The 144,179-nt window shown below is 41.9% G+C and overlaps 1 protein-coding gene and 1 pseudogene across 1 annotated transcript; both read right to left on the bottom strand.

Annotated features, from left to right (window-relative positions):
• Positions 1-26,852: 26,852 nt before the first annotated feature.
• LOC132864797 (E3 ubiquitin/ISG15 ligase TRIM25-like) lies at positions 26,853-47,899 on the bottom strand (annotated as a pseudogene).
• A 26,797-nt stretch (positions 47,900-74,696) lies between these two features.
• On the bottom strand, positions 74,697-142,905 carry LOC132901261 (uncharacterized). The gene is made up of 16 exons (XM_060943580.1): positions 142,306-142,905; positions 131,098-131,193; positions 126,961-127,194; positions 126,613-126,772; positions 120,918-120,977; positions 118,122-118,648; positions 115,303-115,440; positions 113,267-113,395; positions 111,314-111,466; positions 103,482-104,627; positions 94,714-95,400; positions 87,012-87,107; positions 84,682-84,915; positions 83,541-83,700; positions 82,084-82,143; positions 74,697-75,268 (listed from the first exon to the last, which is right to left on the bottom strand). Exons 1-16 carry the CDS (start codon positions 142,903-142,905, stop codon positions 74,733-74,735), a joined length of 5,016 nt encoding a protein of 1,671 aa, XP_060799563.1. The 3' UTR covers positions 74,697-74,732.
• Positions 142,906-144,179: the final 1,274 nt, after the last annotated feature.

Genomic DNA, 144,179 nt, shown 5'->3' with positions numbered 1-144,179 from the left:
GTCCCTATACCGTTTGGTATGTGAAGTTTGTCCTGCCATGTCCTGATAGTCAGGCTGCTAAATCAGGAACAGTGGAGTCAGTCAGTGTTATAAAAGTATCACCATTTTCATATTTCATATCACTCAGCCCTAGTTTTAGATGTTTGTGTTTGTAATTTGGTTTTGGACAAAATACATGGAAATATTTATTACTTATTCATTTTCAGCATCTGCTTTATCCTGGTCAGGGTCACAACTAGGAGTAATTTAGCTTAGCCAGTCAACCTCACAGTATTGCTTTGGGAACTGAAATAAAATTGGAAAATAGAATATTATTTGTGACTCTGCTGTATGTCATTTCATGAGACTCTTGGGCTACATTCACATTACAAGCCTCATTGTTCAATTCCATTTTTCTGCTCAGATTGGATTTGCCTATCTTGACGGTTCACATTCAATTACAAGTGACCTGTATCTAATTGTAATGTAAATGTATCAGTCCTCCAGAACAGCACGCATTCACACATTAATACGTTTTTCCTTGAGTCATATGCATCACCAACATGTTTGTGTGAGAACTCATGGTATTAAAACTGACTGAATGGATGCACCAGTGGCTCGTGTATGCATTACATTTTGCTCTGGAGGGTGACAAACAGTTCATCAGCTGTACGTGATCAGGTTGAGAAGACGGAAAAAAAGCCAGGCAGCTAATTTCTGCTGTTTTTTGCAGCTATTGTAGCTCTCCTCCACTGCTGTTTTGCCGGTGCTGGCTGATGAAGACAGCATTTAGCGCATGCATATAGGCAAAAAGTTACAAATTCCGCTTTGACCGTTCTCATTCATTTCCCATGGCCATGGTACCAGATATGTATCCGATTTAGGACCACGTATGAAAGTGACTCAAATCAGATTTGAAAAGATTGGATTTCTGTGTCCACACAGACCAGTCACATTAAGGCAGAAAATCAGATTTGAGTCACTTCAGCCTAGTAATGTGAATGTAGCCTTAGTCTAGTGCAGTGGTTCTTAACCTTTTCTGCTTTAAGGTCCACCTATTCATACTTGTAACGAGTCGGGGCCCATTAAAAAAGATCCCCAATTATTTTGGCTCATCTGTTCCATTAGAATCTAATAACTTATTGTAAAGTGTATGAATGGGATGTGACATCACTTCCTGTTACAGATGGGAGCCCAGGAATTAAATAAATGCAATAAAAACACTGTTTTCAATTGTAGATATTGTATTTAAAACTGTATGGATGTGCAAGAAGCCAAACCGTGCATGCAGTGCATTTTCCGTCAAAAAGAATTAATGATCCAAAAGTGGAGTCTGGTCTACAACCCCGATTCCAAAAAAGTTGGGACAAAGTACAAATTGTAAATAAAAACGGAATGCAATAATTTACAAATCTCAGAAACTGATATTGTATTCACAATAGAACATAGACAACATATCAAATGTCGAAAGTGAGACATTTTGAAATTTCATGCCAAATATTGGCTCATTTGAAATTTCATGACAGCAACACATCTCCAAAAAAGTTGGGACAGGGGCAATAGGAGACTGGAAAAGTTAAAGGTACAAAAAAGGAACAGCTGGAGGACCAAATTGCAACTCATTAGGTCAATTGGCAATAGGTCATTAACATGACTGGGTATAAAAAGAGCATCTTGGAGTGGCAGCGGCTCTCAGAAGTAAAGATGGGAAGAGGATCACCAATCCCCCTAATTCTGCACCGACAAATAGTGGAGCAGTATCAGAAAGGAGTTCGACAGTGTAAAATTGCAAAGAGTTTGAACATATAATCATCATCATCTACAGTGCATAATATCATCAAAAGATTCAGAGAATCTGGAAGAATCTCTGTGCGTAAGGGTCAAGGCCGGAAAACCATACTGGGTGCCCGTGATCTTCGGGCCCTTAGACAGCACTGCATCACATACAGGCATGCTTCTGTGTTGGAAATCACAAAATGGGCTCAGGAATATTTCCAGAGAACATTATCTGTGAACACAATTCACCATGCCATCCGCCGTTGCCAGCTAAAACTCTATAGTTCAAAGAAGAAGCCGTATCTAAACACGATCCAGAAGCGCAGACGTCTTCTCTGGGCCAAGGCTCATTTAAAATGGACTGTGGCAAAGTGGAAAACTGTTCTGTGGTCAGACGAATCAAAATTTGAAGTTCTTTATGGAAATCAGGGACGCCGTGTCATTTGGACTAAAGAGGAGAAGGACGACCCAAGTTGTTATCAGCACTCAGTTCAGAAGCCTGCATCTCTGATGGTATGGGGTTGCATTAGTGCGTGTGGCATGGGCAGCTTACACACCTGGAAAGACACCATCAATGCTGAAAGGTATATCCAGGTTCTAGAGCAACATATGCTCCCATCCAGACGACGTCTCTTTCAGGGAAGACCTTGCATTTTCCAACTTGACAATGCCAAACCACATACTGCATCAATTACAGCATCATGGCGGCGTAGAAGAAGGGTCCGGGTACTGAACTGGCCAGCCTGCAGTCCAGATCTTTCACCCATAGAAAACATTTGGCGCATCATAAAACGGAAGATACGACAAAAAAAAAGACCTAAGACAGTTGAGCAACTAGAATCCGACATTAGACAAGAATGGGTTAATATTCCTATCCCTAAACTTGAGCAACTTGTCTCCTCAGTCCCCAGACGTTTACAGACTGTTGTAAAGAGAAAAGGGGATGTCTCACAGTGGTAAACATGGCCTTGTCCCAACTTTTTTGAGATGTGTTGTTGTCATGAAATTTAAAATCACCTAATTTTTCTCTTTAAATGATACATTTTGGGCGGCATGGTGGTGTAGGAGTTAGCGCTGTCGCCTCACAGCAAGAAGGTCCGGGTTCGAGCCCCGTGGCCGGCGAGGGCCTTTCTGTGCGGAGTTTGCATGTTCTCCCCGTGTCCGCATGGGTTTCCTCCGGGTGCTCCGGTTTCCCCCACAGTCCAAAGACATGCAGGTTAGGTTAACTGGTGTGAATGTGAGTGTGAATGGTTGTCTGTGTCTATGTGTCAGCCCTGTGATGACCTGGCGACTTGTCCAGGGTGTACCCCGCCTTTCGCCCGTAGTCAGCTGGGATAGGCTCCAGCTTGCCTGCGACCCTGTAGAACAGGATAAAGCGGCTACAGATAATGAGATGAGATTTTCTCAGTTTAAACATTTGATATGTCATCTATGTTCTATTCTGAATAAAAAATGGAATTTTGAAACTTCCACATCATTGCATTCCGTTTTTATTTACAATTTGTACTTTGTCCCAACTTTTTTGGAATCGGGGTTGTAAAAATTAGCTTCAACTCAGGGGGGTGGGGAATTTGTGGTCCACTAGATAGCGCTTCACCACCTGCTAATGGGCTGCAGCCCAGTGGTTGAGAAACACTGCTGTAAATGATTGCGTGTTTTGTAAATTATAGTATATTGAATGAACAAATTCGATGTTGTTGACTCCAACACCAAGACAAATTCCTTGTACAAGTAATAAAAGTGTAATTATGATTTCTTAGGCTTATTTCTTAGTGTTTTCTTATGATGCCAAGTGTAGGCCTGTAGTAAACAATTATGCTTTATCTTACTGTAACAGTAATGTTCACTTCTGTAACCTTTGCTCATGTAGAGGTTTTGTTTTCTTCCAGTCCTCTAAGTGTGCTGATCTCATTCTGAAGACTCCCACAAGTTTTGTTTAAGCTGTGACTCGACCGAAGGTCTAGAAATAATGACTGTTGCTAATGCCAAGTCTGGTACAGGTCAGCCCCTGAGGAAGGGATGTGCTGTTTCATGGCTTATTGTATATGGCAGCTATGTTCCCTCTAAGCTGCGTGCCTGCACAATCGCGCAGTGCTCCCACGCTCTCCGCGCAGAGCAACCTTATGCCAGCGCAGAAAATTCCGAATGGGTTAGCTTGTTAGCTTTACCTGCTTTCCTGGCACTCCTAATTTTTTTTTAGAGTCAATATTAAAAAACTGATGGCCAGACACAATTATAGACAATAATACGCAATAAAAATATTTTTCATTATTTTCTGTGTTATTACTATTAGTAAAATAAAATGTTTATGTGACGTTTTAGCTTACGTATGGCACGTCCACCGGAACTGTTACGTGCCATCATGTTATGATTCTGTTGCTAGTGCTTGCCGTTTGAGTTCGGAGTGTGAAGCTGAGGTAAATGCAGCAATGGCGAAACGACCGAGTATGTCCACGCATCAAGCGAGAATAAAAAAGAAATGTGAAGCTTTTAAACTGGAATGGCTGTCGGAGTATGTGCTCACGGACGGACAGGATGTAAAACTTGGGGACATTTTTTCGTTTTCGAGTGAGAAAGGGCTGCTCTGCAAGACGTGCTGCGAAGCCAAAGTTTAGTAAAAAGGTAGTAAAATAGGAAGGTATTATTGCTATTGGAGTGATATTTGCCTCAACACACAAAAGTAATGGGTTTGCTGTATGGTACTGTACAGCACGGCAGGTGTTCTGATAAACTGTCCTACACGTCAGTGCGTCCTACAAAGCCCCACTGTGCATGCGCAGAGCACAAAACGTCATTTCTTGGCATTTGAACAGATTTTTGTCCTACATCAGCTGTGCTATAAACGGTGCAGATTAACGGCATGCATTCAATCTTTACTACTTAATCTAACATAATGCTAATTATGTTAGATTAAGTTTTAGTTGGTTTACATTATACTGCAACTTGTGGCTATTGCAATATAAAATATTCAGAGTGATGTGTGGCATATTTGTAAGTAAAACAACAAATCAGTAGACAAGACACTGTATATGTAAACAAGTTAACATATACAGTGTCTTGTCTACTGATTTGTTGTTTTACTTACAAATATGCCACACATCACTCTGAATATTTTATATTGCAATAGCCACAAGTTGCAGTATAATGTAAACCAACTAAAAACGCAGATTATGGTGGGTGGCTAGGCTAACTGTGTAGCCTAAGAAATAATAAGGCAGCTAGCAGTGTAGTTTTGGTGGTGTGGGGGGCCCCCAAATCAAATTCTGCTTAGGGCCCCTTAAAGGCTTGGGCCGGCCCTGCTGTACAGATACGGTATGGTAAGATTATTATACAGTTGGCCCGCGTGTATGTCTGAAGTTGCTCACAATGGTACAAGGCAGGTGCTCAGGGACTTGACACATATGCTCAGGCACATGAAAAATTAGAGGGAACATTGTATGGCAGTCCAGCATTTCTGTGTTCTTACAGATGTGTAGAGTGACAGTGTGCTGCACTTTAATATTTTAAGGCATACTGAATGATTAATAGCTTTTGTTAAATTTATTTTCCCCCATTGTATCTGCATTAATGAACTGTACATGATTTGAACAATTTTTAACCGCGTAGACTGTTCTACTTGAAAGTTTAAATTAAAGGTCTGAAGGTGCAAGGGACTAGTTTATATTCTAAGGAGAGCTGAATCTCATCTCATTATCTGTAGCCGCTTTATCCTGTTCTACAGGGTCACAGGCAAGCTGGAGCCTATCCCAGCTGAGGCCATCCTTAAAAAAAATCCGTTTCCTGTCCACCGGGTGAGCAAAAAAATTCAGTCGGGAGGGAGGGATTTTTTCTCTTTAATATATGGATGGATAAGAAATCGCAATGCTGTGTTTGCTTTTTCTTTCAGTACTTTTTTATTACAAAAGCAGACATTTAATAAAATGACAGTTTAATCAACTGAAACTTGTACCAAGACTTTAAGCTAGCATTTTAAATGCTGACTGCAACATTTGCAAAACTTTTACAAAAGGTACTTAAAATGTCAGACACACGGACTTTTTGTAGTTCTAAATCGACCGTTAGGCCTAGTTCGGATGAAATTACACTATTAAAATGATCACTGAATGATTTGTTTTTCTTAATCTTTATTTTGTTCACTAGAATACCATTTTGCGATTTCACACTTAAGCAAATGTTTGAAAACTCCAGATCTCCTTCCTTCATGGTGGCTGCCATTTTTTGTGCCGCACAGCGCATGCGCAGAGCTGATTCAATTCTATATTCTGCGCGGAATGCAGAGCTTTCCACAAGCGCCGGCTGCCAGCCATACAGCCGACTACACAATTAAGTCCAGCCGGCTACTTTAATGACTTATTTTTGTAGCCCACAGGCTCCAAATATTAATTTTCGATTTTAATAAAATTAAATTTTTATCTAACGGACTGACAATAATGTCAAACTGAACCGCACTCAAGTTGTGATTTGTGCTGTTTGTACCGATAATAACCACAAATTCCCCGCCGACTTCGTTGATCAGGGGAGAATAACTCATCCGCGGCCCCGACATGCGGTGTGTGCGCGCGCACTCGGCGGAGGCAGTAGTGTGTCGGAGGGAACAGAAGCAGAGATAACGCTTTTTTTTGTCTCCGGTAAACCAGTCTTCTCTCGTTCAATTACGTGCTGGCATCAAAAGGCACCGTTGGTTGTAAATTAAACCAAACTGAGTGGTTGGAGTGTATTTTCATACACAAATGGAGAAATGTTCGCCGAGTGTGTAATTGTGTAGCCCCACTGCAGACCGTTGTCGTTGTTAATTCATAGCATGCTCAGCTGCGTGAATATGTCATGCACCGAAAATAAGAGATTTACAAGCCAGGAACGCCTCATGATGCAATACGCAAGAAAGGAAAGAAGATTTACTGCCATTTTACTTTGTATTTGAGTAAAGTGAATAAATAAATAAATCGTCTGTGGAAAATACATTTAATCCTGGGAACTGCATGCACAGGAGTTTATTTTGTGTTTACTCCCGATCAGTTCTGGAGAAATTCCGGCTTTATAATGGGTGTCTATGGCGTTACACTTCAGTGGAGCTCATTAGAGAGCTTGAAAAGTAGCTCAAACTTTCTCATTTAAACTGTGTTTTCAACCACAAATTTCACTCTACACACAATTTTCTCAAAAGTGGGAGTCACACTTGTCTTGATTCACACAATGTGTCTACCTAACCGATGGGATTTACAGTTTTTGAATGAGAAGCCTGAAAGTAAGGAGAGGACAGGTGCGCTGCCCCATAGACTCCCATTATAAACCTGGCAGCGCTGTAACTGCAAAATCACTTGTTTTCAACTCGCTCTATTGTCCACATTTTTTTTTTACACTAGAGACAAAAAAAATTACATCAATGTGTTCATGGGAGCCTTGTAGCGCTCAATGTGAAAGAATTTTGTGAATAGCTCCTTTCATTTCCGTGTAAATCCGCGTTGTTCAAGGAGAGGGAACTCTGAGAAAAAGCGCTCTTTGCTTGTCATATTGTCTCTTCCCTGCACCTGAGCACCGTTAACAAGGCGACAAGCTCCACTCAGGGAGCAGAGAGGGGCGGGGCTGCTCTCTCTCTCTCTCTCTCTCTCTCTCTCACACACACACACACACACACACACACAGGCTCAGAGCATCGGAGCCTCATAGCCTGCGATACGCGCCCTGCAGCACTCTCACCATTTCACACAGCCTGGGAATCGTCTCTAGTTTTGTGTTTACTCCCCCCCGGGCTGGCTACTTATTTGTCATGGCTGGCTAGTATGAGCCTTAGTGGAAAGCCCTGGGAATGCGTAAATGTCAAGTTTAATTTTAGATTTATGAACCCGAAAAAAAATGTCGAAAAACCAGCGGTAAAAAAAAAAAATTCAACCGCACAAACGGCACTCACCCGGCCGGTGGACTGGAAACAGAACATTTTTTTTATAATGGCCCTACTAGTAGTGCAAATATAATAACCCCTCCTACTGCAACTCAAAGCAAAATAAGTCAGTTTATACCAAAGCAGATGACCCCAGCCAAACAGCACCGTATTGATGAGGAGTTGGCTAAAATAATTGCCACTGATTTCCAGCCCTTTTCCATTGTGGAGGACAAAGGTTTTAAAAGTTTTGTCAAAGCCTTAAATCCCACGTACGCTCTACCCAGTAGAAAAACACTGTCCCTAACGATGATCCCAAAACTATATGACATAGAACGTGCATTATGGCAAGACAGGGTGAAAAAAGCTCCATCAGTTTGCCTGACAACTGATTGCTGGACCTCTAGAACCACCTGCTCTTTCATGTCCGTCACTTGCCACTTTATTGAAAATTACAAGATGACATCTTGCCTGCTGGACTGCTTCGAGTTCACTGAGACACACTGTAGAAAACTTGGTAGAGGAGCTATTAAGAGTGGTAAATGAGTGGCAAGTACAGGACAAAGTGGTGTGCTGTGTGAGTGGTAATGCTGCAAACATGACCAAAGCCATAAAAAATCTGAAGTGGACCCACCACCCATGTCTGGCGCATACATTAAACCTGATAAGAGATTCCCTGAAGGTGGTGAAAACAACCGTGGACAAGGTAAAGGCTATTGTGGAGTTTTTCCACAGAAGCACAGTAGCTGCAGAGAGGCTGAAGTCCACACAGCGCCAGATGGAGTTGCCCGAACTGAGGCCCAAACAAGAATGTGCTACCAGGTGGAACTCAACATTTTATACAACCCCGATTCCAAAAAAGTTGGGACAAAGTACAAATTGTACATAAAAATGGAATGCAATAATTTACAAATCTCAAAAACTGATATTGTATTCACAATAGAACATAGACAACATATCAAATGTTGAAGGTGAGACATTTTGAAATTTCATGCCAAATATTGGCTCATTTGAAATTTCATGACAGCAACACATCTCAAAAAAGTTGGGACAGGGTCAATAAGAGGCTGGAAAAGTTAAAGGTACAAAAAAGGAACAGCTGGAGGACCAAATTGCAACTCATTAGGTCAATTGGCAATAGGTCATTAACATGACTGGGTATAAAAAGAGCATCTTGGAGTGGCAGCAGCTCTCAGAAGTAAAGATGGGAAGAGGATCACCAATCTCCCTAATTCTGCGCCGACAAATAGTGGAACAATATCAGAAAGGAGTTTGACAGTGTAAAATTTGAATCAAAATTTTAAGTTCTTTATGGAAATCAGGGACGTCGTGTCATTCGGAATAAAGAGGAGAAGGACGACCCTTGTTGTTATCAGCGCTCAGTTCAGAAGCCTGCATCTCTGATGGTATGGGCTTGCATTAGTGCGTGTGGCATGGGCAGCTTACACATCTGGAAAGACACCATCAATGCTGAAAGGTATAGACCCTTTTCAGTCACGTGACCTTCGTAACCGCGACCACCATTTTGGACATGTAGTGGACTTCGGCTCGAATCGGTTTGAATGCGAGGAAGGCGACAAACATAAAAGAAAAAGGAGCGAGATGCAGAAAACTATTTACTAGTTTACTGTAATTATGATCTGGCAGCTACTTACGCCGGATCCAGTGTAAATAGCTGCCACGAGCCGCGCGCTTCCCGGCCAGAGCCGCGCGCTTCCCGGCCGGAGCCGCGAGCTAGCGCGCGCGCGCTCCGGAACCTCAGACGTTGGCTCCGGCAGCTACTTACACCGGATCCAGTGTAAATAGCTGCCGCGATCTAGCTGCCGGAGCCAGCTGCTGGAGCCGCGCGCTTCCCGGCCGGGGCCGCGAACTAGCGCGCGCTCCGGAACCTCGGACGTTGGCTCCGGCAGCTATTTACACTGGATCCGGTGTAAATAGCTGCCAGATCATAATTACAGTAAACTAGAATGGAATGTTAACAGCAATGTAATGCCTTTTCTGGCTAATTTTATTCGTCTTACCTCCAACAAAGTGGTCACTACACAAGCGTTGGTATGCCGCTATCCATCTTCTCCGTCGGTCAGCACCTACCGGGATCTGATAAAATGATAACCCTTGCCTTGTTTGTTGATGGTTACTACATCCAGGTGCACAACAATATAGTGGCATGATGGAAGTCTTGCTGAAAATAAACACTTTCTTTGCTGCCGTTCCTCAATGCTGGCTGTGGTAAACTACTGGTAGTACATGTCCAAAATGGCGGCCGCGTTTGTCGTGATGTCACGTGAAAAGGGTCCATATCCAGGTTCTAGAGCAACATATGCTCCCATCCAGACGACGTCTCTTTCAGGGAAGACCTTGCATTTTCCAACATGACAATGCCAAACCACATACTGCATCAATTACAGCATCACGGCTGCGTAGAAGAAGGGTCCGGGTACTGAACTGGCCAGCCTGGAGTCCAGATCTTTCACCCATAGAAAACATTTGGTGCATCATAAAATGGAAGATACGACAAAAAAGACCTAAGACAGTTGAGCAACTAGAATCCTACATTAGACAAGAATGGGTTAACATTCCTATCCCTAAACTTGGGCAACTTGTCTCCTCAGTCCCCAGACATTTACAGACTGTTGTAAAGAGAAAAGGGAATGTCTCACAGTGGGAAACATGGCCTTGTCCCAACTTTTTTGAGATGTGTTGTTGTCATGAAATTTAGAATCACCTAATTTTTCTCTTTAAATGATACATTTTCTCAGTTTAAACATTTGATATGTCATCTATGTTCTATTCTGAATAAAATATGGAATTTTGAAACTTCCACATCATTGCATTCCATTTTTATTTACAATTTGTACTTTGTCCCAACTTTTTTGGAATCGGGGTTGTATGTTGAAACGCATTCTTGAAACAAAAGATACCATCATCTGCAGATGCCAGGTTCCCCCGCCCAAAAAAAAAAAAAATCTGTCCCTTTGAGTTACATGTCGGTCCTGGGATCGAGATGCTGACCTATTCTACTCCTCGGACCTGCCTGATCCATCCTGGTGCCCTGTGTCTGGTTGGAGTCTCATCGCATCACTCCTGTGGAGGGCAGCCCCATGTGGACAGTTGGGGGTCGCGCCTGGAGGACGCTCTGGACTCTTAGTGGTGCTTTTGTGGCTGGGGACTGCGGTTGTTGTGAACGGTTTTGTGCTCGGATTTCCGTCGGTGGGGGGTTTATAGCATCAACGAAGCTGACTTTATGTTAGGACTGTTAATGTTATAGTCATGTTGTCTGTTGTTGCCCAAATGAGGAACGGTTCCTTTTTGAGTCTGGTTCCTCTCGAGGTTTCTTCCTCATGTAGTCTGAGGGAGTTTTTCCTTGCCACTGTCGCCACAGGCGTGCTCATTAGGGATAGATTAGGGATAAAATTAGCTCATATTTGAAGTCGTTCAAATTCTGTAAAGCTGCTTTGCGACAATGTGTATTGTTAAAAGCGCTATACAAATAACCTTGACTTGACTTGAGCTCCACCCTGGCCCTCATCAACGCACCTGTCGATACGTTCAGTCAAGAGGAATGGGAGCTGGTGATAGAGGTCTGCACCGTCCTGCAACCATTTGAGGAGGTGACTGTGGAGATAAGTGCAGACAGGTACCTTGGACAATTGTTTTTTCTCTACTACTATTCAGTCACTATTATACATTGCAGAAACAACACATATGATTGACAAAACTAAATTGGAAAAAGCAATATGCTGCATAATTTTTAAAAAGGCTAATTTTTAAAAGTTGCTGTTTTCTCTCCTTCAGCTATGTCACAGCCTCCAAAATGCTCCTGCTTTGCAAAGGTCTTCAGCCCGTGACAGCCCAACACCAACTGACAGTAACCGTGCGGAAAGTAAAGGAATTGGTTGCAGCTCTTTGTTCAGCCATGGAGCGAAAATTTCTGCGTATGGAGTTCAACACTGTCCTCTCAGAAACCACATTACTGGATCCTAGGTTTAAAAAGCTTGCATTCAATGACAACAGAGCTGTTGACGAGGCACTTCAGAGAATAACTGCCGCAGCAGCAAAATGCACCCCCAGCAGCCAGCCAGCTCCACCATTAGAGGGCCAAGTGGAGGAGGAGCCACAAACTTCTGCTGCGTGGAGGCTCTTTGATGTAAGAGCTACAGGAGATGCTGCAAGGAGAAATACTACAGCTGATGTTATAACGGAGATGCGATGTTATCTTGAGGAGCCCCTCATCCAACAAGCAGAAGACCCACTGAGCTGGTGGCAGGCCAAGGCCTTAGTCTTCCCACACCTGGTGAAGGAGGGGAGACTGTGCATTGTGGCAACATCTGTTCCTTCAGAGAGAGTCTTCTCAAAAACAGGGCAGATACTAACTGAGAGGAGAAACCGCATCAGCCCATCCAAGCTGAGGCATTTGAGTTTTTTGAATGCCAACCTGCACTGAGGACATACTGTTGGGTTACTGAGTTTGGTTCTGTGGATCTGTTTGCAGTGTTTTGTTCATTTGTTTGTGTGTTAAATTTAAATTAAAATTTTGATTAAAATATTAAACAAAAGTAAGAATGCCTGCTTTTGTAACAGAACAAATACACAAAATTAGGCAATTATAAGGCCTCTCATAAAAACACTAAATGCAAAAGGGTTTATCAACACACAAAGTAGGGGTCGACCGATATGTTTTTTTCAGGGCCGATACCGATACTGATTATTATGGAATTGGGATGCCGATAACCGATATGTGCAACCGATAAATGTAAACATTATAATTCACATGAAATTAAACATAGCACACACTGACACAGACCTTCATATCCATGAAATGCATGTTTAATTGTAAAATTGAACATGAAATTTTGTGCAGGGAGATGCCAGCAGCATTTGTACAATAAAGTAACTAAAAAGAAATACTGGAGGGAATTTTGCGGCACCCTTGGGTCAGATACTAAAATTGAGGATGTGTGGGGCATGATTAGGAAGATGGGAGGAATAAGGAGGGATTTTTCTTTGCCAGTACTTAAAGATAATGATTCTGAAGCAGTAACGAATACTGAAAAAGCAGAGATGCTTGCAGCAGCCTTTGTGAAAGTTCATAGCTCCCACAATCTGTCTACTGATGAACTAGTATGGAGGAAACAGGTGATACAGGATAATGCAGAACTACTGGGCAGGAAGGAAGTCAGTGATAACGCACCTGATAAAGATTTTACATTATTTGAGCTGAAGAGAGCTCTCATTGGTGCAAAAAATACTTCTCCAGGCAAAGATGGAGTATGTTATAAACTAATTGAACAGCTATCTGATATGTCTAAGAGTGTAATACTAAAACTATATAATAAGGTGTGGGAACAGGGACGGCTACCTTCCTGTTGGAAGCATTCTATAATTGTCCCTATAGACCCTTTTCAGTCACGTGACCTTCGTAAACGCGACCACCATTTTGGACATGTAGCAGACTTCGGCTCGAATTGGTTTGAATGCGAGGAAGGCGACAAACGGAGAACATACAAGAAAAAGGAGCGAGATGCAGAAAATACCTTCGCTATCCAGCAACGTAGGGCATTTACAGGGCGAGCAGAGGGAGAAATAACAACAGTAACGACACATTAGCAACGGCGTACAGAAATAACGGTTTATGGCACAGACCCTTTCGGTTCTCGCTCATCTAGCTGCTACAATGACTGCTTAGACTGCAACAATAATACCTAACGCACATTTAAGTATCCGTCGTAAAGACGTGAAACTCGTCGAGTGACGAGTGTGTTCATTGATAAGCTAACACAATCTAAAAGTAGACATACCATCACACTGCCCTGGCGCTGTGTACAGTTTACCTTCTATGGTTTGTGCACTCACTATTTGCCATTACTTTCTCCAACCGTTGTTAGAGATTACAGGGAACGGCCTGGATTTAAGAGACAAATACATGTTCCTCTTGTTTTGAACACTTAGCCCATGTTTACATTAGACCGTATCAGCGGATCATCAGATTAACGTTTTTAAAAGCGATTAGTGTGCACACAGCAACACCAATACACGATTCGTCTGCACACAGCAACACCAATACACGGATACGCTCGGCTCCGCAGGCATCCTGCGCTCCAAATCACTCCGCCCTGAACAGCAAGTGCCCTCTGGAGGGTGCGCACTCCGGCCCTGCGCAGCTCACACAGCGCGCGAGTGAAGTGCACGAGCCACGATTCGGGACTGAGCCGCTGTGTGTGTGATCCCAGCGCAGATCACTTACCACTCGCAAGTGGAAGGATGGCAAGCCTAAAGACAATCGTTTTTTTTTTTTTTGTTACATAGTCAAGAGAGGTGTCGGATCACTGGATCCAGTGTAAATAGCTGCCGGAGCCAACACCCGAGGTTCCGGAGCGCGCTCCGGCTTGCTCCCCCTCAAATTAAGCGCTGTTTGTAGGACACTGCCTCTGATCTGTCCTACAGTCTACCAACAGCAAAGGAACACAACGCTAACTAAGGTCGTTAGCTAATAGCTACTACAGAAGAACAAAGAGGTTACAATGGGTTATTTTAGCCTATTTGGTTACACACTCGCCGCCACAGAATGTTAACAGCAATGTAATGCCTTTTCTGGCTAATTTTATTCGTCTTACCTCCAACAAAGTGGTCACTGCACAAGCACTGGTATGCCGAGGGCTGCCAATCTGTTAATGGCCGCTATCCAGCTTCTCCTTCGGGATCCGATAAAATGATAACCCTTGCCTTGTTTGTTGATGGTTACTACATCCAGGTGCACAACAATATAGTGGCATGATGGAAATCTTGCTGAAAATAAACACTTTCTTTGCTGCCGTTCCTCAATGCTGGCTGTGGTAAACTACTGGTAGTACATGTCCAAAATGGCGGCCGCGTTTGTCGTGACATCACGTGAAAAGGGTCCATACCAAAGCCAGGCAAGGACAAAACGGAGGTCAGGAGCTATAGGCCAATAGCTCTAACGTCAAACTTGTGCAAATTAATGGAAAGAATGTTGACTAAGAGATTGGTGTATGAGATTGAAAGGAGAGGTCTATTCTCTCCACATCAGAGCGGTTTTAGGACTGGGCACACCACCATGGATCCAATTGTCATTTTAGAGAACGAAATTAGGAAGGCCCAGGTGAACAAGGAAATGGTTTTGGCAACCTTTTTCGACATAGGAAAAGCCTACGATATGTTATGGAAAGAGGGCCTTTTAATTAAACTGAACAAAATGGGAATTGGTGGGAAAATGTATAACTGGATGAAGGACTTTCTGAATAATAGGACTATAGAAGTGAGAGTTGCAGCAAGTTTTTCTGGTACATATAATATTGAAAATGGAACTCCACAAGGGGGTGTGTGCAGCCCTATTTTGTTCAATATTATGATTAATGATGTGTTTAATGATGTAGACCTTAGAATTGATAGGGCCCTCTATGCTGACAATGGGGCCCTATGGATGAGGGGTAAAAGTATCTGTAGCCTAAAGAGTAGGATGCAAGCTACTATAAGTCAAGTGGAGAAATGGTCTCATGAGTGGGGTTTTCATTTGTCTGTAGAAAAGACGCAGGTCATTTGTTTCTCCAAAAAAAGGGTCAATCCTAAGATGGATCTTAGATTGTATGGGCAGCTACTTAAGCAGGTAGAAAGTATAAGGTACTTTGGTGTATGGTTTGATGTGAAACTTTCTTTTAAAGTACATTTACAGAAAACAGTAGACAAATGTAAGAAGAGTATTAACATATTGAAATGTTTAGCAGGAAGTGACTGGGGGATGCAACAAGTACATCCCTAAAAAGAATATACAGTGCACTGATCAGACCGGCCCTTGATTATGGGTGTATAGTGTATAATTCAGCAACTAAGACTTCTCTTCTAGAACTGGACAGAGTGCAAGCTAAAGCCTTACGCATATGCTGTGGTGCCTTCAGGACCTCATCCATCCCAGCGCTTCAGGTGGAATCAGGGGAGATGCCACTGGATCTCAGAAGGCTTCAGTTATCAAGTATGTACTGGTTAACCCTTCAGGGACACAACAACAGTCACCCTACCAAAAGAGTACTTATAGATTGTTGGGAATATGGACATTCTGTACGTAGCTTTGGGTGGGAGGGAAACCAGCAGGCAAATCAGGTGGGGTTAGGTGGTATCCTTGTATGTAAAACTTCTGCCAGACCTATCATTCCCCCTTGGTTTTTTTGTTTTCCCCAAGTCAACATGGAAGCAAAGGAGATTGTTAAACCTGGAGGTGTTTATCAGACTGTACAACATTATATCGATATAATGTTTGATGACTCAGTCCAAATTTATACCGATGCTTCAAAGGACCAAGATGGCAAAACAGGTGCGGCAGTACACGTCCCTCAATTTAATGTTCAAATTACAAAAAGGACATCAGATTTTCTTTCAGTTTTTTCAACTGAAATGATAGCGATAATATTGGCCCTGCAATGGGTAGAGGAGACAAAACCCAGTAAAGCGGTAGTATGTTCAGACTCAATGTCTTCCTTAACTAGTATTCTTAGCAGAAGGTCTTCAAGCCGTCAGGATCTTTTGGAAGAAATACATCAGATAATATACAAGATAACACAGCAAAAACATTTGTGCAGTTTTTTTGGGTTCCTGCCCATAGAGGAATTCAGGGTAATGAGGCAGCAGATAAGTTGGCAAAAGAAGCAACTGGGGCTGAGCACATAGAACTTGAAGTTCCTTTAAGTAGATCAGAAATGAAAATTATACTTAAGGAAAACATTAACAAATTGTGGCAGGATCGATGGGACCAAGAGGAAAGGGGAAGACATCTGTACAGCTTACAGAAGAAGGTTGGCATTAGATGGAGTGGGGAACTGAAACGTAGAGAGGAAGTGTGGATTACAAGGCTGAGGATTGGACATACAGGTCTGAATAGTGGGTTACACATTGTGGGAAAGCACCAGACAGGAGCCTGTATGCATTGTGGAGAAAGGGAGGGAGTGGGACATGTTTTAGTTCACTGTTCAGCGTACTCTAATGAGAGGGAGAAGATGCAAAGGGCAATTAAGACACCCATATCACTGAGTACCTTGCTTAGTGCACCCAACAGACAGACAGCAGCTATAGTCAGGTACCTGATGGAAACAGGATTAGCCAATAGAATCTGAAGTTTTCACTGCTCTCCATTTTTTTTTATATCAGTTTGATATAAAAAAAATTACAAAAAGGACATCAGATTTTCTTTCTTTTTTTCAACTGAAATGATAGCGATACGGGTTCGGGGCGGCAATCCCCGAACCCGGTGGTGGACACCGGAAGTAAGGGATGCCGTCAAGCTGAAGAAGGAGTCCTATCGGGCCATGTTGACCTCCGGGACTCCTGAGGCAGCCGACGGGTATCGGCAGGCCAGGCGTGCTGCAGCTCGGGCAGTTGCGGAGGCAAAAACTCGGAACTGGGAGGAGTTCGGGGAGGCCATGGAGAAGGACTATCGGTCGGCCTCGAAGAAATTCTGGCAAACCGTCCGGCGCCTCAGGAGGGGGAAGCAGTACTCTGCCAACACTGTTTACAGTGCGGGTGGGGAGCTGTTGACCTCGACTGGGGACATTGTCGGGCGGTGGAAGGAATACTTTGAGGATCTCCTCAATCCCACCGTCATGTCTTCCACTGAGGAGACTGAGGCTGATGACTCAGAGGTGGACTCGTCCATTACCCAAGCCGAAGTCACTGAGGTGGTTTGCAAGCTCCTCGGTGGCAAGGCACCGGGGGTGGATGAGATCCGCCCTGAGTATCTCAAGTCTCTGGATGTTGTGGGTTCTGTCTTGGTTGACACGCCTCTGCAACATCACGTGGCAGTCGGGGACAGTGCCTCTGGAGTGGCAGACTGGGGTGGTGGTCCCTCTTTTTAAGAAAGGGGACCGGAGAGTGTGCTCCAATTATAGGGGAATCACACTTCTCAGCCTCCCAGGGAAGGTTTACTCCAGGGTACTGGAGAGGAGAATTCGACCAATAGTCGAACCTCGGATCCAGGAGGAACAATGCGGTTTTCGTCCTGGTCGCGGAACACTGGACCAGCTCTATACCCTTCATAGGGTGCTCGAGGGTTCATGGGAGTTTGCCCAACCAGTCCACATGTGCTTTGTGGATCTGGAGAAGGCATTCGACCGTGTCCCCCGTGGTATTCTGTGGGGGGTGCTTCGGGAGTATGGGGTTCGGGGCTCTTTGCTAAGGGCTGTCCAGTCCCTGTACGAACGGAGCAGGAGTCTGGTTCGCATTGCCGGCAGTAAGTCAGACCTGTTCCCAGTGCATGTTGGACTCCGGCAGGGCTGCCCTTTGTCACTGGTTCTGTTCATAATTTTTATGGACAGAATTTCTAGGCGCAGCCAGGGGCCGGAAGGAATCCTGTTTGGGAACCACAGGATTTCATCTCTGCTTTTTGCGGATGATGTTGTCCTGTTGGCTTCTTCAAACCAGGACCTTCAGCATGCACTGGGGTGGTTTGCAGTCGAGTGTGAAGCGGCTGGGATGAGAATCAGCACCTCCAAGTCCGAGGCCATGGTTCTCGACCGGAAAAGGGTGGCTTGCCCTCTCCAGGTTGGTGGAGAAGTCCTGCCTCAAGTGGAGGAGTTTAAGTATCTCGGGATCTTGTTCACGAGTGAGGGAAGGATGGAGCGTGAGATCGACAGGCAGATCGGTGCAGCCTCCGCAGTGATGCGGTCGCTTTACCGGTCCGTCGTGGTGAAGAAGGAGCTGAGCCAAAAGGCGAAGCTCTCAATTTACCGGTCGATCTACGTTCCAACTCTCACCTATGGTCATGAGCTTTGGGTAATGACAGAAAGAACAAGATCGCGGATACAAGCGGCTGAAATGAGTTTCCTTCGCAGGGTGGCTGGGCACTCCCTTAGAGATAGGGTGAGAAGCACAGTCACTTGGGAGGAGCTCGGAGTAGAGCCGCTGCTCCTCCACATCGAGAGGAACCAGCTGAGGTGGCTCGGGCATCTTTTTCGGATGCCTCCTGGACGCCTCCCTGGGGAGGTGTTCCAGGCATGTCCCCCCGGGAGGAGGCCCCGGGGAAGACCCAGGACACGCTGGAGGGACTATGTCTCTCGGCTGGCCTGGGAACGCCTCGGTGTTCTTCCCGAGGAGCTGGCCGAGGTGTCTGGGGAAAGGGAAGTTTGGGCTTCCATGCTTAGACTGCTGCCTCCGCGACCCGGTCCCGGATAAGCGGAAGAAGACGAGACGAGACGAGACGAGATCAGTTTGATAAAGCAGTATTATAACTCCCTCAAGGATCACACCTCAGCCCTGTAGATGGCGGTAGTGCACGTCGTATGCAAGCTGCCAATAAAAAACACGGAAGAAGAAGGCGTGGCCTGGCTATGTTAGCAAATTGCTATTCAGTGTGAAGAGATTTGAAAGTGTGTGTGTGTGTGTGTTTTTCCTGCTGGGCATATAAACTTGAACAATCTTGCCAGTGGTAGTTTAAAAGAAAAGAAAATCAATTTTTAAAATACAATTATGAAGATAGTTTATATCATAATCTAACGATTCATGTGAATAATTGAAAATTAGGAGCTCACACAGCAAAGATCTCGATCTCCGAAAGTCAGTTTCTATGCAGAATGGATGAATTCATGGATACCACCATTGAAAATATTTTAACCAATCAGAAAATTCCCCCCGATCGTTTCCGGCAATTCTGACGTCATTTGGGTGCAAGACATGGAAGCTCCGCATAGCGAGTAAGACTTGAAGCTTACAAACGAGACAACACGGTCAGTAGTCCGCAAAAGAGAAATTCAAAGGGTAAGAAAACACTTTATGGCTTCCCTAAGTTTTTATTAAGCGTGATGTTATTTTGAGTTCCTTTGGGCATAAACGTAATAATTGCTGATGCAGCTAAGCAGCTCGATGTTTGTTGGGTGTCTTGCTTTGATTCAGTGTTCTCAGAAAAGCCTCAGTAATGACTGACTAAGACAACTCTATAAATATTGTTCACTTGTGTGTAACTAATTGATACGGTAATGCTTGTTTATCATGATCCTCATCGTTATTCGTGTCATTGTCCGAAATACTCGAGGAAATCAGTGAAGAAATGTCGCTGGCACTGTGGTCCATTTTATCGAATACAGCCGTGGATTGTAAGTGACGTCAAACACGTGATAACTGTTTCACCTATTTCTTAAATTTTATGGAGTAAATTCCAAACCCAGTTTTGTGTGTGTAACTAATTTCTAATCATTTTGTTGCTATTTCTGTAATCTAGTTGTACTCTGTGATAATTACAGTTAGCATATTTTTGTTTATGACTTTCATCATTGTTTATAGAATTTTGTCAGTTTATTATTGTCTGGTATATTTCATTGTTTCCTGCTGTCATCAAGAGGACCACATTGGAAATAAGTGTATTTTATACTTTGCGTTGTCCTCGGTGCTATTTAGACTGTATCCTTTACATGTATGAATTTTACCAGATAAATCCATCCCATACCAGCAGCTCGGGGGTTTCTGGCAATATTTCTGCCTTTTCTCGTACAAGTGCATCCTGCTGTAATGTTCAGATGAATCCTGTATAGTAAAGCAGTGCTTGTTTACCCTCTTTCTGCGTTGCTGCGGGAGTTGGACTGTCTACCACGGTAATTACGGTCGGCTAGCCTGGGGACGTCTTGATGAAGTTTTTCATGAATGAGTCGAGCGCATGCTGAGCGTACTAAGGAGTAGTATTACGCAGTTTCAGCCTCGTTTTACAGGTAAAGAGTTCAGGTTTGTCCAAAAGTCAGGGTTGCAGCTCATTAATACACTATTTCAGATGTATAGTGAAAAAATCGACATTCTCACCTTAGCAGACCTTTCGCTTTGCTCCTTCAGTACTGAAGAGCTACACTCAGCCTTGCGCCCAAATGACGTCACGCATCGCCCTTCCAACAGGCAACATGGCGGCCTCCTGGTGGCATTAGAGTAGCGATACAAAAACGCTCACAGCTTTCTTATAAATGGTCAAACATGCCTGAAACTTTTCTTACAGGCTCTCAATATTACAAGCTACCAACCCATGCATGAATTTACTTTACATTTTCTATTCCTTTCAGTGAGCAATGAACACATATCTCTCTCTCTCTCTCTCTCTCTCAGGAACAGGATTCTGAAGTGATTAACTGATCTGTCCATCCATCCATTCTCTGTAGCCGCTTATCCTGTGCAGGGTCGTGGGTAAGCTGAATCCTATCCCAGCTGACTATGGGTGAGAGGCGGGGTTCACCCTGGACAAGTCACCAGATCATCACAGGGCGACACACAGAGACACACAACCGTTCACACTCACATTCACACCTCCAGTCAATTTAGAGCCACCAGTTAACCTAACCTGCATGTCTTTGGACTGTGGGATTGATCTGACCAAACACTGCTATTCCTTTACACTTTTCCCCCATGTGTACTTTTCTTTTGTCATTTATTTTATTTGTTGTGTCACATATAACTGGACAATTAAAAACATCTTTTATATTGAATTTGTTGTAATGTTTGCACATAGCTTACTTACATTGTTTAAATTTCTGATCCCATTCTGAAACCATAATAATCTAATAAACTACAAAATGGTCAGCAGTAAAAATAAAAAGATCAGAAAAATGCCCAAGGATAAAATGAAACAGCAGAAGGGGAAAAGTGTGTGTGTGTGTGTGTGTGTGTGTGTGTGTGTGTGTGTGTGTGTGTGTGTGTGTGTGAGAGAGAGAGAACTATATTCTAAAAATAAAATCTATAAATACCTGAACAGTGGAAATGTTTTGATCAAAGTTAAAAAATAAAAATTTCTCATCTCATTTCCTGACTTCATGTTAACACCAATTTAACACATTGTACTAAAATTAAAGTCAGAAATGGCCCTGATGCTGCTCCTGAAGACCTTTCCAACCCACTTAACACTTTGACTCTACAGTGTCCAGTTATAGAAGACTTGTAAGAAGAATTAATGTTCTAGTCATCCAAACAAAGTTCATAATGAAATCACTTCATCCTTTTCCACCTTGTTGTTTAATTCACCTCTTCAGGTTTCGACTAGGCGTGGGCCGATCTTAAGTCTCATCATCGTATCATGATTTACACCTAATTATGGCATTCCTTTAGAACAGGACTGGATCCCAGGCGTCCTTCTCCTGATCATCAGCCCTTTTCCAGCTGTTCCATCTGAAACTGTAGTTTTATTTTGCTTTTTGTTTTGTACTGTATATTTGTGTCTGAACAGAGAATCCTGACGATACTGGATCGGTGGTGTTTGTGGTTTTTCCCCGTACGCTAGCGCACGTGTGGAGCTGCACATTAGTGAAGGCCTCACAGGAAACCAGTGTGTGGTGTGTGAGGCCTGAAGTGTGTGCAGTTCCCAGTGTGTAGTGATGGAGAGAGACGCGAGCGCTCCCTCTGGGATTTAAACTGATCTCTGTTTAATAAAGTTTTGTTTTGACACAGTGTTTGGATCTTGAGTTTATGAAGCATCTTTTATAAACCTGAGTTTGATTAATAGTCGTCAGAGATGGGGGGACTCGAGTCCATGACTTGACTCGAGTCCGACTCGAGTCGCCAGATTTGTGACTTGTGACTTACTTGATCAATATTAAGAAAAGACTTGACTTGACTTTGACTTGCTTTTCCTGACCTGCGACTTGACTTGACTTTTGTCATGTGACTTGACAAGTCACATTACAAAAACCTGTCTGGTTAAAACATGCCTTGTTAAAAAAAACAAAACAAATAAATTATTAGATCGATATTGCTTAATTGTGCGCGGGTGTTCCTGGCCTGCTGCATATCAGCAAACCTGGCAACCCCACTTCCTCCCAACGCAACGTGCAGGCATGAGCGATCAGATGGAGAGATGGCGAGCTCTTCGACCAACACCATCCCGAAAATTATACACTATGGATTCAAAGACTATTGGACAACACAAAATAAAAGAGGAGCGACATGCAACATCTGCGATGCTAAAGTTTCTGATACTGCAAGCACTACATCAAATTTCATCAGACATTTCAGGACAGCTCATAGAGAAAGGTGAGTAACGATGTGACTTTTGCTGCTTGGCTGCTAACATCTGAGACTTCTACAACAGAGACTACTAGGCTATAGTGGCTTGATACGTTAATATTTTAATATTAGCTAAAAAAACAAAACGTACCGTAGAATGCGAAATAGCTGCAAGCAGTGCTAACGTTATGACTAACGGTTAGTGCTAGCAGCGTCTGAAAACAATGTTCTGGTGTTACAGCTAACTTAGTTAGCACTAACGTTAGCGCTGTTTGCAACTATTTAGTCTACTACTTTGTGTTTTTTAGCTAATATTAAAATTTGGCAGTTTGGTGATTAAGCTCATTAATGTAAACACGTATGGTCAAAGAAAGAGCTAGTTGAGGCACGAGATTAAATTTAACATAACGTAAGGACAAGAGGGGAAGAAAAACAACTGCAAACAAAATTTGAACGATGCATTTGCACAGAGACGGTTGGACTTTGATTTGCATCCCTGAGCTTAAACACCAAAACTGGCTAGTCATGAATGTAGTCCTTTGCACAGGGAGCACTGGCGTGCACACGCGCGCTTGCATTTCTCCAGTTGGAAACCTGCGAGCTCTTTCAGGGTGAAAAAAAAAAAAACAGCCCAGCACGCAGTTGCGCACTTCTTGTTCAGACAAATGATTTCGTTTTATCAGCAAACCCAGAGGATTTCACACACTGCTCAAATGTAACGAGTAACGACTGTATGGTACTTCAGTAACTAATGATGTTAAGTAAATTGGAACTGCAATGTGTTACGTTCCTATGTTCCATCCTGACAAAATGTTTAGATATGAAGAGTACCTTCGCTCAAAAGCAGCTCCAACGACAGACTCAAGTCAGCCACCAATCTCCCAGTTCATCACAAGTAACAAGCAACACTACACTTCTAGCCATCCCCAGCAGAACGCCATCACACGTTCAATACTTTCAGACCTGGTTATTGATTGCAACTTACCATTGTCCATCATAGAACACCCAAGTTTCCGGCGCTTCATGTCTATTGTTGACACAAGGTACAACCCTGTAAGCCGAAGAACTCTTACTTCAAAACTGGATGATGTAGTGCTGGAAAAGCAGACAAAACTAAAGAACAGTCTTGCAAATGCTGAAAATCTGTCAGTCACAGTTGACATATGGTCAGATCGGAAAATGCGGGGCTTCCTAGGAGTTACTGCTCACTGGTTGGTTATTGGAGAAGGTGGACTAGTCCTGAAATCTGCTTTGCTGGCTTGTAATAGGTTCAGCGGTTCCCATACAGGGGAAAGAATATGTGAGGAATTTGAGCAAATTTGTGACGAGTACCAAATCAAAAGGAAGCTATTGCACATCATATGCGATAATGCTGCAAATATGAGAAAAGCATTCAGCACTTGTTTTCCACAACATGGAGATGAAGAGGATGACGAAGATGAAGGAGTTGAGGACAACAACTTGTGGACTGACTTGCCAGTCGAAGACCAAGAGAGGGTGGATGGTTTTCTCCAAGATAAATCTCAGACAAGACAGCAGTGTTTTGCCCACACGTTGCAGTTAGTTGTCGGGGATGGCTTAAAAGACACAAAAATAGCTAATGCAGCTCTTGCAAAGGCCTGCAAGCTGAGCAATTTACTCCACAGCAGCACTTCCTTCAAGGACATTTTTGAGAGAGAGAGTTTGGGCAATCTGGCATCCCTTCCTCTGTTGTCACGCGTTGGAACTCAACACTTACGCAGTTGAAAGCGGTACTGAAATGTGACGCCACAAAGCTCACCGCCATTCTACAAGAGTCTGGCCACAAAGAGATAGCATTCACATCAAGAGAATGGAGTCAAATCCAAGAGTTGGTGCATGTGCTTGAGCCTTTTGTCGAAGCCACTGACCTCACTCAAGGTGAAAAAGTGGTAACCATAAGTGCAGTGGTCCCCTGTGTCCTCTCCCTCAACCACCATCTGGAAAACTTAAAAGGCACTATGTGCTACTTGGGGGCCTTCATCAAAACCTTACAGACATCTCTTCAAAGGAGGTTCAAGGGGATTTTCGTAAATGTGAAGATGGCAGAAAACTCATCATCTGATTGCCAGCCATTGCCCTTCTCTGACCCACTGTATCTGAAGGCAGCCATGCTGGATCCTTCGTCTGGCAGCATGTGGGTCATACATGATGTTTTGGTCCCTGACAACACTAAGGAGGAGGTGTCAAAGATGATCAAAGGTATGTTACAGCTTTATTGTAAATACATATCAAGTTAATCCATATATAAAAAATATTGTGGTATATACATTATCATATTACTTGGTGATTGAGTGATATTGTTTTTGCTTTTGCTCAAGACTTGATTCTGGAAGAAGCAGTGAAAGTCACTCCAACGAACCCACGCATAGAAGAGGCCCAGGCGACAGAGCCGCAGTCAAGCCTCTTTGCATCCTACCAGAACAAGAGACAAAAGAAGGACTCTGCGTCAACACCTCATATGCAGCTCACACACTTCCTGGACATTTGTAGTGGACAGGACTGTCTCCACTTCTGGGCACTGAACAGGCACACCCTTCCTTCTCTCTTCAAGGTTGTGGTAAGACTGTTGCATATCCCTGCATCCAGTGCCCCGGTTGAACGTGTGTTTAGCCATGGTGGTGTGATCATGAGACCCCATCGGTCGCAACTCAGTGCAAGGGTTTTAACTAGTTTGGTTTTTTGCAAGTGTAATGGCCACTGGTAATGGCTCACAACTCAAGATATTCTGATGCTTTGTTACTGTAGGCTCACATTGTTTTTCACATTGCTCTCTCTCTCTCTCTCTCTCTCTCTCTATCTCACACACACACACTCTCTCACACACACACACCCACACACACACACACACTTGTTGAATTAAGCACATTGTTCTTCAACTGTTCCTATGTTTCTTTTTATATACAGTATGTGATAATTGCCACAGATACCCGACCACAAAATGAGCAATCCAGTATTTCAGTGTGTGCACATTTAGCTACAGTGCTTCACTCATTCACACACACACACACACACACACACACACACACACACACACAGGGAAAAACAACTGTTGTCTTCTGACTCAGGATAACAGATTTTCATATTATTATTAATGTATTATCATACATTGTTTAATTTCACATACAGTAATGAGATTATTTCATGTGGTGTAAGTAATAAAAATCTGTTTTAGATTCATTCATTTTCAGCTGATTCATTAACTCGTTAGTGTGCATAAAAAAGATGGTTTTGGTTTGGTGAATACAGACATTTGAAAAACTAATGACTTGACTCGTGACTCGACTTGACTTGCTTGACTTAAGCTCTGCTTGGACTTGACTTACTTGATCCTCCTATAGAGATGACTTGGACTTACTTGAGACTTGAGGGCTAAGACTTGTGACTTACTTGAGACTTGCATGTATGGGACTTACTCCCATCTCTGATAGTCGTCATTTGGCCTTTAAATGGAAATAGAAAAGTAGAAACACAAAGGGAGTTTTTATGCCCTGGTAATTAAAATTAACACTATTTTATTGTTTTAATTGATTACATCATCTCTTAGTTTTAAAGTACAATAAACTAGTACAAATGAGTTTAGAACATGGGGGGAGAGACACATCACTGACATTAAATCAGGCATCTGAGAGGAAAAACAGCCCCAAATCAGAAAAAGGTGATATTGTATGGGGAAATCGAAATTAAAACTGAAAACAATGATTTGTAAATCTTTATATGGATAGATTCCAAAACCTGCAAAATAACTCTGTATTTATTCCATATTTTAAATATTATTTTTTGAAGGCATCTGAACAGTGAGTGTAATTGTTATTTAACAGAAAATGGTTCAAGACACAAAATTGTTAAAAGTGTTCTTATACACAGTAGGGTGTGTTTGCACCAGCAGCAGGACAGAAAGATGCAGTAGTTTGAGGAAGTTTTATTTCTGAAAAACAGATTTTGCCAAAGAAAAAACAGAATGAGACATTCTAAACTTTCATATCAGTGTAATAAATCTCATAATAGTGCAGACATTTGAAATAGTCTGAATTTTTTTCTAGAAACATCTTATATTCTGCATTAAGACATTTATGTAACTTATTTTCTTATTAATCTATAAAACAGATGCACTCTGAAAATAATAATTCATTAGTGCCACAGTTTCTGCACACAAAAGTGTCTTTGTATTTCAGGGAGAAATTCAATCTGACACCTCAGTTATAATTTTACTCAACATTTCAACTTTTCCCAACATTTCATTTTTTCATCGGATCACAAAACCTCACAGATGAGTCAGAACCCCAGATCCAGACCCCAGCGTATAGAGGCTGAGTGAATGTGGTGTGGACTCTGTGGAGGAGCCTCATCGGGTCAGAGACGCTGTAGAAGGACAGAGTTCCTGCACTGTGATCCACATACACTCCTATTCTGGAGGATGATGGACCTCGGAGATCAGTCTCAATGTTGTTGTGTCGGAAATAGACAGAGGAAGAAAAACACCACAGACTCCAGGACTGACTGTTGCGTCCAAACCCACACTCATTACCCCGTCCTTTCCTGCTGATCTCTGTATATGAGACTGATATTTTCACATCACCCCTCCACTCCACCTCCCAGTAACAGCGTCCACACACACTCCTTACACAACACCTGAGACCAGGAGTCAAATCTCTCTGGATGATCAGAGTATCTCTGTTCTGTCTCACTGAGTGTCACCGCTCTGTTCTTCTCAGACAGAATTAGGTCAGGATTTACTGTGTTTGGATCCAGAGTCAGATAACAGAAATCTAAAACAATAAAATATCCACAGGTTAGATGTTAAATCACAGGATTTATAAGAAGTGTGTGTAAGACACCTGTCTGTCGTGAGGCTCCGAAGCGCGAATGGAGTAGAAGGGGGCGTGGCAGACAAAACCATGTGACCGACGACGAAAGAGGCCTCAGCTCGATATAAAATCTGGAGGGCTCCGAACCCATTCCCCTCTGTTTTAACAGTATTTATTGGTCACATTTTAGACAAAAAAAGATTCAATTAGCAAAATTGTGACCAATAAATACTGTTAAAACATGTGAGAATGAAGCTTTTTCTTTTTAAGTCCACACACTGTTCAGCAAATGGGGTAACTTTTAATGTGGTAAACAAATGTAACTTTAATCAGAATTATGAATGATGTATGCATTGGAAAATAAAATAATTCACGCCTATGCAAGATGAGTTTTGTTAACTGCTTGTGGAGTGTGGGTTCAGTCCAGTCGTCATCTCACTGAAGCATTTGGCCAGATGGTGCATCCGGCATCCATACTGTCAGACGCTGTATTTCTTATTACATTTGTTTACCACGTTAAAAGTTACCCCATTTGCTAAACACTGTGTCGTCTTAAAAAGAAAAAGCATCAAAATAGAATCGTTTGTGTCTAAAATGACAGTGAATTATGTGATGAATAAATACTATTAAGACATGACTGTGAGAATGAAGTGAAAATGGCAAATAACATGAGAAAATAATCCTGTTTCAACAGCTGTCCTAAATAGAAAAGAAGTATTGTACAGCCGTTTGTGTTATTATTATTATCTCTCATGGCAGCACGGTGGTGTAGTGGTTAGCACTGTCGCCTAACAGCAAGAAGGTCCTGGGTTCGAGCCCCGTGGCCGGCGAGGGTCTTTCTGTGCAGAGTTTGCATGTTCTCCCCGTGTCCGTGTGGGTTTCCTCCGGGTGCTCCAGTTTCCCCCACAGTGTGTATGTGTCAGCCCTGTGATGACCTGGCGACTTGTCCAGGGTGTACCCCGCCTTTCGCCCGTAGTCAGCTGGGATAGGCTCCAGCTTGCCTGCGACCCTGTAGAACAGGATAAAGTGGCTACAGATAATGAGATGAGACGACGGTTTAACACACAAACCAAATCCACGCGATGTGAGTGGTAAGATGGCGTCCAGATGGCTTCACTCGTCTTAACACAGGGGAATGGGTTCGGAGCCCTCCAGATTTTATATAGAGCTCAGTGGTTGTCTCATCTCATCTCATTATCTCTAGCCGCTTTATCCTTCTACAGGGTCACAGGCAAGCTGGAGCCTATCCCAGCTGACTACGGGCGAAAGGCGGGGTACACCCTGGCCAAGTCGCCAGGTCATCACAGGGCTGACACATAGACACAGACAACCATTCACACTCACATTCACACCTACGGTCAATTTAGAGTCACCAGTTAACCTAACCTGCATGTCTTTGGACTGTGGGGGAAACCGGAGCACCCGGAGGAAACCCACGCGGACACGGGGAGAACATGCAAACTCCACACAGAAAGGCCCTCGCCGGCCCCGGGGCTCGAACCCAGGACCTTCTTGCTGTGAGGCGACAGCGCTAACCACTACACCACCATGCCGCCCCGCTCAGTGGTTGTGATTCACGAAAAGATTCATGACTGGGACTCTCATTCAACAGAGTTCACTAGCGACACCTACTGTTCAGAGAAATGTACAGCATGTTTTAATTCCTACATCTCAACAGTGTTCTGACACTTTACATTACTATTCACACAGTTTTCCATTTTAAAATAACTTATAAACATTAGATTTTTATATACCTTTGTTATTCAGTACTCTTATTTTCTCTCTCTCTCTCACACACACACAGTCTCTGTATGAATTTATGCTCAGTATAATTGTATCTGCACAGGAAAAGGTTTAGATAAACATGAAGAGGATAACGTGTGCGTGTTGGACTCAGAGTCCTTCTGTAGCCGTAGTAACATTTCAGAGAACCTTTATTGATTTTTATTGAGGAACAGGATTTCTCCTCACTGTGTTTGGATCGAGGCGGTTCCTTTAATGACCTTCTGAATAAGTGTTGTACTTTTGTTTATCATGTCTTGAATTCTGAGATTGATCGTGTCAGCCATAATTCTCAGCAGTAACGATGTCAGCGCATGAGTTTTATAAAATCCCAGCTTAAAATGTAGATACCATGTCTATAAAATCAACCTTCAAGCTTAGATTTGTGACTTCTGAAGACCATTCAAGTTTAAAAGATGGTGCTGATGTGTTAATAAACTGTGGCGAGGAATGTAGATCAGTTTTCCAAGTCCAGTGCATTTGTTGTTAAATATGAAGCCCTTTTTTATTACATAAAAATAAGATTAAGCTCCAACTTGACGCATCGAGGATAATGTACATTTAATCCACGCATGTCACGACAGTCGAGGCGAAAGAAAGAAAAAAATTCAAATGTTTATGCATTAATAACCAAGTTAATGAACAAAATCTTGCTTTTGGTGGTCCGTCTTCACCCACTGCACCTCATCCCCTTTAGATTCTGCAGTTGCTGCCCCCCATCGTGAAAAACAGGCCCTGGGGTCGCTTCACATTCCTGATGGAACCACTCCAAACAGCTTTCACATTCAGCCATTTTTTTCTTTTCCTCCCTTTTCCCTCAGCATTCTGTACACAAAATACTTCAATCTTTAGTGTTGTATCATGGCGTCTTTTTCTGTTTTGACCTTAACTTTGTCAGTATAATTGTGCATGAATCAAGCTGACGTTATTACTGCTTATAAATATTAGATCAATTATGATTATTAGAATTATCACACACATCACATCACATTATCTCTAGCCGCTTTATCCTTCTACAGGGTCGCAGGCAAGCTGGAGCCTATCCCAGCTGACTACGGGCGAAAGGCGGGGTACACCCTGGACAAGTCGCCAGGTCATCACAGGGCTGACACATAGACACAGACAACCATTCACACTCACATTCACACCTACAGTCAATTTAGAGTCACCAGTTAACCTAACCTGCATGTCTTTGGACTGTGGGGGAAACCGGAGCACCCGGAGGAAACCCACGCGGACACGGGGAGAACATGCAAACTCCACACAGAAAGGCCCTCGCCGGCCCCGGGGCTCGAACCCAGGACCTTCTCACTGTGAGGCGACAGCGCTAACCACTACACCACCGTGCCGCCCTAGAATTATCAACAAACCTAAATTATTTCAATCCTGACGTGAATACTCATTATATTAATTCTAGGTACTATTCCCCACATGAATTTCATTCTTCTCAAGAACTTCGTAATTATCCCATGCCCAAACGAAGGTTGGAGAAGGATATAGAAACAGGTTCTGTCCATCCATCCGTCCGTCTGGTCACGTTTTCGTTTCCGGGCCATATCTTTAAAACTACTGAAGATATCTTCATGAAATTTGTATACGCATCAAGCAACACGTGAACTGGTGCCTTTTGATATTTTCGATTTTTGGAAAAAAGTATTTTTCAAATTTTTACATAGTAATAGATTTTGACTTTGAGCAATGTTCGTTTCCGGAGCATATATCCCAAACTATTCATGATACGGATCTGAAACTTGGTATACATGTTAACAAGGTGATGTAGATGTGCCTTTTCATACCAAGACATTTGAGAAATTTTAATTTTTCATGTTTCCATGGAAACAATTTCAGACTTGGTCTCTCGGGTAGGTTTGGTTTTCAGAGCAGAACTTGAAAACTATGAGTGGTTTGGGATTGAGAGTTGGTATATGTGTTGATGAAGTAATGTATATGTGCCTTTTGATACTAAGAAATGTGAAATTTTAATTTTTAGCTCACCTGGACCAAAGGTCCGGTGGGTTTATGGTAGGGTTGGTTTCTTCCAGCAGAACTTCAAAAACATGACAATATCTTGAAACTTGGTATATAGTTGGTTTGTAGGGCGGGGAATATAGAGGACTATCTTCTTGTTTATCTGACAAGTTGCTCTCTTTCCTTCACTATATTATCAGGAACCTCTCAGCTAAAATTTGATGAATTTCAAGACATAATCAGTATTTTAGATCATCTATTGAAGATCTGTTGCCTTTCAGAAACCTGGCATTCAACTCATAGTTTTGTCAATTTTTATTTGCCTGACTTTAATTACATTTCCCAACACTCCAAATTGGACTCTTCATAAATTCCTGAAGTTATAATCTAAGAGATGACCTTAATACTTCTGATCAAGACGGATCAGTTTCTGTTGAGCTCCATAATGAAGGCAGTAAGAACATAGTTTGTGGTGTGAGATACAGACACCGAAACAGTTCTTTTCAGCCATTTCTGGATAAGCTTTCAATAATAATTGATAAAATCCATGAGGAGTCAAAGCTTTGTATTTTTGTGGGCAACCTAAACTTAAATCTGATGAATTCAGACACTCGGATACCTACAGGTGAATTTATCAATACTTTATCTTCCTATTCTTTTCAACCATGTTTATTGACAATATATATTTTAATTCACTTAAATATCCTGTGCAGGGTCACAGGCAAGCTGGAGCCTATCCCAGCTGACCCTGCACAGGATAAGCGGTTAAGGATAACGGATGATCGGATGACTTAAATATGCTACATGTAATGGGAATATTTTATAATGACCTCACTAACCATTTTCCCAACTTTGTGACTATTGACTCAATTCACCCTCCCCATTGAATAAGCAAGTTTCGAGAAGAGAGTTCCTACGGCAGGTGGCACAGTGGTGTAGTGGTTAGCACCATCACCTCACAGCAAGAAGGTTCTGGGTTCAAGCCCAGTGGCCAATGGGGGCCTTTCTGTGTGGAGTTTGCATGTTCTCCCTGTGTCTGTGTGAGTTTCCTTCACCGTCCAAAGGCCTGCAGGTTAGGCTAATTGTTGGTTCTAAATTGACTGTAGGTGAGAATGTGAGTGTGAATGGTTGTTTGTCTCTATGTGTCAGCCCTGCGATGACCTGGTGATTTGTCCAGGGTGTACCCTGCCTCTCGCCCATAGTCAGCTGGGATAGGCTCCAGCTTGCCTGTGACCCTGCACAGGATAAGCGGTTATGGATAATGGATGGATTTCATATGGTTCAATGAAGATGCATTCATTTATGGTTTTCAACAAATTGACTGCTCTAGCCAGTCCGATGGGGAGCCTGATATTCATGACATTCTCCAGCTTTCTTGAAAACTCTGATGAACTTATTACCGCTCATGTTCCTCTGAAAAACCATGTCAAGGAAGGAAATCAAACTCAAATCTGAACCTTGGATTTCCCTTCAGTCTTAGAACAATGAATTATATAATCAAATTGTATAGAAAAATCGATCAAGGTGAGAAATCAGTGCCTGTATGCTCAGTACAAAGTGTAGAGAAATAAGCTAAACCATTTGACTCCTATAGGTAAAAGGATCTAGCAAATGAGTTCAATGTTTATTTTGCAGACATTGGTAAAAGTATCAGCCAAGCAATACCAAAGGTCAACAAAATATTTTCAGATTTTCTTGCTTCTCTGACAAGCGACAGCTTTCTTCTTAGTACTACATGGACACAAGAAATTCAAGGCTTTTTTCTCCGGCTCAAGTCTGGAAAGGCTTGTGGCCCATTTAGTATTTCTGTAGCCCTGTTCAAGATATTAAACTCAATCTCAAAGCCTGTGGAGATCCTACATCACTTCTGCTTTACTTCTACTCTACTTGGTACTGTTCCTGATTCTTTTCAACTTGCTCGTGTCAGACCCGTGTTTAAAGCAGGAGCTCAACTGTTAACTTCTAATCATAAAAATTGACAAAAGAGAAATTGGTCTATCAAAAATATTAGAAAAACTCATGTAAAATAGGCTGAATACATATCGAGAGAAGTTTGATTTAATATATTCTGGTCAGTTTGGTTTCCGTGACAACACATCTACAGAACATGCACTTTTACTAAATCACTGATAAAATCCAAAGAGCAATTGAAGATGGCAAATTTTCCTGTGGTATCATTCTTTGTCTGAGTAAAGCCGTTGATGCCATAGATCATGATATTTTGTAAGAAAAATTATATTCTTATGGCATCCATGGGATTGTCCATGATTGGTTTGCCTCATATCTATCAAATAGACATCAGTTTGTTTCAATCGTTAATATTTCATCCAGCTCTTTACCAATTTCATGTGGAGTACCACAGGGTTCACATCATGGCCCCCTTCTATTTCTCTTATACATAAATGATTTTATGAGCTGCTCCAATATATTTGATTTTCATCTTTTTGCAGGTGACTCAAATTTATTCCTGGCAGATTCATCTTTAGATTCTCTAGAAGCCAGGGTAAATTCTGAATTGGTCAATATTTGGGAGCTTGGTTGCAAATTTGAATTTCCCTCCGGGGATTAATAAAGTAATTCTGATATCATCGCGTGGCTTTGTGCAAATAAATTCTCTCTGAATGTCGACAAAACAAATTTTGTTCTTTTTTAATCCACCCCAAAAGAAACTGAGCAGAACCATTTCCTGAAAATTAATTATAAGCCGATTAAACAGAAGAACCACATCAGGTATCTTGGAGTAGTTTTCGACTCTCACCTCATCAGGAGGAAACACATCCACCAGTAGAGCAAGAAAATCTCCAGAGGCTTTGGAATTATTGCTGAGCTTCATCACTATGTTTCTCAAAGTATTCTAACTCATCTGTACTACTCTCTTATTTATTCTTTTTTAATATATGGTGTTACAGTTTGGGGTAATACTTATGAGGCTACCCTTCGACCGATAACCGGACTCCGACTCCTATTTTTAAAAAGCTGGAGATGATGAAATTCTCTGAGTTTATAGATTACTTAAACAGTATTTTTATGTTTAAATTTCATTCTAGTTTATTTGGTGCCTGCCTTTGATAACTTTTTGACACTTTTAGCATCAAGGCACAAGCATAAAACTTGACTGGCTTCGAGATCTTCATTTTGTGTTTCTTCAGCCAGAACTAACGATGGCAAGTTTAATATTCGCTTCAAAGCTGCTGCTCTCTGGAACAGTATTGATGAATCTTTCCAGAGTCTTAGCTTCAGCAATTTCAAGCGTTGTATCAAAAGTACGATTATCGCTTCAGATCAGCATTCCTTTCTCTTTTCCTCACACTGGCATTTCATTTTTTCCCTCTTTTTATTGTTTTATTGTATTTGTTGAAATATTGTATTTTATCATTGTGCCTCTGTGCGACTAGCTTTCTTCTTTATAACAGTAATCCATTATTTTTTTCTGCCGAGTGAGATTATATTACTAGTTATTTCTAGGCAGAATTTTATCCTTCGTATGTATTAGATTTGTGTGTGTGATATAAATAAACTATTATTGATACACATTCTGTGTGTTGTAGGTCGAAAGAAAGACCATCATGTGGGCGGTCCTCCTTGGAGTTGAAGAGTGTGTGTGTGTGTGTGTGTGTGTGTGTGTGTGTGTGTGTGTGTGTGTGTGTTACACCTACACTGCAGGAAATCTTCTCTGCTCTTTGGTTTTGAGGGTAAAATCATGTGAACTGCTGCAGCTGTAGAGACACAGAGACAAAATGGAGACTGAAAAATGACACGAAAACAGTTTAAAGCATGAAAATGAAAAATTAGATTCCTCACTGCTCTCAGTCAGACACGATTTAGAGATCGGCCAAAATGTCATCACACTGTGCAGCATTTGAATGTAAGAATCATGAGAAGCAAAAAACTTTTCCCAGCTGAAGCTCTGACAATGTGTGTGTTTTTACTTTCTGATGGATTTTATGGAGGAATTATGGCCTCGGTTCTGATCTAATGTTCATCATATTTGTTATGTGTAAAGTTCAATAAGATTAGTTTGTGGATTTGTGATTAAGGTCCTGTTTATCTGGGAAATTTATTTGTAATTTGCACATGTAATTTCTGAGTCGGGCGGCACGGTGGTGTAGTGGTTAGCGCTGTGGCCTCACAGCGAGAAGGTCCGGGTTCGAGCCCCATGGCCGGTGAGGGCCTTTCTGTGTGGAGTTTGCATGTTCTCCCCGTGTCCGCGTGGGTTTCCTCCGGGTGCTCCGGTTTCCCCCACAGTCCAAAGACATGCAGGTTAGGTTAACTGGTGACTCTAAATTGACCGTAGGTGTGAATGTGAGTGTGAATGGTTGTCTGTGTCTATGTGTCAGCCCTGTGATGACCTGGCGACTTGTCCAAGGTGTACCCCGCCTTTCACCCGTAGTCAGCTGGGATAGGCTCCAGCTTGCCTGCGACCCTGTAGAACAGGATAAAGCGGCTAGACAGAATGAGATGAGATGAATTTCTGAGGCTAAGGGCCTCTGCATGCTCTTGCGACAAGGCTTTTGCAGATAGCTTTTCGCAGACAGTTGTAATTTATCGTTGAGCGGGGAGCAATAGGCGTGCGCGATGTTATTCACCACCACAATGCAAGGGGGCGCGAAGTCGCGAAATCGCTAGGAGTAGTTGGTGGGTGTGGTTAGTGGAGTGTTTATCCTCCGGTTACTGATAATGACTAGAACTGGAGTCGTATAGATGTACGTACTTCCTCACTTCCTCGATCAACCGCTCTTCGTGCTGCTCCAACTTCGCTCGTGTTTTAAAAATGGCGGTCGTGAAAACAAACCAAACCGGGAAAGTAGGGAAGCGGAAGTGCATGTACAGCTGATGTAGAGTGGACCAATCAGAGCCCTCTTGTCTGCGAGGCTGTCTGTGGTGGTCACAATTTTTGGGAGGTGCGCGCAGAGCATCTGCGAAGGGGGGGGGGACTTCACGGACACCATCTGCGACGCCGTCTGCGAGGACTGGGTTGTCAGCATAAATTGGCCTTAATACTAATGCTTTGTGATTTGATGCAGTTTTGTTCCTGCTTACGTTTTATTTCCGTTACATTAATTTTATGGCTCTCTTTACTGTGATACAGAACAAATGTTTGTTTGTTTACCTTGTAGATGGATTACGTTGAATTCCTCCTCACAGATTTCCTCGACTCGTTCTTTCAGATCTGAGAGAGATTTCCTCACTCCATCAAATGAGAGATGTTGACTGACAGTGAAGCTGGGTGAGTTGTCACATCCAGGAGAAACACAGAGAGACGGGAAACTCTACAGAGAGGAAACACAGAATAGAGAAGGAGAAAAGTGTAGGAGAGGAACGAATGAATCTCAGACTGAATCAGACCAAAGACACACTTGGGATCTCAGACAGGAACATTTATTGTTGCTGTAATGAGCTTTTAGGAGGAAACTTTGTGAGGAACAGCGCCCTCTGTAGATCAGACAGTGAGTGTTACCTGGAGGAAGTGGATGTGATCGTGTGTGTGTGAAAGCTGCTCCAGCTCAGTGAATCTCCTCTGAAGATCAGCAATCTCCTGCTCCAGTTGCTTCAGGAGTCGTTCAGCTTGATTCAGTTCAGCTTTCTCCTGAGCTCTGATCAGCTCCGTCATCTCCGAGCGCTTTTTCTCCATGGATCTGATCATCTCAGTAAAGATCCTCTCACTGTCATCTACTGCTGCCTGTGAATGCTTCTGTTAGTACACACACACACACACACACACACACACACACACACACAATGGAGGTCTAATGGGATACTCTGTAAAAATAAACTCTCTCAAGAGATATTTGAGTTGTTTTTGTTAAACCCCGGGTTTTCATTCCTTGTTTTTTTTAGTTTACTATTTTAAGGAGATATGCAGAACCTTTATTTTTAAATACATTTCTGAGTGGATAGTATCTCCATCCTTGACTCTTGTATGCTGCATAAATAGGAATCAAAAAATATTTTGTGAGAGTTAAACTCGACCACAAATTTGGCATTGGAGCTGCCCCGCTGAGCCAGCCAGCCCTGAGCGCGTGATGTCACTGCGGGAACCGGTTTTAAGGCCGAGGCCTTTGACAGCTATAGACCAAAGTCATATAAATAAAAATTTATGGTGAAAATAAGAAATACCGTTACCAACTTGCTCAACTAAGACTGATTTGACTTCATTGATTGTGGGTTGACTCTCATTAAAACAGGATAGGTGTTATAACTTATGCAACATACATGTACATGCATCGATTCATTCTCATCTCATTATCTCTAGCGGCTTTATCCTGTTCTACAGGGTCGCGGGCAAGATGGAGCCTATCCCAGCTGACTATGGGCGAAAGGCGGGGTACACCCTGGACAAGTCGCCAGGTCATCACAGGGCTGACACATAGACACAGACAACCATTCACACTCACATTCACACCTACGGTCAATTTAGAGTCACCAGTTAACCTAACCTGCATGTCTTTGGACTGTGGGGGCAACCGGAGCACCCAGAGGAAACCCACGCGGACACGGGGAGAACATGCAAACTCCACACAGAAAGGCCCTCACCGGCCATGGGGCTCGAACCCAGGACCTTCTTGCTGTGAGGCGACAGCGCAAACCACTACACCACCGTGCCGCCCACATGCATCTATTTTCACTGATAAAACGTAAAAGGCTCATTAAATAATCAGATGAACTGAGACAATCACATTCTGAAGCAAATTAAATAAGTCTTAAACCGGTAAATTAAATACACAATACAAGTTACATGTATTAATCTAAATGCAGGTAAACGTGTTGTTTTTGTTGTTTTGTATCCAAATGAGAGTCGGAGCTTACCCGTCTGTGTTCTCGCTTCTTGAAGGCCGATCTTGTGGCCGATTGTTTTGAAACAATCTGACGTTCAGTTGTTCATTCAGTTCTCCGTTCATTCGCTTCTTCCACGTAAGGGCGAGATGGCAACAATATCCAGTTTAGAAATCAGACAGCTGCTCCACTCATTCTCCATTTTCTCCATACTGAGTACTCCAGCATTAATTCTCAGCTCAGGCAATTACTAAAACCTGGGACGGGACATCGCCGGTTTTAGCAACAACCACAGGGAGGTCGCTGCCTGAGCGATAATATGTCACGTCCCGTTCCATCCTGGGTTTTTACCAACAATCCTCGGCTCAAACTGTGGGAGAGCTGGTACCACTGAACTTACTTTCCTTTTTTAAAAAAAAATATTTTTTTATTTTTCCTTTTCTCATAGTTTTATTTAATTGTTGATACTGCACCCTCTTTCAAAACTGGCTTATAGCCAACGCTCCTCAACAGATCAGAGGTTTCGTACGAGTCTTCAGTAAAATGTACAGAGCAGAGGAGAGACCACTTCGTCGGCGCCCAATGTGCCTGTGAACCTTCTGTCATGTTGCTGCACCGGCCAGCAACACATCTACATGGCATGGCAATAAATTAGCTCAAAACGGAAGCTGGAAGTTGCAGTTAGCTCTGTGTTTTAGTATAGCGGAAATGGCGATGAGACCGATAGCCTTCCTGCTGTGACATTACAGACGTCAAGGTCATTCACTCAGGCCGCTACCTATATGAATCATTTTAAATCATAAATATTACGATATTAGATTTATTGTTAACGCTTAAAACTATTCCTGTGCCATTCTTGGGGTCTCAAGGCATTTATGAACAAAAAATGAGGCCATGGTTCTGCGTATCTCCTTTAAGCAGGTTAATTGAAACACAGCTACTCTTCACTCCTCACCTTAATAGTGTCCACAGTCTGTTTCAGCTCCTGCACCTCCTTCTGCTTCTCCTGGATCCTCTGCTGGGATTTCATCTGCTCCTCCTTTAGCTCATTCTGAGACCAAATAAAATACATTTAAATACATTTAATCATCTTATACACAATTATAGCCAAAAAGAAAAAGAAAAAAACCAAAAGTCAATAAAAACATTTCAATGAAAACTAGAAATATCGCCTCTAGAACTAACTAAAATTAAAAGACACCCAAAATGAAGTAACTTCTATCTTCATATGTTTGCACCACTTATGATATTATAAGTTTAGTTTTCTGTGAAAATGTCAACTGATTGTTATTTCAATGTTATTTGTGTGACAGAAACATCAAGGTAGTTCAGCAGTATTCTCTGGAGTGAAACTGTTCAAAAGGCAGCTGTGACTTTCAATGGGATTCACAGACAGACTGATCTGAGAAAAACGCGATGAGTGCTTCCGGGAATGTGAAAGAGCCACCAGATTCATTGCAACTGGCGTTTGGTGGACTGGGGTGCGATCATGGATTGAAAGGAGTTCTAGATGAGTGTGAAACTAATGATTTGGAGGAGTTTTCAGAAGAGATTGACAGTGAGAGTACTATAAAAGTGAAGGTGAAGATAAGTCAGGTAAATGGAATTTGGTTCAAAGAGCATCGAAGAAAAGAAAGGTGAAAGCTAAACAAGATGAAGCGAAAAGATCGAGGACTGATGTTAAAGTTGTGATCCGATTTCAAACCCCTTGTATACTCAACCCACTGAAAGTCAGTGAAGCCATTTATAGGCAAGTAGGTGAAGTTCGCGCCGTCACAACGTTAAAAGATGGTAACCTGTTAGTTGTTTGTCAAGATAGAGATCAGAGAATGGGATTAATGAAGCTTAAAACTTTACTGGGGAAACACGTTAAAGCCCAAGACTGGGAAGAAAGAGGTAAAGTAATGGCGGTGATATCAGGTGTATCGACTGACTTGTTAGAGGACGATATTAAAAGCCATGTTAAAGCAGTTAAAATCAACAAAGTCAAGCGTTTGCCAGTAATTAGGAATGGAACTAAAGGACCAAGTTTGTCTGTCTTGTTAGTGTTGGATGAGGTTAAGATGCCTGAGCGGATCATGATTGAATATTTAAGTTATATGGCGAGGCCTTACATCCCCCCACCAATTAGATGCTTTAAATGTCAGCAATATGGACAAATTTCTTCTGTGTGCAAGTCAAAACCTAGGTGTGCTAGATGTGGAGGCAAACATGAATATGGTAAATGTGAGGAAGGAACAAAAATCAAGTGCTGTAACTGTGGAGGTGAACACAGTGCGGCCTATAAAGGGTGTGAGATGTATAAAAGAGCAATTCAAGTGCAAAGTGTTAAGGTGAAAGAGAGCGTTACTTATGCCGAAGCTATTAAAAAGGTTGACAAAGAAAACCAAGTAAAATCAAGGGTTAAAGGAAGTATGACTCCTGTAGTTTTACCCCCCGAGTCAAACTCAAACGACTCTGAAATGCTGTAAAGTAACTGAAGAGACTTTAATTGTGGATAAGAAAAATTTCATTGCTTTTATGGTGGAAGTGGTTAATTGCTCAGCCCAAGTAGAACTGATTGAATTAAAATAATTTAAAAGCAGCGGAAAAGTATCTAGAGATTCATGAATTGTCAGTTGATTCCATTCACAATATGGTATTAGTATCTGATAGTCAAGCACCACGTGGCAGTTAATAATGACTTTATCTATTCTACAGTGGAATGCCAGGAGCTTAATTGCTAATGGTCAGGAACTAAAACACTTTATTGAGGAACAAGTTGTTAAACCAAACATTATCTGTATACAGGAAACCTGGTTAAAACCATCACTTGATTTAATAATATATGGATACCTAGCAGTGTGTAAAGACAGGGATACTGCAGGAGGTGGAGTGGCCACATTTATTCAGCAGGGGATTAATTACAGAGCTTTAAATATAGATAAAGCCGTTGAAGCAGTTCTGGTTGAGATTTGGGTCGGTAAAACTAAGATTAAAATTATCAACTTTTATAACCCTGGTAAAAGAATCTTGAGAGAGATGCTAGATGGTATATCTCATCTCATCTCATCATCTCTAGCCGCTTTATCCTGTTCTACAGGGTCGCAGGCAAGCTGGAGCCTATCCCAGCTGACTACAGGTGAAAGGCGGGGTACACTCTGGACAAGTCGCCAGGTCATCACAAGGCTGACACAGACACGGACAACCATTCACACTCACATTCACACCTACGGTCAATTTAGAGTCACCAGTTAACCTAACCTGCATGTCTTTGGACTGTGGGGGAAACCGGAGCACCCGGAGGAAACCCACGCGGACACGGGGAGAACATGCAAACTCCACACAGCAAGGCCCTCGCCGGCCACGGGGCTCGAACCCAGGACCTTCTTGCTGTGAGGCGACACCAAGGCAAGGCAAGTTTATTTATATAGCACATTTCATACACAGTGGCAGTTCAATGTGCTTTACAGAAGTAAAAGCAAAACAGTAAGCAATAGAAAATAAAATTACATAAAATAAATGGGGAAGAAAAATAAGAATTAAACAATAGTAGAAATAAAATAAAATGAAATAAAAGTTCAATTAAAAAAACAGCAGAATAAAAGTTAAGTAAAATTTAAAACATGCAGAGACTGTAAAAGTAAAAAGAGTTTAAAACATGTAGAGATGACAATATTAATAATTTAGCAGAAAGCATCTGAGAACAGCTTGATCTTTAACCTAGATTTGAAGCTGCCAACAGCAGGAGCATTTTTGATGTCCTCTGGGAGTTACATAGCTGTACTGCATAGTAGCTAAAAGCTGCTTCACCACACTTTGTTTTAACAACAGGTTTTACCAGTAAATTTTTCTGCTGCGATCTGGTAGATCTGATTGGGTTAGGCCGCTGCAACATATCAGAGAGGTAATTGGGCCCTGTACCATTTAGAGATTTGTACACCAGCAGCAATACTTTAAAGCCAATTCTGTAGCTTACTGGAAGCCAGTGAAAGGACCTTAGAATTGGAGTAATGTGCTCTGTTCTTTTTGTTCGTGTGAGAACCCTCGCCACTGCATTTTGAACCAGCTGAAGTCGTTTGATGGTCTTTTTTGGCAGGCCTGTGAAAAGGCCATTGCAGTAATCAACCCTACTAGAGATGAAGGCATGTATTAGTTTTTCCAGATCATTTTTTGACATAAGTCCTCTTAGTTTGGAAATGTTTTTTAGGTGATAAAATGCTGTTTTAGTGATTGCTTTCATGTGACTGTCAAAGTTTAGCTCGCTGTCAATGAAAACACCAAGATTTTTAACCATTTCTTTTGTTTTAATCCCCTTTGTGTCAAGAATAGTGGTAATCCTGAGTCTTTCATCTTTTTTTTTCCAAATAGAATTACTTCTGTTTTATCTGTGTTCAGCTGAAGAAAATTGTGACATCCAGTTGTTGATTTGATCGATACACTGGTAGAGAAATTCAAGGGGGGCATAATCATTAGGTGATAGAGCAAAATAAATTTGGGTGTCATCTGCATAGCAGTGATACAAAAGTGAATTGTTCTTGATAATTTGCCCAAGTGGGAGCATATAAAGGTTGAATAGTAATGGTCCAAGAATCGACCCCTGGGGGACACCACAGGTCAAGGACATTGATGTTGAGGAACAATTTCCCATGGTAACAAAGAAGCTTCTATCTTTTAAGTATGATTTTAACCAATTGATAACTTTACCAGTCAACCCAACCCAGTGTTCATGTCGATATAGCAGTATGTTGTGATCAACAGTATCAAAAGCTGCACTGAGGTCCAGTAATACCAGGACCGATGTTTTGCCTGCATCAGTATTAAGACGTATGTCATTTATAACTTTAATCAGCGCTGTTTCAGTGCTATGATTGGCACGAAATCCTGACTGAAAGTTATCAAAACAGCTGTTTGATATCAAGAAGGCAGTTAATTGACAGCGCCAAGCACTACACCACCGTGCCGCCCCGAGTTAAACTCAATCATTACAAATATGAGTCAGCAGAAGAGGTTCTTGGCAAATCTTCTGGGATGAGGAAAAAGAGAATGGTACCTTGGTGGTCAGATGATTGTAAGGAAGCAATTAAAGCTAGAAATAAAGCTTTCAAAATTGTTTAATCAAACCATTCCTATACCAATTTAATGGAATACAAAAAAAAAAAACTCACATTCAAAAGGTTAAAAGAATTATAAGAGAAGCTAAAAGGAAATATTGGCGTGATTTCTGTTCTAAAATAGGGCGGAAGTCAAAGTGGATGATGTTTGGAGCATGATTAAAAAGATGGGAGGCATTAGAAGGGAGTTTTCCTTACCTGTGATTAAAAACAATGTGGAGGCAGCAACTAATCAAGAGAAAGCAGAGATGCTTGTGAAAAGTTAAGGTTCATAGTTCACAGAACTTAACTGATGATGAATCGTCTTGGAGAGTTAAAGTAATAGATGAGAATAGAGGATGACTGGAAAAGCAGGTAATAAGTGAGAGTGTACTTGATAAGGATTTTACATTATTTGAGCTTAGGAGAGCGTTAAATGGGGTTAGGAACACTTCACCAGGGAAAGATGGTATATGTTATAAAATGATTAATGAAGTCAATGATGTGGCTAAATATGTAATTTTAAGTCTTTTTAATAAGATTTGGGAGCAAGGTAGATTGCCTTTGTGTTGGAAACATTCTGTAGTGGTTCCGATTGGAAAACCAGGGAAGGAAAAAACTGAAGTTCAAATTTATAGGCCAATAGCATTAACATCTAATTTATGTAAGATTATGGAAAGAATGATCACTAGAAGGCTAGTGTATGAAACTGAAAAAAAGAGGTCGTCTCCCCACACCAGAGCGGGTTCCGTAGTGGACGTACTACAATGGACCCTATTGTATGTTTAGAAAATGAAATAAGGAAAGCACAAGTCAATAACGAATCAGTTTTAGCAACATTCTTTGATAGAGAGAAAGTGCATGATATGCTATGGAAGGAGGGGTTGTTAATTAAGCTGAATAGGATGGGTATTGGTGGTAAGATGTTTAACTGGATTAGAGACTTCCTAAAGGACAGAACAATAGAAGTAAGAGTTGGGGTTAACTTCTCTAACATCGATTCAATAGAAAATGGAACATCTCAAGGTAGTGTATGCAGTCCAGTACTGTTCAACATTCTGATTAATGATGTTTTTAATAAAATAGATAACATTAGAATCAATAGAGCATTATATGCTGATGATGGAGCTTTGTGGATAAAAGGACGAAATACTGATTTTAGAACTAAAATGCAATTAGTTATCAACAAGGTATAAAAATGGGCATGTGAGTGGGGTTTTCATTTGTCTGTAGAAAAGACTCAATTTATTTGTTTTTCAAAGAAAAGAGTAAGTCCCACACTAGAGCTTAAGTTGTATAACCAGTCCTTAGAGCAAGTTAATATTGTTAGGTACTTGGGAGTTTGGTTTGATGTCAAGTTAACATTTGAGGAACATATTCAGAAAATAATTGAGAAATGCAAAAAGGGCATTAATGTTTTGAAATGTTTATCAGGGTACAACTGGGGAGCCTCAGGGATGTCCCTTAAAAGAATTTATATTGCACTGATAAGATCAATTTCAGATTATGGCTGTATCTTTCAGCATCTAAGACATTGCTTAATGAACTCAATAGAATGCAGGCTGAAAGTCTCGGGACATGTTGTGGTGCATTTAGAACTTCTTCCATACCAGCGTTGCAAGTAGAATCAGGAGAAATGCCCTTAAGCCTCAGACATCTTAAGTTGAGTATGGCTTACTGGATTAATTTAAATGGACATGAGGCATCACACCCTACTAAAAAAGTTCTCAATGAGTGTTGGGAGTATGGTAGATCCCAGATTTGTAGCTTTGGATGGGATGGTAACAAATTAGCCAATCAATTGGGAATAGATGATATCATTTGTAGTAAGACTGTGCCCCTGGTAACAACTCCACCTTGGTTGTTTTGCTCCCCTACGGTGATCATGGAAACCAAAGAGATAGCTAAGTCTGGAGGAGTGGATCAGAATGCAGAGCAATATTTAGGAAGTAGGTACTATAATATAACACAGGTTTATATAAATGCATCTAAAGATTCAGAGGGTAAAACAGGTATTGCAGTTTATATCCCTGATTACAAAATCTCTATTAAAAAGAGAACATCAGATCATCTGTCTATATTTGCAGCTGAAATGACAGCCATTATTATTGTATTACAGTGGATAGAAGAAACTAGGCCCCCTAAAGCAGTTATTTGTTCTGATTCTGTCATCTCTCACATCCGTTCAAAGTGGAGAATCGTCATGCCGACAGGACTTAATGAATGAAATTAATAATATCTTAGTTGCAATCAGTCAACAGGGAATATCAATCCAGTTTGTATGGATTCCAGCCCATAAAGGAGTTGGTGGCAATGAGGAAGCAGACAAGCTGGCAAAAGAGGCAACCAAAGAAGAGAAGGTTCAGTTAAGTATTCCACTCAGTAGATCAGAAGTTAAAGTGCATATTCTGGACCAATTTACTTTTTTTAATATGAAAGTATGTCCCTTTACACACTCATCCAGAAGGGTAATTTTGCACAAGGCCATCTGTCTACAGCAGAAAAAAATAAAAAAAACAAAACAAAACACGTCTGGAAAAATCCCAAGGGAGTCTGGAGACAGAATTGTGACGTCACCTGCGGAAGCGCCGGCAGGCTGTGAGAGCTTGTGCAGTTTCAGTGCACAGCCTGTGTAGACCAAGCGCTCCCATTTCTCTCTCATTGTCCGTTCTTTTGGAAAACAATGAGTACTAATCCCATCAAGATTGGTGTTGCTACACCCTCCTACGATACATCTACGAACCATTTTAATAATTACGTGATAACGTTGAAGAAATTTGCAGAAAACCACCAGGTCGTCTTCTCAGAAACAAACCAGCGCTGATGTAGGATTCAGAGGGAGGCGTCCCGCAGATGACGTCACGAAAATCAATGTTTGCTGGGAAATTCAAATGCCAAGTTTTTTTCAGAGGCGGACCAATTCACCTCAAATGGCTTGATTTCAACTGAATTTTTTTGGTATTGCGCAAGGTAAAAAAAAAAAGCAGAAAGTTACAGATATTTGACCAAAGTTTAATATCAAATAGGAGAATTACATTGATCTCGCTCCTGAATTTACCCATGATATGAACTTTAAGGTACTCATTAAACAAAGTTAACATATGGCAAGCTGAATGGGATAAGGAGAAGAAAGGTAGACACTTGTATAATATACAAAAAGATCTCAAGTAGCAAACCGAGTTACCCAAACAGACAGGAGGAGGTTTGGTTTACAAGACTGAGAATAGGCCATACTGGATTAAATAACAGCTTATACGTTGTGAACAAACACCCATCTGGAAAATGTGAACTTTGTGGAGTGAGAGAGGATGTAGATCATGTTCTTTTAAGGTGCTTAAAATTCTACAGACAAAGAGAAAAACTGAAGAGGGAAGTGAACGCAGTCAAGAAAGCCTTTTCTTTAGACACCTTATTAGGTGAGCCGAGATCAGAAAACATCACCTGTGCTATGATAACATTTATCAAAGAAACAAAATTAGCAAATAGGATTTAGTTTGTTGTTTTTCCTTTTTATTCAATTTTTTCTTTGAAATGACATCCATTTGATTGCATCTCAGTCCAGTCGATGGCAGTAATACACTTTGCTTGTAAACTGCCATAAAACCTAACAGAAGAAGAAGACTGATCTGAGAGCAGTGCGCGTCATCACTGTTCCCTTTTATTTCTCAGTAAGTTTAGAGGGGGGAGACATGCACAGTGCACATCTGGATTCATGGGAGTTATTTATTTGTTCAGGTTTACTTCTTTAAGGTGCTGTGTGTACATTCAAAACCACACCCAATTCCACCGGATTAAAGGAACCATCAGTGAACATTGGGATTGAACTTCATCAATCTAGTGAATGTTGACATTAACGCAGAGTTTTGACCAAAATCTCTGCAGAGATTTGAACTTTCCAGAATTGGGATCATTCATCCCAAAGAAGTTCTCAGAAATGGACCACAAATCCACTCACATTCAGAAAGATAAAGATTTTTTTTTAACCTGTAGATCATTAAATGTTATGAAATATGATATCCAGTTACAGAGCTTTAACACAGTCACGTGAGCACTTTAGCTGTAAAATGCTGGAAGGAGGGTGTTGGCTGTTTAAAGCAGACTGACTGGTCTGAAATCTCACATTTCTTTACATATTACTGTTTGACTGGAAATAAAAATTTACTTCACAGAGAATGACAGTCAGAGAACCAATTAAATCCACTGAACAGAAATTAGATTAGAAATAGAATTTGTATAAAATGACTTGGAAAAGAAGAATGATGTCCAGTTCTCACCAGTTTTTCATTTCTTTCTGCTTTAGCTGCAATGGTATCATGGCCTCTGTGCTGATCCATTGTACATAAATAACAGATGAAGCTTTGGTCAGTACGACAGAAGATCTCGATCAGTTTGTCGTGTTCAGAGCAGATCTTCTCTTGGAGCTCTGCACAGGCTTCAACTAACTTGTGCTTCTTAAAGGCAGGAGACTGATAGTGAGGTTTAAGATGATCTTCACAAAAGGAGGCCAGACACACCAGACAGGACTTGACGGCTTTGTATTTTCTCCCAGTGCAGGAATCACACTCCACATCTCCAGGTCCAGCGTAACAGTGAGCAGGAGAAGCAGCTTGGAGTTCAGTCTTCTTCAGTTTCTCCACCACTTCAGCCAGCATGTTGTTCCTGCACAGAACAGGCCTTGGAGTGAAAGTCACTCTGCACTGGGGGCAGCTGTAGACACCCTTCACATCCTCCTGATTCCAGCAGCCATTAATACACACCTTACAGAAACTGTGTCCACAGTGAATAGTCACAGGATCCTTCAGGAGATCCAGACACACTGGACAGCTGAACTGATCCACTGATAACTGATCTACTGAAATACCAGCCTCTGCCATTTTCCTGTACTGAGAGAGAAAGACTCTGAACTTTCTGCTGAGTTTCGTTTTCTCTGAAATGAACTTCCTGTTTCTGTGTGTGTTCTGTGTGGCAGAGAGAGTGGGCGTGGCTTTAAAGAGAGAGCTCCTTTTTTGTAATGTGTCAGTAGGGGCCTGGCTATGTTAGCAAATTGCTATTCAGTGTGAAGAGATTTGAAACAGTGTGTGTGTGTGTGTGTGTGTGTGTGTATTTCCTACAGGGCGTATAGACTTGAACAATCTTACCAGTGATAGTTTAAATGAACAACGAACACATCTCTCTCTCTCTCTCTCTCTCTCTCGAACAGAATTCTGAAGTGATTAATTGATCTGACCATCCATCCATCCATCCATCCATTCTCTGTAATTGTAATTTAAAAACATTTTATATTGAATTTGTTGTAATGTTTGCACATAGTTTACTTACATTATGTTTAAATTTCTGATCCCATTCTGAAACCATAATAATCTAATAAAGTACAAAATGGTCAAGCAGTAAAAATAAAATGATCAAAAAATGCCCAAGGATAAAATGAAAAGCAGAAGGGGAAAAGTGTGTAAGTACATTCTAAAAATAAATCTATAAATACCTCATCAGTGGAAGTGTTTTTGATCAAAATTAAAAAATAAAAAATGTCTCCTCTCCTCTCATTTCCTGACTTCTTGTTCACATCCATTTAACACATTATACTAAAATTAAAGTCAGAAATGACCCTGATGCTGCTCCTGAAGATCTTTCCAACACGTCGTTGAAAAATGACAAACACCAACACCAGTCTCATCCTTTTGTAAGTTAAAGAAGGTTTATTGCAGAAAGAGACACATGGTGAGAAGGGTTCAGCACACCACTCATACCGTCCCTTTGTTCTCAAATCTATATATACTCTTTACTAGATAAAAAGGAGACATCTATTGCATTACATCTATTGCAATTACATGCCGGAGCGTGATCAGCTCTAAAGCTGATTGGATCTTCTCTAATCACTGGTTTGTATGCACATCTGCTACGCACATAAAGAGCATGATAAGATTACCATGTTGCAGTGCTGAATGTTCTGAGTCGTTAGTCCTTGAAGAGGAAACGCTCAGTGAAAAGGAAAATTACAAGACAGTGTGACACTAAAATTTACTCTACAATTCCCCCTTTTATCATGTAAATAACATTAAATCTATAATACTGTGATACAGGGTTCACCTACTGGTTACTGTCCAGTCTGTGGCAGTAGTCAGTTAATCAACTATGTGGTATTGGGTGTTTTCTATATTAGTCTCTACACCTAAGGCACTTAGTCCTGTTCCCTAAATCAGCTAGGTATCATACGCTAGAGTATGTGTAGTCAGAATGTACTCTTTCAGCTATCACCATGTGATTGGTATGATCAGTTAATATGTCATGAACCCAGTTAACAGTTTGATCTCTTTATCTTATTTTTCCAGCTGAGAAGTCTGCCCCCTGGAGTACCTGTGGTGTCAGTCACTGCTCCTGTAATATGTGCATTAATCGCCATCACTGGACAAACTAGCAAATACTACTTATACCATGTATGAGGTTCACAATTAGGTACAGAATGAAGAATGCTTTGGAATGCACAGTCTCATGTGGCTGTGTGTGTCGATGTGTCGTTGTTCGTCGGTCCCCCTAAGGGGCTCTTGATAGCAGTGTGTCCACTTATGGTGTGACGAGGCCCCCTGCGGGCTTTTTGAATGCTATCTTAATCCCCTTCCTGTACCAGGGCCTCCTTGTGCTGCTTGTCTGTTGGTTCAGGTACTCTTCTGCAGTGGCTGGCGTGTACCCACGTGGCTCTGTTGTCCACTTTTACAGCTGACTGTGTGGTGAGCAGCACTTGGGATGGTCCCGTCCACCTGGGCTTGTTCCACTTCGTCCCTATGAAGTCCTTTATCACCACTCCATCACCAGGTTTCAGGTCATGCAGTGGTCCCAGCACCGGGACTGGTAAGGCTGATCTCACCCATTTGTGAATATTATTCAGAGCAGAAGAGAGGGTTCCACAGTAATTCAACATCACATAAGGAAAGATCAGGGCATCCTGGTGTAATAGGACCCATCCCTGTGTTTGGGGGTCTTCCAAACAGTATCTCAAAGGGGCTCAAACCATGCTTTGGTCTTTCTCTCATTCTCATCTGCACTAATACTATGGGTAGGACCTTTGTCCACCCTAGTCCTGTTTCAGCATAGCATTTGCTCAGTTTATTTTTCATTCTACTGTTCCTCCATTAACAGGGTGGGATGCACAATGCTGTCTTAAGTCTATTCCCAGATAATTACCAACGCCTGGCTTATAAATGGCGTGCCATTATCACTGGAAATCTTCCTTGGAATGCCCAATCGGGGAATTATATCCCATAGGCCTTGGCCACTGCGTCTGAGTCCTTTTTTGCTGTAGGGAAAACTTCTATCCACTTGGAGAATATATCAATCACCAAGCAATACCTTTTCCCCTCACTAGGTAAGAGTAGGCCTGTCATGATATTCGATATACCGACTTATCGTACGGTAAATGAAAATGAACTCAGTAATTTTTTTTACTGCGATTTTGTCATTTACGTGCTGTACATCTACACAGGGAAGTCGCCAGAGTATTAGCTTGACCCACTGACTGAATAAAATACTGCGCTTTTTTCTGTCATCTCACGCGGCTCTCTGTCAGAGGCGGAGCCTCCCAGCATGCAACAGTTATCCAGCCAGGGGATCCACTGAATGGGGAAAAGACAACACGTTGCTCCTTTGTACAGACCACAGATGTAGAATTGGGTATGGGCATGTCCCTACCAATATTTCTGATTGAATTAAAAAAAAATAAAAAATCCCGCTCTGTGCGCGGTACACAAATGGTTCCTGTAGGTTTCCACTGGGAGAAACACCACACAACTTCGCTCATGAATATCCACTCTGGGGGCGTGGTCACGAAAACAGCATGCAGGTGTAGCTACCGTGTCAATTAGCAAGTGCGGTTGCAGTGCAGTGACCGGCTGCTAGCTAGCAAACTGTCCTTGAGGATTGTAATGTTAGATTAGCTTGTAAAATGAATCACAACAGTTTGTATTCAGTGTGTAAAAACGACAACATACGAATATGACTAAGTTTGTGTGGCATGTAAATAACAATCCGACAACAACCAGTGTTCATTAAGGTCACAAAGACATTATTACATAATGTCAAATTGTGCTAATGTTGGCTAATATTGCACCGAGTCTTGCTTGTGAAGCACCTGCAAACTTTAGCAGCCCGCTAACCCTGAATTTGAAGTGCTTCAGTTAAGACTTGCAGAGCCCTGACAGAGTTCATGTAAACAAACTTATATAAAAACCACCCGATGGTGATGTGGACATTAAAAGGTGTCTGGGCCACAAACAATCAAATAAAACATTTTCATGTAATAAACATTACAGCCTCCGCCTTCTTGATCAGAAATTTTTGGTTACTCCGCCTCTCTTTTGAAAATGTTACATACCGAGTCGACACATCCGCTGAACTGATTGGTTTTCGAGGCGGTTCATTTGAAAGCAGTGGCTAAAAACTTCTCTCTGTAGAACCCTGTCACTCACTCACTCCCCCCTCCTCCTCTCCTCTCCAGAAGACAACAAAAAGGCAATAATAACAACCACCAATCAGAATTCAGATACATTCTGTTGCCAAGTAAAACTCCTCTGGCGGGAAACTTCAGAAAGGCAGTGAGGCGAGGAAACGACTCTCCAAACATTTTAATGAATTGGATGGCTTTATTGGTGAATTATGCCTCCAAAAAAAGAACTTTACAGCTGAGGAAGGCGAGGACTTTTTAATGTCACTCGACTTTCTGGCAGAGGAAGTTTCTGTTATTAAACAACAGAAAGCCATCATGGACCTGGTGACGGAAGTGAAGTCGCTCAGGCTGCAGAACGCCGAGAAGGACTGGCGGCGTTTCGCCCACCTGGAAAGCAGAGTTGCTGAACTGGAACAGGACACCAGGATGAAGGACGTCATCGTCACTGGGATTCAGATTAAACCCAGGTCATATGCAAAACCAGTGACAAGGGAGGGAGAATCTGATGAACTGGGGCCTCATGTACAAAGACCTGCGTGGATTTCCCACTAAATATGTGCGCACGTCAAAATCGGGAAATTTGCGTACGACCAAAAAAATCCGGATGTATCAATCAGTGCGTACGAAGGTTTCCACGTACTCTCCTGTTGTATATCCCAATCAACGTGGAATTCGGGGCACATGCACGAGCCCCGTTCCCCGCCCCGTCTCCTCCCTCAATTATTCCACACTGAATATGTTAATTAGTATAAATAGACCTGCAGTAAAGCCCGCGTTAGGTAAAAGACATGGCAACTTTTACTAACGCATTAATGTTAATTAAATGTTAGAAATCTTGCGTTAATCAAATTAGCATTTAACATTTATTATTAACATTTAACATTAACATTTATTCGCGTTAATCCCTGCTTTTAGCACAGTGTAATAGAATTCACATACATCACTTAATTGTTCTGTCACCTCCAATTAAAGTGATGTTCAAAGTGTATGCTATGAGACATGCAACGGTCACTGATTGTATGCCACTGAATGTGAATGTAGCCTATACCAAGATAACGGTATGATTCGCATCGTCCGCAGTGCCTGCGCCACAATGAGTGTCTGTTTGAGTTACATGGGTTTTGAAAACAAAAAAACACCTTTAGTGCTCTAATGTGTACATTTTTTCAGGGACACCCTGTATTTGAGGAAATGTCTTCCTCTCTTAGTAGGCCCAATATTCCTAGCCACATGTAACCAGAAATAAAACGTGCACATATTTTCCACAATAGGATTTTAATGACAAATGTATTCTAGCAGGGTGCCAGGGAACAGCAGGAGGCCCCCAGTCCATCCCACCCGAGCAGGAAGAGGACCCCCAGCCGAGCGGATCCAGCGTCACTGTCACCTGCCCCCCTTCTCCACCGCCTGCCCCTGTCGCCGGGTCCACAGGCCGGGTGCTGACGGGCGCGGTCCTTGAGTCCCAGGGGGAAATTTTAAAGGGGATAGAGGCGATTAACGACAACCTCGAGGGAATCCGCGAGGAACTGAATAACACATTAAAAGAATATCTTAAAAAATGAATGGTGTCCCGTCTGCCCTTACCTTTTCACATTGTGCCTATTAAGCGCTGCCGGGTTTGTATGCCATGTCGCTGTGGCACCTCGTTGTGAGGCCCAGGGTCTGGGTCCTCTGGCAGGTCTCGCTCCATTATTGGCACGCCGTGCCGCTGCACCACATTGTGTAACACGCCACACGCCAGCGCAATACAGCACGCCTTGTCGGGCTGATAGAGCAGCACCCCCCCACTCCGGTCAAGGCAGCGCCACCGGCTTTTCAGGTGGCCAATGGTGCGCTCCACCACTGACCGCGTCCGTGCGTGGAGGTTGTTGTAGCGCTGCTCCTGATCAGTCCGTGGGTTGGCTAGGGGGGTCAGTAACCATTTTCGGAGTGGCTGTCTCCTATGAGCAATTGGGATAGGTCCAGCATAAGCTATCCAACATGTGTATATTTCAAGTGAATTCACTTCAAGTGTTTTAGATTGCTTACCAAGTAACCACCCATCACGCACTCTGCCGGCATCCAGCCTGTTTCCCACTGAGCTGTTCGCCAGGACGAATGCATCGTGGGTCGCCCCAGGCCACCTTGCCACGATATTTGTTAGGCGCATTTGGGCATCACATATAATCTGTACGTTTATAGAGTAGAAATGTTTCCTATTCACGTACGCATATTCACCCTCAGATGGCGCCTTTATAGCAATATGCGTGCAGTCGATCACTCCGATTACATTTGGAAAACCGGCTATCGCTGCAAATTGTGCTTTTATCTGTGCTTGGTCTGCCACATCATAGGGAAACCGTATGTACCTGGCCGACAGTCGGATGATCCCATTTAACACAGACGGAATAGCGCGGCTGAGAGCTGTCTGGCTCATTCCCGACCGGTCGGCCAGTTACCTCTGGAATGAGCCTGTTGCTAGGAACCCAAGCGTGGTCAGGACTTGGATAGGAACGGGTAAGGCGTGACTCCTCGCCGTCTCCCTCTCCAACCCCGGGCCCAACTCAGCACAGAGCTCCAAAAGAATGACTCTTGGAAGTCTGAATCGGCTAATAAGCCAGTCATCATCGTGAGCCAGGAAATCGGTGTAATCACGGAACACCCGTTCCCTCCTAATCCGACCATTTGCAGCGTCTTCCAATAAGGCCAACCACACCATTGTCATCCTATCGGTTATCGCCACATGTTGCGCATGCTTTTATATCCTCATTTAATTTGATGCATGCTAGTGATTGGTCCTCACACACCGCGGTTGTGTCTGATTTGTACGCACTTGGAAATCGTTTCATATATTGATCTTGGTAATTATGTGATAAGGCTACCCCACGCAACATCAACTAATAATAATATTTCAGTCTGACAACTCGTGGCAAATGCGCGAGGAAGATCTATTAAGCTAGCTGCAATGCATGGTCCTGCATGTGCATTCTTTAATTTAATTAATTAACCAATAGTCAATGGGAATAATATCGAAATGATATTGCAGGGGTTTCTCATTTCCCGTAATTACAATATGGAAGGGATGGTTGATGGATCTGTTGGCATTTACCCAACAGTCTCGCATTATGTGTCTTGACAATGTCGTATGACTGACATACATTTCAATTCACGCATCCTGATGTTCCGATGCATTTTTGGATGCCTCTTATCGCCATGTCATGACTCTTGACCGAGTAGGCCTAAATGTAGTTGCGTTGCTCTGCCTCTAAGTGTCACCAAGTACCAAGATGCACCAGAAATGTGCGTACGCCAGCCATGAGGTTTGCGTAGAGTACCGCACTTTTCCACACCAAGTCAATCTTTGTACATACGAATGTTTGCGCAGAAAGTGATGTACGTAGCTTTTTTGTGCATATGCAAGCTTTGTACATGAGGCCCCTGGGCAGCAACTCCATGGAGCAACAAGTGTCGGCATTCCTACACTCAACGGGAATCGATATTGATTGCAGCTAGTGATGTGTCATGCGCAAAAGCTTTGTAGTGAATCAGAAGAGCCGACTCCCATCGAGTGAGAGCCGGCTCCCCACTTTTTTTTTTTTCCCCTTTCGATGCTCAGCTCTCACTCTCAGTGGCTCAGCTCTGCTCATGGCAGAACTTTATGATTGGCAACATGGCGGCCTTGTGGCCAATCACATATGAGGATATAGGATCATACCATTATGTGAAAACAGAGAGGGGGACAGACGCGACAGTCAGGTGGAGCGTCTGTCCGTCCCCGTCAGTGAGTGAGACAGTAGACAGCGGTGAGGAGGACAGTGCAAGTGCGGCGCAAAAACACGTAAATATGACTGACACCCATAAACGAAGCAGCATCTGGCTGCAGTTTAAAGATATTGGGAACAGCAGAGCAGAGTGCCTTCACTGTAAAATGAAAATAACAGTAAGAGCAGGTTCCACCACAAACCTGCACAGACGCATCAGAACTGTCCATCCCACAGTGCAGTTGGAGGAGAGAGGGCAAGCTGGCTCAACGTCTACTGACCCTGGTGTGTCTGGTCCCAAACCAACAACTGCTGCAGCAGCTACTAGTAGTGCAAGTATAATAACCCCTCCTACTGCAACTCAAAGCAAAATAAGTCAGTTTATACCAAAGCAGATCTGTGCTCACTCTAGGACCCAAATTGTTTTAGCGAAAAGTGCTAAAGACTCAAATTTTTCTTTAGCAATTTGCAATTTTGCTTAGCAAGAAATGCTAAAAGAACAATTTTCTTTTTAGCAAAGTAATTTTTTAGCAAGATGTGTTATACTTCTAAATATTTCTTGCACTGACATATTGAAAAATGAATTGTTATTGTAGTTGGTTGGTGTTTCAATAGTGCTTGCAAGCTTGTTTCCTGCCTTTGTCTTTCCATGTTCTTGATTTATGTTCATAGCATGCTTATTTATTCTTGAATCCTCTTAATTTGATCATTTCATCAACTGTATATATGTAATGAAATTGTGTGTTTAATTTAACCCGCTTAATCTGGTTTACGGAGTCCATATTTTTCATTATAATTATATCTAACATCTGGTGTGATGTGCTTTGCATTGTTTGCTATCTATGCACCTTTTAGCCCTTAGTCACCCTCTGTAGTATGCTGTCTGGCTGTGTAACAACTGCATGGTGAGTGGCTTCCAACTCTATCAGGGATTTATCACACCTATGGGTCATGTATAAATTTGAACTGGCCAAGTTGGCCTGGCCAACATCAGTGTCTGATTTGACCAATATCAGTGGCTGTCCTTGCTAAATTAATTTTATTTTTTTCAAAATTCTATTTTAACATCTCAACCACTGGTATTGCCTCGCGTGTGTGTGTTTTCATTATTGAGACGTGTGTGTGTGTGTATAATTGGGATCCGTGTGCGTGTTTAGGGGGAGGGGGGTGTCTTTATGGGTAGGATGAAGGGAGCTCAGGGAGTTAAAATCAATGGTTGTTTCTTATAAATTAATCTCATAACCCAAATATAATGATATTCCCCATTAATTTCTCAAATGAAACACTTGCAGTCAAAACTTTGAACCATGTGCGTCAAAACGCTCTGAAAACAAGGTACACTTGGTCGATATATCCTGGTTCATCTGCGCGTTCTTCCAAAGTTCTGTCAGGGTTGATATTATGTAGAAAATACGTCTTTAGAATGGTTATATCGTGTTTTTATCCCTAACTGAGAAAGCTAACAGAACATTCCAATGTTATCTCACTTTTTAGATAAGTTTGTCATACGTAAAGTCGGGTAATTTATTTTAAACAAATCTCGATATAATCTTGTTCACTAATGAGCGAGAATTGCCGACATTATCAGCGCAACTCGGAAATTGATCATTTTATATGTAAGGTCCGCTGCTACATAGACATATAAACAGACGCCGCATTGAGCTGGTGGCCCGTTGCTGGGATACGTCAGAGTGTCCGCCATATTGGATGTGGCAAATCTTCCCCGTAAACCAATGCAAGTAAAATGTACTGAACTTCATAAAGCCCCTTTCTACAATAATATTTAACTCGATGCCTTTTATTCACCCATTAAGACACACACGTATATATTTGGGAAACAAACAGGCATAAAAACAACACATATAACTTTTAACGTGATGGTTATAAATAGTGTGCGGAATACCCGTCAATATTCTGAATGACCACCAAACTGAGTTCGGCCAGGTTCTAACGTCATACCAAAACAAAATACATCACTGATTCCTTCACATTCAGAAAGGTTAAAAACATTCATCATACATTCAAAAACGTTCATCATAGTGTGGCACTGTATTATCTAATTCTCACTGCTTATAACTCTACACCTCCCCGGTGGAGATGAGCTGGGAGACTGAAGACTGAAGGAACAGTACTGAAAAGTATTTTTCCAGTCTCACCTGTGAAAGGTAATCCCATGTGATCTCGTTTGGACGGTAAACCTATTGGTACAGTTAAACGCAGCACATGAATGAGGCATCTTTACTCTCGGCTACTATCTAGACGCTATACCAGAGACGGGTGAAGAATCTCCACTTTACCACATCCAATATGGCGGTGAGGATGACGTATGAGACGCCACCTTCTGCATAGAATATGTTTATATGTCTATGCTGCTATTGGAAGACGTAATTTACGGTCAACCAATAAGAAGCTTAGAAACTTGGGAGCGTTGGTTATAAATCAAAACATTGAAGATGGACACGAAAGGTACTGTTCATCTTGAGAAATTGCAATTGTTTGATGGCTTTTGCTTAAACTTTAAATGACTTTCGCATAAAATGCAAATACAGATGATTTTCTTTTCGCAAATTGGAATGAAACTTCGCAATTTGCGGACATGCGAGCGGCTAGTGTGAGCTCAGCAGATGACCCCAGCCAAACAGCACAGTATTGATGAGGAGTTGGCTAAAATGATTGCCACTGATTTCCAGCCCTTTTCCATTGTGGAGGACAAAGGTTTTAAAAGTTTTGTCAAAGCCTTCAATCCCACGTACACTCTACCCAGTAAAAAACACTGTCCCTAACAATGATCCCAAAACTATATGACAAGAACGTGCATTATGGCAAGACAGGGTGAAAAAAGCTCCATCAGTTTGCCTGACAACTGACTGCTGGACCTCTGGAACCACCTGCTCTTTCATGTCCGTCGCTTGGCACTTTATTGAAAATTACAAGATGACATCTTGCCTGCTGGACTGCTTTGAGTTCACTGACAGACACACTGCAGAAAACTTGGTAGAGGAGCTATTAAGAGTGGTAAATGAGTGGCAAGTACAGGACAAAGTGGTGTGCTGTGTGAGTGGTAATGCTGCAAACATCACCAAAGCCATAAAAAATCTGAAGTGGACCCACCACCCATGTCTGGCGCATACATTAAACCTGATAAGAGATTCCCTGAAGGTGGTGAAAACAACCGTGGACAAGGTAAAGGCTATTGTGGAGTTTTTCCACAGAAGCACAGTAGCTGCAGAGAGGCTGAAGTCCACACAGCACCAGATGGAGTTGCCCGAACTGAGGCCCAAACAAGAGTGTGCTACCAGGTGGAACTCAACATTTTATATGTTGAAACGCATTCTTGAAACAAAAGATGCCATCATCTCCAGATGCCAGGGTTTTTTTTTCTCCCCCTCCCCAAAAATCTGTCCCTCCGAGTTACATGTTGGTACTGGGATCGAGATGCTGACCTCTTCGACTCCTTGATCCATCGTGGTGCCCTGTGTCTGGTTGGAGTCTCATCGCATCGCTCCTGTGGAGGGCAGCCCCATATGGACAGTTGGGGGTCGCGCCTGGAGGACGCTCTGGACTATTGCAGTGGTGCTTTTGTGGCTGGCAACTGCAGTTGACTTGCTGAATTTGGGACTGCGGTTGTGGTGAACAGTTTTGCGCTCGGGTTTCCGTCGGTGGGGGATTTATAGCATCAACAAAGCTGGCTTTATGTTAGGACTGTTAATGTTATAGTCATGTCTGTTGTTGCCCAAATGAGGATGGGTTCCCTTTTGAGTCTGGTTCCTCTCGAGGTTTCTTCCTCATGTCGTGTGAGGGAGTTTTTCCTTGCCACCGTCGCCACAGGCGTGCTCATTGGGGATAGATTAGGGATAAAATTAGCTCATGTTTTAAGTCGCTCAAATTCTGTAAAGCTGCTTTGCGACAATGTTTATTGTTAAAAGTGCTATACAAATGAACTTGACTATTCTTTTCAACCACATTTATTGACAATATATTTTTTGATTCACTTAAATATGCTACATATAATGGTAATATTTTATAAATGACCTAACTAACCATTTCCTCAACTTTTTGTCTCTTGGCTCAATTCACCTTCCCCATTGAATAAGCAAGTTTAGAGAAGAGAGTTCATGAGGCTCAATGAAAATGCATTAATTTATGGAAAGAAACTGTGCAGAACCATTTCCTGAAAATTAATTATAAGCTGATTAAACAGAAGAACCACATCGGGTTTTCGACTCTCACCTCATCAGGAGGAAACACATCCACCAGTAGAGCAAGAAAATCTCCAGAGGCTTTGGAATTATTGCTGAGCTTCATCACTATGTTTCTCAAAGTATTCTAACTCAGCTGTACGACTCTCTTATTTATTCTTTTTTAATATATGGTGTTACAGTCGCCACAGGCTTCATCATTGGGGATAGATAAGGGATAAAATTAGCTCATATTTTAAGTCGTTCAAATTCTGTAAAGCTGCTTTACAAGAATGTTTATTGTTAAAAGCACTATACAAATAAATTTTACTTGATCTCCACCCTGGCCCTCATCAACGCACCTGTTGATACGTTCAGTCAAGAGGAATGGGAGCTGGTGAAAGAGGTCTGCACCATCCTGCAACCATTTGAGGACGTGACTGTGGAGATAAGTGCAGACAGGTACCTTGGACAATTGTTTTTTCTCTACTACTATTCAGTCACTATTATACATTGCAGAAACAACACATATGATTGACAAAACTAAATTGAAAAAAGCAATATGCTGCATAATTTTTAAAAAGCCTAATTTTAAAAGTTGCTGTTTTCTCTCCTTCAGCTATGTCACAGCCTCCAAAATGCTCCTCCTTTGCAAAGGTCTTCAGCCCGTGACGCCCAACACCAACTGACAGTAACCGTGCAGAAAGTAAAGGAATTGGTTGCGGCTCTTTGTTCAGCCATGGACCGAAAATTTCTGCGTATGGAGTTCAACACTGTCCTCTCAGAAACCACATTACTGGATCCTAGGTTTAAAAAGCTTGCATTCAGTGACAACAGAGCGGTTGACGAGGCACTTCAGAGAATAACTGCCGCAGCAGCAAAATGCACCCCCAGCAGCCAGCCAGCTCCACCATTGGAGGGCCAAGTGGAGGAGGAGCCACAAACTTCTGCTGTGTGGAGGCTCTTTGATGTAAGAGCTACAGGAGATGCTGCAAGGAGAAATACTACAGCTGATGTTATAATGGAGATGCGATGTTATCTTGAGGAGCCCCTCATCCAACAAGCAGAAGACCCACTGAGCTGGTGGCAGGCCAAGGCCTCAGTCTTCCCACACCTGGTGAAGGTGATGGAGGGGAGACTGTGCATTGTGGCAACATCTGTTCCTTTAGAGAGAGTCTTCTCAAAAACAGGGCAGATACTAACTGAGAGGAGAAACCGCATCAGCCCATCCAAGCTGAGGCATTTGAGTTTTTTGAATGCCAACCTGCACTGAAGACATACTGTTGGGTTACTGAGTTTGGTTCTGTGGATCTGTTTGCAGTGTTTTGCTCATTTGTTTGTGTGTTAAATTTAAATTAAAATTTTGATTAAAATATTAAACAAAAGTAAGAATGCCTGCTTTTGTAACAGAACAAATACACAAAATTAGGCAATTATAAGGCCTCTCATAAAAACACTAAATGCAAAAGGGTTTATCAACACACAAAGTAGGGATCGACCGATATGTTTTTTTCAGGGCCGATACCGATACTGATTATTATGGAATTGGGATGCCGATAACCGATATGTGCAACCGATAAATGTAAACATTATAATTCACATGAAATTAAACATAGCACACACTGACACAGACCTTCATATCCATGAAATGCATGTTTAATTGTAAAATTGAACATGAAATTTTGTGCAGGGAGATGCCAGCAGCATTTGTACAATAAAGTCAAACAGTTAGAATAAAATGAGAAATAAAATAATAATAAAATATTCACCAATAAAAAAATAAATCACTCCCTACTATATTACAGCTCACCATTTTCAGTGGAAAATAAATGAAAATACACTCTGGATTCTTTTACACTAAGAACTAAGTAAGACTTACCAACTTCAAGTAGTTTTTAAACAAATCAAGTAAAAAGTAAAATCAAACATAAAGTAGGCTATCACTCCCTATTATGTAACAACTTAACAAGTAACCATCTACATTCTAATGCTTTTAATGCCCTCCCTACAGTATTACATAGCCTACTAGCACCATATCACACCTGGCTTGTTTAAATGTTCAAATAGCGCTTTATAAAGTTACCTAACATACCGGTATACAAGTGCAATGCGCTTTTTGAGCACGAGTCATGTCATGAAGTTTACTCATCACCATAAATAGCCAGTAGGCTTGCGCTAGCCTACAGAACACAAACACTACGTTTTATTTCATCTTCCCTTGACCACCTCTCTATATGGCTGTCATTCTGCTGTTCGAGTAAAACTACTGACACATTCACAACGTTTCCAGACGGGGATTTAAAAATGACTGCAGCCTACGTAATGCTGGGGACTGCTTACTATGGACAACATTACATGTAGTTTCAGCGAGACTAGTTGGTTGTAGGCGAATTCACGTGCTTCCTTCCGTAAGCTAAGTTTTCCTGGCTACACAGATGCAAATGGACAATTTTAACGAGTAGTAGATGAAGAATGTAAACATATAATAATGTTGTGCTTTTGCAACTTGTGCGTTTGTGACTTATTGCGGCAAAAGCAGCGTGTCCTTACCTTGAAGTGGGATCTGCTTCTGCCCGAGTGCCCATACGGCCACCTTGAAACAGTTCACAGCGTTTAGCTACGCATGTTGATTGGCTGTATCCCTTGTGCCGCTTCTGCTCGAGTGCCAGTATGGCCGCCTTGAAACAGTTCAGTGTTTAGCTACACGTGTCAATTGGCTATATCTCTTGTGCCAAACAAATCAGATGTTGTGGTGGGTGGGACCGTGTTCTTGAACTCAGAGAGGCGAGTGCAGGAAAGGACGTGCAGTGACAGTTGCATTAGGAACGAAATGGCTGCAAAAAGGCATGTTATCGGCATATCATTGGAAATTATGGCCGATACCGATAACCCTAAAAATGCAGAATATCGGCCCGATATATCAGCCAGGACGATTATCGGTCAACCCCTAACACAAAGCATTCATATTTGCCAAGTTAGGCTAAAATATGAGGCTACAGATGATAAATTAAGAGCCGTTTGGGAGCCGAAAGAGCCGGCTCTTCTTTGGGAGCTGTGCCACAAGAGCCGGCTCTCTGAAAAGACCCGAACATCCCATCACTAATTGCAGCAACATTGAGGCCTGCCACATTCTACCCAGGAGAGACAAGGAAAACACTGCCATCATCATGAGATTCATCAATCGGAAACATAAAGCTGCATTGCTGAAACAAGAAAGGAAACTGAAAAGGTACAAACGTCTACAAATCAACAAGCACCTGACAAAACGCAATGCTGACATCGCCAGAAAAGCACGACATATGAAGAAAGAAAATAAAAATCTACATGTATCACCAACTGCAAAGTATTCATTAAGCTGAACGGTACACCGGAGGAGGCGAGAGTTCTGGTCATATCGAGGACTTGGACAAATACCAGTGATGGCTATCAGGACTGTAAGGTAATCGATACCGACGTGACACTACACCAAACTCAACCATGACACACACCAAAATAACTCTTTCATCCATTACTCGGAACACTACTCGGCTAAAGCAAACACTTGTTGATTATGAAAACCTGGAACTGAAACCACATGAATTCACTGACCATAAACTATTGGATATAGAAAATGACATCGACCCGGACAATAACTTTCTCTCAACCATTAATGACAATTGCCACCATTACACAGAGGAACAGTACAATCAGTCCACTCAGGCTGTGGGGAAATGATCAATAATACACTTCAACAGCAGAAGCATGGACACTAACTTCAAACACATCAAGAAATACTGAAGTCAGTTTACTCATCCATTCAACATAATTGCCATATCGGAGACCTGGATTGACCTGGAGAAAGGAGTGGATTTCGAACTGGCTGGATATGAATTTAATTCTATAAACAGGAAAAATAAAGGTGGAGGAGGAGTGGCGGTGTATGTGGACTGTAATTTGAATTATAAGTTAATAGATGGCATGACAATGGTGATTAATAATTTGTTAGAATTTTTAACAATTGAAGTTAATATTGAAAAAAGTAGAAATGTATTAATTAGCTGTATATATAGAGCGCCAGAAACTAGTATAGAGGCGTTTAAGGACTGGGTAGAAAAGACATTTACAGTAGATAATAATAAAAAAAAAGTTATCTTCATTTGTGGGGATACTAATATTGATCTGTTGAACCCTAATAAGCACAGTATGACTGAGGAATTTATTAATACCATGTACAGTACGAGTATTCACCCAAAAATTACCAGACCCACCAGAATTACTGACCATAGTGCTACTTTAATAGAGAATATATTTACCAGTGACATAGATAATAACATTATAAGTGGAATATTAATCAATTATATCAGTGATCATCTACCAGTTTTTACAATTTATGACTGTAATTGCAAGAGAAATGTGACAGACCATAAACTTAAGTACAGAAGAGTTAGGACAGAGGAAGCCATGTTTGCATTAAATAATGATTTATTACTGCAAGACTGGGAATCAGTTTATACAGAGAATAGCATTGATAGAGCATATGATAACGTTTTAAGTATATTCAAATTATTATATGATAAGAATTGCCCACTGAAGCAATAGAATACAAAACAAAACTATAATAACCAACCTTGGATTACTAAGGGATTACAAAATGCCTGTAAGAAGAAAAATACTCTATATAGAGAATTTATTAAATTAAGAACCAAAGAGGCAGAAAATAAATATAAAAAAAATATAAAAAGTTAATGAGTATCATAAGGACATGTAGGAAGGATCATTATGGCGAATTAATAGATAATAGCAAAAATAATATTAAATGAAGATGGAATATATTAAATAGTATTATTAAAGATGGCTCTGGACAAATACATTACCCTAAATACTTTAATGACAAAGATATCGAAAATTATAACATGGATGTAGTTGCTAATAGTTTTAATAATCTTTTTTGTTAATGTTGGACCAAGATTAGCTCAAAATATCTCTGATCCGGTAACAAATGCTGATTGTATTGATAATATTATAAAGAGGAATTCTTGTTCAGTTTGATGGCCCTCCCTCGCTGAGTACCATCTCTGCACACAACTAAAAGTGCTCCACTTCGTAGTATCTTGGCTCTTCACATCACCTACCAGTTTGTTTATCGCTTTGGTTAGTTGAATCGGGTTCCACTCACTGAATGCCGCTCCTTCTTGAGTTAGTTTAATTATCACTTTATACTCTTCAACTTGTTTCCCTGCAGCTCCCATGCTTTCATCACTGTCCGTGTCTTCAACACTCACATTTTTCCCTCGTTTCTTCCGCTTCCTTCGTTTACGACTATTTTTAAAAGTTGCAGTCCAACAACCTTCGTCTTTCCCGCCGCCCTCATCCATTCCTCCCAGCTCACTTCCTGATCCGTCACTTCCTCCTGCCATCCTCTGTCCATTCACAATCCAGCCGCATGCCATGACCCCGCCCCCTTCAGATCTCTTCCCTCCTATTTCCTGAAATGGACTTCCTGGTTCTGTGTGGCAGAGAGAGTGGGCGTGGCTTTAAAGAAAGCTGCTTTTTTTTTTTAAGGCGTGGCCTGGAGAGGCCGTTTTCGGAAAACGAACACGGTGTTTTCCGGATTTTTTCGTCTTCTTCTTTTGTCGCATGTTTTCTGACCAGCTGTAGGGGGGTTGAGGTGTGATCCGGGAGGAAGCAGGATGGCAGGCGAGGATGAGGGAGAAGAAATAGATGGTATGGAGCAAGGCATTGACCCGATACAGGCTAATGAAAGACGCACTGAAGCAGGTGAATTTCAGACGGTCAATCACAACAAGAGAAGGAAGGGACAATCATCTGAATCTGACGAGAGCGGTAGGGAGGAAAGTAAACCAACTGAATTAAAAGTAATACTTCGATTTCAATCCCCGTGTACTGTCAATCCCATAAAGGCCAGTGAAGAAGTTCACAAACTGGTCGGAAATGTTCTTGCAGTCTTGCCTTTGAGAGATGGTAATCTAATGATTGTTTGTCGAGATAGAAACCAGCAACAAGGTTTAATGAAGTGTAAGATGTTCTTGGGGAAAGCGATTAAACCACAGGTGTGGGAAGAGAGAGGAAAAGTTTTGGGGGTGATTTCAGGAGTATCGACCGACATGTCTGAAGAAGAGATTAAAACTAGTGTGAGAGGTGCACGAGTTATTAAAGTGAAACGTCTACCTATCACAAGAAATGGAATTAAAAGTGCAAGTCTGTCTGTTATGCTGGTGATGGATGAGGATAAATTGCCAGACAGGATTAAAATTGGGTATGTCAGTTACAGCGTTAGACCATATATCCCCCCCCCCCCCCCCATGAGGTGTTACAAATGCCAAAGATTCGGACACATTGCCGCGGTATGCAGGGCTAAACCCCGCTGCGCCAAATGTGGGGGCGAACATGATTATGGCAAATGCGCTGAAGGTACAAAAATAAAGTGCTGTAATTGTGGGGGCGAACATAGTGCGGCATATAAAGGGTGCGAGGAACACAAAAAAGCAGTGCAAGTACAGAATGTGCGAGTAAAGGAGAAATTGTCTTACGCTGAAGCTATTAAGAAAGTGAATAGCAAAGCAAAGCCCATCGCCCGAGTACTTTCTGCCTCCCAGCCTCTACCGCAAACATTTGTTCAAACTCCGAGACACAATGTCAACGACAACACCCTCATTGTAGACAAACGGAAATTTGTTGCATTTGTGGTGGAATGTATTAATTGTTCAGCAACAGTAGAAAGTAGGACACAAAAAACCTATATCATCATACGAGCAGCTAAGAAGTATCTTGGAATGGAAGATCTGTCCTTTGAAGCAATTAATGAAATACTAACAGCAAAGGTAAATGAAAGTCAGCAGTCATGTGGTGGCGGATTGTGATGGTACTGTCCATACTGCAGTGGAACGCCAGAAGCTTAATAGCAAATGGCCAAGAATTTAAGTATTTTATTGAAAAGCAACATGATAAACCAAACATCATATGCGTACAGGAAACCTGGTTGAAACCATCACTGGACTTCAGAATATTTGGATACACAGCTATACGGAAGGATAGAGGTATAGGACCAGGAGGAGGAGTAGCTATGTTCATCCAACAGGGTCTTAGTTATAAGCCTTTAAAATTAAATATAGAAGCGGAAGTTATTGGGACTGAAGCGTGGGCTGGGGATACAAAGTTTGAAGTGGTTAATTTTTACAATCCATGTCTAAAGATTACAAGAGAGCTACTTGAGAGAATCTGCGGGCAAGTAAGTAGCAAATTGATTTTTTGTGGGGATTTTAATGCTCACAACACACTATGGGGAAGTAATAGAACAGATGACAATGGGCGGGTAGTCGAAGAGTTTATGGATGATTGTAAATTAGGGTGCATGAATGACGGAAGGGGGACATGATTTGATGTGTTGCGTGGGGTGGACTCAGCCATAGATCTCACTATTGAGGTATTTCACTCACGTGACCAAGTCATGTGACGCTGCCATTTTGGACGTCACGGCTCGAATCAGTTTGAATGTGAGGAAGGCGACAAACGAAAAACATAAAAGAAAAAGGAGCGAGATGCAGAAAACACCTTCACTATCCAGCGACGTAGGGCATTTACAGGGCGAGCAGAGGGAGAGGTATTTGCAAAAATTGAGGTTAGCAGGCTTAGAGAACGTTTACCTGCTTCCACCAGGATTGTTCACTGACAGCTAAGGTTTGTTCACATTTTCATTCGGTCCTCAGGATAAACAAAATGTTATTAAATGTCATTGAAATAACTTCTTAGTCTGTTGAGACATGGCCCGTTATAAGTTTTTCCTTTACTGTATTTACTAGTTTACTGAGCGCGCTCCGGGGCCGGCTGGCTAGCTAGCGAGCGCTCCGGGGCCGGCTGGCTAGCTAGCGAGCGCTCCGGGGCCGGCTGGCTAGCTGGCTAGCGCTCCGGGGCCGGCTGGCTAGCTGGCGAGCGCTCCGGGGCCGGCTGGCTAGCGGGCGAGCGCTCCGGGACCGGCTGGCTAGCGGGCGAGCGCTCCGGGACCGGCTGGCTAGCGGGCGAGCGCTCCGGGGCCGGCTGGCTAGCGGGCGAGCGCTCCGGGGCCGGCTGGCTAGCGGGCGAGCGCTCCGGGGCTGGCTGGCTCAGTAAACTAGTAAATCCAGTAAAGGAAAAACTTGAGACTGAAACGTTTTAACAGTCATCCAAATGACTGAACGTAAACATTGCTACAGTAACATACCAGCTACTGTTGTTGACATTAGCTAGCTTGCCGTCCAAAATGGCGGACACCGGGGCGTCACGTGACCCTGTGACGTCAGGTGAAATACCTCAATAGTATCAGAACAGGTAGCAGGAACCACTCAGTGGGAAGTGCTTAAAAACTCCTTAGGAAGTGATCACTTCTCTATTTTGGTCAAGATAAGAGAGCACTATGTTCATTTGGAGGACAATTTGCATCCTAGGTGGAATATGAGAGAGGCCAATTGGGGACTATATAGCATGAACGCGGATGTTAAACTTATGGGGGTTCTGTCACATGCCGGTGATGATGTAGAGCAATTGAACTCCGTGATCACGGCTATAATATGTGACACTGCAGAGGAAACCATAGGTTAATCCACTGGCGTCAGGCAAAGGAAAATGGTCCCTTGGTGGACAAATGATTGCAAAGCAGCTGTTAAGGCTAGGAACAAAGCATTTAAGAAGATGAAATTAAATCACTCCTTTGATAATCTAATAGCATATAAACGAGCTCAGTCTAAAGCTCGAAGGATTATTAAAGACACTAAAAAGAAATACTGGAGGGAATTTTGCGGCACCCTTGGGTCAGATACTAAAATTGAGGATGTGTGGGGCATGATTAGGAAGATGGGAGGAATAAGGAGGGATTTTTCTTTGCCAGTACTTAAAGATAATGATTCTGAAGCAGTAACGAATACTGAAAAAGCAGAGATGCTTGCAGCAGCCTTTGTGAAAGTTCATAGCTCCCACAATCTGTCTACTGATGAACTAGTATGGAGGAAACAGGTGATACAGGATAATGTAGAACTACTGGGCAGGAAGGAAGTCAGTGATAATGCACTTGATAAAGATTTTACATTATTTGAGCTGAAGAGAGCTCTCATTGGTGCAAAAAATACTTCTCCAGGCAAAGACGGAGTATGTTATAAACTAATTGAACAGCTATCTGATATGTCTAAGAGTGTAATACTAAAACTATATAATAAGGTGTGGGAACAGGGATGGCTACCTTCCTGTTGGAAGCATTCTATAATTGTCCCTATACCAAAGCCAGGTAAGGACAAAACGGAGGTCATAGCTATAGGCCAATAGCTCTAACGTCAAACTTGTGCAAATTAATGGAAAGAATGTTGACTAAGAGATTGGTGTATGAGATTGAAAGGAGAGGTCTATTCTCTCCGCATCAGAGCGGTTTTAGGACTGGGCACACCACCATGGATCCAATTGTCATTTTAGAGAATGAAATTAGGAAGGCCCAGGTGAACAAGGAAATGGTTTTGGCAATCTTTTTCGACATAGAAAAAGCCTACGATATGTTATGGAAAGAGGGCCTTTTAATTAAACTGAACAAAATGGGAATTGGTGGGAAAATGTATAACTGGATTAAGGACTTTCTGAATAATAGGACTATAGAAGTGAGAGTTGGAGCAAGTTTTTCTGGTACATATAATATTGAAAATGGAACTCCACAAGGGAGTGTGTGCAGCCCTATTTTGTTCAATATTATGATTAATGATGTGTTTAATGATGTAGACCTTAGAATTGATAGGGCCCTCTATGCTGACGATGGGGCCCTATGGATGAGGGGTAAAAGTATCTGTAGCCTAAAGAGTAGGATGCAAGCTGCTATAAGTCAAGTGGAGAAATGGTCTCATGAGTGGGGTTTTCATTTGTCTGTAGAAAAGACGCAGGTCATTTGTTTCTCCAAAAAAAGGGTCAATCCTAAGATGGATCTTAGATTGTATGGGCAGCTACTTAAGCAGGTAGAAAGTATAAGGTACTTAGGTGTATGGTTTGATGTGAAACTTTCTTTTAAAGTACATTTACAGAAAACAGTAGACAAATGTAAGAAGAGTATTAACATATTGAAATGTTTAGCAGGAAGTGACTGGGGGGCAAAAAGTACATCCCTAAAAAGAATATACACTGCACTGATCAGACCGGCCCTTGATTATGGGTGTATAGTGTATAATTCAGCAACTAAGACTTCTCTTCTAGAACTGGACAGAGTGCAAGCTAAAGCCTTACGCATACGCTGTGGTGCCTTCAGGACCTCATCCATCCCAGCGCTTCAGGTGGAATCAGGGGAGATGCCACTGGATCTCAGAAGGCTTCAGTTATCAAGTATGTACTGGTTAACCCTTCAGGGACACAACGAGTCACCCTACCAAAAGAGTACTTATAGATTGTTGGGAATATGGACATTCTGTACGTAGCTTTGGGTGGGAGGGAAACCAGCAGGCAAATCAGGTGGGGTTAGGTGGTATCCTTGTATGTAAAACTTCTGCCAGACCTATCATTCCCCCTTGGTTTTTCTGCTTTCCCCAAGTCAACATGGAAGCAAAGGAGATTGTTAAACCTGGAGGTGTTTATCAGACTGTACAACATTATATTGATATAATGTTTGATGACACAGTCCAAATTTATACCGATGCTTCAAAGGACCAAGATGGCAAAACAGGTGCGGCAGTACACGTCCCTCAATTTAATGTTCAAATTACAAAAAGGACATCAGATTTTCTTTCAGTTTTTTCAGCTGAAATGATAGCGATAATATTGGCCCTGCAATGGGTAGAGGAGACAAAACCCAGTAAAGCGGTAGTATGTTCAGACTCAATGTCTTCATTAACTAGTATTCTTAGCGGAAGGTCTTCAAGCCGTCAGGATCTTTTGGAAGAAATACATCAGATAATATACAAGATAACACAGCAAAAAACATTTGTGCAGTTTTTTTTTTTGGTTCCTGCCCATAGAGGAATTCAGGGTAATGAGGCAGCAGATAAGTTAGCAAAAGAAGCAACTGGGGCTGAGCACGTAGAACTTGAAGTTCCTTTAAGTAGATCAGAAATGAAAATTATACTTAAGGAAAACATTAACAAATTGTGGCAGGATCAATGGGACCAAGAGGAAAGGGGAAGACATCTGTACAGCTTACAGAAGAAGGTTGGCATTAGATGGAGTGGGGAACTGAAACGTAGAGAGGAGGTGTGGATTACAAGGCTGAGGATTGGACATACAGGTCTGAATAGTGGGTTACACATTGTGGGAAAGCACCAGACAGGAGCCTGTATGCATTGTGGAGAAAGGGAGGGAGTGGGACATGTTTTAGTTCACTGTTCAGCGTACTCTAATGAGAGGGAGAAGATGCAAAGGGCAATTAAGACACCCATATCACTGAGTACCTTGCTTAGTGCACCCAACAGACAGACAGCAGCTATAGTCAGGTACCTGATGGAAACAGGATTAACCAATAGAATCTGAAGTTTTCACTGCTCTCCATTTTTTTTTTTTTTATATCAGTTTGATAAAGCAGTAGTATAACTCCCTCAAGGATCACACCTCAGCCCTGTAGATGGCGGTAGTGCACGTCGTATGCAAGCTGCCAATAAAAAACACAGAAGAAGAAGGCGTGGCCTGGCTATGTTAGCAAATTGCTGTTCAGTGTGAAGAGATTTGAAACAGTGTGTGTGTGTATTTCCTGCAGGGCATATAAACTTGAACAATCTTGCCAGTGGTAGTTTAAAAGAAAAGAAAATCCATTTTTAAAATACAATTATGAAGATAGTTTATATCATAATCTAACGATTCATGTGAATAATTGAAAATTAGGAGCTCACACAACAAAGATCTCCATCTCCGAAAGTCAGTTCCTATGCAGAATGGATGATTTCATGGATACCACCATTGAAAATATTTTAACCAATCAGAAAATTCCCCCCGATCGTTTCCGGCAATTCTGACGTCATTTGGGTGCAAGACACGGAAGCTCCGCATAGCGAGTAAGACTTGAAGCTTACAAACGAGACAACACGGTCAGTAGTCCGCAAAAGAGAAATTCAAAGGGTAAGAAAACACTTTATGGCTTCCCTAAGTTTTTATTAAGCGTGATGTTATTTTGAGTTCCTTTGGGCGTAAACGTAATAATTGCTGATGCAGCTAAGCAGCTCGATGTTTGTTGGGTGTCTTGCTTTGATTCAGTGTTCTCAGAAAAGCCTCAGTAATGACTGACTAAAACAACTCTATAAATATTGTTCACTTGTGTGTAACTAATTGATACGGTAATGCTTGTTTATCATGATCCTCATCGTTATTCGTGTCATTGTCCGAAATACTCGAGGAAATCAGTGAAGAAATGTCGCTGTCGCTGTGGTCCATTTTATCGAATACGGCCGTGGATTGTAAGTGACGTCAAACACGTGATAACTGTTTCACCTGTTTCTTAAATTTTATGGAGTAAATTCCAAACCCAGTTTTGTGTGTGTAACTAATTTCTAATCATTTTGGTGCTATTTCTGTAATCTAGTTGTACTCTGTGGTAATTACAGTTAGCATATTTTTGTTTTTGACTTTCATCATTGTTGATTGAATTTTGTCTAGAATGTTTATTATTTTCTGGTATATTTTATTGTTTCCTGCTGTCATCAAGAGGACCACTTTAGAAATAAGTGTGTTTTATACTTTGTGTTGTCCTCTGTGCTATTTATACTGTATCCTTTACATGTATGAATTTTACCAGATAAATCCATCCCATACCAGCAGCTCGGGGGTTTCTGGCAATATTTCTGCCTTTTCTCGTACAAGTGCATCCTGCTGTAATGTTCAGATGAATCCTGTATAGTAAAGCAGTGCTTGTTTACCCTCTTTCTGCGTTGCTGCGGGAGTTGGACTGTCTAACACGGTAATTACGGTCGGCTAGCCTGGGGATGTCTTGATGAAGTTTTTCATGAATGAGACGAGAGCATGCTAATCGTACTAACGAGTAGTATAACGCAGCTTCAGCCTCGTTTTACAGGTAAAGAGTTCAGGTTTGTCCAAAAGTCAGGGTTGCGGCTCATTAATACACTATTTCAGATGTATAGTGAAAAAATCGACATTCTCACCTTAGCAGACCTTTCGCTTTGCTCCTTCAGTACTGAAGAGCTGCACTCAGCCTTGCGCCCAAATGACGTCACGCATCGTCCTTCCAACAGGCAACATGGCGGCCTCCTGGTGGCATTAGAGCAGCGATACAAAAACGCTCACAACTTTCTTATAAATGGTCAAACATGCCTGAAATTTTTCTTACAGGCTCTCAATATTACAAACTACCAACCCATGCATGTATTTACTTTACATTTTCTATTCCTTTCAGTGAGCAATGAATGCATCTCTCTCTCTCTCTCTCTCTCTCTCTCTCTTAGGAACACGATTCTGAAGTGATTAATTGATCTGACCATCCATTCTCTGTAGCTGCTTATCCTGTGCAGGGTCGTGGGTAAGCTGGATCCTATCCCAGCTGACTATGGGTGAGAGGCGGGGTTCACCCTGGACAAGTCACCAGATCATCACAGGGCGACACAGAGACACACAACCGTTCACACTCACATTCACACCTCCAGTCAATTTAGAGCCACCAGTTAACCTAACCTGCATGTCTTTGGACTGTGGGATTGATCTGACCAAACACTGCTATTCCTTTACACTTTTCCCCCATGTGTACTTTTCTTTTGTCATTTATTTTATTTGTTGTGTCACATATGACTGGACAATTAAAAAAATATCTTTTTATATATTGAATTTGTTGTAATGTTTGCACATAGTTTACTTACATTATGTTTAAATTTCTGATCCCATTCTGAAAACATAATCTTATAAACTACAAAATAGTCAAGCAGTAAAAAATAAAAAGATCAGAAAAATGCCCAAGGATAAAATGAAACAGCAGAAGGGGAAAAGAGAGAGTGAGTGAGTGTGTGTGTGTGAACTACATTCTAAAAATAAAATCAATAAATACTTGAACAGTTACAGAAGACTTATAAGAATTAATGTTCTAGTCATCCAAACAAAGTTCATAATGAAATCACTTCACCCTTTTCCACCTTGTTGTTTAATTCACCTCTTCAGGTTTCGACTAGGCGTGGGCCGATCTTAAGTCTCATCATCGTATCGTGATTTACACCTAATTATGGCATTCCTTTAGAACAGGACTGGATCCCAGGCGTCCTTCTCCTGATCATCAGCCCTTTTCCAGCTGTTCCATCTGAAACTGTAGTTTTATTTTGCTTTTTGTTGTTTTGTACTGTATATTTGTGTCTGAACAGAGAATCCTGACGATACTGGATCGGTGGTGTTTGTGGGTTTTCCCCGTACGCTAGCGCACGTGTGGAGCTGCACATTAGTGAAGGCCTCACAGGAAACCAGTGTGTGGTGTGTGAGGCCTGAAGTGTGTGCAGTTCCCAGTGTGTAGTGATGGAGAGAGACGCGAGCGCTCCCTCTGGGATTTAAACTGATCTCTGTTTAATAAAGTTTTGTTTCGACACAGTGTTTGGATCTTGAGTTTATGAAGCATCTTTTATAAACCTGAGTTTGATTAATAGTTGTCATTTGGCCTTTAAATGGAAATAGAAAAGTAGAAACACAAAGGGAGTTTTAATGCCCCGGTAATTAAAATTAACACTATTTTATTGTCTTAATTGATTACATCTGTTAGTTTTAAAGTACAATAAACTAGTACAAATGAGTTTAGAACATGGGGGGAGAGACACATCACTGACATTAAATCAGGCATCTGAGAGGAAAAACAGCCCCAAATCAGAAAAAGGTGATATTGTATGTGGAAATTGAAATTAAAACTGAAAACAATGATTTGTAAATCTTTATATGGATAGATTCCAAAACCTGCAAAATAACTCTTTATTCCATATTTTAAATATTTTTTAAAGAGGGCTGAATACAGTGAGTGTAATTATTTTTTGAATAGAAAATGGTTCAAGACACAAAATTGTTAAAAGTGTTCTTACACACAGTAGGGTGTGTTTCCACCAGCAGCAGGACAGAAAGATGCAGTAGTTTGAGGAAGTTTTATTTCTGAAGAAACAGATTTTGCCAAAGAAAAAACAGAATTTGAGACATTCTAAACTTTCATATCAGTGTAATAAATCTCATAATAGTGCAGACATTTAAAATAGTCTGAATTTTTTTCTAGAACCATCTTATATTCTGCATTAAGACATTTATGTAACTTTTCTTATTAATCTGTAAAACAGATGCACTCTGAAAATAATTCATTAGTGCCACAGTTTCTGCACACAAAAGTGTCTTTGTATTTCAGGGAGAAATTCAATCTGACACCTCAGTTATAATTTTACTCAACATTTCAACTTTTACCAACATTTCATTTTTTCATCGGATCACAAAACCTCACAGATGAGTTTAAACCCCACATCCAGACCCCAGCGTATAGAGGCTGAGTGAATGTGGTGTGGACTCTGTGGAGGAGCCTCATCGGGTCAGAGACGCTGTAGAAGGACAGAGTTCCTGCACTGTGATCCACATACACTCCTAGTCTGGAGGATGATGGACCTCGGAGATCAGTCTTAATGTTGTTGTGCCAGAAAGAGACAGAGGAAGGAAAACACTGCAGACTCCAGGACTGACTGTTCCATCCAAACGCACACTCATTACCCCATCCTTTCCTGCTGATCTCTTTATATGAGACTGATATGTCCACACCAAGACCCCTCCACTCCACCTCCCAGTAACAGCGTCCACACACACTCTCCTTACACAACACCTGCCGCCAGGAGTCAAATCTCTCTGGATGATCAGAGTATCTCTGTTCTGTCTCACTGCGTGTCACCGCTCTGTTCTTCTCAGACAGAATGAGTTCAGGATTTACTGTGTTTGGATCCAGAGTCAGATAACAGAAATCTAAAACAATAAAATATCCACAGGTTAGATGTTAATCACAGGATTTATAAGAAGTGTGTGTGAGACACCTGTCTGTCGTGAGGCTCCGAAGCGCGAATGGAGTAGAAGGGGGCGTGGCAGACAAAACCATGTGACCGATGACGAAAGAAGCCTCGGCTCGATGTAAAATCTGGAGGGCTCCGAACCCATTCCCCTCTGTTTTAACAGTATATAATGGTCACATTTTACACACAAAAAGATTCAATTAGCAAAATTGTGACCAATAAATACTGTTAAAACATGTGAGAATGAAGCTTTTTCTTTTTAAGCCCACGCACTGTTCAGCAAATGGGGTAACTTTTAATGTGGTAAACAAATGCAACTTTAATCAGAATTATGAATGATGTATGCATTGGAAATAAAATAATTCATGCCTATGCAAGATGAGTTTTGTTAACTGCTTGTGGAGTGTGGGTTCAGTCCAGCCGTCATCTCACTGAAGCATTTGGCCAGACGGTGCATCCGGCATCCATACTGTCAGATGCTGTGTTTCTTATTACATTTGCCACGTTAAAAGTTACCCCATTTGCTAAACACTGTGTCGTCTTAAAAAGAAAAAGCATCAAAACTGAATCGTTTGTGTCTAAAATGACAGTGAATTATGTGATGAATAAATACTGTTAAGACATGACTGTGAGAATGAAGTGAAAATGGCAAATAAAATGAGAAAATAATCCCGTTTCAACAGCTGTCCTAAATAGAAAGGAAGTATTATACAGCCTTTTGTGTTATTATTATTATTATCTCTCATGGCGGCACGGTGGTGTAGTGGTTAGCGCTGTCGCCTCACAGCAAGAAGATCCGGGTTCTAGCCCCGTGGCCGGCGAGGGCCTTTCTGTGTGGAGTTTGCATGTTCTCCCCGTGTCTGCATGGGTTTCCTCCGGGTGCTCCGGTTTCCCCCACAGTCCAAAGACATGCAGGTTAGGTTAACTGGTGACTCTAAATTGACCGTAGGTGTGAATGTGAGTGTGAATGGTTGTCTGTGTCTATGTGTCAGCCCTGTGATGACCTGGCGACTTGTCCAGGGTGTACCCCGCCTTTCACCCGTAGTCAGCTGGGATAGGCTCCAGCTTGCCTGCGACCCTGTAGAACAGGATAAAGCGGCTACAGATAATGAGATGAGATGAGACGACAGTTTAACACACAAACCAAATCCACACGATGTGAGTGGTAAGATGGCGTCCAGATGGCTTCACTCGTCCCTACAGAGGGGAATGGGTTCGGAGCCCTCCAGGTTTTATATAGAGCTCAGTGGTTGTGATTCACGAAAAGATTCATGACTCGGAGTCTCATTCAACAGAGTTCACTAGCGACACCTACTGTTCAGAGAAATGTACAGCATGTTTTAATTCCTACATCACAACAGTGTTCTGACACTTTACATTATTATTCACACAGTTTTCCATTTTAAAATAACTTATAAACATTAGTTTTTTATATACCTTTGTTATTCAGTACTCTTATTTTCTGTCTCTCTCTCACACACACACACACACACACACACACACACACAGAGTCTCTATATGAATTTATGCTCAGTATAATTGTGTCTGCACAGGAAAAGGTTTAGATAAACATGAAGAGGATAACGTGTGTGCGTGTTGGATTCTGAGTCCTTCTGTAACCATAGTAACATTTCAGAGAACCTTTATTGATTTTTATTGAGGAACAGGATTTCTCCTCACTGTGTTTGGATCGAGGCGGTTCCTTTAATGACCTTCTAAATAAGTGTTGTACTTTTGTTTATCATGTCTGGAATTCTGAGATTGATTGTGTCATCGCCATAATTCTCAGCAGTAACGATGTCCGCTCATGAGCTTTATAAAATCCCAGCTTAAAATGTAGATACCATGTCTATAAAATCAACCTTCAAGCTTAGATTTGTGACTTCTGAAGACCATTCAAGTTTAAAAGATGGTGCTGATGTGTTAATAAACTGTGGTGAGGAATGTAGATCAGTTTTCCAAGTCCAGTGCATTTGCTGTTAAATATGAAGCCCTTTTTTATTACATACAAATAAGATTAAGCTCCAACTTGACGCATCGAGGATAATGTACATTTAATCCACGCATGTCACGACAGTCGAGGCGAAAGAAAGAAAAAAAAATCAAATGTTGTTTATGCATTAATAACCAAGTTAATGAACAAATTCTTGCTTTTGGTGGTCCGTCTTCACCCACTGCACCTCATCCCCTTTAGATTCTGCAGTTGCTGCCCCCCATCGTGAAAAACAGGCCCTGGGGTCGCTTCACATTCCTGATGGAACCACTCCAAACAGCTTTCACATTCAGCCATTTTTTTTCTTTTCCTCCCTTTTCCCTCAGCATTCTGTACACACAAAATACTTCAATCTTTAGTGTTGTATCGTGGCGTCTTTTTCTGTTTTGACCTTAACTTTGTCAGTATAATTGTGCGTGAATCAAGCTGACGTTGTTCCTGCTTAGAATTATTATGAGATTAATTATGATTATTAGAATTATCACCAAACCTAAATTATTTCAATCCTGACGTGAATACTCATCATATTAATTCTAGGTACTATTCCCCACATGAATTTCATTCTTCCCAATAACTTCGTAATTATCCCACACCCAAACGAAGGTTGGAGAAGGATATAGAAACAGGTTCTGTCCATCAACCTGTCCGTCTGGTCACGTTTTCGTTTCTGGGCCATATCTTTAAAACTACTGAAGATATCTTCATGAACCTTTGTATACATATCAACCAACATGTGAACTGGTGCCTTTTGCTATTTTCGATTTTTGGAAAAAAGTATTTTTCAAATTTTTACATAGTAATAGATTTTGACTTTGAGCAATGTTCGTTTCCGGAGCATATATCCAAAACTATTCATGATACGGATCTGAAACTTGGTATACATGTTAACAAGGTGATGTAGATGTGCCTTTTCATACTAAGAAATTTGAAAAATTTTAATTTTTCATGTTTCCATGGAAACAATTTCAGACTTGGTCTCTAGGGTAGGTTTGGTTTTCAGAGCAAAACTTGAAAACTATGAGTGGTTTGGTCTTGAAAGTTGGTATATGTGTTGATGAAGTAATGTGTGTGCCTTTTGATACTAAGACGTGAAATTTTAATTTTTAGCTCACCTGGACCAAAGGTCCGGTGGGTTTATGTCTTGGGCTGCTGAGGTCAGTGTAAAGAGGTACGGTTAGTTTTCTGCAGCAGAACTTGAAAAACATGACAAATAATATCTTGAAACTTGGTATGTAGTGCGGGGGATATAGATGACTATCTTCTTGTTTATCTGACAAGTTGTTCTCTTTCCTTCCCTATATTATCAGGATCCTCTCAGCTAAATTTGATGAATTTCAACACATACTCAGTATTTTAGATCATCTATTGAAGATCCTTTGCCTTTCAGAAACCTGGCATTCAACTCAAAGATAGTTTTGTCAACTTTTACTTACCTGGCTTTAATTACATTTCCCAACACTCCAAATTGGACTCTTCATAACAAATTCCTGAAGTTATAATCTAAGAGATGACCTTAATACTACTTCTGATCAAGACGAATCAGTTTCTGTTGAGCTCCATAATGAAGGCTGGAAGAACACAGTTTGTGGTGTGAGATACAGACACCGAAACAGTTCTTTTCAGCCATTTCTGGATAAGCTTTCAATAATAATTGATAAAATCCATGAGGAGTCAAAGCTTTGTATTTTTGTGGGCAACCTAAACTTAAATCTGATGAATTCAGACACTCGGATACCTACAGGTGAATTTATCAATACTTTATCTTCCTATTCGTTTCAGCCATGTTTATTGACGATATACATTTTAATTCACTTAAATATCCTGTGCAGGGTCACAGGCAAGCTGGAGCCTATCCCAGCTGACCCTGCACAGGATAAGCGGTTAAGGATAATGGATGGTCGGATGACTTAAATATGCTACATATAGTGGGAATATTTTATAATGACCTAACTAACCATTTTCCCAACTTTTTGTCTATTGAGTCAATTCACCCTCCCCATTGAATAAGCAAATTTAGAGAAGAGAGTTCCGATGGCAGGTGGCACAGTGGTGTAGTGGTTAGCACCATCACCTCACAGCAAGAAGGTTCTGGGTTCAAGCCCAGTGGGCAATGGGGGCCTTTCTGTGTGGAGTTTGCATGTTCTCCCTGTGTCTGTGTGAGTTTCCTTCACCGTCCAAAGACCTGCAGGTTAGGCTAATTGTTGGTTCTAAATTGACCGTAGGTGTGAATGTGAACGTGAATGGTTGTTTGTCTCTATGTGTCAGCCCTGCGATGACCTGGTGATTTGTCCAGGGTGTACCCTGCCTCTCACCCATAGTCAGCTGGGAAAGGCTCCAGCTTGCCTGCGACCCTGCACAGGATAAGCGGTTAATGGATAGATTTCATATGGTTCAATGAAGATGCATTCATTTATGGTTTTCAACAAATTGACTGCTCTAGCCAGTCCGATGGTGAGCCTGATATTCCTGACATTCTCCAGCTTTCTTGAAAACTCTGATGAAATTATTACCGCTCATGTTCCTCTGAAAAACCATGTCAAGGAAGGAAATCAAACTCAAATCTGAACCTTGGATTTCCCCTCAGTCTTAGAACAATGAATTATTAAATCAAATTGTATAGAAAAATTGATCAAGACGAGAAATCAGTGCCTGTATGCTCAGTACAAAGTGTAGAGAAATAAGCTAAACCATTTGACTCCTATAGGTAAAAGGATCTAGCAAATGAGTTCAATGTTTATTTTGCAGACATTGGTAAAAGTAGCAGCCAAGCAATACCAAAGGTCAACAAAATATTTTCAGATTTTCTTGCTTCTCTGACAAGCGACAGCTTTCTTCTTAGTCCTACATGGACACAAGAAATTCAAGGCTTTTTTCTCCGGCTCAAGTCTGGAAAGGCTTGTGGCCCCTTTAGTATTTCTGTAGCCCTGTTCAAGATATTAAACTCAATCTCAAAGCCTGTGGAGATCCTCTATCACTTCTCCTTTACTTCTGGTACTGTTCCTGATTCTTTTAAACTTGCTCGTGTCAGACCCGTGTTTAAAGCAGGAGCTCAACTGTTAACTTCTCATCATAAAAATTGACAAAAGAGAAATTGGTCTATCAAAAATATTAGAAAAACTCATGTAAAATAGGCTGAATACATATCGAGAGAAGTTTGATTTAATATATTCTGGTCAGTTTGGTCTCCGTGACAACAGATCTACAGAACATGCACTTTTACTAAATCACTGATAAAATCCAAAGAGCAATTGAAGATGGCAAATTTTCCTGTGGTATCATTCTTTGTCTGAGTAAAGCCGTTGATGGCATAGATCATGATATTTTGTAAGAAAAATTATATTCTTATGGCATCCGTGGGATTGTCCATGATTGGTTTGCCTCATATCTATCAAATTGACATCAGTTTGTTTCAATCGTTAATATTTCATCCAGCTCTTTACCAATTTCATGTGGAGTACCACAGGGTTCACATCATGGACCCCTTCTATTTCTCTTATGCATAAATTATTTTATGAGCTGCTCCAATATATTTGATTTTCATCTTTTTGCAGCGACTCAAATTTATTCCTGGCAGATTCATCTTTAGATTCTCTAGAAGCCAGGGTAAATTCTGAATTGGTCAATATTTGGGAGCTTGGTTGCAAATTTGAATTTCCCTCCGGGGATTAATAAAGTAATTCTGATATCATCGCGTGGCTTTGTGCAAATAAATTCTCTCTGAATGTCGACAAAACAAATTTTGTTCTTTTTTAATCCACCCCAAAAGAAATTGAGCAGAACCATTTCCTGAAAATTAATTATAAGCCGATTAAACAGAAGAACCACATCAGGTATCTTGGAGTAGTTTTCGACTCTCACCTCATCAGGAGGAAACACATCCACCAGTAGAGCAAGAAAATCTCCAGAGGCTTTGGAATTATTGCTGAGCTTCATCACTCTGTTTCTCAAAGTATTCTAACTCAGCTGTACTACTCTCTTATTTATTCTTTTTTAATATATGGTGTTACAGTTTGGGGTAATAATTATGAGGCTACCCTTCGACCGATAACTGGACTCCAGAAGAAAGCTGTCAGAATTATTAATTTAGCTTCTTTTAATGAACACACACCTCCTATTTTTAAAAAGCTGGAGATGATGAAATTCTCTGATTTTATAGATTACTTAAACAGGATTTTTATGTTTAAATTTCATTCTAGTTTATTTGGTGCCTGCCTTTGATAACTTTGACACTTTTAGCATCAAGGCACAAGTATAAAACTTGACTGGCTTCGAGATCTTCATTTTGTGTTCCTTCAGCCAGAACTAACGATGGCAAGTTTAATATTCGCTTCAAAGCTGCTGCTCTCTGGAACAGTATTGATGAATCTTTCCAGAGTCTTAGCTTCAGCAATTTCAAGCGTTCTATCAAAAGTACGATTATCGCTTCAGATCAGCATTCCTTTCTCTTTTCCTCACACTGTCATTTCAATCTTTCCCTCTTTTTATTGTTTTATTGTATTTGTTGAAATATTGTATTTCATCATTGTGTCTCTGTGCGACTAGCTTTCTTCTTTATAACAGTAATCCATTATTTTTTCTGCCAAGTGAGATTAGATTACTAGTTATTTCTAGGCAGAATTTTATCCTTCGTATGTATTAGATTTCTGTGTGTGATATAAATAAACTATTATTGATACACATTCTGTGTGTTGTAGGTCAAAAGAAAGACCATCATGTGGGCGGTCCTCCTCTGAGTTGAAGAGTGTGTGTGTGTGTGTGTGTGTGTGTGTTACACCTACACTGCAGGAAATCTTCTCTGCTCTTTGGTTCTGAGGGTAAAATCATGTGAACTGCTGCAGCTGTAGAGACACAGAGACAAAATGGAGACTGAAAAATGACACGAAAACAGTTTAAAGCATGAAAATGAAAAATTAGATTCCTCACTGCTCTCAGTCAGACACGATTTAGAGATCGGCCAAAATGTCATCACACTGTGCAGCATTTGAATGTAAGAATCATGAGAAGAGGCAAAAAACTGTCAGAGCTTCAGCTGGGAAAAATGTGTGGTTTTTTACTTTCTGATGGATTTTATGGAGGAATTAAGGCCTCGGTTCTGATCTAATGTTCATCATATTTGTTATGTGTAAAGTTCAATAAGATTAGTTTGTGGATTTGTGATTAAGGTCCTGTTTATCTGGGAAATTTATTTGTAATTTGCACATGCAATTTCTGAGGCGGGCGGCACGGTGGTGTAGTGGTTAGCGCTGTCGCCTCACAGCAAGAAGGTCCGGGTTCGAGCCCCGTGGCCGGCGAGGGCCTTTCTGTGTGGAGTTTGCATGTTCTCCCCGTGTCCGCGTGGGTTTCCTCCGGGTGCTCCGGTTTCCCCCACAGTCCAAAGACATGCAGGTTAGGTTAACTGGTGACTCTAAATTGAGTGTAGGTGTGAATGTGAGTGTGAATGGTTGTCTGTGTCTATGTGTCAGCCCTGTGATGACCTGGCGACTTGTCCAGGGTGTACCCCGCCTTTCACCCGTAGTCAGCTGGGATAGGCTCCAGCTTGCCTGCGACCCTGTAGAACAGGATAAAGCGGCTAGAGATAATGAGATGAGATGAATTTCTGAGGCTAAGGGCCTCTGCATGCTCTTGCGACAAGGCTTTTGCAGATAGCTTTTCGCAGACAGTTGTAATTTATCGTCGAGCGGGGAGTAATAGGCGTGCGCGATGTTATTCACCACCACAACGCAAGGGGGCGCGAAGTCGCGAAATCGCTAGGAGTAGTTGGTGGGTGTGGTTAGTGGAGTGTTTATCCTCCGGTTACTGATAATGACTAGAACTGGAGTCGTATAGATGTACGTACTTCCTCACTTCCTCGATCAACCGCTCTTCGTGCTGCTCCATCTTCGCTTGTGTTTTTAAAAATGGCGGTCATGAAAACAAACCAAACCGGGAAAGTAGGGAAGCGGAAGTGCGTGTACAGCGGATGTAGAGTGGACCAATCAGAGCCCTCTTGTCTGCGAGGCTGTCTGCGGTGGTCACAATTTTTGGGAGGTGCGTGCAGAGCGTCTGCGAAGGGGGGGGGGCTTCGCAGACGCCATCTGCGACGCCATCTGCGAGGACTGGGTTGTCAGCATAATTTGGCCTTAATACTAATGCTTTGTGATTTGATGCGGTTTTGTTCCTGCTTACGTTTTATTTCCGTTACATTAATTTTATGGCTCTCTTTACTATGATACAGAACAAATGTTTGTTTGTTTACCTTGTGGATAGATTACGCTGAATTCCTCCTCACAGATTTCCTCGACTCGTTTTTTCAGATCTGAGAGAGATTTCCTCACTCCATCAAATGAGAGATGTTGATTGACAGTGAAGCTGGGTGAGTCGTCACATCCAGGAGAAACACAGAGAGACGGGAAACTCTAGAGAGAGGAAACACAGAATAGAGAAGGAGAAAAGTGTAGGAGAGGAACGAATGAATCTCAGACTGAATCAGACCAAAGACACACTTGGGATCTCAGACAGGAACATTTAGGCCCAATCCCAATTCTAATTTCTACCCCTTCCCCTCCCCCTTGGCCCTTCCCCTTGAAACTGAGCTACAAGGGATAGGGCTTGAAATTCAACCCTTACGTATTGGGATAGCCCTTCAACGATCGCATACGTCATCGCGTACCTCCGTCAGCGTTTACGTTAGCAAAACGCGACCAAATGCGTCATTGGCTGTGACCAGCCGCTACAGTCAGAGCCAGAGATCTCTGCTGGCAGGGTGTGATTTGTTAACTAACACCACTGAATGGGATATCTTTGGCGCTTCGTGCACCAAATCTGACAGAATGAGGTGTCAGAACACTCATGTAAACAATAAAAGCGAGAATAACAGAACAAAACGTACACAGTTAAGCAACCGAAAACAATACTCACTCCCAAAGCTTTTTAGCAGCAGCTTGGATTTCAGAAATCGCTGCTCATTCTCAGCTCGAAAGCGAATCAAGCGGCGTGTTTCCTCTGGATAACAACTTAAAACACGTAAATAATGGAGAAAATACATTTATGACAATCTTTCGCCGCGGGAACCGCCATCTTTCTGAAATCCGCATGAAATCTCGCTGAAATCCACATGGCATTGTGGGAAATCACTCAAACCCCTTCGTTCGGAGTCAGCTCCAGGAAAATCTCCGTTTGGAGGGGTACAGAACCCCTACCCCTTCCCCTACCCCTCCATGTTAACTGGGATTGGGATACCCCTACCCCTTCACGTGAACGCGCAAAATGAAGAGGAAGGGCCAAGGGGTTGGTCCAAGGGGTGAAATGGGATTCGGCCTTATTGTTGCTGTAATGAGCTTTTAGGAGGAAACTTTGTGAGGAACAGCGCCCTCTGTAGATCAGACAGTGAGTGTTACCTGGAGGAAGTGGATGTGATCGTGTGTGTGTGAAAGCTGCTCCAGCTCAGTGACTCTCCTCTGAAGATCAGCAATCTCCTGCTCCAGTTGCTTCAGGAGTCGTTCAGCTCGACTCAGTTCAGCTTTCTCCTGAGCTCTGATCAGCTCCGTCACCTCTGAGCGCTTTTTCTCCATGGAGCTGATCATCTCAGTAAAGATCCTCTCACTGTCATCTACTGCTGTCTGTGAACGCTTCTGTTAGTACACACACACACACACACACACACAAAATGGAAGTCTAATCGGATACTCTGTAAAAATAAACTCTCTCAAGAGATATTTGAGTTGTTTTTGTTAAACCCCGGGTTTTCATTCCTTGTTTTTTTAGTTCACTATTTTAAGGAGATATGCAGAACCTTTATTTTTAAATACATTTCTGAGTGGATAGTATCTCCATCCTTGACTCTTGTATGCTGCATAAATAGGAATCAAAAAATATTTTTTGAGAGTTAAACCCGACCGCAAATTTGGCATTGGAGCTGCCCCGCTGAGCCAGCCAGCCCTGAGCGCGTGATGTCACTGCGGGAACCGGTTTTAAGGCCGAGGCCTTTGACAGCTATAGACCAAAGTCATATAAATAAAAATTTATGGTGAAAGTAAGAAATACCGTTACCGACTTGCTCAACTAAGACTGATTTGACTTCATTGATTGTGGGTTGACTCATTAAAACAGGATAGGTGTTATAACTTATGCAACATACATGTACATGCATCTATTCATTCTCATCTCATTATCTCTAGCGGCTTTATCCTGTTCTACAGGGTCGCGGGCAAGCTGGAGCCTATCCCAGCTGACTACGGGCAAAAGGCGAGGTACACCCTGGACAAGTCGCCAGGTCATCACAGAGCTGACACATAGACACAGACAACCATTCACACTCACATTCACACTTACGGTCAATTTAGAGTCACCAGTTAACCTAACCTGCATGTCTTTGGACTGTGGGGGAAACCGGAGCACCCGGAGGAAACCCACGGGGACACGGGGAGAACATGCAAACTCTGCACAGAAAGGCCCTCGCCGGCCACAGGGCTCGAACCCAGGACCTTCTTGCTGTGAGGCGACAGCGCTAACCACTACACCACCGTGCCGCCCACATGCATCTATTTTCACTGATAAAACGTAAAAGCCTCATTAAATAATCAGATGAACTGAGACAATCACATTCTGAAGAAAATTAAATAAATCTTAGACCGGTAACTTAAATACACAATACAAGTTACATGTTTTAATCTAAATGCAGGTAAACGTGTTGTTTTTGTTGTTTTGTATCCAAATGAGAGTCGGAGCTTGCCCGTCTGTGTTCTCGCTTCTTGAAGGCCGATCTTGTGGCCGATTGTTTTGAAACAATCTGACGTTTAGTTGTTCAATCAGTTCTCCGTTCATTCGCTTCTTCCACGTAAGGGCGAGATGGCAACAATATCCAGTTTAGAAATCAGACGGCTGCTCCATTCATTCTCCATTTTCTCCATACTGAGTACTCCACCATTACTGCTCAGCTCAGGCAATTACTAAAACCTGGGACGGGACATCGCCGGTTTTAGAAACAACCGCAGGGATGTTGCTGCCTGAGCGATAATATGTCACGTCCCGTTCCATCCTGGGTTTTACCAACAACCCTCAGCTCAAACTGTGGGAGAGCTGGCGCCACTGAACTTACTTTCCTTTTTTTTTTTTTTAAATTTTTATTTTTTTTTATTTTTCCTTTTCTCATAGTTTTATTTAATTGTTGATACTGCACCCTCTTTCAAAACTGGCTTATAGCCAACGCTCCTCAACAGATCAGAGGTTTCGTACGAGTCTTCAGTAAAATGTGCAGAGCAGAGGAGAGACCACTTCGTAGGTGCCCAATGTGCCTGTGAATTTCTCGCAAAATGCATCCAAATCTTTGCAGTTTGAACATTTTGGGCCATGAATGCAACATAAATCCACCTTCTGTCATGTTGCTGCACCGGCCAGCAACACATCTACATGGCATGGCGATAAATTAGCTCAAAACGGAAGCTGGAAGTTGCAGTTAGCTCTGTGTTTTAGTATAGCGGAAATGGCGATGAGACCGATAGCCTTCCTGCTGTGACGTTACAGACGTCAAGGTCATTCACTCAGGCCGCTACCTATATGAATCATTTTAAAATCATAAATATTATGAATAGATTTATTGTTAACGCTTAAAACTATTCCTGTGCCATTCTTGGGGTCTCAAGGCATTTATGAACAAAAAATGAGGCCATGGTTCTGAGTATCTCCTTTAAGCAGGTTAATTGAAACACAGCGACTCTTCACTCCTCACCTTAATAGTGTCCACAGCCTGTTTCAGCTCCTGCACCTCCTTCTGCTTCTCCTGGATCCTCTGCTGGGATTTCATCTGCTCCTCCTTTAACTCATTCTGAGAACAAATAAAAAACATTTTAAATACATTTCATCATCTTCTACACAATTATAACCAAAAAGAAAAAAAAAAAACAAGTCAATAAAAACATTTCAATGAAAACTAGAAATATCGCCTCGAGAACTAACTAAAATAAAAAAAAAGACACCCAAAATGAAGTAACTTCTATCTTCATATTTTTGCACCACTTATGATATTATAAGTTTAGTTTTTTGTGAAAATGTCAACTGATTGTTATTTCAATGTTATTTGTGTGACAGAAACATCAAGGTAGTTCAGCAATATTCTCTGGAGTGAAACTGTTCAAAAGGCAGCTGTGACTTTCAATGGGATTCACAGACAGACCGATCTGAGAAAAACGCGATGAGTGCTTCCGGGAATGTGAAAGAGCCGCCAGATTCATTGCAACTGGCGTTTGGTGGACTGGGGTGCGATCATGGATTGAAAGGAGTTCTAGATGAATGTGAAACTAATGATTTGGAGGAGTTTTCAGAAGAGAATGACAGTGAGAGTACTATAAAAGTGAAGGTGAAGATAAGTCAGGTAAATGGAATTTGGTTCAAAGAGCATCGAAGAAAAGAAAGGTGAAAGCTAAACAAGATGAAGCGAAAAGATCGAGGACTGATGTTAAAGTTGTGATCCGATTTCAAACCCCTTGTATACTAAACCCACTGAAAGTCAGTGAAGCCATTTATAGGCAAGTAGGTGAAGTTCGCTCCGTCACAACGTTAAAAGATGGTAACCTGTTAGTCGTTTGTCAAGATAGAGATCAGAGAATGGGATTAATGAAGCTTAAAACTTTACTGGGGAAACACGTTAAAGCCCAAGACTGGGAAGAAAGAGGTAAAGTAATGACGGTGATATCAGGTGTATCCGACTGACTTGTTAGAGGACAATATTAAAAGCAATGTTAAAGGAGTTAAAATCAACAAAGTCAAGCGTTTGCCAGTAATTCGGAATGGAACTAAAGGACCAAGTTTGTCTGTCTTGTTAGTGTTGGATGAGGTTAAGATGCCTGAGCGGATCATGATTGGATATTTAAGTTATATGACGAGGCCTTACATCCCCCCCACCAATTAGATGCTTTAAATGTCAGCGATATGGACACATTTCCTCTGTGTGCAAGTCAAAACCTAGGTGTGCTAGATGTGGAGGCGAACATGAATATGGTAAATGTGAGGAAGGAACAAAAATCAAGTGCTGTAACTGTGGAGGTGAACACAGTGAGGCCTATAAAGGGTGTGAGATGTATAAAAGAGCAATTCAAGTGCAAAGTGTTAAGGTGAAAGAGAGCGTTACTTATGCCGAAGCTATTAAAAAGGTTGACAAAGAAAACCAAGCAAAATCAAGGGTTAAAGGAAGTATGACTCCTGTAGTTTTACCCCCGAGTCAAACTCAAATGACTCTGAAATGCTGTAAAGTAACTGAAGAGACTTTAATTGTGGAGAAGAAAAAATTCATTGCTTTTATGGTGGAAGTGGTTAATTGCTCAGCCCAAGTAGCAAGTAGAATTGATAGAATTAAAATAATTTAAAAAGCAGCAGAAAAGTATCTAGAGATTAATGAATTGTCAGTTGATTCCATTCACAATATGGTATTAGGGGTATCTGATAGTCAAGCACCATGTGGCAGTTAATAATGACTTTATCTATTCTACAGTGGAATGCCAGGAGCTTAACTGCTAATGGTCAGGAACTAAAACACTTTATTGAGGAACAAGTTGTTAAACCAAACATTATCTGTATACAGGAAACCTGGTTAAAACCATCACTTGATTTAATAATATATGGATACCTAGCAGTGCGTAAAGACAGGGATACTGCAGGAGGTGGAGTGGCCACATTTATTCAGCAGGGGATTAATTACAGAGCTTTAAATATAGATAAAGACGTTGAAGCAGTTCTGGTTGAGATTTGGGTCGGTAAAACTAAGATCAAAATTATCAACTTTTATAACCCTGGTAAAAGAATCTTGAGATAGATGCTATGTCATCTCATCTCATTATCTCTAGCCGCTTTATCCTGTTCTACAGGGTCGCAGGCAAGCTGGAGCCTATCCCAGCTGACTACGGGCGAAAGGCAGGGTTCACCCTGGACAAGTCGCCAGGTCATCACAGGGCTGACACAGACAACCATTCACACCTACGGTCAATTTAGAGTCACCAGTTAACCTAACCTGCATGTCTTTGGACTGTGGGGGAAACCGGAGCACCCGGAGGAAACCCACGCAGACACAGGGAGAACATGCAAACTCCGCACAGAAAGGCCTTCGCCGGCCACGGGGCTCGAACCCAGGACCTTCTTGCTGTGAGGCAACAGCGCTAACCACTACACCACCGTGCTGCCCTGAGTTAAACTCAATCATTACAAATATATTATGAATCAGCAGAAGAGGTTCTTGGCAAATCTTCTGGGATGAGGAAAAAGAGAAATGGTACCTTGGTGGTCAGATGATTGTAAGGAAGCAATTAAAGCTAGAAATAAAGCTTTCAAAATTGTTCAATCAAACCATTCCTATACCAATTTAATGGAATACAAAAAAAAATCACATTCAAAAGGTTAAAAGAATTATAAGAGAAGATAAAAGGAAATATTGGCATGATTTCTGTTCTAAAATAGGGGCGGAAGTCAAAGTGGATGATATTTGGAGCGTGATTAAAAAGATGGGAGGCATTAAGGCCTCTGCATGCTCTTGTGACAAGGCTTTCACAGATAGCTTTTCGCAGACAGTTGTAATTTATCGTTGAGCGGGGAGTAATAGGCGTGCGCGATGTTATTCACCACCACAATGCAAGGGGGCGCGAAGTCGCGAAATCGCTAGGAGTAGTTGGTGGGTGTGGTTAGTGGAGTGTTTATCTTCCGGTTACTGAGCAACAGGTCATTCAACACCGCTGTCCTTATAATGACTAGAACTGGAGTCGTATAGATGTACGTACTTCCTCGATCAACCGCTCTTCGTGCTGCTCCATCTTTGCTCGTGTTTTTAAAAATGGCAGTCATGAAAACAAACCAAACCGGGGAAGTAGGGAAGCGGAAGTGCGTGTACAGCGGATGTAGAGTGGACCAATCAGAGCCCTCTTGTCTGCGATGCTGTCTGCGAGGCTGTCTGCAGTGGTCACAAATTTTGGGAGGTGCGCGCAGAGCGTCTGCGAAGTGGGGGGGCTTCGCAGACGCCATCTGCGAGGACTGGGTTGTCAGCATAAATTGGCCCTTAGAAGGGAGTTTTCCTTACCTGTGATTAAAAACAATGATGTGGAGGCAGTAACTCATCAAGAGAAAGCAGAGATGCTTGCGAAAGGTTTTGTTAAGGTTCATAGTTCACAGAACTTAACTGATGAAGAATTGTCTTGGAGAGTTAAAGTAATAGATGAGAATAGAGGGTTACTGGAAAAGCAGGTAATAAGTGAGAGTGTACTTGATAAGGATTTTACATTATTTGAGCTTAGGAGAGCGTTAAATGGGGTTAGGAACACTTCACCAGGGAAAGATGGTATATGTTATAAAATGATTAATGGAGTCAATGACGTGGCTAAATATGTAATTTTAAGCCTTTTTAATAAGATTTGGGAGCAAGGTAGATTGCCTTTGTGTTGGAAACATTCTGTAGTGGTTCCGATTGGAAAACCAGGGAAGGATAAAACTGAAGTTAAAAGTTATAGGCCAATAGCATTAACATCTAATTTATGTAAGATTATGGAAAGAATGATCACTAGAAGGCTAGTGTATGAAATTGAAAAAAGAGGTCTTGTCTCCCCACACCAGAGCAGCTTCCGTAGTGGACGTACTACAATGGACCCTATTGTATGTTTAGAAAATGAAATAAGGAAAGCACAAGTCAATAACGAATCAGTTTTAGCAACATTCTTTGATAGAGAGAAAGCGCATGATATGCTATGGAAGGAGGGGTTGTTAATTAAGCTGAATAGGATGGGTATTGGTGGCAAGATGTTTAACTGGATTAGAGACTTCCTAAAGGACAGAACAGTAGAAGAGTTGGGGTTCACTTCCCTAACATCGATTCAATAGAAAATGGAACATCTCAAGGTAGTGTATGCAGTCCAGTACTGTTCAACATTATGATTAATGATGTTTTTAATAAAATAGATGACATTAGAATCAATAGAGCATTATATGCTGATGATGGAGCTTTGTGGATAAAAGGATAAAATATTGATATTAGAACTAAAATCCAAGATGCAATATTAGAGCTATCAACAAGGTAGAAAAATGGGCATGTGAGTGGGGTTTTCATTTGTCTGTAGAAAAGACTCAATTTATTTGTTTTTCAAAGAAAAGAGTAAGTCCCACTAGAGCTTCAGTTGTATAACCAGTCCTTAGAGCAAGTTAATATTGTTAGGTACTTGGGAGTATGGTTTGATGTCAAGTTAATATTGAAGGAACATATTCAGAAAATAACTGAGAAATGCAAAAAGGGCATTAATGTTTTGAAATGTTTATCAGGGTACAACTGGGGAGCCTCAGGGATGTCCCTTAAAAGAATTTATATTGCACCGATGAGATCAGTTTCAGATTATGGCTGTATTGTGTATCTTTCAGCATCTAAGACATTGCTTAATGAACTCAATAGAATGCAGGCTGAAAGTCTCAGGACATGTTGTGGTGCATTTAGAACTTCTTCCATACCAGCGTTGCAAGTAGAATCAGGAGAAATGCCCTTAAGCCTCAGACATCTTAAGTTGAGTATGGCTTCCTGGATTAATTTAAATGGACATGAGGCATCACACCCTACTAAAAAAGTTCTCAGTGAGTGTTGGGAGTATGGCAGATCCCAGATTTGTAGCTTTGGATGGGATGGTAAAAAATTAGCAAGTCAATTGGGAATAGATGATATCATTTGTAGTAAGACTGTGCCCCTGGTAACAACTCCACCTTGGTTGTTTTGCTCCCCTACGGTGATCAAGGAAACCAAAGAGATAGCTAAATCTGGAGGAATGGATCAGAACGTAGAGCAACATTTAGGAAGTAGGTACTATAATACAACACAGGTTTATATAAATGCATCTAAAGATTCAGAGGGTAAAACAGGTATTGCAGTTTATATCCCTGATTACAAAATCTCTATTAAAAAGAGAACATCAGATCATCTGTCTATATTTGCAGCTGAAATGACAGCCATTATTATTGCATTACAGTGGATAGACGAAACTAGGCCCCCTAAAGCAGTTATTTGTTCTGATTCTATGTCATCTCTCACATCTGTTCAAAGTGGAGAATCGTCATGTCGACAGGACTTATTGAATGAAATTAATATCTTATTTGCAATCAGTCAACAGGGAATATCAATCCAGTTTGCATGGGTTCCAGCCCATAAAGGAGTTGGTGGCAATGAGGAAGCAGACAAGCTGGCAAAAGAGGCAACTAAAGAAGAGGAGGTTCAGTTAAGTATTCCACTCAGTAGATCAGAAGTTAAAGTGCATATTCTGGACCAATTTAGGGTTTTTTTTATATGAAAGTATGTCCCTTTACACACTCATCCAGAAGGGTAATTTTGCACAAGGCCATCTGTCTACAGCAGAAAAAAATAAAATAACCAAATGCGTCTGGAAAAATCCCAAGGGAGTCTGGAGCCAGAATCGTGACGTCACCTGCGGAAGCGCCGGCAGGATGTGAGAGCTTGCACGGTTTCAGTGCACAGCCTGTGTAGACCAAGCGCTCCCATTTCTCTCTCACTGTCCTGTCTTTTGGAAAACGATGAGTACTAATTCCATCAAGATTGGTGTTGCTACACCCTCCTACGATACATCTATGAACCATTTTAATAGTTACGCAATAACGTTGAAGAAATTTGCAGAAAACCACCAGGTCGTCTTCTCAGAAACAAACCAGAGCTGATGTAGGATTCAGAGGGAGGCGTCCCGCGGATGACGTCACGAAAATCAATGTTTCCCGGGAAATTCAAATGCCAAGTTTTTTCAGAGGCGGACCAATTCGCCTCAAATGGCTTGATTTCAACTGAATTTTTCTGGTATTGTGCAAGGTTTAAAAAAAAAAAAAGCAGAATGTTACAGATATTTGACCAAAGTTTAATATAAAATAGGAGAATTACATTGATCTTGCTCCTGAATTTACCCGTGATATGCACTTTAAGGTACTCATTAAACAGAGTTAACATATGGCAAGCTGAATGGGATAAGGAGAAGAAAGGTAGACACTTGTATAATATACAAAAAGATCTCAAGTAGCAAACCGAGTTACCCAAACAGACAGGAGGAGGTTTGGTTTACAAGACTGAGAATAGGCCATACTGGATTAAATAACAGCTTATACGTTGTGAACAAACACCCATCTGGAAAATGTGAACTTTGCGGAGTGAGAGAGGATGTAGATCATGTTCTTTTAAGGTGCTTAAAATTCTACAGACAAAGAGAAAAACTGAAGAGGGAAGTGAACGCAGTCAAGAAAGCCTTTTCTTTAGACACCTTATTAGGTGAGCCGAGATCAGAAAACATCACTTGTGCTATGATAACATTTATCAAAGAAACAAAATTAGCAAATAGGATTTAGTTTGTTGTTTTTCTTTTTTATTCAATTTTTTCTTTGAAATGACATCCATTTGATTGCACCTCAGTCCAGTAGATGGCGGTAATACACTTTGCTTGTAAACTGCCATAAAACCTGACAGAAGAAGAAGACTGATCTGAGAGCAGTGCGCGTCATCACTGTTCCCTTTTATTTCTCAGTGAGTTTAGAGGGGGGAGACATGCACAGTGCACATCTGGATTCATGGGAGTTATTTATTTGTTCAGCACTAAAATCCAGAGTCATAGTCAGGTTTACTTCTTTAAGGTGCTGTGTGTACATTCAAAACCACACCCAATTCCACCGGATTAGGAGCGCAGGTGGCCAAGTGGTTAGAGCGCTTGACCGCTAAGCGAACAGTCCCTGGTTCGAGCCTCGGCTCGACGGGGATCTGGGGCTCGCTCCCTGTCCACCCAGCAGTGAATGGGGACCTGGTGGAAACACTGGGGAAGTTAAAGGCGGCGAGGAAAGGAACTGGCCACCCTACCTCACTATGCCGATGGCCCAGGACAAGTGCGCTCTCTAACAGGCACTCCCCCAATGTACGAAAACGTATATGGGACTCCCCTTTGCTTTTTTTTGCCACCGGATTAAAGGAACCATCAGTGAACATTGGGATTGAACTTCATCAATCTAGTGAATGTTGACATTAACGCCGAGTTTTGACCAAAATCTCTGCAGAGATTTGAACTTTCCAGAATCGGGATCATTCATCCCAAAGTAGTTCTCAGAAATGGACCACAAATCCACTCACATTCAGAAAGATAAAGATTTTTTTTTAACCTGTAGATCATTAAATGTTATGAAATATGATATCCAGTTACAGAGCTTTAACACAGTCACGTGAGCACTTTAGCTGTAAAATGCTGGAAGAAGGTTGTTGGCTGTTTAAAGCAGACTGACATCTCACATTTCTTTACATATTATTGTTTGGCTGGAAATAAAAATTTACTTCACAGAGAATGACAGTCAGAGAACCAATTAAATCCACTGAACAGAAATTAGAGTAGAAATAGAATTTGTATAAAATGACTTGGAAAAGAAGAATGATGTCCAGTTCTCACCTGTTTTTCATTTCTTTCTGCTTTAGCTGCAATGGTATCATGGCCTCTGTGCTGATCCATTTTACACAAATAACAGATGAAGCTTTGGTCAGTACGACAGAAGATCTCGATCAGTTTGTCGTGTTCAGAGCAGATCTTCTCTTGGAGCTCTGCACAGGCTTCAACTAACTTGTGCTTCTTAAAGGCAGGAGACTGATAGTGAGGTTTAAGATGAGCTTCACAATAGGAGGCCTGACACACCAGACAGGACTTGACGGCTTTGTATTTTCTCCCAGTGCAGGAATCACACTCCACATCTCCAGGTCCAGCGTAACAGTGAGCAGGAGAAGCAGCTTGGAGTTCAGTCTTCTTCAGTTTCTCCACCACTTCAGCCAGCATGTTGTTCCTGCACAGAACAGGCCTTGGGGTGAAAGTCTCTCTGCACTGGGGGCAGCTGTAGACGCCCTTCACATCCTCCTGATCCCAGCAGCCATTAATACACACCTTACAGAAACTGTGTCCACAGTGAATAGTTACAGGATCCTTCAGGAGATCCAGACACACTGGACAGCTGAACTGATCCACTGAAACACCAGCCTCTGCCATTTTCCTGTACTGAGAGAGAAAGACTCTGAACTTTCTGCTGAGTTTCGTTTTCTCTGAAATGAACTTCCTGTTTGTGTTCTGTGTGGCAGAGAGAGAGAGATCCTTTTTTGTAATGTGTAAGGCGTGGCCTGGCTATGTTAGCAAATTGCTATTCAGTGTGAAGAGATTTGAAAGTGTGTGTGTGTGTGTGTGTGTTTCCTACAGGGCGTATAGACTTGAACAATCTTACCAGTGATAGTTTAAATGAACAATGAACACATCTCTCTCTCTCTCTCTCTCTCTCTCTCATGAACAGGATTCTGACGTGATTAATTGATCTGACCATCCATCCATTCTCTGTAACTGTAATTTAAAAACATTTTATATTGAATTTGTTGTAATATTTGCACATAGTTTACTTACATTATGTTTAAATTTCTGATCCCATTCTGAAACCATAATAATCTAATAAACTACAAAATGGTCAAGCAGTAAAAATAAAATGATCAAAAAATGCCCAAGGATAAGATGAAAAAGCAGAAGGGGAAAAGTGTGTGTGTGTGTGTGTGTGTAAGTACATTCTAAAAATAAATCTATAAATACCTCAACAGTGGAAGTGTTTTTGATCAAAATTAAAAATAAAAATTTCTCCTCTCATCTCATTTCCTGACTTCTTGTTCACATCCATTTAACACATTATACTAAAATTAAAGTCAGAAATGACCCTGATGCTGCTCCTGAAGATCTTTCCAACACGTCGTTGAAAAATGACAAACACCAACACCAGTCTCGTCCTTTTGTAAGTTAAAGAAGGTTTATTGCAGAAACAGACACATGGTGATAAGGGTTCAGCACACCACTCATACCGTCCCTTTGTTCTCATATCTATATATACTCTTTACTAGATAAAAAGGAGACATCTATTGCAATTACATCTATTGCAATTACATGCCGGAGCGTGATCAGCTCTAAAGCTGATTGGATCTTCTCTAATCACTGGTTTGTACGCACATCTGCTACGCACATAACGAGCATGATAAGATTAACATGTTGCGGTGGTGAATGTTCTGAGTCGTTAGTCCTTGAAGAGGAAACGTTCAGTGAAAAGGAAAATTACAAGACAGTGTGACACTAAAATTTACTCTACAATTCCCCCTTTTATCATGTAAATAACATTAAATCTATAATACTGTGATACAGGGTTCACCTACTGGTTACTGTCCAGTCTGTGGCAGTAGTCAGTTAATGATCTACGTGGTATTGGGTGTTTTCTATAGAAGTCTCGACACCTAAGGCACTTAGTCCTGTTCCCTAAATCAGCTAGGTGTCATACGCTAGTGTATGTGTAGTCAGAATGGATTCTTCAGCTATCACCATGTGATTGGAATGATCAGTTAATATGTCATGAACCCAGTTAACAGTTTGATCTCTTTATCTTATTTTTCCAGCTGAGAAGTCTGCCCCCTGGAGTACCTGTGGTGTCAGACACTGCTCCTGTAATACGTGCATTAATCTCCGTCACTGGACGGACTAGCAAATACTACTTATACCATGTATGAGGTTCACAATTAGGTACAGAATGAAGAATGCGTTGGAATGCACAGTCTGTCATGTGACTGTGTGTGTCGATGTGTCGTTGTTCGTGTTCGTTGGTCCCCCTAAGGGGCTCTTGATAGCAGAGTGTCCACTCACGGTGCGACGAGGCCCCCTGAGGGCTTCTTGAATGCTGTCTTAATCTCCTTCCTGTACCAGGGCCTCCTTGTGCTGCTTGTTTGTTGGTTCAGGTACTCTTCTGCAGTGGCTGGCGTGTACTCACGTAGCTCTATTGTCCACTTTTACAGCTGACTGTGTCGTGAGTAGCACTTGGGATGGTCCCGTCCACCTGGGCTTGTTCCACTTCGTCCCTCTGAAGTCCTTTATCACCACTCCATCACCAGGTTTCAGGTCATGCAGTGGTCCCAGCGCCGGGACTGGTAAGGCTGATCTCACCCATTTGTGAATATTATTCGGAGAAGAAGAGAGGGTTGCACAGTAATTCAACATCACATAAGGAAAGGTCAGGGCATCCTGGTGTAATGGGACCTATCCCTGTGTTTGGGGGTCTTCCAAACAATATCTCAAAGGGGCTCAAACCACGCTTTGGTCTTTCTCTCATTCTCATCTGCATTAATACTATGGGTAGGACCTTTGTCCACCCTAGTCCTGTTTCAGCACAGCATTTGCTCAGTTTATTTTTCAATGTCCCATTCTACCGTTCCTCCATTAGCAGGGTGGTATGCACAATGTTGTCTCAAGTCTATTCCCAGATAATTACCCCATTGTTTTAACGCCTGGCTTATAAATGGCGTGCCATTATCACTGGAAATCTTCCTTGGAATGCCCCATCGGGGAATTATATCCCATAGGCCTTGGCCACCACGTATGAGTCCTTTTTTGCTGTATGGAAAACTTCTATCCACTTGGAGAATATATCAACAATCACCAAGCAATACCTTTCCCCCTCACTAGGTGAGAGTAGGCTGGTCGCGATATTCGATATACCGACTTATCGTACGGTAAAACAACATGAACTCGGTAATTTTTTTTTACTGCGATTTTGGCATTTACGCACTGTAAATCAACACAGGGAAGTCGCCAGAGTATTAGTTTCACCCACTGACTGAATAAAACTGTTTCATTCACACACACATACATATGGAATTAAGATGTGATTTGCTGACCTAGCACATAGACACAGATATCAAAATGATGTCACTCACTCACACCCTCCCATAAACACACACACACACACACACACCCCTCTCTGAGGTCACATACAAACACACACATTTGACAGACACAATAGCCGTTTGGAGAGATTATGATTTGTTATAAAAGGTGTTTGTAATCTTTCATCTTTGACGAAGTGACTGTGCGAATAAACTGGCATGTGAACAACTCAGGTGTTCCCTTGTCTGTTTCTCTCGTTCTATCATTCGTCCCCGATCCGAGGGGACTCACGAAGGAATCTCGGGGTCTCTTTCTGGGTGAACCCCAACAATTTGGTGTCAGAAGTGCGATACTGCCAACCAGGTGAGTAAATTATTTTAATTTTAATTTATAAATGATTGGTTAGACTTCTGCCTGGTTGGTAGTAATTTCAAAAAAGAAAGACCCAATTCAGGTTGGTAAACCTCGTGTAGAGGCACGGGACGTTTTGGGGAACCTCGTAGACTTTTTAGACTCTTGTTTACGGGACGAGACGGGGCTGGTAGAGCCACGGGAAGACTGGTAAACCTCGTAATTTGTTTACGGGACGGTGAGCCTCGTGAAGTGAAAGAGCTGTCATGGGAAGAGCGCGCTTTTAATCTTTGATTCCTTCGTGCAGCCACCATGGGGGGAAAAATTGTATTATATTAATTGCATTATATTAATTGTATTATATTAATTGTATTATTGTATTAAGGTACCCGGACCCCGAGAAAAAAACCCACGGGATTGGATGTGGTTTAGCATTCTACACAGATTCTAGACAATTTGGCTGGCTCAGTTTTGATTTATCCTCATCCAGGTATTTGCAATCTCTGGGAGCTGTGTAATGTCTCTTTAATTGTTTTAGCATTTATATAAGGCATTACTGGATATGCACAAAATAATGAAACAACAAATCAGTACTCTGGACATGAACAGTTAGAACTGTGTTCCTGGTGTGCATAAATGTCAAACCTTTGGTCAATCAAACCTATAACCAACTTCCAAAATCCTTATTTCCTTTATAAAATCCTTATAAGATGCAATTAAAATCTCATCTCATCTCATCTCATTATCTGTAGCCGCTTTATCCTTCTACAGGGTCGCAGGCAAGCTGGAGCCTATCCCAGCTGACTACGGGCGAAAGGCGGGGTACACCCTGGACAAGTCGCCAGGTCATCACAGGGCTGACACATAGACACAGGCAACCATTCACACTCACATTCACACCTACGGTCAATTTAGAGTCACCAGTTAACCTAACCTGCATGTCTTTGGACTGTGGGGGAAACCGGAGCACCCGGAGGAAACCCACGCGGACACGGGGAGAACATGCAAACTCCACACAGAAGGGCCCTCGCCGGCCCCGGGGCTCGAACCCAGGACCTTCTTGCTGTGAGGCGACAGCGCTAACCACTACACCACCGTGCCGCCCGCAATTAAAATGATTTACCTAAAATTTGAATGATAATTAACAATGATATATCCCAGGTACTTTTTATTTAATAAACTTTAAGAATGAATACAAAGCTTCAATGTTTGACAAAAAAACCACAAAGTGTAAATGTTATGTGCTCTTTTATCATTGTGGGAATTGATTATAGCTCTAAATAAATATTGAAGTGTTTTTTTTGTTAAAAAGAATCCGTATAACTATTTGTACGCCCGTATACTATGTTTATTGAATCAAATCCGTATAAAATACGGACATTCTGTATATTGTGCATTTTAATCTCAACGAAAGCTTCACTGAATCGATTCTTTAGAACAAACTCGCATGCGTGTGAATCAATTTATACTTGATTCGCTCTTGATTCTTCAGAAACTACGGAAACCTTATTTGTATTCCTGTTTTCAAATTGTAAACAATAATCACACTCTCATGCTGCATGAAATTAAAGCATGAACTTTCCTCAACCCATTACGTGTGCATGAACTCAACAAATGCAGCGTCTGTATCGATTCGCTCGATCGAGTCATTTATGTTTCGTCCCGAAGAAGATCCGAATCGTTTGTGAATCGCATCACTGTTAGAAATCCAAGAGAAGAGATCCTCTTCCCTTAACATCATCAGAGGAAAAATCTGCTTCTTAATCAATTAGTTTCAGCGTTTGGTGAGTAGATCATCTGTATTTTATTTTATATTGTGTGCTGATAGTCTGAAACTTGTAACTGGAAAGTTATCAGGAAAGTCACGAGTGGTCCGCGGGCACTCTACAAGACTATTAATGCGTTTTAATAATTAATAGTGCAGCTATTAATGCAGTTTCATGTCTAGATCTTATAAATGATGGATACGAAGTTTTCAAAATTGTTAATAGCATGAGAACTCCAGTTCCCATGATGCTTGTGAACTGGGCATGCGCACTGGATAAAAGAAAAAAGCAGCTCTTTAGAGCAAAACTCTCGTCTCATCAGATTTGGGCAGTAATTCTATGCGTTCAGACCTTAAATAATGAAATAACTGTACAAGCAAATACAACACAAAAACCATTTTTAAAACATTCAATTAAATTAAACAGACATGGTAAAAACAGAAGAAATATATTTAAGGCTTAGAGTTTGATTAATTCAGCCAAATCAAATATCACTTTCAGATTTGAAGATATTTATCAGGAATCATTTTTAAGATATTGAGTATTATACCACTTCCTGTTTAAAGGCATAATAAAAGGCATCAAATATATTTACCCTACGTGTGAATGGAAATGCCGAAAAGTTTAATGTTTAACCTAATGTTTAATGTTGATCTAAAACATTTTAAACTGATCGTGTAGTGGTCTAGTGGTTAGGATTCGGCGCTCTCACCGCCGCTGGTGTAGTGGTATTTTTATTAATCATATGTAATTCTAACCTTTAAATATCCTATATACTCCTGTTTCTGGGCGGCACGGTGGTGTAGTGGTTAGTGCTGTCGCCTCACAGCAAGAAGGTCCTGGGTTCGAGCCCCGGGGCCGGCGAGGGCCTTTCTGTGTGGAGTTTGCATGTTCTCCCCGTGTCCGCGTGGGTTTCCTCCGGGTGCTCCGGTTTCCCCCACAGTCCAAAGACATGCAGGTTAGGTTAACTGGGGACTCTAAATTGAGCGTAGGTGTGAATGTGAGTGTGAATGGTTGTCTGTGTCTATGTGTCAGCCCTGTGATGACCTGGCGACTTGTCCAGGGTGTACCCCGCCTTTCGCCCGTAGTCAGCTGGGATAGGCTCCAGCTTGCCTGCGACCCTGTAGAAGGATAAAGCGGCTAGAGATAATGAGATGAGATGAGACTCCTGTTTCTGATGCGTTTTAGCGAAATGTGGACTTACCTTGCCTGGGAAGCATGAAATTAGTTCAACCGTGAGCTAACCCGCTTTTTACTTCATTTTTGACATTTTTTGAATAATTGTCGTCCTATTATTATAAATAATATTTTGAATAATTGTTCCATAGCAATATGCTTTGTCTCTTTTCTCAGTGAACATTGAGATAAGGGCTCCCAGACTGTTACAGATAGCTATAATATAAACAACTCATGCAAGAATAGCAGGCAAGGACAGCCACAGAAATCTGCAATGGGCAGAGAAAATCATTATTTTTGGCACTGTCTCACAATAATAAATTTAATAAGTAATCTCTTTATATTATTAGGTAAATTCCATATACATAAAGTCAAAATGTCCAAGACAGACAACCAATTCTCATTAATACTGTTAATTGAATTAAAAATGTATTTTGAGTCTCTGTCACATATCGAATCCAACAAAAGAGTGCTTATCAGCTATTCAGTTTTATTCAAATTACATTCAGTGAAATTGTTTGTCATTTCAATTTGCCCTGTTTATCTCCTTATCTTTCTTTAAACTTATTGCTACTTATGAGGCTAAGCTTAAACATGTTCCTCCTAATTTCGAACTATTGATATGAAATGCTCTGATTAACTGTTTGCTGAGTTTTAAACCTCCATACTTTTGCCTTTAAAAACCACAGAGGATATGGAATGGATAGGTTTTTAATGTATTTAGTTAACCATAATTTTTTTTTTCAGCAAGAAATAGTTAACAAATGTTTACTTGAATAACTTTTTGTTTATAAATCGGAGACTTGGGTTTATCTTTGTTTAACCATTAAGAAAAAAACTTCATAAATTATCATGATTATGATGCATTGGCTTGTATAAGTACTCATTGTCCTTGAACCTTTCCGCGTTTTGTTGCACTGCAACCTGGAACTTAAATTGACATGAAACTATTCATGTGCATCCTGTTTATAATAAGCAATACCTCTCTCTCTGGATCCATGTCATCCTACAGTCTCTTCTCGAGCAAGGCGTGGTGAGACACTTTACACAAGATTTACGTATGAATTGATTGTTTCTTCTGTAATATCACAGGTTCCTGCCATTAATGATCTCTGTTCTGCCTTTTTTTCCACGCACATGAGGAGATAGCGTTTGGACTCAAGGTTTCATTTGACTCTCCTGCTGTTTTTTTTCAGCTGTAATTCATAACGTGCTCTGTGACCTTCTCCCTCCCTCAGGACTCTGTGGTCTGTGTGTTCTGGTGTCTGCTGAGTACATCTGGTGCATAAGGGCTTTAAGGTTTCCAGAACCAAGCTGCAATATTGTATGGACACTTAAGTATTTGAACTTTTGAAGTTTTGAACTTTCTCAAGGCTGTCATTCTAGACACAAAACCTCCTCCACTGCAACATCCTTTGACCTGGACTGACGCTATGGTGGTCGCTTATCACTCCCTCAGAAGCACCCTTTGTTCCGCCCCTGGGTCACCTGCTCACTTCAAGCCCTTCCACCTCTGTGCCTGTGGGCACCGGGGCACGGCCTCTGGGGAACATGAGGGGGGGGCAATGCATCATTGTGCGTTTTTATCCAACACATTAAAACATTAGACATTGTTGCTCAAGGCTTACCTGCGTGTCTGGGGGCTGTCTCCGCATGTGCTTTGATGGTTTTAGATGCGGAAAAATTGGTTTTGTCTCACCCATTGATCTTGCACTCGTCACATCAAGTTAAACAGATGTTGCAAAATTTACAGACCCATTACATTCATTTAATCAGTAATTTAATAGATAATTAGATTAACATATGACTATTTATTCTCTGTTCTACTAAGAATCTCGAAGTTCGTGTCACATCCTCTTTTGATAATGTAGGTCGCGCTCTCGCACGCCTCCTTAATTCTCGGGATGACACTTGGGATGACATTGATATTGTCTCTCTAAAAAAAAATCGTACATACTACTAGTATCAGGTCTGATCTCTTCGCTCCAGCCCTCTAGGGATCTTTGTTGATGGTTTTGTTTTTGTTCTAAACCCTCAGACGGTTCTTGTTTTATAATTTATAATATTATCACTCTGTGGTTATTCTGTGTGTTCAATCAATATCAGCCTGATATTCTGCATGAGACATATGTTTTTTTTTTTTTCTTTTTCATTTGATTTTTGTCATCTTGATTGTGGACAAATTGTCCCATATGCAGCTGCCTGCTCCTCCACACTGGCCTCCTCTGCAGCAGCCTGCTCCTCCATACTGGCTCCTTCTGCGGCAGCATGCTCCTCTCGAGTGGTCTGTTGTGTGGCAGCGTCCTCTTCCTCTTTTAACCATTCTTTAGCCTTGCTCAATGTTGTGGCAGAGGAGAATGCGTGACTCTTATAACGAGGATCTAAGAAACAAGCCAGCACCACAGTTTTTGTGTCTTCTACTTTTGAGAAACGCTTGTCCAGGCTCTCCCTCATGGCTTGCCTGAGCGTTCTGATGCCTTTTGTGGAGGGCCCCTCATCATCTTGAAGTAGCATCTTCAGCACAGTCAGGCATGGAATGATGCAGGATGCTGATGAGTTGCTGTGGCTCACCTGAAGTGTCACTTCCTCTATTGGGAGAAGAGTTTCAATTAAATTGGACACAAGGTCCCACTGGTGGGCACTGGGACCTGCAAATCCTCCATGTTCACCACAGTAGATGGTAATCGCACACTTTTGCTCCAGCATTCTTTGGAGCATGTGAAGCGTTGAGTTCCACCTCGTTGGAACAGCCTGGATTATGTTGTGCTCTGGCAGGCCAAGTTCTCTCTGAATGTCTCGCAAACGCTGTTTGGCCAGAATGGAGTGGTGGAAATGTGTGGCACACTTCTTAAGTATTGCGATGACATCTGTGATGGCTCTTTGACTTGACAGACCATCATTCACCACAAGTTGCAAGGTGTGCAATGTGCAGCTGAGGTCTGGGAGTTCAGCGAGCCTCGTTCCATTGACAATATTTGCTCCGCTGTCTCGAAGCACTAATGCTACAAGGTCTTTGCTTATCTTCCAGTCCTCAAGCATACTGAGGAATGTCTCTTTCAGGTATTCCCCAGTGTGGGACCCATGCATCGCTCTTGTGTTTAAAACGACCTGCTTTCTTATCCATTTAGCATCAATGAAATGGCATGTCAGGCTCATGAGAGACTCTGTCACACCAGACCAGCAGTCTGTGGTGAAGGAGAGAGAGTAGCCAGCATTGTCAGGTTGAATCAGGGCTTTGATCTTGTCCACAACCTTGTGGTGAACTTCTTGCAGCTTTTCAGTTCGGTAATACTTGTCACTTTTCAGAGCATATCGTGGCTCTGCTGCAGCCATCAGGCACTTAAAGGGCTGATGACACGAACATGACTCTATGCAATTTCTTAAATAAACTATACAACATGGCAAACATGTTAGATTTCTGTTATAATTACGTGAAAAGAAGCTGTTGTTATGCGAATATCCAACTTTTAATTGCACAGCGCAAGAAAACTGGGTCCGTGGCTCGCGGCCATGCTATGATGTCAGCGGAAGAACACGCTGCGGTTCACTGGCTGTTCTACTCAATGGAAATGGCGCATGAAAACGCCGGTCTACTTGGCAGCTGGCATCACAGTTCTGAGCAAAAGAACAACCAAATACTGGTACTTTAAGCAGTGATCATGATGGCATGATTTTATCTGATTTTAAATAAATGAGATTGATAATAATGTGAATGTTCACAACTAGTACATACAAACTCTGCAGCTTCTGATTCAGCAGCTGCGTCATACTCCGCAAAAACATCAGCAAGAACCTACAATATAAATGGAAATGCAATACACTAAGCTCAAATGACTTTTGGAAAGTATAATTTCTAAATTTTTTCTACATATTCTTGAAGTCGGTCATCGGGGTACTTGCTACCGTTCCCTAACAACGCATGGCAAAGGGTAAAGTGTAGTGTTGCTACGAGTACTTGCTAAAGCCTCCGGTGGAAGATCCTCGATGTGCTGATAAGACATACAGTTCTATATAACACACAAGTGTCACGATAATCACAAAACAGATGCAAATTGTTAAAATACCTAATTTTTAAGCAATCATGTATTGATCTCTTCCAAATAGAATCTATGATAGCCTACCCTCTTTACCCTTTGCCTCTCGTTGCTAGGCGGCAGTTACATGAAAGCCGCAAGGTTTCACAAGCAAATACATGACTGATATCACGCCGACGTTACGATTACATTTATGATTATCATGAATGTGTACTCTATGATGTGCACTCTATGAGTGCTCTGGAGTGAGTCACTTCCAAGATGGCCGTGCAGACTGCATGGTTACTATTTTTAGCATCATGTTGGAGCACTCTATAGCTCTACGTACCTTTATCTTATGTCGTTTCTCAACACATGTTCTGACAGGAGGACTGTCTTTGGAGGAGTCGCCTTGTCCCAGGCGACTGCTGGATCCGGCACAGCTACTAGTAGACCCACTCCGGAATACTGTAGGCACTGCTGATGGTAGCAACACACGTTTGTGCTGAACTGAACACCCAAGAGATTCTTTTAAGCTGGGAAGGGTGTCAAAACAATCCAAATCGAAGTGTTCAGAGCACAGGATGGATGTTGGTGAGGGCTCCCACTTGTCACGAGTGCGCCTGACTTGCTTCACCCACTTCGCATGCAGCTCGGGATCTCTGGGAAGCTTGAATAAACTTACCCCATCCTTGTGGGTTTTGGAGCAAAAGCTGGCAACACAACGCGAAGGCATAATAACTATAACTATATATATATATATATATATATATATATATATATATATATATATATATATATATATATATATATATATATATATATAATGTATAATAATGTATAATTATAATACTAATAATGATAAACTGAACACCTGTCGCATCAACAACAAACTGGTAAGTTAGGAGGAAGATTCTTTCGCTGATGTCATATAGCCCCTCCTCCTCATTCGTCTCCTGGGTGCTGCAGCCCCATCAAATTTGCCCAAATAGCCGCGTTTTTTATCATAACTTGTAAAATAGGTGCCTTCGTGAATTAATATATGGATCATCGGGAATTACTTTTTGTTATAAAACATCACCAAAGATGTCAAAAACGTGTCATCAGCACTTTAAAGCCAACATCAGACACCACCATGAACGGTTGGTTGTCAGTGACTGTCATCTCTATGACTAGTTTGTCCATTAGTTTCGACCTGTCATCGGAGTGTGTCCACTTTCTTTGTTTCTGAAACATGTCCTCTATTGTTGGCTGAGATGAAGTTGCCTCATCCTGATGAGATTCAGATCCCTGTTTCTTCTGTGCCGTTTCATACAACTCAGGGCGGTGAATCCTAAGATGGGACCACAGGTTTGAAGTATTTTTGTTTTTTCCCGTTGTTGCTCCCATGCTGACACCTTCATTGCATGTATTACACACTGCCTTCCCTGGTGTTGGCTGGGTGTAATACATCCATACTGCACTCTTAAACCTAGGTCTATCCATCTGCAATAAGGGTTTGAAAAAAAGAGAGTGAGTTAAAAGTGGGGCCATATGCTGACATGTGCTCAACTCATCGTGCTTAATTTATTACAGCATTTGGGAAACCTGCAGTTGATTTTATTATGTAAATGTTATATTTTAACAACATGTGATAGCAGGGACCCTGTCATTCAAAACTAGGCTGCTACATTACGAACAATGTATGTTACTATAGCTGAAAAAATAGTACAATAGCAATAGGAGAGACTGTTCATCCCTGAACACCATGCAGTTCATTCATGTAGGCTTTATGATGCATTATGTCTTAAGTCTTGAACAGCAATATTCTGCTCCTCTCTACAAGAAACTATCAAAGACAGCTTCTTCAATCAGGACACACTTTATCTAACAATATGTCATTTTCTGCTGCTTGGGATCTCTCCCTCAACACAGAAAAAGGTAAAGTAAAATAACTTGGTAGTTTAACAGTCATTATTGCCCTTCAGTTTTCTGTCAGACAGACGGTGATTTGCTGTCAGTTTATGCAGCTTCTCATGTGGCCCACACAGACACACACACTATTCTCTACCATAACAGACATGGCTCCGCATTGTTACAGTTTGCTGAGCGTCTGCCAGAGGAGAGAGCGGACCGGTGGGCTAACGTTATGCTAAAAGCTAATTAGCCTTCACCTCTATGTGCTTCCCTGCAATAAAGCTGGACTGAATTGAGTTCATTAGGTTTTTTACACTCTCTCCCTCTCACTCATAGACTGTAGCTCTCACACACTCTCACTCACTCACACACACATCACGGACTATTTCCATATCGATATTATCAGCAACCTTGTTTCAAGTGATTAACAGACACGTCTGGAGGGACTGCGAGCAGCAAAGCTGCCGCTTATGTTTATATAACGTTATTGGGCTCACAGTAACGTTACTAGTAGTTGTGAGTTGTAGAGGACTGGGATGTTTATTACAATTTCGGGAGTCTGCTGCCTTAACTTACCTTCGAAACATCAATCTGCTCTCCGGAGGTTCTACACTTGGCAAAACTTGCTCCTCTCCGCCGTGTGCGATCTTTCACTACTGACTGGCTGTTACCCGTGCTGTGTAACCAATCAGATGGTGCTGTGGGTGGGACAATGCTCGAGCCAGATCAGTGGCTGCAGATAGAGAGGCGTGGCTGCATCAGAGCCAAAATAACCCAATTTTAAAATGATCTCTTATCGGCCGTCGGATTAAAAAAGAAGGCCGATACCGATATGCGTCTAAATGCCGAATATCGGCACCGATAATCGGCCCGGCCGATAATCGGTCTATCCCTAGTTTCTATGCAGAATGGATGATTTCATGGATACCACCATTGAAAATATTTTAACCAATCAGAAAATTCCCCCTGATCGTTTCCGGCAATTCTGACGTCATTTGGGTGCAAGACACGAAGTTCCGCATAGCGAGTAAGACTTGAAGCTTACAAATGAGACAACACGGTCAGTAGTCCGCAAAAGAGAAATTCAAAGGGTAAGAAAACACTTTATGGCTTCCCTAAGTTTTTATTAAGCGTGATGTTATTTTGAGTTCCTTTGGGCATAAATGTAATAATTGCTGATGCAGCTAAGCAGCTCGATGTTTGTTGGGTGTCTTGCTTTGATTCAGTGTTCTCAGAAAAGCCTCAGTAATGACTGACTAAAACAACTCTATAAATATTGTTCACTTGTGTGTAACTAATTGATACGGTAATGCTTGTTTATCATGATCCTCATCGTTATTTGTGTCATTGTCCAAAATACTCGAGGAAATCAGTGAAGAAATGTCGCTGGCGCTGTGGTCCATTTTATCGAATACGGCCGTGTATTGTAAGTGACGTCAAACACGTGATAACTGTTTCACCTGTTTCTTAAAAATTTTATGGAGTAAATTCCAAACCCAGTTTTGTGTGTGTAACTAATTTTTAATCATTTTGGTGCTATTTCTGTAATCTAGTTGTACTCTGTGATAATTACAGTTAGCATATTTTTGTTTATGACTCATCATTGTTTATAGAATTTTGTCAGTTTATTATTGTCTGTTATATTTTATTGTTTCCTGCTGTCATCAAGAGGACCACATTGGAAATAAGTGTATTTTATACTTTGTGTTGTCCTCAGTGCTATTTATACTGTATCCTTTACATGTATGAATTTTACCAGATAAATCCATCCCATACCAGCAGCTCGGGGGTTTCTGGCAATATTTCTGCCTTTTCTTGTACAAGTGCATCCTGCTGTAATGTTCAGATGAATCCTGTATAGTAAAGCAGTGTTTGTTTACCCTCTTTCTGCGTTGCTGCGGGAGTTGGACTGTCTACCACGGTAATTACGGTCGGCTAGCTTGGGGACATCTTGATGAAGTTTTTCATGAATGAGTTGAGAGCATGCTAAGCATGCTAACGAATAGTATAACGCAGTTTCAGCCTCGTTTTACAGGTAAAGAGTTCAGGTTTGTCCAAAAGTCAGGGTTGCAGCTCATTAATACACTATTTCAGATGTATAGTGAAAAAATCGACATTCTCACCTTAGCAGACCTTTCGCTTTGCTCCTTCAGTACTGAAGAGCTACACTCAGCCTTGCGCCCAAATGACGTCACGCATCGCCCTTCCAACAGGCAACATGGCGGCCTCCTGGTGGCATTAGAGCAGCGATACAAAAACGCTCACAGCTTTCTTATAAATGGTCAAACATGCCTGAAACTTTTCTTACAGGCTCTCAATATTACAAGCTACCAACCCATGCATGTATTTACTTTACATTTTCTATTCCTTTCAGTAAGCAATGAACACATCTCTCTCTCTCTCTCTCTCTCTTAGGAACAGGATTCTGAAGTGATTAATTGATCTGACCATCCATCCATTCTCTGTAGCTGCTTATCCTGTGCAGGGTCGTGGGTAAGCTGGATCCTATCCCAGCTGACTATGGGTGAGAAGCGGGGTTCACCCTGGACAAGTCACCAGATCATCACAGGGCGACACACAGAGACACACAACCGTTCACACTCACATTCACACCTCCAGTCAATTTAGAGCCACCAGTTAACCTAACCTGCATGTCTTTGGACTGTGGGATTGATCTGACCAAACAGTGCTTGTTGGAAAGACTGTCAGCCAAGTTACGCATGTTCACGTGCCCCAGTGCTGATATCGATTATTCATGTTCCCGGGCACCTCTCGTGCCGTTTTCAGTGTAGTTTCAAGTGCCGCGTGAGGAAGCAGTTCCCTGTTTAAGATCCTTGTGTGTGCGTAATTGACCAGAAAAGTAAGTTTTGGTGTTGAATGTATAGCCTCTTGCTGTGAAAGTCTAGTGTAAGCTTTGTGTAGGTTTAGTAGTAATGTCTTCAGAAATCGTTTTTGCCTGTCTATGAATGCTAACTTGTCTGCTGTTTAGTTTAACTGTATATTTAGAAGTTCAACCTGTTATTTGATCCAAATATTCCGTTTTTCATGCCTAGAGTTAGTAAGTTATTATATCTTATCTTAGTCAGCCTTATTTAGTCCATTTTGACTAGATATTTGAAGTTAAAAGTTCGCTAGTTTTATGCATATTTAAATGGCTAATTTCCGAAAGTTTCCATGCTGCTGAGTCCAACCTGCAGTGCCACTAGTGGTCACTAGTTGGCACTGTTAGACCACACATCATTTTGTATTTCTGTAGTATCCTATAGTGTGTTAATGCACATTATTTGTTTGTTTCTTTTCTCAGACCATACACATACTATTGCAACAGACATGTTAAGATAATATCCACCTAGATAAATATAAATACAGAATAGAGGAAGATTTATTTGGAAATTGAACACCTTGTACCCCGTGCTGTGCTGTATTGTGCATTTGAAGACAAGTAAATCTTGGTTTGCATATCCAGTTGTCCTGTGTTCTGACCAACACACCAAGGAGACACCCATATCTCATTCCTAATACAGTCCATCTTTCAGTACCTGAGCCACACCCACTCAACAAAGGTCCTTCAAGCCGGATATTGGTGTTAGCCTTGGACAGAGGTGTATTTTGAAGATATGCAGCCATACTCATCACATCCTGAAGCTGTCAGGCCAAAGTGTCAGATCCATCTACCTGGTTATCTTCAAGAATATGATCTGAGCGATGGCCGAAGACATTCCCTCCCCTTAGTCCTTCATCCTACACTACAGCACCAGCCAGCACAGGGTACTGAAGAGAGGCTACACTATATGCCAGAAGAGAGAGTGCCAATGGGGACTTTGCCTCCGACAAGAGATGGAACACCTTACAGTCAGTGTGAGCAGTTGCCTGTACCAATCGATGATGGGTTGCATCCAGTGCTTAAGCACAGCATGTACCCGCTGCTGCCTGTTTCAGGTCCCCATAGTCCTCCTCTACTGCAGCCTAGTGGTCAACCACCCATGTCCCCCTATCACCAATCATGGGAAAGATGGCAACCACCGACACTGCATGTGTCAACCAGCCAATATGGTGACCAGCCACATAGTGAGCATGTAGAGCCACATCTTGAGCATCCTGTATCCAGAAATATCTCACCGTTACCTTATCATTCATCTCAGATCCCTCATTCCACTCCAGCTTCACAGCCTCTTGCACCTTCTCAGCCCAACAGCCACTGCTCAACGCAGTCATCTCAGACAACTGGGGCACAGCCTCATCATCCTTCCTCCCCTCCGCAGAGTCCTCGGGGAGAACCTTCAGATAGAGACCAGATGTTGAGTGACTTCTTTGAGAAAATGATGTCTGAGCTGAAGATAGTGAAAGACCAAGTTGCAGCCTTTACGCCCAGTAAACCTCCACTGCAATCAGCTAATATCCCCTTTTATGGAGGCTCCTCAGCAAAGCAAGTTCCTTATCCTCACCAGCCTTTTACTCATCTACCTTATAGCCTTCAGCCAAGTCAGCCTTACTTTGCTGGTTATTCTCAGCCACAGGTTCCACCATCCAGACCTACTTATGCTCAACAGCCATCGTTTGCACCGCAGCCTCAATATCCACCACGAAGGCCCAGAGTTCCTGTATAATGCCTTATGTACCCAGCAAACCAAGAGCAAACCTATAGGGGTCCTAAAGCAACAATACCTGACTTTGTCACAAAAGATCCTGGCGAGTTCACTCGTTTACAGAGAGCTCTTGGAAACCTTCTGCCTCCTGACTCTATGGAGTTATTCAGATACCAAATCCTCTTGGATCACTTGAAGCTCGAGGAAGCATGTCTGGTAGCAGATTCCTTCATGAACTCCTCCTTTCCTTACTCTGACACCATGGCTGCGTTGACTGAGAGATATGGTCAACCCCATAAGCTAGCTCTCAAGAAAATCGCCAGTGTAATGGATTCAGCAGACGTCAGAAGGGGAGATACAGAGGCCTTTGAGAGATTTGCCTTGGAAATTAGAGCTCTGGTTGGCATGCTTGCTACTTTGGGTCCAGACGGTGACATAGAGTTAAGATGTGGATCCCATGTGGAGCGCCTCTTGAGCAAGCTACCAATAGAAATGAGGTCAGAGTTCCGTCGCCGGATGGGTCGAGGCCCTGGAACTGTGTTCACTCTCACTGACCTGTCAGAGTGGCTACATTATGAGGCATGGTGTCAAGACTCAGCCACAATGACTATCGGCAAAGGGCAGAAAACAGCTCAAAAGCCTGATCGCAGGCGAGAAGGGAAGTCCACCACTCGCTCAGCTACCATACTGCATGGAGCCAATGAAGTTCCCACGCAGCCATCAGCTGACTCCTCAAATAAGACAGCTGACTTAGCCCAGAGGAAAGCTACCTCACCGGCTTTCTGTCCATACTGTAACAGTAGCGAACACTACCTCAGTCAATGTACAGTATTCAAAGCCTTCACCAAAGATCAGATGGCTAATTGGATAAAAGCTAATCATAGATGCTGGCGGTGTGCACGCAATCACCAGGCTGCACAGTGCACACTAAAGAAGCCGTGCAGTATCTGTAAGGGAAGACACCTTCAGATCCTGCATGAGGTCAATACCAAAGATGCCAGCCCTAAAGAATCTTCAAGCCGGTCAAAGTCAGCCACTGAAACCCTGTACCTGGACCAGCCTACAGACAGCAAAAGAGTCCTCCTTAAGGTCACTAGAGTTCTGATTCGCTATCAAGGGAAAACTCTCGACACCTATGCAGTGCTCGATGATGGATCAGAGCGAACCATCGTGCTCGCAGCTGCAGCATTGAAGCTGGGCATACAAGGCTCAGAAGAGAATTTGACATTGAGAACCATACGTCAAGATGTGCAAACTCTTAGTGGTTCCTCTGTCTCCTTCCAGCTGTCTCCTGCGAACCAGCCTCAAAAGACATTCCAAATCAAAGCAGCCTTTACCGCTGAGCACCTTGGACTTGCTGACCATTCATATCCTGCCACCCTTCTGAGCAGGTATAAGCATCTTCAACACCTACCTCTGCAGCCCTTTGAACATGCATCACCCCTGCTACTCATTGGTGCTGACCACCCTCATTTGATAACGCCCATCACACCTGTTCATCTAGGACCACCAGGTGGGCCAGCTGCTGTACAGACCCGGCTTGGATGGGTACTACAGGGTCCAGCTCGTCTTCTCCAAACACAGTTACAGTCACAACAGTGCCTTTTCCTTTCCCTGAGTCCTGCAGAAGTGGAACTCAAAAGAGATGTAGAGCGCCTGTGGCAACTTGATGTCCTGCCTTACTGTTGTGAGAAAGAGGCCACGTGGTCAAGAGAAGATCAAGATGCCATTCGTTGTTTGGAGACCAAGACAACCAGAGTAGAGGTGGATGGAGTCCTTCGTTATGCCACACCACTGCTACGTAAAGCCAACAGTCCCCGCTTCCAGGTCCCTAAGGAAGCTGTCATGCCTAGCCTCAGGAGCATGGAAAAACGTCTGGCTAAAGACCCTGGCAAAGCAGAGATATACAATGCTGAGGTCAAGAGATTAGTGGATGCTAATGCTGTGACCAAATTGGCCTCTGAGAACACCTCCACAGGGGAAAGCTGGTACATTCCCCACTTCATTGTCAACCACAATGGCAAAGATCGAATAGTGTTTAACTGTTCCTTCAGACACAAAGGTTTCAACCTCAATGAAGGCCTGCTGCCTGGTCCAACCCTTAGTCCCTCACTCCTGGGCGTTCTCCTTCGATTCAGGCAGCATAGTGTGGCCATCAGTGAAGACATACGAGGAATGTTTCACCAAGTATTGCTCCTGCCTGAAGACAAACCTCTGTTGTGCTTCCTATGGCGTGATATAAGGAGAGATGACCCACCTGACATTTACGAGTGGCAAGTGTTACCCTTCGGGACAACTTGTAGTCCTTGTTGTGCCACCTTTGCTCTGCAGAGACATGTCACATCTCACAGCTCGCCAGAAGAAGACGTAAGATTCTCTGTGGAGAAATGCTTCTATATAGACAATTGTCTCCAGAGCTTTAGAACCAGTCAGGAAGCCCGCCATTTGCTCAACAAGCTAAGAGACCTACTAGCATCTGGAGGATTTGACCTTCGACAGTGGGCCAGCAACCAGCCAGATGTTGTTAGCCACCTCCCACCTGATGCTAGATCTGCCAAACTGGAGCTATGGCTCTCACAGGACAAAGCAGAAGTAAGAGAATCCACTTTAGGCTTGAGCTGGTTCTGTGACACTGACACCTTAGGCTTTAAGCACAGACCTGTGTCATACAAGGCTCCTACAATGAGTAACATCTACCGTGTGTTGGCCACTCAGTACGACCCTCTTGGAGTCCTCCTACCCTTCACCACCCGTGCAAAGATCATTGTCCAACAACTTTGGGATAAGCACCGGGATTGGGATGACCCCCTACTCCCTGAACATCTCCTTCAAGCCTGGGTAGAGTGGGAATCAGAGCTGAAACATCTGCCTCAAATGGTCTTGCCAAGATGCTACTTACTATCCTCACTGGACGATCCTCAGGTGACCCACAACATTCATATTTTCTGTGATGCCTCAGAAAAGGCTTATGGATCCGTGGCTTACCTTCAGTCCACAGATGCTGATGGCAATGTACATCTAGCCTCCCTCCTAGCAAGGTCCCGAGTAGCTCCAAGAAAACAGCACTCAATGCCACGGTTGGAGCTATGTGCAGCACTCACAGGTGCTCAGCTGTCTGCACTCCTCCTAAAAGAGCTTACCCTATCCATTCTAGAAGTCACCTATTGGACAGACTCTACCACTGTCCTCCATTGGTTGCACTCTGAGTCCTGTCATTTCAAGGTGTTCGTAAGTACTCGAGTGGCAGAGATACAGGAGTTGACCAACCTGAAATTCTGGAGATACGTAGACTCTGTCAGAAACCCGGCAGATGACCTAACCAGAGGCAAGCACTTGGAGCAGCTCATAGAATCTAACCATTGGATTCATGGACCTCAGTTTCTCCTGCTACCTCAAAATGAATGGCCATCGAATCCCTCCGAGCCTGACAGGGATGATCACACAGAGCTAAGGATGACCACCTTCTGTGGACTAGCCACAGCTTTGCCATCTGTGACAGATGGGTGCAGGCATGCCAGCTGGCAGGACCTGCTGCAAGCAGTGGCTGAGGAGCTTCATGGGGCGGCGGGTCTCACTCATCACCTTCCTGCCACTGTCTTCAGGGAGGCAGAGTTTCTGGTGCTGAGGAGAGTCCAGACAGACTGCTTCCCTGAGGAATATTGGCTCCTAGAGGAAGGGAAATCAGTTCCCTCAAATAGTCGTTTACTCTGCCTCTCCCCTGAGTTCGACCATGCCACCCAGCTCATTAGAGTTGGAAGCCGATTGAGACGTGTGGAAGGACTTGATTCAGACAGTATCCACCCTGTAGTCCTGGATCCTAGCCATACGAATACTCGTCTCCTCATAAAGGCCTATGATGTCCAGTTATGTCATCCGGGACCAGAACGAGTGTTCGCCGAGCTTCGTCGGAAGTTCTGGATACTCCGAGGAAGGGAAGCAGTGCGCAGGCATCAACATCTCTGTCTAGAATGCCAAAGATGGAGGTCTAAACCAGCCAGTCAGAAGATGATGAACCTTCCACCCCCTCGACTCAGACTGTACAAACCAGCATTCCATTCTACTGGTATGGACTGCTTCGGCCCCTTCATGATCAAGGTGGGGCACCGAAACGAGAAGAGGTGGGGCCTGCTATTTAAATGCCTGACAACTAGGGCTGTCCATTTAGAAATCCTGACCTCCGTTGACAGCGACGCTTTCCTCATGGCCCTTAGACGGTTCATTGCCTGTCGTGGTCAGCCTGCCGAACTCTACTCTGACCAAGGCACAAATTTCCGTGGAGGGGAGACTGAACTTAGAGAGGCCTACAGTAGCCTAAGCCCCAAATTGCAGCAACTCCTGGCCAAACGGCAGATCAGCTTCCATTACAATCCACCTGCAGCTCCCCATTTTGGTGGAGCATGGGAGCGTGAGATCAGATCGGTCAAGGCTGCCCTTTATGCCACATTGGGCTCAGAGACTGTGACAGAGGAAGTCCTCAGGACGGTCCTTATTGAGATCAAAGCTATGATGAACTCAAAGCCCCTTGGATATGTTTCAGCAGACCTGGCAGATCCAGACCCCGTGACACCGAATTGTCTCCTCATGGGGCGGCCAGATGGCTCCTTACCTCAAGTAATTTATCCAGAGTCTGAGCTGCTGAGCAAACGGAGATGGAGACATTCCCAAGTGTTGGCAGAGAGATTCTGGTCAGTTTTCATCAAACATTACCTGCTAGGACTACAGACCAGAGGGAAGTGGCAGAATTCTTCTCCAGATGTCGAAGTCGGCATGGTAGTGCTGGTGATTGACCCCCCAGTTCCAAGGTCTTCATGGCAGATCGGCAAAGTGGTCAAGGTCTTCCCAGGCATCGACAGACGAGTAAGGACAGCCGAGGTGAAAATCAAGGACCGAGTCTACACCAGGCCCATCACCCGCCTGATTGTGTTGCCAGAGATTGCCAACGCAGAGGACAATCCTGGTGACCCTGATTGACCCCACAACAGCCTTTCCATGGGACAAATTTAGATATAAATTTGGGGGCGGCTGTGTTGGAAAGACTGTCAGTCAAGTTACGCATGTTCATGTGCCCCAGTGCTGATATCGATTATTCATGTTCCCGGGCACCTCTCGTGCCGTTTTCAGTGTAGTTTCGAGTGCTGCGTGAGGAAGCAATTCCCTGTTTAAGATCCTTGTGTGTGCGTAATTGACCAGAAAAGTAAGTTTTGGTGTTGAATGTATAGCCTCTTGCTGTGAAAGTCTAGTGTAAGCTTTGTGTAGGTTTAGTAGTAATGTCTTCAGAAATCGTTTTTGCCTGTCTATGAATGCTAACTTGTCTGCTGTTTAGTTTAACTGTATATTTACAGTTAAATGTGGAGCTGCACATTAGTGAAGGCCTCACAGGAAACCAGTGTGTGGTGTGTGAGGCCTGAAGTGTGTGCAGTTCCCAGTGTGTAGTGATGGAGAGAGACGCGAGCGCTCCCTCTGGGATTTAAACTGATCTCTGTTTAATAAAGTTTTGTTTCGACACAGTGTTTGGATCTTGAGTTTATGAAGCATCTTTTATAAACCTGAGTTTGATTAATAGTCGTCATTTGGCCTTTAAATGGAAATAGAAAAGTAGAAACACAAAGAGAGTTTTTATGCCCTGGTAATTAAAATTAACCCTATTTTATTGTTTTAAATGATTACACCATCTATTAGTTTTAAAGTACAATAAACTAGTACAAATGAGTTTAGAACATGGGGAGAGAGACACATCACTGACATTAAATCAGGCATCTGAGAGGAAAAACAGCCCCAAATCAGAAAAAGGTGATATTGTATGTGGAAATTGAAATTAAAACTGAAAACAATGATTTGTAAATAATCTTTATATGGATAGATTCCAAAACCTGCAAAATAACTCTGTATTTATTCCATATTTTAAATATTTTTTTTTGAACAGAAAATGGTTCAAGACACAAAATTGTTAAGTGTTCTTACACACAGTAGGGTGTGTTTCCACCAGCAGCAGGACAGAAAGACGCAGTAGTTTGAGGAAGTTTTATTTCTGAAGAAACAGATTTTGCCAAAGAAAAAACAGAATGAGACATTCTAAACTTTCATATCAGTGTAATAAATCTCATAATAGTGCATACATTTAAAATAGTCTGAATTTTTTTTTCTAGAAACATCTTATATTCTGCATTAAGACATTTATGTAACTTATTTTCTTATTAATCTATAAAACAGATGCACTCTGAAAATAATAATTCATTAGTGCCACAGTTTCTGCACACAAAAGTGTCTTTGTATTTCAGGGAGAAATTCAATCTGACACCTCAGTTATAATTTTACTCAACATTTCAACTTTTACCAACATTTCATTTTTTCATCGGATCACAAAACCTCACAGATGAGTCAGAAAGCCACATCCAGACCCCAGCGTATAGAAGCTGAGTGAATGTGGTGTGGACTCTGTGGAGGAGCCTCATCGGGTCAGAGACGCTGTAGAAGGACAGAGTTCCTGCACTGTGATCCACATACACTCCTATTCTGGAGGATGATGGACCTTGGAGAACAGTCTTAATGTTGTTGTGTCGGAAATAGACAGAGGAAGGAAAACACTGCAGACTCCAGGACTGACTGTTGAATCCAAACCCACACTCAAAACCCCGTCCTTTCCTGCTGATCTCTTTATATGAGACTGATATGTCCACACCATCACCCGTCCACTCCACCTCCCAGTAACAGCGTCCACACACACTCTCCTTACACAACACCTGCCACAAGGAGTCAAATCTCTCTGGATGATCAGAGTATCGCTGTTTTGTCTCACTGCGTGTCACCGCTCTGTTCTCAGACAGAATGAGGTTAGGATTTACTGTGTTTGGATCCAGAGTCAGATAACAGAAATCTAAAACAATAAAATATCCACAGGTTAGATGTTAATCACAGGATTTATAAGAAGTGTGTGTGAGACACCTGTCTGTCGTGAGGCTCCGAAGCGCGTATGGAGTAGAAGGGGGCGTGGCAGACGAAACCACGTGACCGATGACGAAAGAGGCCTTGGCTCGATATAAAATCTGGAGGGCTCCGAACCCATTCCCCTCTGTTTTAACAGTATTTATTGGTCACATTTTAGACACAAAAAATTCAATTAGCAAAATTGTGACCAATAAATACTGTTAAAACATGTGAGAATGAAGCTTTTTCTTTTTAAGTCCACGCACTGTTCAGCAAATGGGGCAACTTTTAATGTGGTAAACAAATGCAACTTTAATCAGAATTATGAATGATGTATGCATTGGAAAATAAAATAATTCACGTCTATGCAAGATGAGTTTTGTTAACTGCTTGTGGAGTGTGGGTTCAGTCCAGTCGTCATCTCACTGAAGCATTTGGCCAGACGGTGCATCCGGCATCCATACTGTCAGACGCTGTGTTTCTTATTACATTTGTTTACCACGTTAAAAGTTACCCCATTTGCTAAACACTGTGTTGTCTTAAAAAGGAAAAGCATCAAAATTGAATCATTTGTGTCTAAAATGACAGTGAATTATGTGATGAATAAATACTGTTAAGACATGACTGTGAGAATGAAGTGAAAATGGCAAATAACATGAGAAAATAATCCTGTTTCAACAGCTGTCCTAAATAGAAAGGAAGTATTGTACAGCCTTTTGTATTATTATCATCATCATCTCTCATGGGGCGGCACGGTGGTGTAGTGGTTAGCGCTGTCGCCTCACAGCAAGAAGATCCGGGTTCGAGCCCCGTGGCCGGCGAGGGCCTTTCTGTGTGGAATTTGCATGTTTTCCCCATGTCCGCGTGGGTTTCCTCCGGGTGCTCCGGTTTCCCCCACAGTCCAAAGACATGCAGGTTAGGTTAACTGGTGACTCTAAATTGACCGTAGGTGTGAATGTGAGTGTGAATGGTTGTCTGTGTCTATGTGTCAGCCCTGTGATGACCTGGCGACTTGTCCAGGGTGTACCCCGCCTTTTGCCCGTAGTCAGCTGGGATAGGCTCCAGCTTGCCTGCAACCCTGTAGAACAGGATAAAGCAGCTACAGATAATGAGATGAGATGAGACGACGGTTTAACACACAAACCAAATCCACACGATGTGAGTGGTAAGATGGCGTCCAGATGGCTTCACTCGTCTCTACAGAGGGGAATGGGTTCTGAGTCCTCCAGGTTTTATATAGAGCTCAGTGGTTGTGATTCACGAAAAGATTCATGACTCGGAGTCTCATTCAACAGAGTTCACTAGCGACACCTACTGTTCAGAGAAATGTACAGCATGTTTTAATTCCTACATCACAACAGTGTTCTGACACTTTACATTATTATTCACACAGTTTTCCATTTTAAAATAACTTATAAACATTAGTTTTTTATATACCTTTGTTATTCAGTGCTCTTATTTTCTCTCTCTCTCTCTCTCTCTCTCTCTCTCTCTCTTTCTCTCACACACACACACACAGTCTCTGTATGAATTTATGCTCAGTATAATTGTGTCTGCACAGGAAAAGGTTTAGATAAACATGAAGAGGATAACGTGTGCGTGTTGGATTCAGAGTCCTTCTGTAGCCGTAGTAACATTTCAGAGAACCTTTATAGATTTTTATTGAGGAACAGGATTTCTGCTCACTGTGTTTGGATCGAAGCGGTTCCTTTAATGACCTTCTGAATAAGTGTTGTACTTTTGTTTATCATGTCTGGAATTCTGAGATTGATCGTGTCATCGCCATAATTCTCAGCAGTAACGATGTCAGCTCATGAGCTTTATAAAATCCCAGCTTAAAATGTAGATACCATGTCTATAAAATCAACCTTCAAGCTTAGATTTGTGACTTCTGAAGACCATTCAAGTTTAAAAGATGGTGCTGATGTGTTAATAAACTGTGGTGAGGAATGTAGATCAGTTTTCCAAGTCCAGTGCATTTGCTGTTAAATATGAAGCCCTTTTTTATTACATAAAAATAAGATTAAGCTCAAACTTGACGCATCGAGGATAATGTACATTTAATCCACGCATGTCACGACAGTCGAGGCGAAAGAAAGAAAAAAAAATCGAATGTTTATGCATTAATAACCAAGTTAAGTTATCAGTGAAAATGCAAGGCCATCATGTGGGCGGTCCTCCTCTGAGTTGAAGTGAGTGTGTGTGTGTGTTACACCTACACTGCAGGAAATCTTCTCTGCTCTTTGGTTTTGAGGGTAAAATCATGTGAACTGCTGCAGCTGTAGAGACACAGAGACAAAATGGAGACTGAAAAATGACACGAAAACAGTTTAAAGCATGAAAATGAAAAATTAGGCCACTCATTTTTTATTTTTAGGTTCACGGATTTTTTCAACACATTTTAGAGTATGTCGGTTGAAATAAAAATGTCAATGTCTGTTTTTTCTTTTTTTTCAAATGGCAAATTTTCAATGTCGGGATTAGAAAATAAAATAAAGACAGACACACACACACACAAAAAAAAAATATATATATATATATACACACACACACACACACACACACACACACACACTACAGTTATATTTAACACAAATATCAAAAATATGAAAAACCAATTTGAACTTTTAATTTTTAATTCTTAAAAGTTCAGACAGAAAGCTTTATGACCAGGTTTCATTGGAAACAAGTTGTATCAACAGAAGGTAGAATTCAGAAAATGCAAAAAGATTTAAATGTTTCATTAAAGTTCAAGAAAACATTATGAACAGTCACTAATTACTGATGAGCAGGTTCGACACATAATAGTCTATTGGTCCCAACATCTGCAAAAGTCAGTTCATGTCCAAAACTGGACTCACATCCTTTTCTTTCTGACTACTTTAACAGCATTCCTGCAGACAATTTCCTTTCCTGCCACAAGGCAGTTTATGCAGATAGGCCTCACTACGCCGTATTCTTCCTTTTTTTGTTGCACTGCTGCTGTTGAAGCAATTTCAGGGTCAGCACAGTGGAAACACACATCAGGAAAAGAAGCCGTTTTCCCCGCGTAGTAAGTTGTTTCCACTGGAGAAGCACACGTAATGCCCTCTCTAACCACAATCTGGTCACTGAGGGGACCAGATTCAAATAATGGACTGCCACAAACAAAGACCCTCTCTTCCTTCATTCTACTGACATCCTTTTTGTCACTTGCGGAGAGTTTATTTCTCGAGTAAATCACTCTTAGTTTTCGGCATTCTGCACAGACAACTACTTGACGGACTTTATCTGCTACAAGGATGCCTTTTCTTTCTTTGTATCTTGCGGTTGGTTGTGGTTTGGACTGCAAACTGGGTCATGAATCATCATTTGTATCTTTGCCATACACCTCATTAAAAGGTAGGTATGTGTCGCCATCCTTTCCAAGGACTGGATCAGGTAGGTAGTGGAGCTTCTCAAAGATTTCATCTGACAGTCTTGGCGGATTTAGTGTGCAATAAGCACATTCTTGTCTGGTACATTTCTTGATTTGAAATGAATAGTGTCGACATCTGCAATGGTGATCCATGAAATCCTTCAGTTGAGGAAACTTGCTCAAATCGTTTGGTAATGCATCTGCTTGGATATTCTCATCAAGTAGTTTGAGCATTTCCTTCATTGACTGTATGGACTCTTCATCTGCAGGCTGATGTACCTCCACTACTTCTTCCTGCCACACTAACTTTCTGAAGCTTTCATTCAGGATTGTTATAACAGGACTAACTGATTCAAGGTATGCATCTTTTATCTTAGGGTCGCGTTCAGCAGCATTCCGCAACTTTGTTAGGCTGGTAAGAGACTTCAGACGTAACTCAATATCAGGGAGTTCTCTGCAGAGGGAGACATTCTGCAGGGCGAAATTCAAACAGCTCATGCATCTTTCAGCAGGGTTGGCGTAGCTTTGCATAAGTACAGTCCTCACTGCAATGTACATGTCAAGGTTAAGGGATATGAACATTGCTATGCCAGCTAGTTGGACAGACTTGAAGTTGGTGCGATGATCTGGCCTGCCATCTGAATACAGAAAGAGTATTGGTGAATCAAGATCAAGACCATCATCTGTACTTATTTCTCTCAATATTTTTGAATTTTCTGCTGCATGCCTCATAGGACTCGACGGCTGGAAAACCTTGTCCTTTACAGTTACATGTATTTTACCCCGATGAAAACTATCCCGTGGATCTGAAGGTATGTTGACATGAAAGAGAACCGATGGTATTGCACCTGCAACATGGAAATCATGATCCGTTGCTGCTAAAACTGTGTTTAGAGGCACTAAGCTCTTGTTATGAGGCCGCACTCCAGTCAATATAGGTGTGGCTGGTTCCCCTATGGGCACAACTGCTTTATCATCTACACATACCATCATCGAATGCTCTTTCCACTCAACGGCCATCTCCTTCATCTATTTGAACTGATAGCCTGTATAATGGGCATCTGCATGCTGTGCTCTAGCAAGTCACTGTTGTATGGCAAATTTTACTTTGAATCTTCCAGTGTATGCCATTGCGGAGTATGTGTAGGGATTGCGAGGCCAAAAATTGAACCATAACGATGATGCTGATGGTATAGGTGTATCATCTGGTAATCTGCTAGTGATCTCTCTGCGTAAGGAATCAACAGACACAGCAAATGGTAAGTATAGATGATCTGCTTGTCGGCGTTCATGTACTGCAGCCTTTTCATCTAGGTATCGCTGGAGTTCTTCCCAGAATGGGTCATATCTAGTGTCACAGACTCTTCCATTATTTCGGCACAAATCATACACAAGATCTGGATCATCAGCAGCAAGCAGACACTCCTCTAATCGATAATCAACACTGGCTATTGCTGCGTTTACTGGGGCTGATGCGTCTTCTCTCAAAAAGTTGTACATTGACCTTAGAAGTGCTGGTTTAACAGAGGGGTACCGGTTTGTGAACTCTCTCCTCATTGCACGTGTCGAGTAGATGGGTATTGTTTCTTTTAGTGAAGTTACAGCTTTGATAGTATCTTCATCATCTTTCTCTCCAGATCGCTGCCATAGGAAGTTTATGTTTCCTAGAGAATTGCCATGGTGGTAGGAGTACAACGTGGCTGGAAAGGGAAGTGATAGCTTTTCTAACCACTGTCGCCGTTCATATCTGTCTTCAGGTTCCAGGTCCAGTAGTGATGCTGGACAATATGTATGAAGATTCTAGACTACATCCACAACTTTGGTGTAACTGTTTGGAATTGGACCCAGAGAGGCAGGAAGATGACGCAGAGTCCAGGTGTCTTTCATGGCTCTGATTGGTTCAAGAGATGCGTGGTTGGATGCTGTTCTTTCTTTTTGACAAAGAAGATAGTCATGATATGACTTCATTCCTTGAACAAGCTTGGACATTTCACTTTGGAAATCCTGGAAATTTTTGTTTGAAAACCACGGATGGTTCAAGAGTTCACACAAACGATCAATGTTCTGCTTCAGTTCATCCGCATGCAACACTGTTTTTTTCTTTTTTTGCGTTTTTTTTTTTGCGTATATGTGATTTAGAATGGTGTGTGTGTATATATATATATATATATATATATATATATATATATATATATATATATACACACACACACACACACCATTCTAAATCACATATATCAAAGTTACATACACATTCACAATATCCGATTCCTTGCAATCACTATTAATCAATAGACAACTATGTTCTGATATATCTATAGTACTGATAGGCCTATATATTCAACATAGCATTTAAGTTTCTAAATAGTACATAATTTTTAAATCCAACTGCCATGAGTCATCGATTCTGTTATATTTCTGTTATATTTGTATGATAAATATAAAATAATAAAAAATGAAATTATATATATATGAAAATTCAGAGTGCAGTAAACTACACCATTCAGCTAAATGGATTATAATTGTAAAATGTTAAAAACTGATATTTTACAAATATTTAAAGAGTAATGAATATTATCAACATTTACAGTGATATTCAATAGCAGTGTACATGAGCTATCAATATTTGATATGTAAATACATGTATTTCATAGAATCAGTGTATATGTATGTAAGTGTATATATATATATAGACATTCAGTCATTCCATCTACAGACTAGTACTACATGCAAGCTTGTGTTTAAAACCAGCACTAGATAGGATTGCTACCATCACCAATACAAGAAAAAAAACCTACCATACCTGTATATTTACCTTATATTATCCAAATTATGTTTTCCTAAATATCAATATTTCATATTAAAATCATGAATAATATCAAAAATATTTTACCAGAGTTATATTGAAGATTTAATGTGTTTATTTTAAATATAAAACTGATTTAGCAGTATGGACTCAAGGCATTTTTAATTAGGAGATGAAATCACCTGCAGATTTGGGAGAAACCGGATGGGGGTATTTCTAAATTCTATTCAGAAAATAAAAAGTTGGGCATAATGTCCCCTTACGACGGCCTATCCTGGCCGGTCTGGGGCATTTGCCCTGCTATAATATATTAAACATTACAATATTTACTGAGCGATAATACGTTGAATTATTGCCACGCTTTCATATTTAGACCATCTAGCTCTAATTTGTATTAGAAAAATATAATGCTTGTACTAAGTTATAGATATATAGTGAATGGTTTTGATCACTGATTAGTATTCCCAGGCAGTACTTACTTCTGTGAAGGCAAGTGGTCGTATGAGCGTGATGCTGCCATGAGCACATCGAGTGCTGACGGATGTCTGACGTCCAGTTCACATTCGATAGCACCTGTGCTGTCTCCGTCGTCTTCAAGCTCAACAGTAATATAGGAGCAGTCAAAGTCTCTGACTAAGGTTACCACTGGCATGTCGAGCACTGCTCTAGTACCGGTATCGGATCTACCCTCCTTCGTGGAAGCGTACACACATTTTATCATTTCTTTGCTTACATTTAATTCTTGCGATATGTATTCACCGACGTTCTGTCCACTTAACAAATCCACTCGATGAAACGATTTGCGATCTCCGCATGAAATGCTGACATAACGATCAGAACTGACTGAAGCCATTTTGCCATCACGCTGGTGAATTCGATAAGCAACTTCCCAATGGTAATTGCCAGTATCCCAGTCAGAAATTTACAACGAACAGTGTTTACAACATGTTATTCCCCAGTGTTAACTGGGAAAGGCTTTTTTTCCGATACCGACCTTGACCCTTTGCAAGTCATCTGCGGTTAGATTGTTGCACACGGTGACCATGGTAGGATATGTACCGAACGCAAATGTATACTCGTGTTACCAGTGGGAATTTTCCCGCCGAATGCAGTAGATCTATTAGTACTGGGTATATAATGCTGTTACAAGGAAGCTATTACGTTGTCAAAAAAAATAATATACTAATTGCAAGTTTCGGCGGTTCAAATAAAAAGTACACATAGACTGTTTATTTTTTCAGCGGTAGTTTTTATCTCACGTCGACGGATCCGTGAACCTAAAAATAAAAAATGAGTGGCCTTAGATTCCTCACTGCTCTCAGTCAGACACGATTTAGAGATCGGCCAAAATGTCATCACACTGTGCAGCATTTGAATGCAAGAATCATGAGAAGCAAAAAACTTTTCCCAGCTGAAGCTCTGACAATGTGTGTGTTTTTACTTTCTGATGGATTTTATGGAGGAATTAAGGCCTCGGTTCTGATCTAATGTTCATCATATTTGTTATGTGTAAAGTTCAATAAGATTAGTTTGTGGATGTGTGATTAAGGTCCTGTTTATCTGGGAAATTTAATTTGTACATGTTATTTCTGAGGCTAATACTAATGCTTTGTGATTTGATGCAGTTTTGTTCCTGCTTACGTTTTATTTCCGTTACATTAATTTTATGGCTCTCTTTACTGTGATACAGAACAAATGTTTGTTTGTTTACCTTGTGGATGGATTACGCTGAATTCCTCCTCACAGATTTCCTCGACTCGTTTTTTCAGATCTGAGAGAGATTTCCTCACTCCATCAAATGAGAGATGTTGATTGACAGTGAAGCTGGGTGAGTCGTCACATCCAGGAGAAACACAGAGAGACGGGAAACTCTACAGAGAGGAAACACAGAATAGAGAAGGAGAAAAGTGTAGGAGAGGAACGAATGAATCTCAGACTGAATCAGACCAAAGACACACTTGGGATCTCAGACAGGAACATTTATTGTTGCTGTAATGAGCTTTTAGGAGGAAACTTTGTGAGGAACAGTGCCCTCTGTAGATCAGACAGTGAGTGTTACCTGGAGGAAGTGGATGTGATCGTGTGTGTGTGAAAGCTGCTCCAGCTCAGTGACTCTCCTCTGAAGATCAGCAATCTCCTGCTCCAGTTGCTTCTGGAGTCGCTCAGCTTGACTCAGTTCAGCTTTCTCCTGAGCTCTGATCAGCTCCGTCATCTCCGAGCGCTTTTTCTCCATGGAGCTGATCATCTCAGTAAAGATCCTCTCACTGTCATCTACTGCTGCCTGATAATGCATCTGTTAGTACACACACACACACACACACACACACACACACACACACACAAAATGGAGGTCTAATGAGATACTCTGTAAAAAATAAACTCTCTCTAGAGATATTTTTGTTTTTGTAAAGCCTCGGGTTTTCATTCCTTGTTTTTTTAGTTCACTATTTTAAGGAGATACGCAGAACCTTTATTTTTAAATACAGGTCTGAGTGGATAGTATCTCCATCCTTGACTCTTGTATGCTGCATAAATGGGAATAAAAAAAACCAGAGTTAAACTCGACCACAAATTTGGCATTGGAGCTGCCCCGCTGAGCCAGCCAGCCCTGAGCGCGTGACATCACTGCAGGAACCGGTTTTAAGGCCGAGGCCTTTGACAGCTATAGACCAAAGTCATATAAATAAAAAATTTATGGTGAAAGTAAGAAATACCATTACTGACTTGCTCAACTAAGACTGATTTGACTTCATTGACTGTGGGTTGACTCTCATTAAAACAGGATGGGTGTTATAACTTATGCAACATACATGTACATGCATGCATTTTCACTGATAAAATGTAAAAGGCTCATTAAATAATCAGATGAACTGAGACAATCACATTCTGAAGCAAATTAAATAAATCTGAGACCGGTAACTTAAATACACAATACAAGTTACATGTATTAATCTAAATGCAGGTAAACAACGTGTTGTTTTTGTTGTTTTGTATCCAAATGAGAGTCGGAGCTTACCCGTCTGCGTTCTCGCTTCTTGAAGGCCGATCTTGTGGCCGATTGTTTCAAAACAATCTGATGTTCAGTTGTTCATTCAGTTCTCTGTTCATTCGCTTCTTCCACACAAGGGCGAGATGGCAACAATATCCAGTTTAGAAATCAGACGGCTGCTTCACTCATTCTCCATTTTCCCAAGACTGAGTACTCCACCATTACTGCTTGGCTCAAGCAATTACTAAAACCCGGGACGGGACATCGCCGGTTTTAGCAACAACCGCAGGGAGGTCACTGCCTGAGCGATAATATGTCACGTCCCGTTCCATCCTGGGTTTTACCAACAACCCTCGGCTCAAACTGTGGGAGAGCTGGTGCCACTGAACTTACTTTCCTTTTTTGTTGAAAAAAAACAATTTTTATAAAATAATTTTTTTCCTTTTCTTGTAGTTTTATTTAATTGTTGGTACTGCACCCTCTTTCAAAACTGGCTTATAGCCAACGCTCCTCAACAGATCAGAGGTTTCGTACGAGTCTTCAGTAAAATGTACAGAGCAGAGGAGAGACCACTTCGTTGGTGCCCAATGTGCCTGTGAACTTCTCGCAAAATGTGTCCAAATCTTTGCAGTTTGAACATTCTTGGGCCATGAATGCAACATAAATGCACCTTCTGTCATGTTGCTGCACCAGCCAGCAACACATCTACGTGACATGGCGATAAATTAGCTCAAAATGGAAGCTGGAAGTTGCAGTTACCTCTGTGTTTTAGTATAGCGGAAATGGCGATGGGACCGATAGCCTTCCTGCTGTGACGTTACAGACGTCAAGGTCATTCACTCAGGCCGCTACCTATATGAATCATTTTAAAATCATAACTATTACGATATTAGATTTATTGTTAACGCTTAAAACTATTCCTGTACCATTCTTGGGGTCTCAAGCAGTGGCGGCTAGTGAAAAAAAATTCTTGGTGGGGCTGGTGTGCCAATAGATTTCCCTACCTAGTCCAGTATAAGCATTCAAATGAACAGTCAGAAAATGACAATTCCACAATTATAATTTAATTTCCTTCACAAAATCAGCAGTTTCACAGATAAAGTAAATTAATTTATAGCTATATTAGGCTCCATTTATGCTTTGGAAAGGAACGGTATCAAATACAATACAATACTCAAGTTCTTGAGAGAAGTTTATAGCAAGGGTATGATTTCAGCTGAATCTATATAAATCAACAGTGTGTGTGTGTGTGTGTGTGTGTGTGTTTCTGAGATGAGGGTAAGATTTCTGTGTGAGAGAGTGAAGGATTTGAAGTTACTGTCCAGTTCAGAACTGAGAGACAACACGAACCAAAACTAACAATAATAAAGACAAGTTCTGATTCAACAGTGGCGTTATGTTTACACTCGGCAGATTTAGTCCTTGCATCTCCTCTGTCCAAACTCCAAAGGGAGAGAGTGATGTTCCTACTTTGAGTCAGTGTGTGTTTGTGAAGTTGGACTGTGTAGTGAGTGAGTGAGTGAGGAGAGAGAGTATGATGTAATTTTTAAGTGGGTGAGTGTGAGTCTGAGTAGGTGGGTATTTGTATGTCTGTGTGTGAGAGAGAGAGTAGATGAAATGAGTGAGTGAATGGGGTGGAGAGTTCTTATTTGTACAAGAACTTTGCTCGTCTGTCTGTCCCCGCATTGCTAGTTCAAAAGCACCACAAAATTTAACACAATCGATGATCTTAGATAAAATATGACTTTATCGACCTCTTCATTGTCCCTTCTTACAGCAATGCGGTACCCATCGTCTAGCTGCGCCGATATGCTAATCCTTCCAAGCACAGCTAGCTTTACGCAGTTTCCCATGTGAACTCTTGATCTTTCCTGCTTCTTGATGCGATCGGAGAGCTGCTTTAAGTCAGTTTGTCCAGACTGTGTCCACGTCAAATCACACCTGTCACTTTTGAAAAGGATGCAGGGGAAACAAAAAAGTGCATTGGCTGTTCCACAGCCTGTCAGCCACGACTTACACTGGAACCAACTCCTGCAAAACGTCCTGTTGTAGGCTTTAACTTTCTCCTTGGTTGGCTGGGTGATGTTTATTTCGGGCTTGTCGGGTCGCAGCTCTTTACCACGGATTTTTTCCACCATCGTCCTTCTCGCAAAAGAGTAGTTCAACAAAGATCTCACCGAATTTGGTGGAAGCTGCCCCTCAACTGTCATCATCGCCATCATCTCTCTGACTGACTGACCTGAGACCTCAAATTTATCACCATAGTAACAAAAAAAAAAAAAAAACACTTTCCCACATTTTCTGTAGCGGGGCGAAATTTCCAGCGCCCCAAAACAATTAAATTCAGCGATGCTGATTGGCCAAATATTTATTATTTTTCCCTAGCAACCATACACGATTGGCTATTTCGCTGCACTTCTGGGGCACTTTGACGAGTGTCCAAGAAGAGAAATGATACGAGTCCGTCAGTGGAAATTCACTGTTGAATGAGAGTCAGTTGGTGGAAATGTTGTTTAAATAATTCAGATTGCATGTAGGTACACACTATTAAGTAAAACTGACATTGATAACATTTGTTTAAAAATATATATATATATATATATATATATATATATATATATATATATATATATATATATCGGCGGCACGGTGGTGTAGTGGTTAGCGCTGTCGCCTCACAGCAAGAAGGTCCTGGGTTCGAGCCCCGGGGCTGGCGAGGGCCTTTCTGTGTGGAGTTTGCATGTTCTCCCCGTGTCTGCGTGGGTTTCCTCCGGGTGCTCCGGTTTCCCCCACAGTCCAAAGACATGCAGGTTAGGTTAACTGGTGACTCTAAATTGACCGTAGGTGTGAATGTGAGTGTGAATGGTTGTCTGTGTCTATGTGTCAGCCCTGTGATGACCTGGCGACTTGTCCAGGGTGTACCCCGCCTTTCGCCCGTAGTCAGCTGGGATAGGCTCCAGCTTGCCTGCGACCCTGCAGAAGGATAAAGCGGCTAGAGATAATGAGATGAGATTATATATATATATATATATATATATATGCACACACACACACACACACTCCACATCTGGGAGGGTGGCGCCCGAGCGCCCCCTATGGGCCAGCCGCCACTGGTCTCAAGGCACTTATAAACAAAACATGAGGCCATGGTTCTGCACATCTCCTTTAAGCAGGTTAATTGAAACACAGCTACTCTTCACTCCTCACCTTAATAGTGTCCACAGTCTGTTTCAGCTCCTGCACCTCCTTCTGCTTCTCCTGGATCCTCTGCTGGGATTTCATCTGCTCCTCCTTTAGCTCATTCTGAGAACAAATAAAATACATTTTAAATACATTTCATCATCTTCTACACAATTATAGCCAAAAAGGAAAAAAACAAAACAAAACAAAGTCAATAAAAACATTTCAGTGAAAACTAGAAATATCGCCTCGAGAACTAACTAAAATTAAAAGACACCCAAAATCTCTGGACAATGTTTACACCATGCATAAAGACACCTACAAAGACCTACTCCTCCCCCACCTTGGGGCCTCAGATCACTCCACTGTTATGCTAATGCCAGCATACAAACCAGCTACAAAACAGATATGTGTGTGGCCAGAGGGGTCCTCAGAAGCACTCCAGGACTGTTTTTCCACCACTGACTGGAGCATGTTCAGACAGGCGGCCACCTACAACACCACCACAGATCTCCAGGAGTACACGGAGACCGTCACTGCCTACATGAGGAAGTGCATGGACGACATTACGGTCACCAGAACCATCTCCATTCGGGCCAATCAGAAGCCATGGCTGACAGGGGAAGTCCATAGGCTCCTGTCGGCTCGGAACGCCGCCTTCAGAGCTGGGGACGAGGTGGGCCTGAGACAAGCTAGGGCCTATCGGTCATTAGGCATCAGGGTGGCCAAGAGACAGTATTCCAGGCACATTGCTGACCATTTCAACGACAGCAGAGACACCAGGAACCTGTGGCGGGGGATTCAGACCATCACAGACTACAAGCCCTCGCCACAGACCTGTGACAACTCCACGTCTCTGCTGAATCAATTGAACGACTTCTTCGCTCGCTTTGAGGCAGACAACAGCACCACGGCACAGAAGACCCCACCACCTCCCGGCGACCAGGTGTTGATGCTGTCCCCAGACAGCGTGAGGAGAGCTCTCAGGACGACAAATGCACGAAAAGCCCCGGGTCCTGATAACATTCCTGGTCGTGTCCTGAGAGACTGTGCCGAGGAGCTCACAGATGTCTTTACAGACATCTTCAACATCTCGTTGAGCCAGGCTGTCGTCCCCACGTGCCTCAAAACCACCACCATCATCCCGGTCCCGAAGAAGCCGTCTCCCTCCTGCTTCAATGACTACTGCCCTGTCGCACTCACTCCCATCCTCATGAAGTGCTTCAAGCGGCTAGTCATGTGGCATATCAAGTCTGCCCTCCCCCCTGCCCTGGACCCTTTCGAGTTTGCATATCAGTCCAACCGTTCGACCGATGACGCCATCTCCACTGCCCTCTACTCAGCCCTCACCCACCTGGAGACAAAAGACTCGTATGTCAGAATGCTGTTCATAGACTTTAGCTCAGCATTCAACACAATCATTCCTCAGCAGCTCATTCATAAACTGGACCAGCTGGGACTCAACACCTCCCTGTGCAACTAGCTGCTAGACTTCCTGACGGGGAGACCACAGACTGTATGGGTCGGCAGCAACTCCTCCAGCACCATCACACTGAACACGGGGGCCCCCCAAGGATGTGTGCTAAGCCCCCTCCTCTTCACTCTGCTGACCCACGACTGCACACCAACATCCAGCTCAAATCTCAAGTTTGCGGATGATACGACTGTGGTGGGTCTCATCAACAATGGCGATGAGACAATCTACAGGAGTGAGGTGAGCCGCTTGGCCATGTGGTGCAAGGACAACAATCTCCGTCTGAACGTGGAGAAGATGAAGGAGACTGTTGTGGACTTCAGGAGAGAGTGCACCCAGCATGCTCCACTATCTATCGACGGTGCTGCAGTGGAGAGGGTGAGCAGCACCAAGTTTCTGGGTGTGCACATCTCTGAAGACCTGTCCTGGAGCAACAACACCGCATCACTGGCCAAAAAAGCCCAACAGCGTCTGTACTTCCTCCGCAAACTGAGGAGAGCAAGAGCCCCGGCCCCCATCATGCACACTTTCTACAGAGGCACCATCAAGAACATTCTGACCAGCTGCATCACCATGTGGTACGGCGCCTGCACCGTGTCCTGCTGCAAGTCTCTGCAGTGCATTGTGAGAGCAGCTGAGAGGATCATTGGTGTCTCTCTCCCTTCTCTAATGGATATTTATAACTCCCGCCTCACCCGCAAAGCCATCAGGATTGCAGGTGACCCCACCCACCCATCTCACAGCCTCTTCAGCCTGCTGCCATCGGGGAGGAGACTGCGGAGTCTCCGAGCCAAAACCAGCAGGCTCAAGAACAGTTTCTTTCACCAGGCAGTCAGGAGGCTCAACTCCCTCCCTGTTCTGCCCCTCCTCCCCCCTCTGCCCCATGCCACAGAGTCTGCTCGCACACACCCCTGCCCCCCCTTCAGCATCTGACATGTCATCCTCACAGTTCCACCCCCCCCCCCCCCCCAAAACACACACACACACACACACACACCTCAATGTTCATTAACACACTGAACTCAGGGACCGCACATCTCACTTTACCTCGCTCATTTGCACTATTCCGCACTACCTCATTTTAACAGCTACTAGTTTGTTTATACTACTTATTTCGTGTTTACCTGCTATACCTCAAGTGCCCTTGACTGGTTGTTTATTTGAACCTGTGTGTGTGTGTGTATGTATGTATGTATGTATGTATGAGTGTTTAGTCTATGTCTAGTTCATATCTAGAGTGTTTATACTGTTTATATTGTCTGAGTGTTTAGTCTATGTCTTGTTCTCATCTAGTGTTTATACTGTTTATTTATACTGTTTATATTGTTTGTCTGAGTGTTTAGTCTATGTCTAGTTCCTATCTAGAGTGTTTATAATGTTTATATTGTTTGCTTTTTTTTCCAATTATTCTATTTTTATTTATTGCATTGCCTGTTTGCACCATGGGTCAGAGAGGACTGAAATTTCATCTGTGCTGTATGTCGAGCATGTATAGCATAATTTGACAAAGTTGACTTGACTTGAAAATGAAGTGACTTCTATCTTCAAATGTTTGCAACACTTATGATATTATAAGTTTAGTTTTCTGTGAAAATGTCAACTGATTGTCATTTCAATGTTATTTGTGTGACAGAAACATCAAGGTAGTTCAGCAATATTCTCTGGAGTGAAACTGTTCAAAAGGCAGCTGTGACTTTCAATGGGATTCACAGACAGACTGATCTGAGAAAAAACGCGATGAGTGCTTCCGGGAATGTGAAAGAGCCGCCAGATTCATTGCAACTGGCGTTTGGTGGACGATCATGGATTGAAAGGAGTTCTAGATGAGTGTGAAACTAATGATTTGGAGGAGTTTTCAGAAGAGAATGACAGTGAGAGTACTATAAAAGTGAAGGTGAAGATAAGTCAGGTAAATGGAATTTGGTTCAAAGAGCATCGAGGAAAAGAAAGGTGAAAGCTAAACAAGATGAAGCGAAAAGATTGAGGACTGATGTTAAAGTCGTGATCCGATTTCAAACCCCTTTTATACTAAACCCATTGAAAGTCAGTGAAGCCATTTATAGGCAAGTAGGTGAAGTTCGCTCCGTCACAACGTTAAAAGATGGTAACCTGTTAGTTGTTTGTCAAGATAGAGATCAGAGAATGGGATTAATGAAGCTTAAAACTTTACTGGGGAAACACGTTAAAGCCCAAGACTGGGAAGAAAGAGGTAAAGTAATGGCAGTGATATCAGGTGTATCGACTGACTTGTTAGAGGACGATATTAAAAGCAATGTTAAAGGAGTTAAAATCAACAAAGTCAAGCGTTTGCCAGTAATTAGGAATGGAACTAAAGGACCGAGTTTGTCTGTCTTGTTAGTGTTGGATGAGGTTAAGATGCCCGAGCGGATCATGATTGGATATTTAAGTTATATGACGAGGCCTTACATCCCCCCACCAATTAGATGCTTTAAATGTCAGCGATATGGACACATTTCTTCTGCGTGCAAGTCAAAATCTAGGTGTGCTAGATGTGGAGGCGAACATGAATATGGTAAATGTGAGGAAGGAACAAAAATCAAGTGCTGTAACTGTGGAGGTGAACACAGTGAGGCCTATAAAGGGTGTGAGATGTATAAAAGAGCAATTCAAGTGCAAAGTGTTAAGGTGAAAGACAGCGTTACTAATGCCGAAGCTATTAAAAAGGTTGAAAACCAAGCAAAATCAAGGGTTAAAGGAAGTATGACTCCTGTAGTTTTACCCCCGAGGCAAACTCAAACGACTCTGAAATGCTGTAAAGTAACTGAAGAGACTTTAATTGTGGATAAGAAAAATTTCATTGCTTTTATGGTGGAAGTGGTTAATTGCTCAGCCCAAGTAGCAAGTAGAATTGATAGAATTAAAATAATTTAAAAAGCAGCGGAAAAGTATCTAGAGATTCATGAATTGTCAGTTGATTCCATTCACAATATGGTATTAGGGGTATCTGATAGTCAAGCACCACGTGGCAGTTAATAATGACTTTATTTATTCTACAGTGGAATGCCAGGAGCTTAATTGCTAATGGTCAGGAACTAAAACACTTTATTGAGGAACAAGTTGTTAAAACAAACATTATCTGTATACAGGAAACCTGGTTAAAACCATCACTTGATTTAATAATATATGGATACGTAGCAGTGCGTAAAGACAGGGATACTGCAGGAGGTGGAGTGGCCACATTTATTCAGCAGGGGATTAATTACAGAGCTTTAAATATAGATCAAGAGTTTGAAGCAGTTCTGGTTGAGATTTGGGTCGGTAAAACTAAGATTAAAATTATCAACTTTTACAACCCTGGTAAAAGAATCTTGAGAGAGATGCTAGATGGTATGTCTCATCTCATTATCTGTAGCCGCTTTATCCTGTTCTACAGGGTCGCAGGCAAGCTGGAGCCTATCCCAGCTGACTACAGGTGAAAGGTGGGGTACACCCTGGACAAGTCGCCAGGTCATCACAAGGCTGACACATAGACACAGACAACCATTCACACTCACTAGAGATGGGATTTATGGCTCTTTGATGGGATCCACATCTTTGTGATCCGTTCTTTGAAAAGAGCCATTCAAAAGACTGGCTCATTTGGCTCTTTTTAAATATTTATTCAGTTTTAAGAAGACAGCATCTAACGAAGCCAGATCCCTCTGCTTAGACAGTGACATCAATATTTCTGGACATACTATAAAGCAACCTAGACTTACATTATTGTAACCCCTAAACGCTCATAAATAACCATTAAAAAACAATGAGGGCCTCAATGAATGTCCATGCAGAACGGCTTTTCTGTAAAAAAAAAAAAAAAACACTCAAGAACATAGTTATCAAGAACGCAAGAATATTTTCTAGAAAAACACTTGTTTTACAAAAATATTTAACTGCACAACTGGTGCCATCCCTCCCCCAACCCTCCAATTCTCCAATTAACTACTCTGAAACAGAGCCACGCAGGGTTTTTTTTTTTCTTTCTGTAGAGCGCACGTGCAAGCAGCATGACCACAACGGGCTGTGCTCGGATGACCACCTCCCACTCCCCGATGTCACATCGGTGCCTATTTGTCTGATAGCTACATTTGCATATCAGACAAATAGGCACCACTGTGCCCTCACCGTAACCTTTCCCTAACTCAGTGAAGGGAGGAGGAGTAAAGGAGGAGCTTTTTCATCTGAAACACAGTACAGAAAAAGAACGACAGAAAGAACGGCTCCCCCAGCTCGAGACTCGGTTCTCATCGTTCATGCCTAGGAGCCGTTCAAAAGAATCGGTTCGTTCACGAACATCACAACACTCATATTCACACCTACGGTCAATTTAGAGTCACCAGTTAACCTAACCTGCATGTCTTTGGACTGTGGGGGAAACCGGAGCACCCGGAGGAAACCCACGCAGACACAGGGAGAACATGCAAACTCCGCACAGAAAAGCCCTCGCCGGCCACAGGGCTCGAACCCGGACCTTCTTGCTGTGAGGCGACAGCGCTAACCCCTACGCCACCGTGCCGCCCTGACTTAAACTCAATCATTACAAATATATTATGAGTCAGCAGAAGAGGTTCTTGGCAAATCTTCTGGGATGAGGAAAAAGAGAATGGTACCTTGGTGGTCAGATGATTGTAAGGAAGCAATTAAAGCTAGAAATAAAGCTTTCAAAATTGTTAAATCAAACCATTCCTATACCAATTTAATGGAATACAAAAAAAAAAAATCACGTTCAAAAGGTTAAAAGAATTATAAGAGAAGCTAAAAGGAAATATTGGCGTGATTTCTGTTCTAAAATAGGGCGGAAGTCAAAGGGGATGATATTTGGAGCATGATTAAAAAGGTGGGAGGCATTAGAAGGGAGTTTTCCTTGTCTGTGATTAAAAACGATGTGGAGCCAGTAACTAATCAAGAGAAAGCAGAGATGCTTGCGAAAAGTTTTGTTAAGGTTCATAGTTCACAGAACTTAACTGATGATGAATTGTCTTGGAGAGTTAAAGTAATAGATGAGAATAAAGGATTACTGGAAAAGCAGGTAATAAGTGAGAGTGTACTTGATAAGGATTTTACATTATTTGAGCTGAGGAGAGCGTTAGATGGGGTTAGGAACACTTCACCAGGGAAAGATGGTATATGTTATAAAATGATTAATGAAGTCAATGACGTGGCTAAATATGTAATTTTAAGTCTTTTTAATAAGATTTGGGAGCAAGGTAGATTGCCTTTGTGTTGGAAACATTCTGTAGTGGTTCCGATTGGAAAACCAGGGAAGGATAAAACTGAAGTTAAAAGTTATAGGCCAATAGCATTAACATCTAATTTATGTAAGATTATGAAAAAAGTGATCACTAGAAGGCTAGTGTATGAAATTGAAAAAAAGAGATCTTGTCTCCCCACACCAGAGCGGGTTCCGTAGTGGACGTACTACAGTGGACCCTATTTTATCTTTAGAAAATGAAACAAGGAAAGCACAAGTCAATAACGAATCAGTTTTAGCAACATTCTTTGATAGAGAGAAAGCGTATGATATGCTGTGGAAGGAGGGGTTGTTAATTAAGCTGAATAGGATGGGTATTGGTGGCAAGATGTTTAACTGGATTAGAGACTTCCAAAAGGACAGAACAAAAGAAGTAAGAGTTGGGGTTAACTTCTCTAACATCTATTCAATAGAAAATGGAACATCTCAAGGTAGTGTATGCAGTCCAGTACTGTTCAACATTATCATTAATGATGTTTTAATAAAATAGATGACATTAGAATCAATAGAGCATTATATGCTGATGATGGAGCTTTGTGGATAAAAGGACAAAATATTGATATTAGAACTAAAATGCAATTAGCTATCAACAAGGTAGAAAATGGGCATGTGAGTGGGGTTTTCATTTGTCTGTAGAAAAGACTCAATTTATTTGTTTTTCAAAGAAAAGAGTAAGTCCCACACTAGAGCTTAAGTTGTATAACCAATCCTTAGAGCAAGTTAATATTGTTAGGTACTTGGGAGTTTGGTTTGATGTCAAGTTAACATTGAAGGAACATATTCAGAAAATAATTGAGAAATGCAAAAAGGGCATTAATGTTTTGAAATGTTTATCAGGGTACAACTGGGGAGCCTCAGGGATGTCCCTTAAAAGAATTTATATTGCACTGATAAGATCAGTTTCAGATTATGGCTGTATTGTGTATCTTTCAGCATTTAAGACATTGCTTAATGAACTCAATAGAATGCAGGCTGAAAGTCTCAGGATATGTTGTGGTGCATTTAGAACTTCTTCCATACCAGCGTTGCAAGTAGAATCAGGAGAAATGCCCTTAAGCTTCAGACATCTTAAATTGAGTATGGCTTACTGGATTAATTTAAATGGACATGAGGCATCACACCCTACTAAAAAAAGTTCTCAGTGAGTGTTGGGAGTATGGCAGATCCCAGATTTGTAGCTTTGGATGGGATGGTAACAAATTATCAAATCAATTGGGAATAGATGATATGATTTGTAGTAAGACTGTGCCCCTGCTAACAACTCCACCTTGGTTGTTTTGCCCCCCTACGGTGATATAGGAAACCAAAGAGATAGCTAAATCTGGAGGAGTGGATCAGAACGTAGAGCAATATTTAGGAAGTAGGTACTATAATACAACACAGGTTTATATAAATGCATCTAAAGATTCAATGGGTAAAACAGGTATTGCAGTTTATATCCCTGATTACAAAATCTCAATTAAAAAGAGAACATCAGATCATCTGTCTATATTTGCAGCTGAAATGACAGCCATTATTATTGCATTACAGTGGATAGAAGAAACTAGGCCCCCTAATGCAGCTATTTGTTCTGATTCTATGCCATCTCTCACATCCGTTCAAAGTAGAGAATAGTCATGTCGACAGGACTTACTGAATGAAATTAATATCTTATTTGCAATCAGTCAACAGGGAATATCAATCCAGTTTGTATGGGTTCCAGCCCATAAAGGAGTTGGTGGCAATGAGGAAGCAGACAAGCTGGCAAAAGAGGCAACCAAAGAAGAGGAGGTTCAGTTAAGTATTCCACTCAGTAGATCAGAAGTGCATATTCTGGACCAATTTAGTTTTTTTTTTTTATATGAAAGTATGTCCCTTTACCCACTCATCCAGAAGGGTAATATTGCACAAGGCCATCTGTCTACAGCAGAAAAAAATAAAATAACCAAACGCGTCTGGAAAAATCCCAAGGGAGTCTGGAGCCAGAATTGTGACGTCACCTGCAGAAGTGCCGGCAGGCTGCGAGAGCTTGCACGGTTTCAGTGCACAGCCTGTGTAGACCAAGCGCTCCCATTTCTCTCTCATTGTCCGGTCTTTTGGAAAACGATGAGTACTAATCCCATCAAGATTGGTGTTGCTACACCCTCCTACGATACATCTGTTAACCATTTTAATAGTTACGCGATAACGTTGAAGAAATTTGCAGAAAACCACCAGGTCGTCTTCTCAGAAACAAACCAGCACTGATGTAGGATTCAGAGGGAGGCGTCCCGCAGATGACGTCATGAAAATCAATATTTCCCGGGAAATTCAAATGCCAAGTTTTTTCAGAGGCAGATCAATTCGCCTCAAACGGCTTGATTTCAACTGAATTTTTCTGGTATTGCGCAAGGTAAAAAAAAATGCAGAGAATGCAGAATGTTACAGATATTTGACCAAAGTTTAATATAAAATAGGAGAATTACATTTATCTTGCTCCTGAATTTACCCGTGATATGCACTTTAAGGTACTCATTAAACATAAAGTTAACATATGGCAAGCTGAATGGGATAAGGAGAAGAAAGGTAGACACTTATATAATATACAAAAAGATCTCAAGTAGCAAACCGAGTTACCCAAACAGACAGGAGGAGGTTTGGTTTACAAGACTGAGAATAGGCCATACTGGATTAAATAACAGCTTATACCAGGGGTGGGCAAACTTTTTGGCTCAGGGGCCACATTGACTTTTGAAATTTGCCAGGCGGGCCGGGCCAACACCAAATTCATAAATATCGAACATAAACCGGAAAAGCTTTAGTGTTATTGTAAGGCCTTCACTGACACAGACCCCAATGCAGATCAGACTGACATTTATTTTAGTTCTCAGTCAACAAAGGCAGAGCAGAAAAATGCTTGCAGTTCAATAGATTGGCACATAAAAAAATATATACACATAAAAACAAACACCAGCACTACAGCAGCCACCCACGACAACCAAAATTACTAAGAGTTATACTTTTTATATTATTATGTCTGTAAACATGTGACTACCATCTTATTACAGCTCCAACATAGTTTTAAAAAGAGAAAAAGTGTTAATACTCACATTCACTCAGCAACCGCTGAGCTGTATTCGTCCGTGCTTGCGCTGACTGGTTGTTAGCATAACTAGCATGCTTGGAGGAAAAGTGCCGTTTGATGTTATATTCCTTTAAAACTGCAACGGTTTCTTTGCAAATACGGCATACAGCCGTTGATCGGACTTCAGCAAAAAAATATTTAGTTGTCCATTCTTTATTGAACACCCTGCACTCACTGTCCACTTTCCTTTTTTTAGGACCACTCATTGTAAAGTTTTATCCTGTGTTCTCGAGATCATCAGTGGCACGGGCGCCAGAATGATTTCGATGGCACGCGCTGCACCACTCTACAAATGTAATCTCGCGTGAATACGACTGACTGGAAAGACGGATCTCTAGAACACCTGTCTACGTGATAACACTGACGCTTATAGTTTATAGATCTGCTCAATCGTGTTTATATGATTGTCTTCCACGGGCCGGATTAAAAACGCCAACGGGCCGGATGTGGCCCGCGGGCCGTAGTTTGCCCACCTCTGGCTTATACGTTGCAAACAAAACATCCATCTGGAAAAAAGTGAACTTTGTGGAGTGAGAGAGGATGTAGATCATGTTCTTTTAAGGTGCTTAAAATTCTACAGACAAAGAGAAAAACTGAAGAGGGAAGTGAACGCAGTCAAGAAAGCCTTTTCTTTAGACACCTTATTAGGTGAGCCGAGATCAGAAAACATCACTTGTGCTATGATAACATTTATCAAAGAAACAAAATTAGCAAATAGGATTTAGTTTGTTGTTTTGTGTTGTTTTTCCTTTTTATTCAATTTTTCTTTGAAATGACATCCATTTGATTGCACCTCAGTCCAGTAGATGGCGGTAATACACTTTGCTTGTAAACTGCCATAAAACCTGACAGAAGAAGAAGACTGATCTGAGAGCAGTGCGCGTCATCACTGTTCCCTTTTATTTCTCAGTGAGTTTAGAGGGGGGAGACATGCACAGTGCACATCTGGATTCATGGGAGTTATTTATTTGTTCAGCAGTAAAATCCAGAGTCATAGTCAGGTTTACTTCTTTAAGGTGCTGTGTGGACATTCAAAACCACACCCAATTCCACTGGAAGAGAACCACACCCAATTTCCACATTCAGAAAGATAACGATTTTTTTTAACCTGTAGATCATTAAATGTTATGAAATATGATCTCCAGTTACAGAGCTTTAACACAGTCACGTGAGCACTTTAGCTGTAAAATGCTGGAAGAAGGTTGTTGGGTGTTGGCTGTTTAAAGTCCACTGACTGGTCTGATCTCTTTAACATTTCTTTACATATAACTGTTGGACTGGAAATAAAAATTTACTTCACCGAGAATGACAGTCAGAGAACCAATTAAATCCACTGAATACAAATTAGATTAGAAATAGAATTTGTATAAAATGACTTGGCAAAGAAGAATGATGTCCAGTTCTCACCTGTTTTTCATTTCTTTCTGCTTTAGTTGAAACTGTATCATGACCTTTATGTTCATCCATCATACACAAATAACAGACGAAGCTTTGGTCAGTACGACAGAAGATCTCGATCAGTTTGTCGTGTTCAGAGCAGATCTTCTCTTGGAGCTCTGCACAGGCTTCAACTAACTTGTGCTTCTTAAAGGCAGGAGACTGATAGTGAGGTTTAAGATGATCTTCACAATAGGAGGCCAGACACACCAGACAGGAATTAGTGGCTTTGCGTTTTCTCCCAGTGCAGGAATCACACTCCACATCTCCAGGTCCAGCGTAACAGTGAGCAGGAGAAGCAGCTTGGAGTTCAGTCTTCTTCAGTTTCTCCACCACTTCAGCCAGCATGTTGTTCCTGCACAGAACAGGCCTTGGAGTGAAAGTCACTCTGCACTGGGGGCAGCTGTAGACGCCCTTCACATCCTCCTGATCCCAGCAGCCATTAATACACACCTTACAGAAACTGTGTCCACAGGGAATAGTCACAGGATCCTTCAGGAGATCCAGACACACTGGACAGCTGAACTGATCCACAGAAAAATGATCTACTGAAATACCAGCCTCTGCCATTTTCCTGTACTGAGAGAGAGAAAGACTCTGAACTTTCTGCTGAGTTTTGTTTTCTCTGAAATGGACTTCCTGGTGCTGTGTGTGTTCTGTGAGGCAGAGAGAGTGGGCATGGCTTTAAAGAGAGGGCTCCTTTTTTGTAATGTGTAAGGCGTGGCCTGGCTATGTTAGCAAATTGCTATTCAGTGTGAAGAGATTTGAAACAGTGTGTGTGTATTTCCTACAGGGCATATAGACTTGAACAATCTAACCAGTGATAGTTTAAATAAACAATGAGCACATCTCTCTCTCTCTCATGAACAGGATTCTGAAGTGATTAATTGATCTGACCATCCATCCATGATCTGTAACTGTAATTAAAAACATCTTTTATATTGAATGTTGTAATATTTGCACATAGTTTACTTACATTCTGTTTAAATTTCTGATCCCATTCTGAAACCATAATAATCTAAAACTACAAAATGGTCAAGCAGTAAAAATAAAATGATCAAAAAATGCCCAAGGATGGGGGCGTCGTGACTCAGGTGGATAAGGCGCCATACTATAAACCTGGGGACCCGGGTTCGATTCCAACCTAAGGTTGTTTCCAGATCCCTCTCTCCCGCTCATTTCCTGTCTCTACACTGTCCTATCCAATCAAGGTGAAAAAAGCCCCAAAAATATATTTAAAAAAAAAATGCCCAAGGATAAAATGAAAAAGCAGAAGGGGAAAAGTGTGTGTGTGTGTGTGTAAGTACATTCTAAAAATAAATCTATAAATACCTCAACAGTGGAAGTGTTTTTGATCAAAGTTAAAAATTAAAAAATAAAAATCTCATATCTCATTTCCTGACTTAAGATAACATCACATCTCCATTATAACATCAGCTGTAGTATTTCTCCTTGCAGCATCTCCTGTAGCTCTTTCATCAAAGAGCCTCCACACAGCAGATGTTTGTGGCTCCTCCTCCACTTGGCCCTCTAATGGTGGAGCTGGCTGGCTGCTGGGGGTGCATTTTGCTGCTGCGGCAGTTATTCTCTGAAGTGCCTCGTCAACAGCTCTGTTGTCACTGAATGCAAGCTTTTTAAACCTAGGATCCAGTAATGTGGTTTCTGAGAGGACAGTGTTGAACTCCATACGCAGAAATTTTCGGTCCATGGCTGAACAAAGAGCTGCAACCAATTCCTTTACTTTCTGCACGGTTACTGTCAGTTGGTGTTGGGCTGTCACGGGCTGAAGACCTTTTGCAAAGCAGGGGCATTTTGGAGGCTGTGACATAGCAGAAGGAAAGAAA

This window comes from Neoarius graeffei, chromosome 17 (assembly GCF_027579695.1).
Source record: "Neoarius graeffei isolate fNeoGra1 chromosome 17, fNeoGra1.pri, whole genome shotgun sequence".
In the NCBI taxonomy this organism is placed as follows: Eukaryota; Metazoa; Chordata; class Actinopteri; order Siluriformes; family Ariidae; genus Neoarius; species Neoarius graeffei.
This window is presented reverse-complemented; position numbering and strand designations above follow the sequence as displayed.

Bases quoted from the DNA above. Each gene is read 5' to 3' on its own strand.
- LOC132901261 (XM_060943580.1), bottom strand. From the start codon at position 142,905: ATGGCAGAGGCTGGTATTTCAGTAGATCATTTTTCTGTGGATCAGTTC. The intron at 104,628-111,313 runs GTAACGGTGAGA...TCGTGTCATCAG, and splicing joins GATCTGAGATGAATGATAAG to CCCTTTAAGTGCCTGATGGC. The intron at 75,269-82,083 runs GTAGGTGTAACA...TTATTGTTTTAG, and splicing joins CAGAGAAGATTTCCTGCAGT to ATTTCTGTTATCTGACTCTG.